General features: G+C 42.3%; 1 protein-coding gene across 1 annotated transcript; it reads right to left on the reverse strand.

Annotated features, from left to right (window-relative positions):
- Nucleotides 1–4850: 4850 nt before the first annotated feature.
- Nucleotides 4851–103605, reverse strand: RFX4 (regulatory factor X4). Its single transcript, XM_075705850.1, has 18 exons — nt 103593–103605; nt 84204–84290; nt 75826–75886; nt 70230–70353; nt 58038–58099; nt 51477–51690; nt 50559–50636; nt 48610–48773; nt 46127–46227; nt 44276–44334; nt 42547–42691; nt 39255–39349; nt 37630–37747; nt 30818–30937; nt 29354–29515; nt 22041–22203; nt 15907–16045; nt 4851–5123 (listed from the first exon to the last, which is right to left on the reverse strand). The coding sequence occupies exons 1-18, from the start codon at nt 103603–103605 to the stop codon at nt 4851–4853; spliced, it is 2178 nt and encodes a 725-aa protein (XP_075561965.1).
- Nucleotides 103606–113702: the final 10097 nt, after the last annotated feature.

A 113702-nucleotide genomic window follows, 5' to 3' on the forward strand; every position in this document is an offset into this window, starting at 1 on the left:
AAGGCCTTACCTTTAAATGGCAGCTGAGAAAATCCCTAGTAGTTCCATATTCAGGGTGTCCTATAATCCAAATTCTCTCTCCAGGTAGCAGAAGACGATGAAGTCAACAACAAACCCACAGTAATAAAACGTCAGAGGGAGCTGCGGTCGGTCCCTCCTTGAAGGATTTACTCATTCAGCAGCAATTTGGGAGGCACTCCGCGGTCATGGAGAGAAACCTTTCGTCTCACAAACGATCAGCTCCGTGGTGGAAAATACCACCGGGGCAGGGAGGTTTCGCCTGCAGATGGACGGTGGCTCCAAGGAGCGCTGAAGGTGCTATGGGCGCGTGGGCGTCGTACGCCTGTCTCCGTTTGACCCAGACTAGGATCTGAATTTGCTGGTGAGGGGTTTCTTGCCACAGTGGGTCGAACCGAGATACAAAACCAGAACACCACAGTCATTGGCCTGCAAGGAATAACAAAATCCAGCCCAAAGTACATAACCGTTTCTTCCGAGTCAGGTCTGTGTGTGTACTAATGCAGCTTTTGGGAGAAATCCAGTAAAAATAATCCTTTGCTTGTTTGGTTCACAAGTCTATAATAAAGCCTAAGCCTGCTTAGCTTTACTTCACAGCACAGCGAAACAGTCATTTTACTGGTACATTGCCAATTAAATTTTTGGTTTAAATTTTCAAAAAAACCCTAAAAATAAAGTCTAGAAAACTGTTCCTGCCCTTTAAAGGCACATTGTTATTCATCATCAGTGCGTTTTAGTTTCCACTTTAGGTAGCATATGAAGGATTAGGATTTCAATGAAAGAGGGGGACAGAATAAATTGCATCCTCTACCAAAGAACTGCCAGACCTTTTCAGATGGGTGCATACCATGAGCCCTTCCCATGTTAGTCAGCTTTATCTAAACCTTCCAAAGCAATGTCTGCCCCTGAATTTCATGGGTTTCAGGGTCAGTCACAACAGAATTGTGGGGCTGGGGAGGTCAGAGGCCATTTTTGTCAAAGGGTAGTGACCTTAGCAGCAAGAGGTAGCCTGACAAAAACAGGATTCATGCTAGTGAATGGAGTTCTCACTGCTCTTCCCCCGCTGAGTCTTTTTTCTACCTGGTAATGAAAAATCTTGAAGAATTGTAATGGATTTTTATATGCATACTTACATACATGTTTGTGTGTGTGTATGCAACTATTTTAAAATATGATGTATGTTAGTTATGCTATAATATATAATATTACAATATATTATATATATTACATCTATCTTTTGTTATATCCTTTAGCCCATGAAAAAGATCACACTTAATAAAATGTTTATTTGTTGTGAGAAGAAAGAGAGGAGAAAGACAGGAAGCGAGCAAGAAGAAAGAAGGAAGGAAAGAAAACAAGTGAAAGTGAAAATGAGGTTGAATATTTTGGCATGTGGTGTGAAAGCTTCTTCAGAAAGATTTGTGTAGTCATATTTACTTTATATACACATAAATACGTGGCTAGGCAAGAAACAGAAGTTTCAGTTACCACAGTCAAGGGAAGGGCTTAATTAACAGGCTGCAGGCACTGAGTCAGGAGGTTTGGCAATTTGTACTAGGATGATTTAAGAGATTCCTGCCCCTAGCTAGCCATTCTACCCAGAGGTTATCATCCTCTTATGAGCCGCTGCACTTCACAGGCTGGTATATATCCCTGTGACCTGAAAGCTGTGGCAGTTTATATTAATATGGTGGATTCTGACATGTGGTAGTCAGGGAGGGGGCCTGCTTTCCCTTGCAGCTCTTCTGATGCAGATGGTGATGGTGATCTCTGTAGAGCTGTGTTTGGTAATCTGTATGTTGCCCCCCATGAATGCCCAGTTTAAATTTCAAAGCCCTCATCAGGAAGCAGTTCAAAGGTAGTTAGAAGTGCATGTTCAGACTCCTGTGGCATCAGCACAAGTTTCTAAACAAATTAAAAAAAAACTTTCAAAAGTCAAAAAGACTTTTGCAAAAGCGTTTCAAAGCCCCATCTGACTGACGATGTTCTGTGGCTCTTTGTTATGAGCAGCTTTGTGGTGCTGCTGTTGGTCACAATTCCCTCTCCCAGCACTTCGCACATGGTGTTGCAATTCTCCACTCGGAAAGTCTTCATTATTTCTGTGGCTGACACCATCCTCCTTCCTGAACAGTCTCCCTGGGCTCTTCAAGTCAGGGTAACTGAGTTGTCCCCAAATGTGTTGAAAGATATGGCATGTTTGTATACTAAAATTGTCTCATTTTCTCCTCTCTTTCAGTCAACGGGGATTAGACCTTATTTGGTTTAACGAGGTATTGTAAAAAATGTAGGAAGTGCTTCTGGCTTCCCTTGAGTGGTGCTGGGGCTCACCTCCTTCCCGATCCTTCCAAAGACCCAGCTTTGAGTTACTGGTCAGTTCTGCCCACAAATGTTTCACCGATGCATCTGGTCCTTGGAGGGACCATGGCAGGTCACGGCCAATAGTCCATCAGGTAACTGGAGATTAATCGATGTTCTTGTAAATGAGTGAACAGGGTCACAGCGGGTCTTGGCAGATGTGATGCAATGCAGAGATCTGGAATTCGCTGGGGAAGAGAAAGTGGATTTTTCTATTCTAGTGACACTACGCTTCCCATACTAATTTCTCACAGTCTTGACAAGGCAGCTATTGCTATGCTCGTTAATAATTAATAGGTCAGAATCAAAGCTTTGATTTAAACATCTTCAATAACAATATGCAGAGTAGGACCTTGGTCTCAAACACATCAAAACTCCAGCTGCTAAAGACTGGCCACTAAAAAAACTTCCTCACATGACTTACCTTCCTCATGTGTAGACAATTTTGCCTGAAGGTAACTCGAATAAGAATAAAATAGATGAGTTAGCCTAAGCCCGACAGCCCCTGTCCTTAATAAAAGTGATGAGTAAATATATATTGGGTAACACCACCAGCTGACAAGGGTATAATTTCAGAAGGTCTCTGACACTAGCCCAGGAAACAAGATTTTCATCAGGTACCTAAAGGTAGAGATAAGCTCCTGCTGTGTTTCTGAAAATCCCACCAGGGCCTTGGCTGAATACTTAAGAGCCTGGACCTTGCAAAACCTGTCCTGGAACCCCTTCCTCCCTCAATCCTTGCAGATTTCCAGCTCATTCCTGTAGTTACTTCAGGCCCCAAACTCTCGCACTTTACCCACTAGTTAAATAAACAAGGTCTGAGAACTTTGCCACTTTATTTACTCACCTAAGGAAGAATGACTTTTCCATTTCCAGCATTCCAGGGGCAACACATCTGTTACAAGGTACTGTAAAGAAGGTAGCACATCTTACCTGCCTCAGTGAGTGCACTGGCTTGGGTAAGCAACAGCAGCAGGACTTAAACCAAACAACATGAAGTCATCAATCTATTCATAGCCTTGAGCACTTTCAGCTGAAAGCACAGGTGTAGGACTGCTCATTTGCTGTGAGTTGTTTATGTTCTCAAGTCTTCCGTTGGATAAAAACATTGTCATATTTAGGGTTTTTTGAAGGTTTGCTTCTGTATTTGAGTAAATTTAAATGGTATCTGTTTAATTTCAACAACTTTATTTGAGTGTGAAAATCCCTCATGTATCTTGCACAACTGTACAAATAACACTTTTGTCCATTTTAGGCATAAACATGGTTATCATCACACTGCGTGCTATCAAAGATTTTATTTACAAAACAATTACTAAAATGCCTGATGTCTTATTTCCATTTATTTATTTCTTACCCATAGGGTAATAGGTCCACCATAATTGCCTGGTGCATTTTATAATAGAGAAGAAAAAGCTATGTTAATAAAATCTAACAAAAACTCACAAATAGCTACAAATCTGACAGAAAATGTCTAAGAAAAATTCTCCCCAAAATACAATACATTTTTCCACACATACACAGTACAGAATAAGTTCAAAGGCACAGCTTTGACTTTTGCTTTTGTAGAAGTATATAGAATTATCACCATGTGAAGGAATTGAGAGAACAGTTTCATACCTGTCAATAGGTAATGAAATGAATAATCATGGTTGCATTGTCATTTTCTTTACATAATTGCTTCTTATCATCATATTTAACATATGTGGCTCTGAATCCAAAATCTTCCCAGTCCCCAAGTCCCTTCTTAACCTTGTCACTACTGACCAGAGAAAGTAGATTTTTCCAGATTGTGCAAACTTAACACAAATACATATATAATAAGAACAATAGTCAACTTAAGGCAGTGTATAATTCAATGCTACATGTCTTTTCTTCTCTTTTGTAGAGATCAAATTTACTGGATCAACAGAAAGGTGCATCAATATACAAAGTTCGGTGTAAACTGAAACCTACAATAACACGTCTTTTAAGGAGCCAGATAGAGGAATTGATATGAACAAGTGATGACTTGGCAGAATGGTTTTTAAGGAATGCATTAAGACCTTAAAGGAAGAACAGATGACAGAGTTTTGCTAAGAGTGAATTTCCTGTCTTTAATTCAAATTATAAATAGGTCCCGTTCCAGTAATTTTTTTGTAAGACTCATTAACATTTGACAATAAAGGGGGGGGGGGGCGGGGGGGGGCAAAAATGGCTCACTCAAACTGACATCACACAGCATTGGCCCACATGCCAGAATTAAAAAAGGCACAGATTGGCCCCCAAAGTGGTCTAGAATAGCACAAAAATCTTTTTCGGCTACAGGAACATTCAGTCGTACTGGTCTGCAATCTGCCCACATTATGAACTACATTTATCTGCCCAGGATCTTTTCCATCTTCACCTCCCTTGAAGAACGTCCATGAAAAGTCCCACATAACACGAAGTTTTTAGAACTCTTTTAAGTATATGGGCTTAGCTGATACCAGTCATTTTCATTTAGCCCAACCTGTGGTGGCTTCCCCATTGATGTAGGCAAAGCCAGGAAAGTGTTGCATGTGCTCATATTCAGAATTTCTGCGCGTAGTCAAGGGGGTGTACATGTCACTAGAATTTCCATATCTTGTGGAGTGCATGGATGGGCTCGTGTAGCAGGAGTTTGCGGCTGGGACCTCCGGCCAGCGAGGAGTCACTGGTGTGGGATGCAGCCTTGGAGTACTGCTCATCAAACAGGGCTCCATTCTTGATGTTGGGCTATTGAAAGGGTACTACAATAAAAACAAAGAAAAACAAGTTAAAGAATTCTCTACCATGTACATAATTTTAAGATAAGGGCTGGTGGTATCACAATTCCATGTTTAAGGAAAACAAAACCAAAATCATATGAATTAGCAGCCCTCCAACAACTAGGTAACATACCAAAGGCGGAATATCAGATAACTAGTGCCTGCAGTCAAACCAAAGTGTCATGGAAAGTCTTCTAAAGCAGTCACTGCATTTAAATATTGAATTAATTTATCAAAGAGCTAGGTACTGGCAGGTGTATCTGGGAGCAGAAAAATAAATTGAATTCATCTAATCTTTTTCTCACAGCTTTTACTTGGAAACTTGCTATTCAGTAAAAAACACAGTGTAAAATGCCCCAACTCTTGCTCACTCCACTGAGTTTTGAGGGAGAAGAGCAAAAGGATCTTCATTACTAGAAAGGTGCCTTGCATTTTAAATGTTCACAAGCCATCCTGCCAGTTTGCACAGAAAAATAGCATGGTCTGGCCTCAGAGTGAGCAGCTAGTTGGAGAACTTACGCAAAGAGGCAGGCAGAAGAAGAATCTCTCTATTCCCCAGCTGTTCGCAGTGACAGCTGGAAACTAGAAATCAAAGAAGTTCGAGAAATGCCTCCCACTAAGGAGAAGATGTGCTGAGGACAGGACAGGCAGGAAAACAGAGAACAGCTTTTGCCCTCTATAACCACAGGCTGCCCAGCAACAGAAAGTAAACTGTGCTTATGAGTGCTTGCTTAACATATATTTGTCTTCTTGCCTGTCTTACAGGAGCAGATCATCTGTGTGCTGTGCCTAAGAAATGTCTCTCCTTGTTTTGCCCTCCTATTGTCCATCTGCATCACAGAGATGGTTAGGATCCCCATTCCCCTTGACCAGCCATGTATCTTCAGAGCTTCTACATTTTAGATGCAAATGCGTCCATACACACAGGGCTATACCTTTTCTACAAAAAGTGTCATAATTTTAAATGTCACGATCTTGGATTGTTTGACACTGTGGTATTTCCTTAACTAGAAAGCTGTCACCAGAGTAGGACTATCACTTCTTCTGATGCTTACAAACCTGACAAGCTGGATGCCAAAATTTTATATAGCTGAGGACTCTAAAACCCCTTCCCCATATTTTGGAGGCTCATGGAGAGAAGGGCTGCCATAGTTGTTCCTAGGAGGGAGATGGCAGTGATTCCCAAAGGGTCTTATTACATTACTCCACTGCCGGATGAGGCTGGGGTTAATCAGTTCCATAAGCGGGTCCCCAAGGCAATTACAGCAATGCCTCCACGAGGAGTTTCTGCTGACTCCCTCCAGACCACAGCCAGGAAGGCAGCCCTGCCTTGGCAAATGTATTCGAACAGCTCACAAGCCTGAGGCAGCTCAAAAGCCACACACTGTCCACTCCTAATTACAGAGGAGAAAGAGAAGATTATTTTTGACCAAAATACTGTAGTTAGTGATTTAGCATATTCCACCGTGTCCTGGCCAGTTAGCAGATGAGAGAGAAGAGACTAAAGCTGTACAATGCATTATTTAGCATATACTTCTCAACACCACAGAGACTGTGGATTTACCTGTGCAATCAGCTGCTGAAACAGGCAGGTAAATGGCAGCACCGTACTGGAGCATCAACACTTCACCTGGTACTGCTAATACAGCTATCCAACTAATGTTGTATTGGCAACACTGGTAACAAGTCTATACAAGATCATCTAAATTTCCATCTTTACCCCAGCAAAAGGCTTTTCAGTAGGAAAATTCAGCAGAGCTTGGACACTGACTGTAGAAAGCCTTATATTCCTTTGCAGAAGAATCAAGTTTGTAGACTTGCTGGATTCCCAGAAGCTTTTGCTGAAGATAAGAGCTGCCAGTGCCCAGCAACAATGAAACTCAAGCTTTGAAGTTTTATATGAGGTGATTTGAATTTAGGATCATGGCTCTCTCCTTTAACTCGTTGATTAAGGACAGGGCACTCTGTCAAAAGACAAGTAACTTGCAAGTCTTCTAAGTAAACAGAAAAGGTTCTGGAAAAAGTTGAACAATTTTCATATTTTTAATGTTTGGGAGACTAACTAGTAGATTTAGGATGCGGCTTTCCTGGTCTGCACCAGCAATACACTGAAGTAATTTTCATGCTAGTGCCTGCTGAGTGCCTTCACCTGAACATCTTGGTGAACAAAGCTCATGCCATAATGAATATAGAGGAAACAAGTTGTCATGTTATTCACTACAGCTTCAGAGTTGAATTCATCTCACCTAACTTTAGTTGTCAAAAAGTCAGGCATCTAATAGAAGTGAGTCATTTGTGCTCTGTCTACAGCCACTGGAAGAATTTATCAAACCTTGAGATAAATATTTAAGACAGAAGATGAGCAGTCCTCAGAAGATGGCTCTTTTCTTCCTCCTGCTACATGATGTAATCCATTAGTTAGGTTGGCTCAAGTTAAATAATAGACCCTTTTCCATAGTTGTCAAATCCACAAGTTGTTTCTTCTAGCTGATCTCAAATATCCCACTAATGACCGTGCACAAAATGCTTTGAGATGGTAGGAGTCAGGACCAGGATGGATCATTGGGAAAAAAACACATTACACAAAATAATACAGTTTTAACTTTCTGTTTTCTGTCTGTCACCTGTGGAGCTGTAAGATGTGGGCCAAGCTAGAAACATTCTTTTTTGTCTTCAGTAGTGTTTTACTTGATACCAATTATCATGGTCTTTGCCTTTATTACCCATTGATCTATACCTGAAGTCACTGTAGATTCTTGTATTAAAGAATATACTTACAGCAAGATTACACTAGACTTTTGCCATAATGCTCCGATGATTATCTCTTATCTTCTTCCCAATGTGATATTTGATCTGCTCTGTTGTTAACCATAACAGAATCCTTTGCCATCCTGACTCAGTGCAATTTTCCTTTGAGGCTGTGAAACTGAGATTGTGACTTATAACAGGGGGATTACTTGCTTTCATACCCCTTACAAATGCCAAGAGAAAGCCCTGGCTTCAGCCAGGATAATTTGCTGCTTGATAATTTGTAGACTGCAAAACTTTGATCTATAAGCAAGAACAACAAAATGAACTCTGGGAATATTGTGGTGGGTCTCCTGGTTGTACATGGCATTATGTGGGGAAGCCACATGATGTCTTTTAGGTAGTGTGGACCTAAACCTGTGCCATTGAGGGAATGAAACCTTGGCTCCAGGAATAAACTTCAGGATGCACTGAAAAGGAAGGATAATCCTCCTTGTATCTGCATTCAAGAGGCCATGCTAAGGCTTACTAGGAAGGCAGGGCTAATGGCTGTGCTTGAGGGGACAGGATACAGTGTGCTGCTTTTCCTTTTCATCAAGTGCACCCAATGCAGCTGTGTTTATGAATGTGTCATGAATGTAGAAAGAATAATTGCTTGAAAATAACATGGACCCTAAATATCTAGTATTTTACAATAAATTCTGTTATGACTGAATGCAAGATGGAAAGTTTTGTAATGGTAGGTCAGCTAATCGCAAATGAGTCAGTGACTTCTTTTTCCCTACAGTGAAGAGACTATTGAAAGACAATATTTTTAAAGTACTCATTGGCCCCTGCCTGACTATTAACTCACCCAATGAAGCATCTATTCAGCCTTGTTGGAGTGTCCAAAGCATAGCCATCTGGGCGGATGCCTGCCCATGCTGCCTGAATCACCTTTCACACTCTACATCCGGTTTAATGAAGAGTGCTTAAGCATGCTGAACTCAAAACACTGGGGCCTAGTGATCTTTGCCAGATATAAAAGCGACGTTTGTTGGAGGGCTCTTGACAGGAAATTACCATTTTCTGGGTTAACTCACACTTGCTGCTACTGCTGCCGTTAGACCTAGACAAGAAGCCCTTTAAGTCTGGGAGACTTTGAGCAGATTATTGTTAAGGCCTTGCCCAAAAATGTAAAATTAATTCAATTTCTTTTATTATTATTTTAGAAAATACAACGTTAAATATGTCCTCCCATGAAGGGAAGACTGAGTTCCTGCAGTGTGAGGATGGAGAATAATCTCTTTATTATCCTCAGTTCACTGACTGATTATGCATGGAGGTGAAAGGTGTCTCTGTCCAAACAGCAAAATATTTTCCTTATGAATGTGCCTCTGACTTTACATTGCATTAGTTCACTCTTTTGCAGAATGCTGTAAGTTAATGTTGTACGTTGGCTACTACCTTAAACTCATACCAGAAATTATAGCAATTGTGAAGAACTGGCGCTAAATTAACTTCATAAAAATATGCTTAAAATCTCAAAAAATGACATAATCAAAGCTATTGATTGATTGCCTCATTTATAACCCTTAATTTGATCCTTTTCTCCACAAATTGAAGCTTATTGAATATTAGTCTGTCCAATAGGTTGGGTGAAACTTTCAAGTCAATCTAAGGGATTTTGGTATTTTTGGGAGTGGCATTTGGAGCCTTATGAAAATGCTATTTGTAATTATTTAAAAAAAAAAAAGTTACGACATCTGTTTCCTGTTGCATTCAATACATAATTACTTCAATTACATTCTAACAATCTCAAGTCCATTATGAAGCCATACAGTTAGGAACAATGATTCTTGTTGCATGGGTGGGATTTGGACAGTATTTTTTTTGTTTCTGTCATTACTAGCTGTTTGGTGACAGAGTGGTTATTGGGAAGGGTATGTTATTCTTACTGCACTGGTACAGTCATGAACTTATACTGTGTATGTGCTGGAGGAACTTTTCCCCTTCTTTTTTTTTGTGAAGTAGATGGGCCAGAACAACGTGAATGGATGCTAAAACATGGGCTCTGTCTGGGAGAGGATTTCTTTGGCTCCTCCACTGTAACAAAAACCAGTTACTACTTTCTTCCAGTACTTTCCCCATGTAAATCCTGCCACAGAGGCATATGAAGGGAAGAAGTGGTTGGGTAGAATTGCAGCATGCAGCATTGCACAGAGAAAGCAAGTGGTGCTGCATCTCATAGGGCATTTCTGGGAAGTTATGTGAGACCACTGCAGTCCTCAGAGCAGTTTAGGAGAGTCGGAGTACAGACACGGCTTAAAGCTGCTTTAACTATGGGCCCGACACTGTGCTCTGTGCCTCTGAGAGGTGCAGACCCAATCTACCACATAACAGCAGACTGTACTACTGCAGCATTTTCCAGACTGGTTTGTTCTGTCCAGACCATGGAAGGAAACTATGCTCTTCATAAATCCAATCTGTCAACAACAAAACAGTAGCGCAAGCACTTGCTGATATAAATGTGCTCCTCCTAGTCCCAGAAGTTGATTAGTGCCTCTTTAGGGCAGAGCCCTAGTTCAGGAACAGCTGACCCTGACTATGCTCCTGAGTGCAACAGGAGATAGCTTAAAAGCAGCCAAAAAACGCCCGCAAACCTTGTCTTTAAGGTGGGAACTGCATCTCAGGGAACAAAAAGGGAAACACTGCCATACACTTCTATGGCGCTCTGTTAAGTACCTCCACCTGAGATACACCATTTGGAGGTGGTTGCTCCATTTTGGAAGTGCAAAGGAAGAAAAGGTAAGAGAAGGCTGTGTGCAGCACGGGTCTAGGAGAGCTTCCCAGATCTAAGTGGCTGATCTGGCAGCTTCTTGACTGAGTCCCTCTTACCTACTCTGACATGAGGTTTGCACAGAAAGGCTGGAGGGGAGCTGCAGCTCCAGCAGGTTCCCTGCTCAGCATAATTGAGAGAAGAGGACGTTTGCATGCTCCCCAGACTATGCCTGCCCTGCAGTGCACATGCAGTCCTTAGATAATTCCTGTGTATGGAGCATCCGTCACAAAAAAACCTAAACAGATGATAACTCTTAAGTCTGGAAATGAGATGGCAGGAAGGAGTTAAGAGGAATGATGCAGATCTATAATGTCTTGCATGGCGAGAGTAGATAAATAGGGAAAGAATATTCCCTATTCCTTATCACCCAAAAAACATAGGACACCCAATGCAAATATGAGATAACGGACATAAAATTGACAAGAGAATGTATGTTTCATGCAACCCATCCCCAAGTCTATAAGTACAAAAAAAGCTAAAAGAACTAAAAAACTCAAAGACAGGGTAATGGAGAGCAGTTTGCTACAAAGTACAACAGTCCAGCTGCTGCTTCCTACTGAGGATGTCTCTAAGTTAGCCCTTGCCAAAGACAGTGTGGCTATGCTGGTGAAAGGACTGCTCTCTACTTACCCTATTTCTAAGACTTTTCCTCCACACTTTCATTTCTGGCCACTGCTGGAGATAGGATCTGGATAAATGGACTTACAATATGATTCACTATAGCCATGTATTAGAGTACTTACAAATATATATCATATGTTTGCCATTTTTCATACTGCCTGTACAGTGATCCACATTCATGTGATGTGCACCTTTATATGTTACCAGATACGATAAAATATAAAAATATATACTGCTGCAGATTCCTCTAATTACTCTTCCTACTAAAAGTGTTATCCTGTGATTTACAAAGAAAAATTACTGCAGCATGAATTACTTTGTATTTAAGGAAGAGGTGGAATGATATGAATTGAAATATTTATGGATAGCCTGAAAGAGGATCAAGACCTGTCCAGCCAGGGTGAAACTTGCAGACAAAAGTTGTGATCAAAAGCCAGTCAAGCATACATTGTGGAGGTGGATTAGGTGGTGACATTGTGAAGGAGTTACCTTTGAAGGGGGTACCTCTCTGCTAAACTCAGCATAGGTTGATAAGAATACTCGGAGGCTTTTAGACAGAATTGTTGTCTATTTTCTACCCTGGCATCTGGTACGTAAAACTGCAGAGGCAGGGAACTGACGAAACAGTGTCAGTATAGATATGTTTATGTACACACAGTACACAGTCCCCTTCTATATGATGATGGAGTAGCATCATAGGATTGTATGCACTTCTGCACTATGGCTTAGAGAATTAGGTAGTAACAAATCAGTCTGTAGATCATTTTTCTTTATTTGTGTGCCAGGCTCCTGGCCAGTAAGCCAAGTCAAGAAATGAGCAATCAGGCCTGGAGTTACAAGGAAGCAACTGTTCTGAGAACTATTCACAGATGCTGATGAAAGAAAAAAAAAAAATCGGATTAAGACCAAGGTTTGAACAGACTGTCCCTGTCAACAAAAAGCCTCTTAGCCATCAGTGGGAATTAGTCAGCCTATACTGCCAGAACGAGCCAGTTTTAGACTTATGCTTGGTTAGTAGCTGCAGATGTTACTTCAGCAGAACATTTACTCCCCTATAAAGTTTTCTACAAGCCATCCCCTCCATTTTTTTGCCTTCTTGTGCATCTGAGGCCACTGATCTTTATGAAACTGTGAGCTACTTATCAAAATTTCTATTTAGACCAAAGTCACAAGACACTTACCACATTCCTCTGTGAGCCAAGGTAAGCTCCAAGACTGTCTCAGAGCTGGGAGATAACAGTAACCTCAAGGGCTCTCACCAGTCTGTTACAGGATGGGGTGTGAGTGAGCATGGAGCTGTGACACATGGTGCTTCGGTGGTATCAGCCTTAGCAACTACTGCTGTCTCATTTCCTCTAACACTAGGGGATTCAAATCATCCAGAAGCCTCTCACTAACGTGGACTTGCCACTGGTCAGGTGAGTGAGGCTTGGCTTGGGACACCCACCTGCACTTTTCAAGAGGTGTACATAGTACAAGATCTACAGCTGTGTGACTTCTTCCCCAGTACAGCCCCACTGTAAGGATTCCAATGACAAAATCACGGTAGACATCCTAAAATTAATACAATGCAACCATCATTGTATTGTCAGGTTGGGATCAACATGCTACCTGTTGGCAAATACAATTTAAAGGGTCACTCATTCCTTTCCCCTTTCCCAGCTGTTCAGTTCCCCACTTCCACTAAATAAAAGTTACTCCCTCCATGCCCTTTGCTCCAATTCCACTTTTCTTGTTGATGGTCTGTAAATGGCAGCTGTGAAATGATCCATCCTAATGTTCTACTAAACAAACAAACAAAATAATCAAGCACAACTCACTTTTTTTCTTCAGGACCATTTCTCTGGGATGGAAAATAGCCTCAAAATAACTGACCTGATAAAACCTGGAGTATGTTGCTCTCTTCCACAGAAGGAGGTTGGACATTGTGTTCTTCAAGACCAAAATAGTAATCTATTAGTAATAGTAATCTAATAGTAATCTGTAGCCTAAAACCCACCTCGATTACATGTCACCTGTTTTGGCTTAGACCCCTGTCTGGGACAAGGTCTCTCTGAATCCATGTTTGTAGAGGGGACCTTAGCCCACATACAGAATTTTTTTCTTAGGAGTTAATCCCTAGACACTATCCTAAAAAGCATGATAGAATATTAGCTAAGGTTGAGCCAGAGTTCTATATTCGGACTGAATGTAGATTATAACAAAGAGTTATGGTCAATACCTCCTCTTCTCAACTGATTATATTACCACAGCCATACACATTGCATCTCCTCTGGTTTCAGTATAGCAGCAGCTGTTTATATATTCATTGCAAATTTGGCTTCCTGTATTTTGATTTTGCTAGGTCATGAGTCCTGCTGCAATTCCTTGCACCATGTTCCCCTCAGAAAGTCTGCTAGAAAAAGAGTAGAATCATAGAATCATAGTATCATAGTACTTCTCTAACATCTTTGTAGGGACATCTTATGAACTTTTTTGGTTAAAAGTAGCTAAGAAAGGACTTATCATCAGGGCAGGCATTTTACAGAAGCTCACTTAGCTTTAAAAAGAGTGTCAGCAAATTCCATATTAAACCTTTCAAGACTTTTAGATTATTTTTGAAAGTAAGGTTTCAGTTTGTAGCTCCTGTCAATACAGAATGAGTACATTGGTAGGGTTTTGTTAGCTGGGTCCTGCTGTGAGATTCCATCTCAGTTTACAAGCAGCATGAGAAAGAACATGCTAAATACACATTAAAAACATTTTGCTCTCAAGTGTGATCATTAAAGAGTAGCTGTTCTTCATGTATGTTAAGGACAGTTCAAAGGCTAGCAAGAGAGGAAGAAATGATCTGACATCTGCACTTGTAGAGACAGCCTATTACAGTATGAAAAATATTTGCATGATTTTAATGTGTGTTACTATTTCCATACAACATGTTAACCAGGACATGAATAAACTAAAAATGTGTTGATCTTGATTTGCTTTATTTATTTCTTGCTTAACTTGTGCTGTCCATGTCAGTGTGACAGACAGTTAGTTGTCAGAGGGGAGAAAGAAATGCCTTGTGCAGGTGATAACATTTCTAAACAGTAAAAGCCTAATTCTCTGTTTTACACACAGATTCATGGCCTTACAGACCATTTCAGAACCAGCACTCATATAGGTTTTCTGCAGTAAAGGATAAGAGAGAGTAAAGAAAATCAGTGAGCCAATTTTAAGTCAAAAAGTGATGCATTCTGGAAAAAATCTTGAGATAACAGGGTAAAGCCTCTACTGAAAAAACAATGAATACAAACCTATCACAGGACACGGTACTTAAATCTTCACTCACTGTTCCTATTGAAGATACAGCAGCTGCAACAACCCTCAAACAAATCCTGACACCTCATGTGGTCTGATGGACCAGGTGCTACACAAATGGATGAGAAGTTGTAGACTTGTTCTTTCCATAAGATAAGGAGCCATTGTTGAGCTGTTCCAAATGAGCATACTGGGTTTGTATAGGACAATTTTCCCAGCAGATCTCAAAAAGCTTTAAGGAGATCAATGCCATTATTCTTATCTTATAGCCAGGGAAAATGAAGCATAAAAAAGAGAAATGACTACTCTGAGATCACCTGGCAGACTAATGCCAAAGACCAGAATGAGATGCAGGTTTCGTGTGTTCTAGTCCAAAACACTACCAAATTCACATCTTTGCATCTGGTATGAAACTGTTCCAGTCCAGTGACGACAGTTAAGCATGGTGGTCCCTAATATACTTGTATAAATTTCCAGTAGATAAAGCATAAGACGTGCCATGTGGGTGGAATAACCCAATACCATCTCCTGCCTGTACCTGCCTTTTGCAAATCTTCCAGCAGAGAGTCCAGAGAGCAGCTTCCTACACTGGGGAAGCACCAGTTGCACGATATACTAAAGCTCTCCTACAGTGGCACTACTTTTGAACTGTTGCCAGATACCATCTTCACACTTAATCTGTGCTGGTTCCTGCTGGCTCAGTTTTGTGAAGTGAAATAGTCCTGAAATAGTTACTGACATTATTTCTCAGCATTATATTAGGAGACTATAGCACACAGATTAAACAAAACCTCTTTGCAGTGGTGCCCTGAAGTTATTCAAACTATATGCAGGACTCACAATTTTGGCAAATTCCTAAACATATGTATTCTCAAAAGCAGAGGCCCCAGGAGAATTCACTATGGCCTCTGCATCTTCTTTCAACTATATGAAAACACTTTTATTTGTTGTTAGGAATCTCTTCCTGTTTTCAACACCTGAGAAACATACAACTAATTATATTAATTTTTGGTTTAGCTACTCCTTAGCACAGAAGCAGTTTCTATGATCCAGACTGCTGGACTTTAGAGTTAGTACTTTAAATTCACAATCTAAAGCTACTTCTGATAAAAGAGTCTTCAACAAAATGAATAGATATCTAGGTAATATTAGAAAATAAAAAAATTAAGAACCTTCAATGACTACACTGATGACAGCTTATTGATTCAGACAGCTAATATGCTGATAAATTTAAAAGCACAACTTTACTTAAATTGTTATAGCAAGCATTGTCAAGTAATAAATCCAACTTACCTGTGATGAGCTTCTGTGGTAAGCTGAGTAGTGAAGTGGTCCAGAAATAGCAGTATCATGTGGTAAGGATGGATACTGACTCTGCATTGGATGGGGATGCTGGTTGCTATAGCTACCATAGTTGTAACTTCCTGTGTATCTAAAATCCATTTAAAAACACTATTTAGTATGCATAATAATTGTATTCCCACTAGTAATTCTAGAACTTTTATGAAACATACAGTTGCACTTCTTTGAATAGGAGAATGATATTTTAAATAACCCTTTAAAAAAAGCACATGCTACTTAGTGAAATTATGTGTTCAGCACAACAACAGAGAGACTCAGCATGTTTCTGTGACTATTTTTAAATTGCATACTCATTTGTGCACTTTCGAAGGAGAAAGTGTCTTTCCCTTTTATTATTATTTTATTGCCATGTTCCTAGTAAATTGCTGCCCAGGCTGAGGAAGTTTGGTAAGATTTGACTTAAAGAACTACACTGTGGAGTTCAGCTATCTCCTTGCATTGGAGTCAGATTTTCCTTTTTTGGGAGGGAGACAGATGTATTAATTTGCATCTGAAGCATACAAAGTACAGCTTTAGCACAGCTGACTCAAGAATAGAGTGGGATTTGAGGTTGGAGAACCTGCCTAATTTCTTTTTTTATCCCAACCCCTTGTCTAGGGACAGCCAGGGATAAAGGAGGGAGCAGTTTCCTTAGCAGGAAGGAAACACTGCAGTCAGAAACACTGACTGCAGGGTCAGTGTTTGTTGGCCATCATTATCTGGGCCACTGACTAGCAAAAGATGCACAGACACATTCTGCAACCTCCCCATCTTTGTGTAGCCATGCAAACATTTGATGCTATTTCAGCACAGAAGTTTAAAAGTTCTTAAACTAATGCTATTGAAATCATAGAATTTTTGGGGTTGGAAGGGACCTTAAAGATCATAGAGTTCCACCCCACCTGCCATGGGCAGGGACACCTTCCACTAGACCAGGTTGCTCAAAGCCCCATCCAACCTGGCCTTGAACACTTCTAGGATGGGGGCATCCACAACTTCTCTGGGCAGCCTGTTCCAGTGTCTCGGCACCCTCACAGTAAACAATTTCTTCCTAATATCTAATCTAAATCTACCCTTTTAAATTTTAAAACTGTTACCCCTCGTGCTATCACTACCCTCCCTGACAAAAGACTCCCTCTCCATCTTTCCTGTAGACCCCCTTTAAGTACTGGAAGGCTGCTATAAGGTCTCTCCAGATCCTTCTCTAGGCTAAACAACCCCAACTCTCTCAGCCTCTCCTCACAGGGGAGGTGCTCCAGCCCCCTGATCATCTTCGTGGCCCTCCTCTGCACCTGCTTGATGAAACACAATGAAACACAAACCATGATAAACAAACAAACAAGGTAACCAATTCATTGTGTGAGAGAGAAGACAGTTATTTGTACAGACTTACTGTTTTTCTAGAAAGTTCAATGTCATTTTTACACTCGGTACTGTTGAAAGTTCTGTTATTCTTTTGATCTTACAATGGTATTCTAGAGATACCATGTCATGTCTTATACCAGACAATCCAGCAGATTCAAAATGAAAGCTGAGCACCCCTTCTAAAAACCTGTTCAGGACATAAGGCCCTGTGCCCATCTTCACTGTTCAACACTGAGCTCTCATTTGTGATATTCACTTGGGCTTAGCTGTAAATATGAGTGACTTCCATAATCTACCTCAGACAAGCTGGGGTCCACATAATATGACTTTCATAGTCTCTCTGTGGAGAGTGGGGGAGAGAGGAACGGCTATGTTATGGAGCTGTTGCTCACTGTTTGTGGTAGGCAGACATCTTGTGGTTTAATTCCTTCAATGCAATAGACTGGTAAGTAAGATCTGCAACAGATGTTTTTGGCAGTCTGCATAAGCCTGACATTCACGGAGCAGCCTTCTCTGCTTGAAGAAGATGCTTGCCTATCTAGTTCCTCCTGTAGTCCGGGGTGCCCTTGGTCTCCCAAACAAAGCCAAGTCCTGTAAGGCAGTCTTTGCACTTCATGCTTTCTCTAGTCATTAAGGATGCTATGTCCTAGTCTGGAAGCTATTGATCTTGTCTCTTTTCAAACACTCATCACTTTTTGCTAGAGTTTAGCACTTTAATTCAGTTGAGCATGGAGTTATAAAGTTTCTTATCCCAATCTCTATCGTGTACTTTTGGTCCAGGAAGCTTCCTCTTTCTCTCTTCAACTTCAGGAGAGAGAGCACTGAGGACCTGAGAAGGAGATGACCATGCTCCTCCCAGGTTGGTATTCTGCCTATCTGAAAGTGCTTGGCTGAGGAACCCTACATCTCTCTAAGAAGAGAGTGTACCTGAAAAATCCAACAAAAATGTTTTCTGCCAAGTACCATGTCTTAAAGTGCCTTCTGAACCACATCTATAGCTATTGAGTAGTGAGGATAATACACAGATGGCATGTCTTTGGGGAAGTCCAGCTGGGAACTAATGGTTAGTCTAGAATCTAGCAGCTACGATTCAGAAAGAATGGTCAATTGATTGTACAGAGAATAATGCAAAGTCCTGCATCTGGGATGGCACAACTCCTGCAGTGGTACAGGTTGGGGCCATTTGGAGGGAAACCAGCTTTGCTGAAAACTGCCTGGACGTTCTGGTGGACAAAAAGTGGAACATGAGTCACCAGCATGCCCTTGCAACAAAGACGACCAGATACATACTGGGCTGTATTAGCGGGAGTGTAGCAGCAGGCCTAAAGATCTGATTATTCCTCTCTATTTGCATTTGGAAGACTACATCTGGAGTATTGTGTCCCATTTTCAGCTTTCCACTATAAAAAGGACATTGGAATGAGTCTAGTGGAGGGCCATCAAGACAGATAGGGGACTGAAGCACGTGACTTACAGGAAGAGAACTGGGTTTGTCCAGCCTTAAGAAGAGAGGCAAAGGGGTGATCTACAACTATCTAACAGGAGGATATGGAGCAGCTAGAGCCAAACTCTTCTCAAAGGTACAGTGGTAGGGTGAGGCAACAGACACAAGTTGGAACAAGTGAAATTCCAATTAGATATGAGGATGTTTTCCTCTATTAATACCACAGATCTTCCATTTACAGTCCTGAGACTCCACATGTGTGGAGAGTATCACTGTGGATTTAGAAGATTTACTGGAGTGAGCTAGAGTAGATTACGAACCTTGTGCTCTTCTCCAGTTTCACAAATCTATGCTAGTAGAGTATAGCTGCTTGCTATAAGGCTTGTTCTAATAATGGGGAACAGATCATGTAGCCCTTTCTTTATTTCTGGTAACATGCATTTGGCCTTAATCAATTTTTATTTTACAGGGAGCAGTTTTTGTCATTGAACTTACATTTTATTTTCTATAAGTGGCCAGAAGCACAAATAAAATATTTGTACAAATCAGTCCAACAGTGTATATTTCAGTCCATAACAGTCTATATCCAAGTCTCTCTTGGGAGCTACTAGGGCTTTATGTTGTTCCAAGGCTTCAGTTCTTAAATGTCTTTACATTGTGGAATATTGTGGTATAAAGCGCTCTGATATTTTAGGTATTCTCTTTCTATCTCAAGGTGCTTTGGAGGCTTTATATTTCACAGAGGATCGTCTTTAGTGTGCAAGAGTGGTAGGAACCCCAGCAGAACTGCTATTAGGAAACTTTCAGGTATGCTGGGTGGCAAAGAGTCTGCATTTGGTGGGAAATGCACCTACAGCAGGGGAATGGCTTGTGGCCTCCACGCTACTTATGCTCTCTCTACTGGGGCCTTTTGCATGGGAGTGAGGCTCAGTCTTTGCAGCTACGGCAGCTGCTTGCTCCATTTCTCTCTTCCCCAGAAACCTGGAAGTCTTAGTGCAGACTTTGATCTTCTCCCTCTCCTTCTTTCCAGGGCAGCCATCTGTTTGAATCTTGCATACAAGGTCTCTTATTTTTTTCTTTTCCTCTCTGAAGATATGGTTCTTTAATGCTTTTAAACAGACTCTGTCTTGAATCTGTGACTGTACCTTCCATAAGAACTTATTATTGTAATGAGTATTGTGCTTCAGAAGACCATAGGTGAGGTCACTGGATTTCCCTGCAGATATTTCTTCAGGAACATGTCTCTGTAGCCTGTCACATTAGACTCAAATCACATAAAAAGTGAAATACCAATACGCTGATTTTTCTGTAGATACAAAGTAAGTACAAATTGTAATGCTTCAAAAAAAAATTTAATAGTCCTATATAGAGGGCAAATGAGCTCAGGAAATCATTGTGATAGAAGCCATGTAAACAGAGATTCACAGAGAGGCCCTATCCCTATGAGCTTACAAAGTCAATTCCAGAAAGAAGGCAGATGTCACTGAAATGTTTAGAAGCATCACCAAAATGTTTCTATCCATGTGTCACACATAAAAGCAAATGGCAAAAGAAGTCAGATTATAGAAGTCTTTGTTGCCTTTCAGAAAAGTCAGTTCACCCAGACAAAAAAGTTTCCTCAAATCACCTACCAAAGGCAAGACATTCCTTTAGTAACAATGAAGTCTCATGTGCCTATACATACGTGCATTTATACATATATTCACCACCTTACTGTGGTCTGTTCCAATTCTTGCATCCTGTTAGCTCCTGAACCTCCCTGCTGCCCTGTTTCTGCCTCCACCAAGTACTCACATTGCTGGATAGGAGAGAGGCTGCATATCTCCATATCCAGGTTTCTGAAGGAAGGGCTTAGCAGTGACATTCCAACACAAATCCAAACCTGTCCACATCCAAGAGGGAAGGCGATGCAGGGTTCAAATTCATCTACTGTCACCCTGCCAAGCAGTATACAATCTTCCACACTGAGAAAGCACTTCTGTAAGGGTAATGAGTGTGCAATGAGACTGAGGAACTCAGTAAAGTCTTTTGAACGTCTTGCCTCATGTCAGCATCTGGGCACTAGCTAATCTTGCTATGTGCCTGGCCCTTCTCCATTGATTATTTTGTGATTGTTTCTTTTAGTTATGGATCTATGAGTTATACACTTACTCAGATGAGGATGGCACAGAAGAAGTGTTGATGAAAAGAGCACTGAGAGAGTTAGTCTGAGTTTCTGAAGTTTTCCAAGATCAAATAATGTTATATAAATTTCTACTGTAATTATTTTAATTGGGAGCCTTGAGCGAATTTTGGTGACGGAGATGGGATTAGATTATGGTGAAAATGTGGCTATTTTTCCAAACTTCGGACTTTTTTTATTTGCAGGGTTAACAGTAGTCATAGAATCATTGAGGTTGGAAGAGACGTCTGGAGATTGTTTAATCTAACCCCCCTGCTCAAAGCAAGGTCTGCTGGAGCAGGCCCAGGACCATGTCTAGATGGGGTTTGAATATCAGTAAGGATGGAGACTCCATAGCCTCTCTGGGCAACTTGTTCCAGTGTTTGATCACACTTACAGTAAAACAAGTTGTTTGTTTGTTTGTTTGTTTATGCTTGAACAGAATTTCTTGTATTTCAGTTTGTGTCCATTGTCTCTTGTCCTATAACTGGATACCACTGAGAAGAATGTCTCCATCTTTACATCCCCCACCAGGTATTTAGACACATTGATTAGACCCTCCCTGACCCTTCTCTTCCTGAGGCTAAACAATCCCATCTCTCTCATCCTCTCTTTGTATGACAGATGCTCCAGTCCTGTAATCACCTAGGTGGCTCTTTTCTGGACTCATTCCAGTATGCCTGTGTCTGTCTCATACTAGGGGGCACAGAACTGCATCCACTGCTCCAGATGTGGTCTCAGCAGTGCTGAGCAGAGGAGAAGGATCACCTCTCCTGAGCCATGGTATAGTAGGATAGCTCTTTGGACACATCTAGCCTTGTGGATAGAACATGGCACAGGAAAACAGGAATCAGAGAAGAAATCTACTGAAGCTTTCTCTTTTATAAAATATTCTCCAGGCCTACTGTGTTTTTAAATAGAATTAAATGAGATTATAAAACTGAGACCTAATATAATCATACAACAATAACAACAGCCAAAGAATAATGATACCAGCATCTTTGCAATACAGACTTACTACATCAACAAACAGTTTTCACTGCATTTCCAAAAAAACCCTAAGCATAGGTTCATCCAAAAACCACAAAAAACCCAAGACACTACGAAGTGACTCACCCATGTTCTTCTCTGTGGGGATAAACAGGTATCCGGTGCGTGACAGATGATGATGGTACATGTGGACTTCTCATGCAGGGCAGCTGTTGGGAATTTTCAGCAGGTGACCCAGCAGCTGTTGTCACAGTGTAGGTGAGTGACCACGTATAGGATTGCATAGCTCCTGCAGACGAACAAGCATTAAAGGAATACAGCTAACATGGGCTGTCATTCACAGAGGTGTTACACTTTGAAATGGTTACAGGAAAGCAACCTAGTAGGCACTGATAACGGAAACATCATCAACCAAAGTGAACAAAGCAGTTATGCCTGAGGCATAAATAAATATACAAATAGATCAGCTGGAGCGTGCAAAGATCCAAAGGTAAGAGACATCTCTGGAATAGCTCAGACTCTGAACTTTTAGTGTGGTATTGTAATTTGAGGCTATCATTTTTCAGAAAAACTGTGATAGGACTTAGAAATTGAGGAACACCAGTGCTAATATTTCTCAGGCATGATGCACCAAATCCTGACATCTCTCTCACATGGAATGGGCTGCTGGCCTGTTTAGCTCTGAGGCTGTTCAGGCCTGGAGTGAGGTGGGAAGTATGATCAGAACAATGAAGGATTAGAAGAAGATGGGTGTTACACAAATAAATTTCTTGAATTCTTTTGCAGTTTGTATCTGTTCCACCCAACTAGGTACCAGCCTTTGTAGTGGCAACACAGTGGTAGATCTCCAAATTATAACAAATATATAGACAGAAATAGCCTAGCCATTTTCTTCCCGCAAATAATATTTCTTTCTTCTTTCGAGGTGGCAAGGACTGGACTTAATTTATTTTTTCATGTAGAGCATTTGTGGGAAGAGCAAAGCAAAGTGGGTTTTCCACTTTGCTTGGAAGGTGCTGAGTTTTTTAATCATCCTGATCCCTTCCAGGCAGGAACTCCAGATTCATGAGCCAGCTGCTGAGAAACCTTTGTCCTTTTGCACACACCCCTTTCACTCAGGAGGCTGACAGATCCATTGTTCCAGTATAACATAGCTCTTGCTGGAGGTCATGACCATACTGGCTGAGATTACCCTGCAAATGAGGACCAGAACACTGAATTTAACCCAATGCGAACACTAGTTTGGGGGTCTCTGGGCACTCTTGACTCTTTTTCAGTAGCTAAAAGGAATTGCAGGAGGTGACTCATTTTTTCAGTGTGGATTCTAGGACTTCCTGTAGTATGAAAGGGCCTAGTTCAGATGGGGAAGTGATTGTATTACCAGGTCTGTGTCCACTCCCTGGCTTTGGGAATGAAAAGCCTATCTCAGATGTGCATAATTTTCTTCAGGCGTGTGTGATTTTATTTGGCAAAATCAGACAAATAATTTTTTGAAATGGGAAATGCTTCATTCTGGGTGTGAATGAAGGCATTCTGAGCTTCATGAGGTAAGTACAGCTTGAAATACTCCAGCTGGGTGTGATTTGGTGCTCTTACAGTAGAGACATCCTTGGATGTGTTACGATCAAGGATATTTGTGCTAGGCCTGTTTTCACATGCCTGCATTTTCCATCACTGACTCTTGAATTTTCAGTCTTTCATGTCCTCCCATTGAAGAGGACCACTGAGATCCCTGAGACCAAAGAGGAGGCATACACATTTGAGCTAGCACATCAGTGCTGCTGTGGCTGTGAGCAGTCATGGTTCCTTGAGTTGAGGAAAAGTGTTTAAGGAAGCCTACCTTCAGTAGAAAATACAGCTTATGTGGAAGGGGCCAAAACTACTTATGCGGTCACCAAATAACTTCACTTGAAAACAAGAGAAAAACTGTTTTGAAAATATCAACAACTTGTCTGCAGAATATTTTGGTGAAACATTTCAATTCCAAAAGGTCAATGTATTTTCCTAGTGTTATTTTCCAAGAGAAAAACTGAAACTTTGTTTCAGAACAGGCCTAAGTTCAAAAGGCAAAAACAAAGAGAAAAGAAAGAAAAGGACAACAAAGATGGTGAAAAAACCCAAATACTTATTTTTAGGTAACATTACTGGGTTTTTTTCACTTTTTCACTTTTTAAATTCACTGTAAAACAAAAGTTTCACTTTGACCTGATTTTATTTTTTCCAAGAAAAATTTCACCATTAAGCCAAAAATCTCATGATCTTCCTAGCTCTAACAAGAAGCGGTAATAACAGGGCCAAAAGATCCTTTGCATTTTACCAAATATGGTTAATTTGACTGGCCCCAGCCATTGTGACAGCCTCCTTTTCTTTTTTTGAAAAATAGTAGGGATCTTATCTCAGTCTGAGGAAAATGAGTCAGTCCAGGACAGCAAGTTGTTTCATGTGCTCCCTGTGGGAAGTCAGACTCTTTGGATGAGAGGACTTGACCACTCCTGGCATTCAAGTCTAACTGGCAGCTACCTCCATTCAATTTTAAAATAAATGTTTAGGGTGTAACATACTTTGTGCCTGTCCAGACAACACAGAAACAAATAATAGGTCTTGCACTGGAAGAGCTGTGAATATCTTTGTTTGATTTTCCTAATTTTGTCCCCAGTACTACAGGATAGTACTTCACACAGCTGCTCTAGGAAATACTCACTTTCTTTTGGAAGTTATGGTTTAGAAACAAATGTATGTTGGGTTTTACTCTGGATTTACAGAGTGACAGAAAGCTGTTCAAATATTTTTTTTTTTTCAGGATGTTCTTGGGAATCTACAGTTGCCTCATGTCTCTTTGCCTTTGTGGAAGGGATGCCATTATTTTCAGTGACCTAGTCACAAAGACAGAGAGGAAGAATAGAAGAAGACAACAGATTTGCAGATGTGTGTATGCATATATTGAGTCAGCCAGGATACTGCCAACATTGTGGTGGGTGGAAAAGGAGGAATGAGATAAGTCTGAAAGTTTCTCATAGTTAGCCTTTTAGTACCTGCCTATGTCCCAGCCCTATATGATTAATTTCCTCAGCTGGCTGCAGAATTCAACTCCAGGAGACGAAATCTCTTTTAGATATGACTGAACCCAACTGAACTATTTTCTGAAATAAGCAAAAACAATAGTGATTGAGCAACATTTTGCTCTGCTTTGTGTTCTGAACATGCAGGGTTTGATTAAAATTGGGAACTTCATTTATTATCACTCCTTTTTCTTTTCTCTTTTAACAAAAATTTTGATTTTGAGGATACTAACCAAGAGGCCATCTGACCTATAGGAGAACCAAATATAAATTGAACAGCTGTCAGTCCAACAATGGCCCTGTTGTCATTGGTGCCATCATGTACACCAGTGCAGAAGGAAACAAAAGTTGCTTCGTGATGCTGCATTTTATATTTCCTTTATGCTGGAGTAAATGACCACCCAGGTACAAGCAAGACACTCGCAGTACTGTGTATTATGTCTGATAGTAAGCAGTACTGTCAACCTCCAGCAATCAGAAATCTGGAGTCAGACCCCCATTCTGCCCCCACACAACAAAGAGATTTTCTTAACTATCAGCTTTAGAAAAAACACAAACCCTTCCATTTGGAAGGGGAGAATTGCCTTTGACTTTTAAACTCTGATTGTTGAACAAGAGCTGATGTTCTCATATATTCATATGAGTCCAGGAGCTGAAGCTTTAGGAAAAAGCCAGAAATTTATTGTACGCATGCACACAAATATGAGAGGTGGTAGCTCTGTGCAAGTATCTCCTTTGCCAGATTCCCAGAACTTTAATACCTAGCCTAGACTTGGAAGAACAGTGACCTTAAATGATCATTGCTTGCCTGAAGAATTATTTCACACATACATTTCTTGAAACTAAACAGTAAACTGCACAGGTTAGTTTACTAACATACTAGGAATTACTTACAACTCAGAGTTCATTTCAGGTTGTCTAAAAACCATTGCATTGGCAAATGAGTAATCACAGCTTTAAGAGGGGCTTTTAAAGAGAATAGCAGAGTCAGCCATATAGCTATCACTTTTATTACAATATTGTTGCAGTTTGAACAATCATTAATCTGGCCTTTGTGATTTAGAAAGGATGGAGACTAATTATCCTTTTAAATGTCTAGTAACTTAACAAAAAGTTTTAAAAAAAATGTTAGCTGAGCCATGCCAGATGTTCTACCACAGAATGCTATCTATAGGATTTACCTTTCTTTTGCTCAGTATCATGTAATTGCAACAGTTTAATTTGCTGGTTTTGTGCTGACCACTGACTGAAGGCAAAAACGTTAAAATGCAAGTTTAATAGTTAACTTTTATTGCTAATGCCACAAGGAAGAAAGAGTTAATGATGCCTTAAATTGGGGAACTGAGAGCTAGTGGTAACCAATGGAACTAGTTCTCAAGATCCGCAAGGCATTTGCAGAGTTTTCTATTTACATCATAAAAGACACATAAGAAAATCAATAGAGTGTACTTTAAATATATCTCTCCAGAACAGAGGTTCCTGTTTGAAAATATTCTATATATTAATGCCACAAATCTGTATATGGAATAGTTTGATTATATGTAATACATCTTCAGCACTCCTATTTTAAAGTATAGCAATCTCCTATAGCTGAAACATGGTTGTTATTTTGTATTACTTTATGTGAATGAATGTTGCATTCCACAGTGTAATGGTTAGCAAACTAAAAAGGTGATCAGTTCATCTACATGATGAACACGGGAAATGGAGGTATTACTAATTGCCCAAATTAAGACCAGGAAATAGCCACATGTTTATATTTAATCTTAACCAGACCACTACTTGCATTGACAAATTTGGCTTGTGCTAGGCAAAAATTATTTTCACACTTGCAAAAGTGAGACTGCACCAGACTGTAAGAATAAAATCCAATTCAACCAAACAAAGTTTTTAAAACAACCTAAAAATGAAAAGCTGGAAAAAACAGAGAGGTAAAATAATCAGAAATAGCTTTCTTGTCTAAGAAGTTCTGCTATGGGAAGAACTACGTCAAGTTCTCCTGCCTGTACAGTGGGAGTAGGTCCTTCCACCATTGTTCCCAAATGACCCTGGTTTTGGCTTGAGACTTCAAACTAGCAGACCTTGGCCTTACCAGGACATAAAAAATTAGGGAGAATGAGAGAATAAAACAGACTATAATAAAATGATAAACAACATGAAAACAAAAAGGAATTGCATTTGTAATGTTTGTGTGAGTCCATTCCCTTGCATTACTGGTGGGAATCAGAAGGGATATGTAAGACCCATGCAGTTTCCAGGCCTGCCCAGATCTGCACCTAAGTCAAGTACTTAAGTCAAGTAACCTGAAGGTGGAAGCCTAGATAGCTGACAAATAGACAATTATATAAATATGGAATAAGCTTTGGGTTAATAGTTATGATAGTCACATAGAGTTACAGCCTCTGCAGCCTAAGCACAAGTCCCTCAAATCCCCATTCCTGTCAATGCCACTGGAGTTCCCTACTTTGCAATCTTTTACTTCTGGGTACAGTTCTGCATCATACTAAGTTCTGGTTATGACATCACAACCATCCCTTTGGGCTACAATGTCTACCCACAAAATCAATGTTTCCAGACTCAAACCTATACACCACCTCCAGCGTTGCCTGATACAAAGCAGCGTGTTCACCTGCCATGCCTAGGAATCATGTGTCTCTTGTCTAACTCTTCTGGAGGTAATACCATACCATGTGCCTCTTAAATATGGTATAGTCTCCAACAGCGAGAAAACCTTACGTTTTGGTGTAGGGACAAATGTTCTTAAACCTCTTTCCATCACAACTATGCACTGTGCTTCCCTGTGGCACCTTTGAAAACATGAAAAACATTTGTCAGAAAGACTTATTAGTCCTTTAGCCACTGCCAAATTCTCCAGTGTGGTAAATAATCACTTTCTGACATTCTTTCAAGAAAGTTTTGTAACTTTTCTAGTACATCACAAAAGTGATAGTTTCCACATTCTGATTTTACACCCATTTTACTGAGGAGCAACAAAGCTGGAATTCCACTGCCTGGAACGCCTTCTGAAAGTCATTCACATTTCTGCTTTTTTTTTTTCCATGAGTTAAGAAAACACTGTCTTTGGATCATACATACAGACTGTCCTGCCCACATCCAAAAGGTAATGAGTGAGCTTTACATTACAGCACAGAGGTTGGTTGCCCATTTATAGAGAACAAACAAGCAGCCAGTTTTGTGCTTATTGTTTTCTGACAATCCCGCCCACAAACTGAATAGCTTTAAGCACAGATTTTTCAGTCTGTGGGCCCACCAGAATACAACTACCTCATGAGTTGCCATAATAGGGTATGCAACTGAAAATAGGTTTCAGATATGTAATTCCTAGTCTCTAACATTGAAAGATGAGAGTTATCAACATCGTGTAAAACATTCCCAAGAGAAACTTGCACAGCTATTTAAACATATTTGGGTCTCAAATATGTTGAAAGATATCCAATTCCCATTTTACCCACTAGGAATTCCTGAACCACTAGTGGTTCAGGATTTTGAAAACCTCACTAAACCTTAAAATATCTGGCATATTTCCTTGAAGCATATAAAATTTTTCAGAGAGACTGATTGCCCTTAGAGTCATTGAAGATGCCCAAAAGTGCTATATTCATAAATAATTCTTTTGGGGCATGGCTAGAAATACGAAAAATTGGACTGATTTTTAAACCATTTAGAAATAAATTGACAGGTCTGCTCTTCTGAAGGCCTCAGCTACTAAACAGATTCTGATATGCTGAGGTCTGAGATCTCCTGTTAGGCCTTTGGACTCCAAACATCAGATCTTTTTCCGGTTAGACTGCACATCGTGTTTGCATACAGTGATAAGGCATAACTAATGCTTTAAACAGATTTCTATTTGGGAAGGCTTCTTATCTCTTGAAAGCCAGCACAGCATATTCTCAGGCTCAATTTCAGGTGACAAAGTGCAAAAGCCATCTTAGAATCATAGAATCATTTAGGTTGGGAAAGACCTTTAAGATCATCCAGTCCAACCATTAACCTAACACTACCAAGTCCACCACTAAACCAATTAAGGATAGAGTAGTAATTTTGTATTTCCTGGCTTGGTGGCTGGATTATTTTTTAATGAAAGTAAAAACTAGGATTCTTTAAGGTTGGAAAGGATCTCTAAGATAATCAGTCCAACCATCAACCCAACACCACCATGCCAACTAAACCATGTCCCAAAGTGCCATATCCACCCATTTTTTGAACACCTCCAGGGATGGTGACTCCACCACCTCTCTGGGCAACCTGTTCCAATGCTTGACTACCCTTTCCATGAAGAAATTTTTCCTAATATCCAATCTAAACCTCCCCTGACGCAGCTTGAGGCCAAGCAGATCCAGCTGCCATAAGCCTACCTACCTGTTGTAGCTGCTATGACACCATACTCTGGGGACTGATTGCTGACAGGCGAGGGGGCAGAGGGCACTTCCACTGAGGTGGCAGATTTAGCTGGGGAGAACGGCACTGGGGAGGGAGTTGGAGGAGCTGGTTCACTCAGAATAATTTCTTCTCGTAGTTCTGCTGCAGGATGAGAGAAAAATCATCAAACATAGTTAAAGGTAGAGTCAAGGAACACTGAGAAACTAAAAAAACCTAATGCAATCGGTTAAGTTCCGTAAACTGTATTTCAAGAAATGCATAGCAGGAATCACAAATCTTTGAATGAGTACTTCTACAACATTCAACATTACAACCTTCAGTGTACTTTCATAAGACCTCTTAAAGGAAAGTGCCATTTTTCCTGTTGTATACATAGGAAACTCATGCACGGACAGCTTAAGGTTTATACTCCTGTCATATACTATTACATGACTAAAATTAGGAGTCCAGTCTGAGTCAGGCACTCCTACTCCTTCTAGAGACATTGGAAAGAAACAGGAATCTCCAGGGGATTCCAGTGGCTTTTGGCCACGACCTTCTCTCTTCATTGACTAAAGAGGATGACACTCTGGATAGTTCTAGCTGCTAAAGCTATGTGGAAAGTACACAGAGATAAGCAACTTGTTTGTCAAAGAACAAGAGGCTATGACAGGGCAATGAATTAAATCCAGGTCTTTCAACACATATGTCTTCAAGATATTACCCTAATAACTGAAATGTTCTTCTTCCCAAAAATCTACAGGGTGACAAATTAAGCCACAGCTAAAATGAAGAGCGGAACTTTCCAAAGGTGACAGAGGGGTTTAACTTGCCAAAATTAATGGGAGACGCAAGGAAGGTAGATCACTGAGGATCCCTCATTACAAGGGGCTACCCTGAGCAGAGAGACTAAAGGCAATCTCTGTTCACTTCTGGTGAGTCAGTGCAGAGTGGAGCAGGACTCAGAATCTGCTTCTGTATGGGCACTTAGAACATAAGTGTACCAGAAACAATAGCTTTGGGTTTTGTCTTTGCTCGCTTCTCCCATCTCTCCCTCTTATTCAGACTGGTAAAATTCATTAATATCAGTGAATTTGTTCAGTGTTAAACCAGGGTGAGAGAGACAATCAAGACTGGGTTCACTGAAATACAACGGTGGCTTAGACAGACTAACTGAGGTAAGAGGCTCAGCACAAAAATCTCTTACTGAAACACCAAGTGTGTGCTTAGGAATGGGGTTCAGACACCAGAGTTACATCATGAACCAGGCAGGCCTCCTTCAGAATGTATTAACCAGGGATGCCCACCTCACAAATTACTTATTTCAAATCATGGTGGAACTGAAAAACACTTTGCTCCTAGATAAGCCTCACTGGGTTAGATGAGGATAAAGAAATGTCCTAACAGAAAATAGTAAATCCAGTGGAACCAAACAACAAAAGCTGACTAAAAGAACAAACTCACCTGTGCTTCCTTCTCCTTTCATGGCCCTCATTAGCTCATTAGCTCTCTCCTGACAGTGGAGTGATTCTAGCAGGTACAATACGTAGTCATCAAACATCAAGTGAATAAGGTGAAAAGACCCTGGTAATAAAGTGAACAAACAAAAAAGCCATTGACTGTCTCAATACACTCATTAAACCAATGATTGCGGTATTCAACACAAGCAGTACTGAGTAGAACTGCCTCCATATACTACTATCACTGAGGTATCTCCCTTACTCAAGGTAAGAGAGGTCGAAGCAAAACTGGGGACTAGCAAACACTGTTCACTCCTGGATTTATACAGGCTTATACAACCAACCATTGTGGCTTAGGGTGCAAGGAGGCTGCCTAGCTGAGAGCTGGGACTTGATGGAGTTTTCTTCTCCTACATTAGCACTGAACCATTTAGACAATTACACTACAGTGGAATTGTTTCCTTTTATCTAAAGGACCAGATATAAGTTTCTGTCAGAAGTAGAATCCTGAATTGGCTGCCTTAGTGACACATCCTGGTATGAATTTTCTGAACTACCTTTGTCATTGGACAAAGAAATGAGAGACTAATCAATAGGAAGGTAGAAACCATCTTCCAAATCTCCTGATTTTGCATTGCCTGGACTGGCTGAGACATCCATTAACTGCCAAACATACAGGCATGAGCAGCAATTTTGGATGTCTTAAATGGAAAGACTTGTGCCAAAGCTTTGCTCTGTCATACTTCTCCTACTACATTATCTTTTCCTAATTATCAGTTTGAATCATATCAACAGCATAACATTCAGCCTGTTTCTGTGCTTACCTCTGAAGATGCCATGGATACTATCTCTTAACTGCCATGACAGGAATGTGAAAAACTTAAGGGTTAAAGGACTAAAGGACTTAAGAGAAGAGTATGGACAAAACAAAATGCAGGGGATGGAGTCAAAAACCACTTTGAAAATTAATAGTAAAAGGAGATTATATGGACAGCTATCAAATCAAGTAAGATTTGAGTACAGATGGAGCACTTGCTAATGTTGTTAGGAGAAAGGACTGGGTGATGCTATGGACTAGAGCAATGGAAATTAATGTAACAGCATGCTGTAAGAAGTTCTGCCCTTAGAGATTTATATCATCCTCTGATTTATATACTTCCTCGGTAAAAACAGAAGTATTAATACTATTGCACAAGGCACTGGTGAAACCTCACTTAGAATATTCCATGTAACTCTCGTTACCCATATTCAAGAAATATTAGTACAAGCTGAAACTGGTATGGAGAAGATTACCAGGAGGATGCGGGGAATGGATAATAGATTTTATATAACTAAAAATGCCTGTCTGGCTTCATTTTGCAGAAAGGAAGTGAGTTGCTTCCCATAATTTATACAGAAGGATACATGTCAGGGATGGTGAAGAAATGTTTGCCCTAGAGCCACAAAAATAGAGGTGTAAGAAGAGACCATAGATGCATTTCAGGGGAAAATTAGAGAAGCAAAGCATCAGAGCTGAGACATTGTGTAGTGTCTCCCTGAAAGGAGTAACATTCTTCTGCAGGGGAAGACTGACAAGTATCAAGATGGAGTTTGATCAGTTTATGCAATAAATTCCATGACAGAGAGTACCTGTAAAAGCTCCAGACAGGATTTGATCTTACTTTTTTTTTTTTTTTTAAAGCTCCTATGTTTATTTAGACTTGCATGGAATATTTAAAACATGTTCATATAAGTCATTAAATAACTCTGGCAACTGCAAATGAAGTCAGGTTAAAATAATAGCCAGTCCAGCAGCTGGCTTAAACCAGAGAAAGATCACCAGCTGAGAGGGAAACAGAGATCAACTGCCAGACAAAAAAAAAAAAAAAAAAAAAAAAAAAAAAAAGAGCCTCATCTAGATGTGTTCCTTTCAAAATTCCATTACTACATTTTGAGGAAAAACACTTCCATGGGGAAAAGATGCAACAAGTTTCAAATTCAGTCAAATTTCGTAATGATTGGTTTCTTCACAGGAAAGTTAGGTTTATCTTGGGATACTAGCTTTTACCACAACAAAGCATAACTATGCCTACTCCAACTTCTCTACTCAAACATACTGGCAGAAGAAGTGGTTTGAAAGACCCTATATCCTTATACAATTCTAGCTGGCAATCCAGCTTTTAAAGCGACTCTGAGCACATTCTTTCTCTCTGTGACCCGGATGGTCTTTGTGTTTCATTCTCTCACTCCACGCCTGCATGGCTTCTGTCGTCACTGATACGAGCTGAGCACATACACTGGGAGGTGAACGTGCGCCTTTGTGCTCTTGGGCAAGGTGGGACAGAAAAAGCACATACATGATTGCAACACCTTTGCTACGAGGAGGAAGTCTTTGCCTGTTGGTGAACCTGAAACATTCAGTTTTTCATTTGTTTAACTTATCTGTGCAAATCAAAATGGTAACAAGCTTCCCCAGCCTTGCAAGGGTAGATAGTGGAGATCGTCACTTAACTACTGCAGAGAATTTGGGTTTAGAAATCTTTTGGGCTCGAAGTCTTGTTAAATAAAGTCCTATTCAATTTAGCAATACAATAAAGACAGAAGGCCTGGCTGATCACCTTATTACTGACCTAGCATTTCCCCAGTGGAAACCTAGGTTATCAAGAATCTCCACAAAATGCTCGCTCTTCTTCTGACTAGTTTTTCAGTGGAGAGTTTCTATTGACTTTAGTGCAGTTACTACTGATAAGTATTTCTAAGGTAATAAAAACAGGCCTAAATGCTGGCAAACTTCATGTGGTAGTATAAAGCTCAGGGTATTTAGTGTTTCCCACCAAACTCCTTGCTCAGCTTTAATTAAAAAAAAAAAAAATTTAAGGCAAGTTGCTTGTAGTTTCATAAAAGTGTTTGGAAGTGCGAACCCTAAACACTAAAATGGTAGGAAGAAAATGACAAAACCCCAAGATGTGCTATTTTTAAAAAATATCTTTGTTTTGGGGGGGTCTAATGCTCTATTTTGAAAACTTGGAGTTGGCATTAGTGAATGCAGCATTTAAAAACACTCCAGTGCCTTTGTCACTCTTTTGAATTTCTCTCTTCCTCTCCTATTATTTCTCCCACTGTGTATTTTTAAACTCTGTATAGAGTTTTTGAGCCCAGAATTTGCGTGAAAAACACTAGACAAACAAGTTGTTGGTACTGAATGAATGCAATATTTTTACATTTTCAAATGAGTCAAATGAAATGTAAGCTATAGAGTGAAACAAATATCAGGGCACACATTTCAGCTACACAGTGAATAGCTATTCAGCACGATGTACAATAATTTATTCTGTGTTTGCAAGCTACTGTTTTTCACATGAACCTCTTTGGTTCTTTCAAGTATATCTTTAAGTACTGAAACGGATCCAACGGTGGCTGGCAAACCATACACTTCTTTAGGAAGAGGTAAGAAGTCATATTGCTGTAGTTACAACAATAAATAGCATTTGGCTCTAATTTTCAGGAGTTAACAGAAATCATGGCAATGATTACCCACCTAATGTACAGTAAGTATCAGCAGCTATTAACAGATACAGCAACTATGTGTAAGTAGCAAAACAACAGTGAAATTTCCAGATCTGGAGAAAATCATGGAGCTTCTATTACTAATTTGTTACTTTATACACTGGATGCATTACCCAAACACTGCCACCAACTGTGCCTTTGATATGCATAGACCGGAAGGAGGGAGGGAGGGAGGCAGGCAGAGAGAAAAAGGGAGAGGGAGCACGACAGAGAGAGAGAGAGGAGCTTTTTTTCTGCCAGGGATTGTTTCAAACTGCCCATGCCACCATGCTTAAAAGCTTTGCAGAATCAAATCTCTGTGCTAGCACGTCCAGTGCCAGGTATTCCAACTTCCTCCAATCAGATTTCTGTATCATATATTTCAAGGATAAAAACATACTCTCCTGTATATAGTAAAGATCCCATCATTTAACCCATTATTTTACTTTAAAAAAAATTACACTGTGAGCATCTGAGGCTATATGTTGCTTGAAGTGGAAAAAATCATTAAAAATCAGTCCACTGAAACAGTTTCCAATGCAGTAAAAATGCAAAACTTTTTCTCTAAGATAAGAACAGAGGTGTATAGATGTAAATATTTAGAATAGTAAATCAGGCATTGTTTCTCTCCCCAGAACTCACTTAAATGAGTGAGAATACATTATTGTGAAAAGCTGGAAGGAACTGTGTTAAATTAAGTGCAGAAGAGTTTCTGCCACGTAGCTCTGAGCTGTTTACATTCAAGGGTTATTCTTTTGGAACTTGCTCAACTCTAACCCATGAACAATGTGTCAAATGGCCTTGCAGTGAGAGGGTAGCATCATTAATACAAATTATTACAAATTTGTGTGTGTGGCTAAATAACATTTGGGACATTTGGGGGGAAACAAGGTAGGGATAGCCCAGGCTTCTGCCTGATAGGATGAGGATATGGCTTTGGTATCATTCTCCTCTTTGAAAACCTGAAGGCTCAGCTCTCCTGCTGCCTCCACTGGAGCTGCACCTGAGCAGGGAAAACTCCGCTCTGTATAAACAAGAGTTAGAACAGGGACTGAAACAGCGCTTGTCACATCACCTCCCAGGAGAGAATGCACCTAGCAGGCTGCCGACTTCTGCAGCTCAACAGATGGTTATGTGGTTTGTACAAAGTGAACCAGTTTCAACAGAAAGGATGAAAAAACCCTCCCCCAGGACAAATCCTCTAGCCTTTTGGTTAGAAATCTTGCTGTGGTAGTGATTAACACTGATTCAAGACTGCTGAGGCAGGCAACTGTGGCCTAAGCACCAAAATATGGCAGATGCAAAAGAATTCTCTTTGAGTTTACTTTTTTTAAAAATAAAGATTTCTGAATTGATTAAAATCCCAAGGTATCTATCTCAGCTTCACACTGAGCACAGTAATTTTTTTTAAAAAACTCTTGCTTTGCTTCACAAATTGAAAAGCGGTTATTGATCCAGTTGTAATTATAACACCACACACCCATGAAATACACATCAGCTATAACCAGTACATTCTTTCCCTGACTATGGTTACATATAAACATATCAAATTCATATTCAAAGGTGTGTGTCCATGTAAGAAGGAGAATCACGCATTTTGTATGCACAGATATTCTCAGTGAATTAAAAAGACAAAAAGAGACAAAAACCTAAAAATTTAGCCAAGCAGTTAAAGTTCTCAAAAATGAGACATTCAAGACCCAAATCTATAACCGAGACAACAGGTAAGTTATTTTGGTAGATCTGATATATTATTATCTTATATTAGGTCCCAAACTCAAACCAATGAATAATTCTCAATCTTCACATTTTCTCGCTACATGGCACATTCATAAATGTTTCTGTTAATAAGTAAAAAAAAATCACAGCTGAACGGGAATAAAAATAATGTTGTAATGTGCAACTCAGTAGCAATAATGTATCCTTAGGGGCACTTTAATGTCAGCATTTCATGACTTGTAACAGTGTAACTTCAACACTGCACTAATGCAGGATGTTTCTTCATTTGTTGGGTACCGGTGTGTTTCATAAATTGGGATTATGTTTGCAGAGAAAAGTGTAGCAACCCAAAGTGCTAGAAAACAAAATTCAGCATTTATTCAACACTCATGCAAAGGGATTTTTGAACACTGGGGGAAAGTATACTATCAAGCAGTATCAGCTACTTTTATGCCCACAACAAAAGAAAAGCTGCAGTGACTCAAGGAGAAAATGAGTCCTAGAGGAGGTGGAAAATGTATGTGACCAGGATACTGGTGCTGAAAAAACAAGCTAGCAGATGGAAAATGTGATCATCTTGGGGATGCTCACTATCCTGATGGTGACTCAGTAATACCTGTTTGGAAAAGTCTTTACAATGGGAAGCCAATGAAAGTAGTTTCAGATTAAAATATAAATACAGATTACATTGTGCCTATCTCTGATGGTATCTGAATTTATGCTATTCGATGGTTCTAAAAGCGTAAAGGACATCAAAGCTCAGCTGGCAGAAAACCTTGCAGTTATTCAATGCAGTGCTTTCACAAATTCATTCTTAAACGTCTACTGACATATTCTGACAAATGTGCATTTATGAAAACCACCCCTCATGCAAAATCTGGTCCCAAGTGACTGTGAATATTCACACTCATGACACAGCGGTCCATTTTCAATCATTCCTGCTTTTAACTGATTTTAATCTGAACTGTTTGTATCCCAGGATTCAAGACAAAGCCCTTTTTGAAACTGTAGAAAAACAACATGCTTTTTTTTCATTCAAAAAGTAAAGTCTATTTTTCCACCCTGACTGAATTCTCATAGAATGGAAGAGAATCTGTCCAGGGTATAAAAATATATTCATCTTGCAAGACTAGTTTAAAATGCTATGTCCTTTGAAAGCAGAGCTGGCAAAGTGGTTCACTGGAGACCTTTTCATCCACTTCAGTGCAAAGTCATCTCTCTCAGAATGACATGTGGTCAGAGTGGTTTGGGTAACCAGGCTCACTTTGCACTGAAGGGCGTTAGGGAATGCTCCTGTAATCAGCTCCTCTAGCTGACCTGTGACTGATAACTGCAGCTACTGGCTAACAACAACTGGAAGGAATTAGTAATGTTTTCAGCTCCCCTGGCTAGATCCTGAAGTGAGACATCTGTCTGAGCATTATTTCCAAATGTCAGTAGCCCCAACTCATTTTTTAATAGAGCCCTGGACATGTGAAAACTGGTTATGGCTTCACTTAAACTGTACATTACAAGCCAGGATACAGATTTTTTTGACAGTGGCATGCAATTATTACAACAAAATGAAAGTACCAAAGCTGGGTGCACTGTGCAAAGTCATGTCCCGAATCACTCGAGTGCCAAAACACGACCACATCAAGAGGAACTGCTGAGCTACTTTCTTCAAAGAGCCTTGTCTCTTGACAGCTACCTGCAAGAAAGCAGATATATCTGACATGGAGAAACTTTTATTTCTACCACCTGATACAGCTGAATGATGCACATATCTGTCTTCTCTTTTTATACTGAAAAACTACTTACCATTATCTTCACAATAAAATATACACTACAAATTAAAAAACCCCAACAAAACAAACAAACAAAAAACCCCAAAAAGCAAAAAACCAAACCTTATACAGAATGCCACCTTGTAACTATATACAACCTTCAGAAAGAGGAAATCATGAAGTATTATTTAACACCAAGGCTGAATTTTCTTTATAAATTATGAAAGGACTGCCAAAAAATTGGTCTGATCTTCATCTTAGCCTAATTACTTACATATTCATTCTTGCTTCCTAGTCAAGGAAACAATTTATAATCAGGAATGCTTGATCTACACTGAAAATTTGTATTAATATTTCAATTAAAGTTTACTACTGAATAGAAAATTTTTTGTTCCTTCATGTTTTTATTTCTGTGAATTCACATTTTACTAGCAAAAATATGTTCCAGAAAGCACACTTTAGGCATCAACTCTTCAAAAAGGTACTTACTATAGCCATATGTGAGTTAAAGAATTAGGTTCATCCAATTAGCTAATAAAATTCATGTCAAGTTCTTTATAAAAATTAACAGTTATGGTCTGAATTTCAAATTGCATTCCACTGACTAAAAGAAAAGTTCCCCAAAACTATGAAAATATTTCCAGTAACCTGGGGAAGTATCTGTTGTTTTCTGTATGGATCTTTTGCAGCAGAGAGAGAGGCAGCATTTTTATTTTTTTCCTACTTCTTAGCTCTAACAACTGGAATGAAGAGTTGAAATTCTAATAGAACATTCTAATACAAAGTATAGTTAGTGACAGAAGTTAAAATAGTCAGCTATATAGTTTCATACTCTATGTAAAATTATGGTGATGCCTGATCACTTTTGAAAATATTTTTTAAAGATTTGTTAGCAGGTTTCTGCATGCGCTTAAATTAAAATAAAATACAAGTCCTTGGTATCGCAAGTCAGCTCAAAAGGCAAGATGTGTCCTTGACTGAATGGTAATGTAGACTTTCATCCTTACATTTGAATGTATATAAATGAATTAGCTAGCTTAAATATCCCTCTCATTAAAATATTAAAAGGCCAGACTAGATTATGCTTTTTATTTGCACTATGTGGTTAGGATGACTCTGAACTCATCTCTCCATACCCCTGAAATATTGATTTGTTTGGAAAACTCAACCCTGTTCCATTCTTGAATATCATCTTTTGGGACAGACTAAAAAAGAGCAGAAAAAAGCAGAATCCTGAATGTGAGCAGTTCTCATACTGAGCATGAAAACTGGTGAGATTTTGCTCACTGCTGCTTTAATCCTGCTTATTACCAATGCCTGGCTTTTTTTTTTTTTTTTTTTTTCTCCTTTCTATTTTTGCTAAAAATCTATGACCTAACTAGAGCTCATAATGCACATCAGTGACTCAGGTCCTTACTCCTGCTTACCAACCTTTACAACACATCTGTCCACCATGGAATCCAGCCACTCGATGTATGACTCAATGGGGGACTGCTCCTCCAGAAGGTGATCAAACTCCTGATATACTGGCAGACAAAGAAAAAATAGCCCACCTCAGTACTTGGATTCCATTTCAAACAAAAGAGAAACAAATCACAAAAATCTGCCAATAACATCACAAGTTTGCTGTGGTTTTTATAATAGATTGCTTAGCTATAACAATTATATCTCTCTTGGTGCTGACCCAACAAGTTTGCTTGGTCTCTTATCTTGTTTCTACTGCAAGTTTGTGGTGTTCTCTACGAAGAGTGCGAAGCTAGGCCTTGACCCTGGTGATGAAAAAAGGTCATGCATGAAATTGATTTAGAAATGCATAAAGAATCTTCTAAGCACCAAGTGGATGAGTATTGTTGATAGGGTTCTCATCTGTATAATGCCTTAGTTGCAAAAACATGATTTAACTGCTGCAAATCATCTATTTGCAATGCCAGACACACACACAAAGAATTTCCATAAACTTCTGCTTCTTCAAAACAAATCGCTACCAATGCACAAATGCTATAGTGAATTTATCAAGAAGAGTTTCCAAAAGCAACCTGAATACTTTTTAACCTCTCCCAAGTACACATATTTGTATTTTAATACAGAAAGTAAAAACAATCAAGTCATTCAACTGCAGCTCTTAAAACTGCAAGTCTGTAGTTTGTTTATGAGAATCCATGACTGGAAGAGAGAGTCATGCGCTTTGACACCTTAGGAAACTGTTCTTCAACTCAGCTAAAATAAAAGGCCCAGTAAGTCAAGAAGAAAGATATTTTCTACCTGCTGTGTTACAGGATGATCTCAATGTGCTAGGCATTTCCATTTGTGCTTAATTTTAAATAACAGGAGGAAGGAATTTCCCACCATAGGAAAGATAGTGAGGGAGGTGGACGGGGCAAAGCTTAGAGATGATAGCTAGAGATGTGAGCCAGAGAGGGTCTCTGAGAATAATGCAAAGAACAAGCTCCCTGGTCTCTAAGTTGGATCAGCAAGACAAGCAGGAATGCATTTGCTTCACACCTGACTTTACCTTTGTTTAACTTAGACTTGCAAAGGCTGGATGGTCAGAAACATTAGTTGGGGAAGAAGGGAAGTAAAGATGTTTGGGCCACCCTTATCTTGTTTCATTGAATAGGCAACCTCTCTTTATTCAGAATAGGATCACAGAGAAATCTAAATGTTGACTCCTTACCTGAGTATTTGGCTGGACAAAAACTGCCTGATACAACAGATGAAGTAATTCATATGCTGTGCAAAGAGGGGAGCAAGAGTGGAAAAACAAATCAGTTGCCTGCTTTGCTGCTGGAGCAATGCAACTGTGTATAATGACCTATTTGAGAAAAGTAACTGTTAAGCCTTTAGTGACTGTTAAAAATACCTCAACAGGATCTGAGAGAGAGGGAATAAAGAAGAAACCATGTCAGAGACAGCTACCATAGCAAAGCAGGAAAGGGCTTCTCTTATACCAAGTGATTTTTCTCTGTTTTTCTCTAAGCTTGCTTATAGGCTTATAAACATTTTTTTTTCCAGTTACAGCAGCTGGAAATTGTACTTTCTTGGTTATTAATACCAAGAATGTGAAAACAGGCCTTAATTCCATGTCATATGAGTCACACAGTGTGATCTTTGAAAAGATCTTTGGCCAAGTAGAATAAACATCAAAGATGGGGAAAAAAAAATCTAAGTTCTAGAATAATCTCTATACATATCTGCACAACTCAGTGGAATCCGACCTCATGATGAACATTCATATTAGGTTACCATTTCTGGGTAATTACTTATTGGACTATATGGGCCTAAAATATGGAAAAACATGTTCAAATTCATTAGCATTCAGGAAAACTCCATTTGATTTGGTTACACTTAAGTTTGTATTTAAATAGTTAGCACATAAACTAAAAGCTTTCCTCAACAGTAAGGATTTTCTGAATGAGAGCCAAAACTGTTGCTGCTATTAGGGATTATAACTTTGAGAACTCTTTCTTTTTTGGACAGTGGGAGGATGTTGGGTAGATACTGAAAACATCAGATGACAGAAGGATGCACCCAGCTTCTGGACTTCAGTCTCACTATATACTACCTCCCCGCCGGCGTGCCAAGTTTCTATCTCCTCAAAAGGGAAGAGGGCCATGTCAGAAAATGAATCAAGGGTTAAGAAGGAGAGGAAAGAGGACCAAGCACCTCTTGCTGGAAGACAGAGCTAACAGAGAATGCAAGGCCCGTCCCTAAACTGGGGAGAAGATTTCTAGTGTTAACATGGTGGGACGAGTGCCAAAGTCAACCTTGCAGGGTCCAGTGTGCATGTGAAAGTGTCACCCCTCCTCTTCCCAGCCACTCACTGAAAGAATTACCCCACTAGCAAACCTACCCTTGCAGGGCTCCCACAAGTGGCTGCCTGGGTTGCTCCCCATTCTGGATAAAAGATGACTGGTCCTCCTCAGGAGAGAGATGGCAATACAACAGGTGGGTTCACAGGGAACTGAGATTATGAACAATGCTAAAGACAAAGCTGGTCATCTCTGGTGCCTCAGAGGGACAAACTCAATGTGCTTAGGGTTACACCTAAGCTTACAATCATGCACACTTGCTGGACAAAGCAAGTTAAATTTTAAATTTGCAAAAGATCTTTGACTGTAAAACCAATTTGCCAACATCGCCAAAGTCACTTTTCAGTTCATGCCCTTCACTATACTAGGCAGAATCTAAACTAACCAATGAGCTTGCTTGATATGGGACTTCTACTTATAAAAGCTGAGGGTAAAAGCTTACCCCATCAAATTATCTTGTTTATGAAAAAGAATGTGTAAAATGGAGATTTTTATAAATAAAGTTTACAAGGGCCTCAAATACACAGTCACTTTAGTGCCAAAGCCATTTAAAAGACAACTCCCCCACAATTCTACAGCAGGAGAGACTGGACTTTTTCAGATTCAGTGGTTAACTCACAGATTTAGTTTGCTCAAGCTCATAGAAAAAAATCTGCTTGAATTTGGGTGCAAGTTTTGTGCCATTGGCTATTCTGGATACTAGAAAGAAACTCGTTAATGGAAGAGTGCCCAGATCTATGCCTCAAAACATAAGACCTTGACAGGGCTTTGCCTTACATTTTGATAAATGTCCCGGTATGTATCTTAAGCCTCCAAGCAAACCAATGGCTGCAAAAACAGTGTTACTTTCATTGAGCTTTGTTTCCAGCAGAAAACCAAGTTAACCTGCCTTTATTTGAGGGTTCTGTTCTTACATTGTATGATGAGCTTTCTGTGTTCCTCCCGTGAGTCCTCCATAGTATAGAGGGTTTGTTTGGTAATGCTATTCAGATCCACATTCCTCCAGTCCTCCAGCATTTGAAATGTGATGTCTGCACTGTGGATCACCGTTCTTGATGCCTGTAATCCAATCCAATCTATTCATTAGTTCATGGTTTATTAGGTTAAAAAATAGGCTTTATCCCCTTTTACGCTTCCTTAGCTAGGCTCACTAAGTTGATTCTTCTCATGGACCCCCACCCACCGGCTTGCTGTCTTATGGACATTACAGGGCCCTCTAACCACATAGAACTCCCAAGTCATTTTGCCTACTTTAATCAACTGCAAGCATTTTGCTTTCATCCACCATGAACCCTGATGAGCAACCCTAATCTGGTGGTGCTGTTGCTAGACTCCTTAATCTCTAACAGCTCTGTTGGTTTTCTTGACCAGCTTCAGTTCAAAACCAAAAAGCAACAAGAAAAATCAAGCCAAAACCAAACAAACCCCACTCAGGTTTGCACCCTCCCCTCTCCAAAACTATGAAGACTCTCATTCTTCGCTCAGCCGCATGAAAAGGTTAAAGCTCATTTGCCTCCGCATCAGATCTGCTGTTAAGACAGGGGTCTGCTGTTGATAATGGGGAAGATGGGCTGAGAGGAAAGGAAGTGAAACAAGGTCATGGTCATATAACATACACCAGATCCCTGTAAGTTAAGCAGAGATGATAACCCACACTAAGGTTATCAGCTTCCCCAAGGAAATGATGCATTTGAAGAGTCCTTCATGTAAGTAAACTGTTTGATCCCAGGTCTGATACAGAAGGTTGTGGTCTCTCTATCTTGATATCCTCTGAATCCCTGTGGACCTCCAAAGTTCAGTGATGATCCACAATGTTTGGGGAAAGGTAGCACTGGCATCTCTGCCTCCACCACTAAAACAAGGGAGGAAGAAATCTACAAAGAATTCTTTGCAGGAACGGGTTGTTTTCCCCAGAGCTGCTTCCTGTGGGTTTCACCACTCACAAGGTTAACCTGGGGTGTTGGATACCCCTTCCAGAAGTGGAGCTTTCAATGTAATGGGGAAAACAAACAGTCTGCTCCAATACATGGGTGAATGTATTGATTTGATTAATCAACGAATTCAATGGACCCTCCTCCTTTTTATACTACACAGAATTTGGCCTCATGAATTTTTGATAGGCAATTGTGATCTAAACTAACTGATGAAAAACAAACACTTCAGAGTAGTTTTTATATTCATTTGCTATGGTTGCAAGAATATTTCTATTTAAAACCCCAGTGGTTCAACTATTTTGCTTTTTACTAATTTACATTTGATTTATAATATACAGTTAGACTTTGAATTTTTTGTCAGGCATATAGAAGTTTTTCTTGTTTTGCAATAGGCCCGATACAAACCACCCTGAAATCAAAGGAATGCCTTTCATTTATTTCATGGAAATGAACCATCCTTTCAAATCACATAATAATTTTGTTTAATAAAAGTTCCCTGAACTTAATGATCAGGGTTGCTAGTTGTCTAGAAAAGCATTTTTTGCTGATTACTTCTTGATTTTGTAAAGATGGTCATAATAAATATTGGAGACAAATTGCTAACATGATCTCTTCCTCTTTGGGTAAAGTCCAGCCTGCCAATTCATAAAATTACTTGAAAAGTCACTAAAAATGGCATTCAGCAAACTTGGGAAACTGGAATATTTACTTGGCAGAGATGATTTAGTGATGTCTGTCGCCGGAGTATTTGTGAGAATCTTCTGGACACTGCAGGAAAGACAAGATACATATTTACATACTGTGCTAAGTAAAGAAAATTATTTCTGAAAAGACTAAATTAAAACAAGAACCAGAAAAAATATATCCAGTTTCCTATATACAATCGTGGCTACATAAAGTTCATTCAAATAGCCCAGTTTTAACTTAGTTTAAACCTTGACCTAAAACCTTAAATCTGGATGCTTGATCAGTTTTACAGAGGCATATTACAAGCAATGATTTATAGATGCTGTGAATAATGAGATGACAAGAGAAATGTAGAGGACAATGGAAGAGCTTCACTTGTTCAGCATAGCAAATTTTCTCTTGATACACAAAGGAACTGAAGACTAGAAAGAACTGTTTAATAGAAAGAAAAATGTTGGTGCAAGAACAAGTGGGCATAAAATAATGATAGCTACATTACGTGTGGAAATTAGAAAAGGTTGTTAAGTCTTAACGCAAAGAAGTTTTGGAGGAGTCTTCTGACTGGACTAGTAGGACCTAAAATCAGTTTCAGGTAGAATTTGATCAAAGTTTCTGAAAGAGATTACATGATGTACTAACATACTATGGGGTAAGATGGCTCCAGAGGTACTTGCCAGTCCTCTGCTCCTATTTTAGCTCTTTTGAAGCAATATGGACCTTGTATTAAGATATGTCCTATACTTGGATTTTAAAATGTTGTATTGTGCATCTTTTGTCTGAAATCTGTAACTCTGGAAATGCAAACCTGACCAAGGCTTGTAGTTACTCCTGTCAGTACCTCCATTGGCTGTGTACACTATCACAAATTCCGATGAGGAGGAAACAATTGCAGAAGCAACAAAGGCTCATGTAAAAGCTAGGATGCTCTCAAGTTTTTCCTTATACTAAAATCACCAAAGACTTGCAGATCTATCAAAACAGGCATTAGATGTGGCCACAGAGTAGGTTTTCCCTCTGTACTGTACATAGAGGCAGTTAAAGAGTACAGATTAAGAATGACTACAGTGTACTGTCTGTCTCTCTCTCTCCCTAAAAGATCAGAAAAGATTTTGCTGTTGTTGATTCTCAATATTTTTGAACTGACAAAGATGTGATAAAGCATATTCTCAGTTCTGACCTTGTGCAACTTTTAAAATAAATTAGTAAACACCACAAAAAACCCTAAAAGTAGTTGTTCCAATTTACATCCTCACTGTTCCCAGTAAAATATACACCTCATTTTCCATGCTGATCAAAATAGTTAATCCTTCTCCTAAATTAGTTTTTTTTTTTTCCCCTTTAACTTTGTGGTGTGGAATTTAGTGCTCATGAAAGGCAAAGAATTGAGAGCCGTGAAATAAAGCAGGCTTTATCAATAGGTGATGTGCACTGCAGGCATCTACAAAGCATGTCTGAAAAGGACTAGTGCCCTTTCCTGTGGTGACAGGGTAATTTGATCTCCTTCATTTTTAACTCTGGCACTTTTTTGAGTAAGGGCCTCAAGCTGTATTCAAATTGTGCTAGCCTAAAGGTTTGTTTAATAATTTCCTTTGCCTAATATCATCCCTAATATTTGCTTACCATCAACAAAATTAATTTCTTATCAGAATCCACAAGAAAGGAAAAGCAATTCTTCTCATTTTGAGCTGTGCCTCATTTCACTAAATGAAATTGGTTCTCCTGAACAAGTGGAGATTGTAAGTGAATGCAAGGTTTAATAATGTTGACGGGTTTTAATTCCAAAAAGAACACTAGTCTCACTTCCAATTAATTTGTAATCAATAAACACTATATACATCCCAGGTTAATAGGAGAGAGATTGGGCAATACATACATTCAAATTTGATATTTCGTAGATTTTCTGGTAAATCGTGGAGAGCTACTTTCAGCCACTCATCCAGTTGCTTTGCAAACTTTCGGATTACCTGCGTCAAACTGAAAAGAGAAATCACTACATCAGAACATGTTTACTCTGTGCTTTATACTATAAAATCTGTGAATGTGTGAAGACTATGGGTCAGTTATTTACAACTGACTATTATGCAGAATTGCTGACATTTTTTGGTTTGTAGGAGTGAAGAAAAGCTTCTGAAAATGCTTGCAGGAAAAGTAAAACATATCACCTTGTTCAAAACCTCACAAAGAGTGAAAGTCTGTGTACTGCACTGCATTCATATTTACAAACAGCATTCTTAGCTTGAACTAAAATAATTCCCACTCTGTACAAACATAAAAACATAAAATCACAACTCTTTAAAGAAGACAGTAGATCAAGCTTTGGATTTCAGGCTCAGCTGTGCCCACATTTATACAGATGTACACAGGGACGTTCGAAGTGAAGCAACAACTGACTTTGCTGCAGGCTGGAGCCAGTGAGTGGGTGATGAGGGTGGGCAGGAATTTCCAGGCCAAGCCCACACAGGTGGGGGTGGAGCAGGACCTGCCTACTTAGCTCTGCACAGGACAGGAACCTTCCCAGACAAGTGAAATTTCTCTCTTCTCCCTTACTACCCTTTCCTGATGGCTCCATCATTTCCTGCTAAACTTGGTAGGCAGCTCATTCTGCCCTTCTTCTTGGAATTGCTCAGTATAAAATGTCAGTTTCCAGGAAAAGTTGCAGGGTGTTGTGCAGGGGAACCTAACAGTTGGTTCTGCCAAACTGAGCTGCACTGCCTGTAGCAATACTTGAGATACACAAATGAGAGAGAGAGGAAAGGTGCAAGGAACTTCCCCTCTTTCAGCCAGGCCGCTATTTCTGTTTGTACTCCTAATGCTCTGAACTGAGAACAGAGCTGGTAAAATAAACATGGCCATAGGCCTGCTCTGCTCTACGCAGACACCTAACAGGACAGGGGATGGATGACAACTGCTACACCCACTAAAAAGTGGCTTTTCTGGACAGCCAACATTTGTTCCTAGGAAGTCCCTCAGAGGATTCTGGCTGAGTCAGCAAGATTTCCTCAGGAGCTTCCATTGCAATGAGACCCTTCTTCACCCCCTCCAGTGCAGGCTATGGCTTAATAGCCACAATCTGGCCCTTTATATGCATTACAAAAGTCTATATTCACACTCAAGTCTCTCCTTATTTGCTATGAAAGAACTAAGCAGCTTGAGAAAAGGACTGCTGTTCTGTTTAATCCTTCCAATGAAGTAGATTTGGGGGGGTGAGGGGCAAAGCCTGTAAAAATGTACATGTCTTATCAAGGAAAGCCTATGCTTATAACAGGTTTCTTGTGGAAAAAAATACTTTACTGGTACTTTAGCAGTCATACATTGCGCACAGGAGAGCAGAACAACATCTTGAAAACATCTGCTATAATTAGAGATGCTTTAAAATCTTGAGGGCCAAATATACAGCACCATTAATAAACTCCTAGAGCAATATTCTTAACAAATTAGTCAACCTCAGGAAAGCATCAGTCAAATAATACTGAAGGTGTACACATATATTTAGAAAAAGAGAGTCTCCTTGTGCTCATATTAGGAAAATCAAAGGGGGAAACAGGTTGACTGCACTCAGTGATTATACTTTTTGCTGCAAACTGCTGATCTCTGTTCTGCTTTACCTATATAAACAAGACTTCTTGGACTCAGTTGAGCTCCAGGTAGGAAGAGATCAGCTGAGATCTACCACATGGAATGGAAATGTAAATCTAGTTTTGAAACAAAGAAGGCAAATGCTTGTTAATATTAATAAAGTGATCCTAAAATAAGCATACATCTGTTCTTTACAGGATAGTATTTAAATTGAACCAGCTTGTCCAAGGCTTCACAAGTATGATCTTCATGTTTCATACTCCTGGCAAGCAGAATAACAATTTGGTTCCAAGAGTGTAAACAGAGACAAATGCTTAGGTTGCAGTGTCTGAATATGCATGTGAATATTTACAAACAGAGCAGCCAGGCCAGCTCTCCTTGACACTGTAATTCAGAATACTGTTATGCTGTTATCCCAGACTAGCAGAAAAGTGTCTGAATTTTTCAGAAGACAGTGTGGCACTCTGCAACCTGCAGAACTCTGACATTACCTGAAAGTTGGGACATGACTAACAGCTTCATGTTAATAAGCCAGGAAGAAGGTGGTATCCTTTATCACACAAAAAATAACAAGCTTTTCACAATACAAGTCTTATGAAAATCTGAACATTTCTTCAAGAACATGTCAGTTCTTCAACTCCTTTGAATTGACACTGTGATTTAAACTCAGGAAATGGCTGACAGCAAGCAGCTTTCTGAGAACTGGTGCCGTTCTTGAAGAAAAGACATGCAACAAAGACAGCTGAGCTAAAAGTGGTCAGTGCTGCTAGCTATACTGACCTGTCAGGTAATGCTTGTAGTACTGTTGGCATCAAAACTCCAGAAATTGCTTTGTACAGAATTGAATCACAAACTCCCACTATATTCACTACAGTTGAAGAACCCAATACAGGCAGCATATGAGGAGGCATCCCTTGCCAAAAGTGCAGAAGAAAACTTTGAACCTGCAATCACAAGAAGAAGCAGGAATGTTTAAGTGAAAATAACCAAAAGCCACAAATACCATTTTCCTTAAATGACCCTGCTTATATAGCATTTGTTCCAGCCGCAGAGCTGGACTGATGGTGTGCAACACCAGGCAAGGCATATTCCTTAACTAGATAGGCTTATACTGTAATGCAGCACACAATGGGATAATCAACCAAAGGGTGAGGAGACCCTCTGAGTTGGTGACAGGGTGTGTTTGTGTTACTACAGCAGAGAGACCCATGGGAATCACCATATTTTTACCTTCCATCAATGGCTGGTGAGTGTAACTCTGGCTTCCACATGTCAAGCCTTTTCCTCTCTCTCTGCTCTCTGTCTCTGTATGCAAAGGAATGCAATCTAGGGCTTGGTGTAGGGAGGGAAAGGAGCATAGCTTACAGGGGTCAATATATCATTTTCTGTCTTCATTTTGGAAAGAAACACTATACTTTGGGATTTCTTCTTTCCTCCACTATGAAGGAAAGAGGAGAAAGAATGGAGAAAGACAAAAAAGAAAATGGGGAGGAGATTTCAGACACAGCAAAATATACCTCTGAAAAATTTCATTTAGGAAAAAAAGGTGTTATTCAGTGAATGATATGAGCAGTTCTACAGGGGTCAGAACACCAGCATTCGTAAGTGATAACCTTTTGCATACAATCTGTACTGAAATAAGTAACCACACTAGGTGCAGTAAAGAATATTTGCCATTTATATATTGTTGCTGCTCAGCCCCTTCCCCACCATTGATTCTGACAAACAGATTCCCTATTAAAATATAACATCCTGCTTTTCAGAAAGTATTCTGAGACTTACTCAGCAAAACTTCCTGAATATGTGTCACATATTTCTCTCACATGGAAACATCTAGACTGGGTACAGTGACTTAAAAGAGCCTCAGCTTTAAATCAGAAGAGTGTAAGAATTAAACAATGAGAGGAAGAAAATCCGGGAATTTCTTGCCATTGTTCAGAAGGCAGAGTCAGAAAGCCCATTGCCTTTGATTTTTTCCAGGACCTGGATGTCATATTTAAATCAGGCCCTCAGCATCTCTATACTCAGAATTGTTTTCCTGGGCTAGAGGCTTTCTCCACAAGTAATATAAAACTGCTTGCATTCCAATAATGTTTTATTTTTCAGCTCTAATTTAGAGAGCTGTCTGCATGCACTGCCAGAAAACCCTCAGATTCTGTCAGATATGCAGCAGGTACAAACCTTATCCATCTCTAATGGATTGTATCAACTGATGAGCAGTGTGTGTATTCCTAGCTGCACTGCAGTACAACTGAGCAACTGGGGACTTCAGCTACAGCTTTTTGGGATGTCTGGGAGGCTGTAGGCCCCCCACTGCCCTGCACCATTGTTAACAGACCAGCAGAGCCCACCATTTTGGCTGTGGCACCTGCCCTGGGTTTGTGCTTAACACTCAGAGGAATTCCTTCAAACAGAGCTCAGTCCCAATGCAAAGCTTATGAAAGTGGTGGTGGACACACTTCTTGAGTTGTAAGAACTGGATTGTCCAACACCATGTAAGGGGATATTGCTATCTTAATCTTGCTGGAGAACGGCGAGACAAAAACATTCCCATATTTTCATTTCTCTAACTAAGGATTGTTTCTCTAATAAGTAAGATTTAATGCTATAGGCCTCATATCATGTACTGAAGTATAGCTATTGTTCATTATTCATAAAAAGGATTGGCCACCACAAAACCGTAAGTCTGTAATGTATCATTAAACTAGAACTGCAGTTTCCAACCATACCTCATCAAAGTTTGCTCTTATTACAGTGTCTAGTATCCTCTGACAGTGAGTTCTATACATCATAATAAAGGTAGAAACCTGAAAAAGAATGAGGGAGACACACAAAAGATCATTCTACTTTAAGAAACCCGCTTTTAAAACTATCAGAATACAGAGCACAAAAAAGTAAGTTTTTTCTTATCTTACCTATGCACAATTGCAAAAATAATGAAATCGGTTAGAGTCTGGTTAGATTAGTTAGATTAGCTTTAAGATGAGTTTTCTTCTTAAAAGTAAATTCTCCCTTTGAATTCATGGATTTTTCTATGTCAATGGGGATTCTTCAAATGTAAGAGGAGCAAAAAGCCTCAGTGAGATCAAAGACGAGAATGTGGCCCTAATTAGGACATAAAGAACTATAAAACCCTATTCTTTTGTCCACTTTACATTGATACTACACATGTGAATAGCATCAGAAAACTAGCTAGCTCAGCCAAGAGCAGCCAGAGCACTTTTGTCATATGTGCAGACAGGATTCTCTTGATTTCTAGTCTAGAAGGGTAAGAAATGCACTAAGTCCCTCTCTGCTCAGGAAAGCATCAGAACTCTTTCCCAGTTTGCTATCGAATGTGTTCACAGATTAAAGAGCTATAACGTACTTAAAACCAGTTACCCTCAAACCTCACCTACTGTATGTAATGCAACTTTAAAAAAACATGTGCATGGGCTTTAGAAATACCGTACAGCTGATAGTGTCAGCTGCCTATTTTAAGGGAAGATATTTCTTCCTATTATATGAAGTAATTAAGTCCCCCATAAATAAAGTCAAAGCATTATTAAACTTACTCTAATTTAAAGTCTTCATAGTTTAGATAAAGCTTTCATCCACAGCAGGGAAAAAACCCAAGACAAGCTTAGAAAAGATTTCCAAAGTGTTACCTTCTCCTCTGGCAGACTGGCTGGCAGATTTAGATCTTTGACATTTGGAAACTCTGGCAGTAATGTTCCCAGTTTGGATCGTGGTGAATACGCCACTGTCTGTTTGGTTACTTCTTTTTTTCCCGTTTCATTGACCCAGGCTGCTCCTTTTTTAGAATACATCACATCATAATACTGGGAGTTTTCTTTCACTGCAATTCCATAATAATGGTACCTGATACATAGAGATGTATATTTTATAAAGCAGATTGTTTTAAAATTAAAAAAGAAAAAAAGATATGCGGGTAAGAGAAACTGATAATTCTAATGACTTCTACAGCAAAACAGACTGTGCAATAGTTTATATATTATTAACAAGCATTGATTCAGTAGCAGAACATTGTGGTAATATATTGGGCTTCCAATTTTCATTCCTTCTGGTAAAAGTAGCTGTCTTCAGATTTAATAAAGCTGACTCTGTTGCAGGGCAGGAAAATAATGGACTTCCATTTTTTTTCTTATTAAAAAAAAAAAAGCATCCTAGAGCTACTTGTTGGCAGAGCTCTGCTGTGCAGCTGCTCCTTTAGTTTAGCAATAAGCAGAGGTACAGACCCTGTGGACTGGCCCTTCTGTTGTTATTTCAGCTCCCTGATTCTCAGACTGTTGAGGGGTGGTTTGATCCCTGAAAAGCATGAGTCTTTATTGCAAATGAGTTGATCAGAAATGTTTCAAAAGTTGAAAACACTTCAATGAAAAGAGAGAGGAAGAAAAGGTGCTGGAAACCAATGAACGGTAGGAAATGTACAGTTCAAAATTATTTGCTTCATAACTTAGCATCAGCACTGGGCTTAGATCAGTGAGGGATACTACACAACACTGTAACTCCATCTGTGCAGATCACAGTGGGAGTTACACAGTGTGGCAGTGGTATAAGAATGGATTGGTGGCCTTATGGCACAAGTTTGTGCTACAACTTAGCTTTATTATAGGTGTTAATGGAAACACTGATTTATCCAGTCTAACTCTTGCATCAAAGCAGCAAAGGTAATCTTATTTCTTCCACAATTTGCTAACTTTTATTTCAGTTTCTCAGCTGTAGGCATCACCAACCCATCAGCTACATTTTTAATGATTACAAAAGGCATCACAAGACTGTATCACTTGCATACTTTTGATTCACCCTACTTTCCTAGAGGGAATTTTCAATGATCTTCCAGTTCTCTCCTTACAGCCTATGAAAAGCCTATCAGACCGTGATGAGGCACTGTCTTCTGGATCCCACTATGGTGGCAGGAGAAGTTACCATCTCCAGATGTTTGTTGTACTCCCCAGACAGTTACTGATTTCAGAGTGCTGACAGCAGATCTGTTCATTTGAATGGACCCAAGTTTGCTTTAGGCAAAATCAGCTGGTTTTACAAAAGTCATTAATTAAGTTAGTGAAAGAGTAGCATCTAAGTGATGGTAGTTTAAGCTAACTCAGGTGATTTTTTTTCTTTTTTCACTCACAGTCATTCACCCACAGATCAGTGTGTGTCACAATCTCCAGCAGAAAGTGATGGCAAAGAGCTGGAAGCCCTGATCTTCTCTACCAGCACAGATGGGCTGAGACGAGGCCTGGAGAGTTGTAGCAAACTTCTAGTATGTGGCTCCCTAGCCATGCACACTGAGGATGTTCCATGTTGTCCATTAAAAATAAAAGCTTTCTTGAACTCAATATTGAATAATCCAAGTGAGATTTATTAAACCATTAAGCTGACATGGTATGAATGGGATTTCCTAGCTTCAATACCTTAGAAAGCCACACTATCTGCTCCAAACCTGCTCATCAGAGCTCAGGAAAAAATGCATATTCCACACCAGAAACCAGGCTCCAGATCAGTCCTAACCTCTTACAGATAGCTAATGGCAAGTTTGTGCTAACACTGGGGTTATAACACCAGCTGTAGATGTTTGGCTTTTTAGCTTGAATGGTAACAACTCCAGCTTGCAGTTCAAGTCCCCAGTTTGGTCTCTAGCAGCTGTCGTGCATGCGCTGCACATAAGAGCCATAAAGCTCACATATGTCCTGTGTGGTATGTCTGGGGCTGGGGAAACCAAAAGGAAATGCTGCAGGGAGCTAGCACCACCAATTGCTGAGGGAAAGCGGGGGGAAAGGGAAAAGGTCACAGCAAGCAGGAGTGCAAAAGTTCTAGATGGACTGAGAGGTTTGTATAACTGAAACAGGGGTCAGTCTCTTATATTAAGCTTCCTCTTAAATCAATTCAAGAAAAAAATTAATGAAAGCCTGGAAAATGTAGTAGAATTTCACTGTGCATTATTTAATTTCTGGTATATTTCACTTGGCAGTAAACTACATAAGAGAGTTTTCCAGGTAGTTTCAAAATTCAGCAATAGCCAAATTAACTCTGAAAATTTTCCAGATAGCTTCCTCCTTCAGTAATTTTACCATCCCAAATGACAAAAAAATCACTGGTGCAGTTTACAAAGATTCTTTTCCAAGCACTTTTCTGTATTTCTGTCAGAAGAAAACCCAACTTAATTCAATAAACAGGGCTTGAAAGTTTGATCTTTAAAGAATAACATGCAGGCTACACAATTATTTTTGTGGTAAATAGTGGAATGCTTTTTCCTCTCATGGATCCGGTATCTGCAGCACTCCTTTAAAGAAAGAAGTAAAATTCCCTTCACACCATGTAGTTTCCATCAGTTAAACTAACCTCTTGTGTACATAATTGAAGAGTTTCAAGCTACAGTACAGAAAGAAACCATCTTTTATGTTTAGCTGCCTTCTCATGGCTCACCTGTGGAGGAACTGTTTTTAAGCTCAATGCAATAGTGAACTGCTGCATGCTTACAGCAATAAACCCAGCTGCAAAAAAGAAAGCCTCACAACTGATGACCAAGAGTATAGCAGCATTGTAGCTCTGAACTTTGTAATGTTACAAGGCAGCTGTGCTATAAAAAGACTGAAGGCAGAACAGTGTGAAGTCAGATAATCTTAACCACTTCTACAGCTGAATTTCTTTTGGCAGTAGCAGGGAAGTAGAATGAAAATCATACGGGCAGCAATCGGTCAGCACAGCTGGTGATAAAGGGACTGAAGTGTTAATGCCTAAAGTAATTTCTTTACATAACACTTAATTGGAATGCAGTCACATGTTTCTGAAAACAAAACCAGAGCTCAGTTACAGCTGTGCTGGGTCTAGCAAGGAGTGTATTTATTGTAAAGAAGTACAGTGTGCATATAGAGTGTGTGTTTATACGTCTCCTCTTCACTGGATCAAATGAGAAGGACTCCTCTGTATGCTATGATCCCTGGGGTGTTAACCACTGACAAAGATGTAGGCATCCTCTTCTGGACCAGAAGAACTCAATTTCATACCTACTGAGGCTGTGAAATTTGAGTGACTATGATCTCCCTCACAGGGGTGACCAGAAGCTCTCAGGAGCCAAGGATTTTGCAGAGCACAGACAGCACGATTTACAGAAACCCCTTCTTATTTGCTAGATAGGGAGCAGAACCATTGCAAAGGTGGCATGGGAGCAGTATGTGACCTGAAAGCCCCTCTGATAGGCATGCAGGTTAGGGGGAAAATATGCAAGAAATATTAAGTCTCCTTGACTTTTAGCCTCATTGAGAGTAAAGAGACATAGCTTTTGGAGATGCAAGACAACCTCAGTCAGCAGATCAAGAGCATCTTGCCCCTCTGAGAGACTCCTGGAGCTGCAGGAGGAGCTCCAGTTTGGAAATACAGCAGTGCTCGTTCCTTTCATTGAACAAGATGACAAATAACAAAGTTGTAGCCAACGTCAGAGTGATTTTATGACTTACAGCAGGTACTCTCATATGAATGCTTCCATAAAGCAACTGGTACATGCTTTCACTCTGTCTTTATGAACTTCCAAAGAACTTACAGTCAGTGCTAAATCCTGATTCTCTGAGTCCAGACCTATCATGCTTTCCTAATATGCTGTTGGACTAGCCCAGAATTTGCACCTGCGAGATTTCTGGTAGCTCTGTTATGACTGATGTTATGGTATAATGTTTGGGAAGAGATTTCAAATCTTCAGTTAGCTGCTTAAATATGACTGATCTAGAAACAGAAAGCTTAGTTATAAAAATTAGGAGAATCTCAAGGTGGGGGAAAGGACGAGGGGATCAGGCCCAGCCAGCATGGGTTCACAAAAGGCAGGTCCTGCTTGACCAACCTGATCTCCTTCTATGACCTGGTGACCCGCCTGGTAGATGATGGAAAGGCTGTGGATGTCATCTACCTCGACTTTAGCAAAGCTTTTGACACCGTCTCGCATAATATCCTCCTCGGGAAGCTGGCAGCTCACGGCTTAGACAGGCATACTCTTCGCTGGGTAAAGAACTGGTTGGGTGGCCGAGCCCAGAGAGTAGTGATAAATGGTGTTAAGTCCAGTTGGCGGCCGGTCACGAGCGGTGTTCCCCAGGGCTCTGTTTTAGGGCCAGTCTTGTTCAATATCTTTATCAATGATCTGGATGAGGGGATCGAGTGCACCCTCAGTAAGTTTGCAGACGACACCAAATTGGGTGGGAGTGTCGATCTGCTCGAGGGTAGGATGGCCCTGCAGAGGGACCTGGACAGACTGGATCGATGGGCCGTGGCCAACTGTATGAGGTTCAACAAGGCCAAGTGCCGGGTCCTGCACTTCGGTCACAACAACCCCATGCAACGCTACAGGCTTGGGGAGGAGTGGCTGGAAAGCTGCCTGGCCGAAAAGGATCTGGGGGTGTTAGTAGATAGCCGGCTGAACTTGAGCCAGCAGTGTGCCCAGGTGGCCAAGAAGGCCAACAGCATCCTGGCTTGTATCAGGAATGCTGTGGCCAGCAGGAGCAGGGAGGTGATTGTCCCCCTGTACTCGGCGCTGGTGAGGCCGCACCTGGAATACTGTGTCCAGTTTTGGGCCCCTCACTACAAGAAAGACATTGAGGTGCTGGAGCGTGTTCAGAGGCGGGCAACGAAGCTGGTGAAGGGTCTGGAGAACAAGTCTTATGAGGAGCGGCTGAGGGAACTGGGGTTGTTTAGCCTGGAAAAGAGGAGGCTGAGGGGAGACCTTATCGCTCTCTACAACTACCTGAAAGGAGGTTGTAGTGAGGTGGGTGTTGGTCTCTTCTCCCAAGTAGCTAGCGATAGGACAAGAGGAAATGGGCTTAAGCTGCGCCAGGGGAGGTTTAGACTGGAGATTAGGAAGAATTTCTTTACGGAAAGGGTGGTCAGGCATTGGAACAGGCTGCCCAGAGAGGTGGTGGAGTCACCATCCCTGGAGGCGTTTAAAAAACGGGTAGATGTGGCACTTCGGGATATGGTTTAGTCTGGTCTACCCTTGATTAGTCTAGAGTGGGCTTGGTAGTGTAGGTTAATGGTTGGACTGGATGATCTTAAAGGTCTTTTCCAACCTAGATGATTCTATGATTCTATGATTCTATGATTCTATGACATTTGGTCCCATCAAAGACATACTGCTTGTCATGGACCATTTATTAGAAGAACACAGTAAAGTTAATTTTAATGGCATTTCTTTTAGCATCTTAATTTCTTTTTTCCTTTAAAGAGTGGGTTATCCTAGCTTTAGTATGTAAGTTAAATTCTCATAGCATATTTGTTTCTCAGCATTTAGCAATATTGTGTTTCTAGGTGTTGTTTGGAAAGAGAAGCTTTACCAGCAAAATTTTGCAAACACTTTGTTCCAGGTTTTCATTTCCCCCTCCATAGTTTTCCACTTGTGATCTACAGAGACTACCCTTAGACTACCCTGTAGGATTCTGTGAAAGCTAATCAAGAAAAGCAGATACATATTTTTTGTTTAGGGGCCTTATGTTTGCCATAAAAAGATCCAAAGCTCCACTGGGAAAATTTCATGGAGTCCACAAGCAGAAAAAAGTATAAAACCATCACTGTATCCTCTTTATAAATTGGTAGAATCACATCCTGTCGACAATTGGAAAAAGTCAAATACTCCAGGAAGTGTATTGTTCTTTCTGAATCAATTTCTCATTCTGGAATTAGGATGAATTGTTTCCAAGAAGTACCATCTTTTGGGTAAAGCAATAAACTAATTCCTTGATCACTTAAATATATGTTGGATTTCATTACACAGGAAAAATGGTGGTTAAATCCAGGTTTGTGGACAATTTCAGTTTAGGCCAATGTATGTTCCTCCCTAAATTCCAGATAGATTTCTGCCACTTGTCCTCTAAACTGAAACATGATGTTAACCAGCTGTCATTTCCCAGCCTCCCACAGTAGCTCCATTACTCCTGGGTGTGAATGTCCTTTACATTGTGTAGAGTGAGTTGAGATGAAAAACATTACAGGAACAATATGGAAAATACTGCTGATGAAATCAGTAAAAGGCCTCCATTAGACTACCTTTGCAGGATCACTGCTGAATGAATAAGACAACGTAAAAACTACAGTGGAACTTCATTCAGAGTTGGTGTTTGAGTCCCCAACTGGACAAATTATTCCCTGATCTTACACTATTCTATTCAGTAAAGCCAGAGCTAAACGGCGCCCTGTGTGAGATGATAATAATATCATACACTGCTTACTTTGATTGGCCTCTGGTTCCAAGTCTTCTTGTTGTTAACTGTGGAAACTGTTGCCTTATTATCTGCAAATAAATGGAACTGATATTAGAAAAAATTGAAAAGCACATTTACTAATACTTAATTTAATATAGACTGTTAAGACAGAAAAGCAGAAATACTCTACCGTGATGTCAGCAAAATACATGGCAAGAGAAATCAGAAATAAAGCTTTTGTTTTTTTCCATTACTGAAAGAGGGGAAAGAGACTTTAAAATTCAGTATAATCCCATTAACTACTATTAATTCAAACAAAGACTTTCTGAAGTTACTGGAGTAGAATACATTTCCTTAAAAATCTAAGATCAGTTCTGCCTCTAAACTAAGGAGGACTGTACTTACAATTGGCCTACTATTCATTTGTGTCAGTTTGTAGGAGCAACAAACTTGGGTTTGCTGCAAATAGAGGAAACTCCCCTTTTGAGAGTTTTGGAGGCCACAATCCTTTAAAGACTTTCACAATCCTCCCATTAAGCATTCCTTTTTTTAAAAGATGATTCCCTGAAAAGATTTTGGTATTTGACAGGGGCACCACTTCTACCAGGAAAGACTCACTGTTGCATTCATAAAGATAGCTCGTAATCAATTTATCCTCTACGGAAAACAAGTGCATCTCAGAAACAGCAGGGTATCATCAAGAATCTGGACTCTAGTCTGTCAGCAGAGATTAAAAGAACATTGCTACTGTAAAACAAAACTTCTTTAGTGCCAGATGCATTTAAGGAAATGGATTAATGGATGTAGATTGTGCCTTCAGTAATCAGAGCCTCTGTCAGCCAGGCTAGTCCTGATGAAAAAGCTCTGCTGTAATTGCTGGAAAGGCAGCGCTCAGCACCCCACAGGATTGAACCTGATCTCAGTGTGGTCTGCAGTAGGAGGAAAATTCTTCTGGCAGAACAGCCATGCAAGAAAGACTGCAGTAAGCCCTGAAGATTCACTTGCAAAAGGAATTTCTTCCTTTTTAAATTTAATTTTAATTGTGTTTCCATTATATAAATTGCTAAATATTTCCTCTTTAGGGGGGACACCGACTAATATTAAAGAAGAACAGGCATATAAGATGGAATATAACTGCTCAACCAGAAGAAAACGTCAATTAAAATTGATTAAATAATATAGATTTTTTTTTTCTCCATGAGCCATTTTGCCACTGTGATAAATATTTAATCCTGATTGATGACTGAAAGCTCTGGAACACGTATTTGGATCAAAAGGTGCTATGTAAATAAAGACATTACAATGTCACATATTTGACCATTTCTTCAGTACTTTTTTTTTTTTTTTAGGAAACGTACCCTCAGCTTCCCTTTGTATCACACAAAAATTGGGTGTATCACGCAAAAACCCTGCACTGGTTTCCAAGAGCTTTGCACAACGTAGCTGATGTCAAAAACGCAGCATAGACTCAGAGTCGCTAGGTTGTTCAGCTTTAATTTCTGGAGCAAAACTTCAGCAAACAGTAAAACACTTTTGTGGAGCTGTGAAAGTTCAGCCTAGCTGTTTGATAAATGAGCAGACAGGCAAGCAGCCCTTCTTTCTTTTTTTGTATGGATTCAATGAAGCCTGCCTAAAGAACACCACATGCTGTTCCAGCTACTGATCTAACATTCCGCAACATCTCAGCCTTCCAAATTCCCTTTAATTACACATTAATCCCACCCCTCTCTCTTTCATTTTCTGCAGACAGGGTTGGGGGCTCCACAAGGCTGTGGGAAAAAAGGCAGAGTTGAAGAACTACTTTCTGAGGATGGGTTTTTTGGGTTAGGGGATTTTTAAGTTTTTTTTTTTTTCTTTTTGGTGGCAGTTGTCATTCAGAAAATACCATTCCTCTCCAAAAAATTGATGTTACAGCAGTAGACCTAAAAGTAAATCTTAATATTAGAGATTCTTTTACCCTATTTTTTCTTTTGGAACAACATGAACCCATATTACTTTCAAAGTCTTTCTAGTAGTGATGAAGTGTTAAAACGCAGACTGTAAATGCTACTTTATGAACCATATGCCATGGGAGTTCCTGGGATTTAAATAAATCAGCCAATTTCTACATACCAGGGCAGAGGTGATCAGGAAAAGAGAAGAAAAATGGAGCAGTTGATCAGATGATCCCCTTTTCTTTTCTTTGTTTGTTTCTTTTTTAAATCCAGCACATTTTAAACAATGAGATACACCTTTCAGAATACAGCTGAAAAGTATGCATCACTTAAAATATTTATAATCAATAATTTAAAAAAAAAATCTAACAAACCTTTGGAAAAAAACATGAGGAATTTTTGATCTAATGCTACCTATGTAAAGTATGTATAACATAGCATACTCAGGCTTGGGTGCTGGTACACATGAGCATAGTTATTTATGTTTGTGTTTGGAATAAAACAAGTCAAGTACCAAATGAACTAGCTGTTCATATAAATGTTTATATTCAGCTATATTTACATGAATCCCTATGTAATGATATTGCCAAAGGCAGGGAGATTTCCCTGAAAGGAGAGAGGAAGTCAGATCAGGCAGGACAAAGTAGAGTTCACTGTGTGCTGAAATCAATGGAAAAAGCAGAGGGTCCAAAATATTGATTTTTAAATCATACTTTCAGCCTGAAAAGTCACCCTATAAAATACATCATCATTGTGTTTCATGTTTATTAACTTTTAAAGACCTACAGAGAAAATGAGGTAATTTTAGAGCTGAGTGGGAAGGGAAGGAGGTTCCTTATTGTCGGACATGAAAATTCAGGTTTGGATCTGAAAACCAAGTTGGATAATTTTCCTTTCATCACTGCAGTGGGGTTGCACAAGCAAACGAATCAAGACCAGACCATGCAGTTTGAGCTGCTTTCTGAATGGAGCCCAGCCCTCGTTCTCACAGCAGCACTGGCTTCTCAACAGAAATAGTGGTAAAAAGATCTCATGGGTGGTATCCAAGGGAATTTTGGAGTGAATAGGCCTTTTACCATTGTCCTTCTATGGAACTGAAATTTCATCTCATACTTCTCCAAAGTGACCACAAATCCAGCTGCCCTATGAGATCTGCTGAGTAAAAGGGTACAGGTTTTACATTTTCCAAGTGAAATACCACCTAAACTATGTGGCAGGTTTGACTGTTAGTCACTATTTGACACTACTTGGTTTTTTGGTTTTGAGACAGACGTAGACCAGGAGTTTCACATACAATAACTTCTATCCCTACTATATTAGCCTCAGAAACCAATGCTCCTTCAATTTCTTTCTCAGTTACTAAACTTCAGTTGTGTTCTCCAACTCTTTCCTCTATGCCGTGCTCAAGACCTGATCTTGCCTTCTGCCTATAGAAGATCTTGTATGCTTCTCTTGATTAAAAAAAAAAAAAAAAGAACTGCCCTATCTTTTTGCAACTCCATAGTTCTTTTGGTGATTGCCTACTGTATACATAAGAGCCAGATAGAAGTAATTACATTATAAACCAACATCTGTATAGTTTACACCTTTTCAGGGGATGAGTATATCCAGGTCAGCATTTGTTTAACTGTTTTGCAGACAATCCTGATACATAGTTTTAGGAACGCCTGTTCAGGCAGACCGTAAGGGGACCTTTTTCTTTCTGATGGGCAGTAACCTTTCCATTCTGAATGTATGGGGCAGCCAAAGTGAATGCAGGAAAGAAAAGTCTTCTCATATCATTCTCTTGCACAGAGATTACAACACTGGTAGTACAACATTCAACATATATTGCACAGATCTTGGAGCTTAACAGGATTTTTATCCCGTTTTGGCTTTTTAAACCTAGTAGAGGTGTCTGAATAAACTCGAATTAAATATCTAGTTACTTGTAATTTTGGTCATCCTTAAAATAATGGAATAAAAATGAAATCAGTTGCTTAAGCATCCATGCAAAACAGAGAAAGTTTTATGAGCAACAACTAGAAAAATGCACTTCCTCTGTAAAGGTCTGTACTGCAGTCTGCACAACCTATTAACCTTAGACATGCCTAACTGCAGGAGTTGTTCTGTTACCCACAAATGGCTGCAAAGGTGCATTCCTTCATCCTGATTACTGCCAGCTGTAATTTCTGCCACTGCATCTCTCCTCACGTCTCCAGCACTGTGACATTCCCACACAAGCAGAGCCAGGCCCAGCTTTGAAATGAGGAATGTATTATCTATTCTGCTTTCATCCCTACACTGTGACCCATCATGCCTCACTGCATTCACTACCAAACTGTGAACTTTATGTTTCCCAATTATTCCATCTAAATTCTTCTATGATATGAGATGCCAAAACAAATCAGGGCAAAAAAAACCCCAACCCACACCATCTTATAAAGCATCTTATGCATCTGTCTTCATGCTAACAAATAAGGATGGAAGAAATCAGAGATGTCTGGAAACTTCTGAAGTAATTTTTTTCCTCCCTCCCTGTGTCAAAATACTAAATTTTGCTCTGGGGACAATAGGCAGAGGATGACTTTTAGAAGTCTTTTCCCTGGAATAACTTAAATTGTTACTTTTCAAAAGGCATGTTCATTTTGTTAGTGCATCTGATCTAGAGGGGTGTTATTGTTCATGACTCTTGTTCCTTTCTGTTTGAAATAATTCTGCTTCTGGAACTTCCCAGAGTAATGAAACAAAATCAAATGGAGCTGCAGCCCAGCATTTGTACTCTGCCAGAATGAGAAACGGATTTCAGCCTCCAGGCTCTGGAGCTCTGGGAGGTTCTAGAGAGATTCTAAATACAGTGGAATAAATTCTCTTTCCTCTGATAACAATTATTCATAACAGGGCCTGGCTCTGTTTATCTCAACCCAAGTTTCAAGTCCCTTATCTAGGGGGTATTCTTTGCTTTTATGAAGTCAGGTGCAGAAGCTCTGTGTTTATTTACCAAACTCTATTGTAGTGTTTCCGTCTTAAACTTCTTTGCCATGGCAGCAGGAAGGAAAACTGTGATGCCAAATATAACTACACTCCCACACAGCTATGCTTTCCTTATTCTCACCACTGTGAAACACAAACAACACTGATATCCTCAATCTTATCTGATATGTGTAGGACTTTTAGGCTCATTCATCTTTGGCCTGGTACTGCTCCAGCTGGATCATTTTGGGGTTTCCCCATCTGCTTCAGTGCTTTTGAAAATACTGCTCTGAGACAATCTGTTATTATTAACACCTGTGTTAACAGGTACCTTTTGGCTCAAAGGTGGCTTGCGGCTGGTTTAACAACACATTACCTTGAGCAAAAGGTCAGGAAAGCTTTGCCCCAAGAAACATCCACTGATAGAAAAGAGCATAATCAAATTAGTCCATTACAAAATATCATTCCTGTCCCCCAAATCCACCAAACTGTGCAAAGAAAAGAAGGGGTGTGACTGTGTCTATACCCTCTCTACTCCTTGCTCGCTTACTTCCATGGCCCAGGAGAGAAGACTGTAGTATATGGGTCCAGTATTCTTGACCCCAGATCTGTTGACTGTTTAGATTCAATAACATTCCCATTTCTCTCCATTCACTTTCATCATTTTGTGGAACAGAGCATGGTCTAGCTGTAGGATGAGATCTTGTTTCTAGCACTGATGCATCTCAACTGATACTGCAAGGCAAGTCAGAGAAGCCTGCTGGCACTTTCTTTAATGCCTGTGCCCAATTCTGCCTGCTGTGGAGATTAGACACCATGAGGAACTCCAGCTGAACTGGACCCATTAGTGAAGCTTGTGAGACCTCTCCTCAAATTCATCTATGTACAATAATATCCTCCTTCAGCAGCTCCACTGGCCAGATGGAATTCAGCCTAAGGCATGATCAAACAGATTACTGCATCCTAACAAAGCTGCAAACGTCGAACGCTCTGACTCAGATGCTTAGCTGAGCTGCAGCCACTTTTGGTGCTGACTTGCTGAAGCCAAGCAGATCTAAAACCCTGCACAACTCCCCCTGCTCTGTACTGATGCCAGCAAGCTTACTGCCATCACCCAGCATATCTGTGGGAAAAGGCTGAGCGCCAGCATCCCTGCACTCTGGCAGACCCTGTGCTGTAAGAACAGCCTCTGGGACCTGTTGACAAGGCATGAGGTAAAGCAGCCCAGAGGCTGCTCTTCTTCATGCTGAAGACCTAACTAGAAGCCAGACACTCGAAGTGGCAAAGCCAGTAAAAATCCCTTTGCTAGAGGGGGAATCTTTGGGAAAGGGAAAGTCACTCCAAAGAAACGGAGGTGTCCTTGCTGGTTTTCTTACTCCCTCAGCTCAAGGAGAAAAAGGCAATAGTCAGTAACCTGCAATAATACAAGGTATCTGTGAAGCAGAGCCAAGGGGGCGAAGAGCTTTTCAACTACACTGTAGGATCCAGGTTCCCCACACCTATATGACCGTTTGCTTCTGTGGTACTTGGTTATTATGGCCTCAGAGGAGTTTGGCCTAGAAGATTCTGCATCAGGAAGAGAAGTCATACTGTCCTTTGATCAGGAACCTTAGCTGTTAAAAAAGGGTGAAGGAAAAGCAGGGACTGCTCAGATAGCGCTGACAGTCTGATACGGTCCTTCAATGCAATAACAGAAACCACATCATCAGCTTTAGATTGATTTTTCCCCAGTTCTATTTTTCTTTTCTATATTGACTAGAAAAAAGTCTAACAAAAAACCATTCCATTTGTAGTAATTGTTCATAATAAAGCAAGAGCGGTTTTAGTCTATCAGAAGAGAGCACTATGAGTAAATTTGGCATTGCTATACCAGTTACTATTGAGGCTACATAGGAGCAAATTGAGACTACGGGAAAAAAAATACATCTGCAGGAAAAGTATCTCCTTATGCACAGCAGACAATTCCAGATGTGTGCATTTCAATAAAAAGACAAAATGGAATGCAATCACATTGCAATGTCATTATCAAAGTGGTTTCAATAAGGCTACTTGTCTGTCCTTTTTAAACGTCACATACATATAGTATGGTAGCACAAAACTTTAAATCCTATTTATGCTAATCACGCTTGCAGGAGCAGTCCTGCTGGCAAAACTTCTGGGCATAGAGACAGTGCATAGTGATAAAGGAGGACTCTGGCTGGTACAGCTTGTACCTCCCTGGAGCAAAGCAAACTACTGGAGAAAAAGCACTTTTCTGCTGGTATAACTGTGCCTCAGCCCATTTTTTGGAAATGGGCTGGAAATACTGGTCGAAAATGTAAAAGATCTCTTTCATAACTAGTATTACAAATATATTGTGGACTTTACCCTTGTTTATTTAGTGAAATAAATTTATTGGAATCTAATTTTCACTTACAGCAAAGCCACTCAGGGAGCAAGAAAGAGGCTCTAAAATTTGTGTGAGCATGCATCCATGTTAAACCTCTTTATGCTGCCAGAGTGATGTAAAGGGACCTCAGGCTGGGGAAGAGCCACCCTGCAGTGTCAGCATCCTTCATTTTCCTTTTCAAATATTAATTTACTATTGCTTGTGAAAAGCCATGGCAGGAAATCACCAAAAAGAAAAAAAAAAGAAACACAAAAGAGGAAAGTATTTAACCTCCAGGGGGCATATGGGAGTTGTGGGAAGAACACTTCACGAGGATGCAAAAGAGGTTGCACCACGAGAAACCAAGTGTTCTGTATGAGAGATATGGCAGGGTCCGGGAGGTGACTTAGCACTGCACAGTAAATTTAAAGCAGTGAACTGATGACACAAAGGATAGGAGAAACTGGTGTGGAGGAGGAAGATAACATCTTCAGGAGGCTTGATTAAGAAAACAAGGTTCATACAGGGTCTCAAAAGAAACAAAGAACAAAACTGAATGTTGGCTGAGGAAATAAAAGTGAAAGAGAAGCTCAAAGACCTGCCGACCCAGCTGAACAGCTGGGTGACATGCTACAGCTAGGAGGGAACCAACAAGCCTTATGGAACCCATCCATACGCAATAGCTACTGAGGGGCTTGGAAATGCTCAAAACATTCCTGCTTTTTAAGTAACTTATTTGACACAGTGAAGGCCCCAATTCAGAATGATTTAGTGTTTGCAACTAAACTCGGTGAGAATAATGAGTCAGAGCCTTCAACCGCCATAATTCCTAGCTCAGTGTATTAATTATCACTGGCATTTTCTGTTAACATGTTACTCAGAAAAAACCCTACACCTGCTCAGCCCTCCCTGCTGCAGGTAGCGGCAGAACTTCCAGTTGGAAACACCTTAAACTGCTCTCCAAGTCCACAGGGTCCCGGGGCAGAGCCCGAGGCATTTGCAGCCCAGGGCACAGGGGCACAAGGTTGCGGTCTTTTTTAAGTGACCTCAGCAACAGGGCTTTCATTCCTTCTGCCCGAAGACTAATTCATAGTCTAAATGTGTTCACTGTGAGAAAGCTTTTTCTCATGTGCAACACATTATCATTAATAACTCAGTGACATGCATGCCCTTCCTCACTCTACTTCCCTGTCTTCTCACTGGTTGCATGGAAGAGGTTTACTTATTCTGCTTCACTTTTGGGTGAAATCATGATCCCGTTAAATATAATACGTTTTGCTGCCTACAGTAAGAGCTGAAGTTTAACACTGAAGTCTCCGCTTGCTGAAGCTGAGCTGTAACCAGTAAATACAGAGCACTCCCTAGTCACTGTTTACCTAAACTAAACTAAATGGCTAAGAGAGTGCTTGCTCCTGTCTTTTGCAGGCAAGAAAAAGCTCTGTAATAGGAGAATAGGTAGCATAGCTATTAGCAGATTGGCAAATGCTAGTATAGGCAGAGCTGCCTGTAATTTTCACATATTAATTAGGTGAGTAAAGCACTAAAATCTTGGCTAACATATTAAAGCTACAGCTCCCTTTGCATATAAGAATATATCACATTAACAACCATATTAGGATCTTCCTTATTTTATATGTACTTTAAGTGGTTTAGGGGTATAGGTTGCTTTTTTAAAGGTCTTTATTTAGACAGTAATTCTGTTCTTTCCTCTTCTTGTTACTTTTCTTGCTATTAGCCTGGTTTCCTCAGGAAACGGTCTATGAAATATTACTGTTTCTCTGTTAATCTCTCCACCCCTCAGACCAATTTTTGTTTCTCTCATCCAATATTACCAAATGCCTGAGGTCCAGTCCATGTCCTAGAATTTTAATAGAAAACATTGGATGAATAGTGGGGAGAGCATATTGATGTTAATGCTGAGGACAAGACAGGGAGGAAAGCTCAGCCTTCAGCTGAGCCATTTAGCACTGCCTGACTGGACAACCATGAGTATGAGGCAACCAGTCAACACTTCTATTGCTCTGAACCAGCCACCCCATGTGCTGCTTCTTGCCCAGCTGTTGGCATGGGGGGAGGAGAGAAAAAGAGACAGGCAAACAGACAGACATGAGGGAATCTAAAAATAACATAGAAAGAAGGTGCAGCAAATGTGTGAGAAAACTGAAAGAAGCAAGACCAAGACCTTGATGTAGTGACCGGGACCTGGAAATAATTGAAAGTACTACTGGGAAATGTGGAGATATTATGTAAGATTTAGGTAAGGCTATGGATTTAGGAAACATAGGAGATGGTAGGAAACAAGGTCCATTAGTTCAGCTGTTCATGAACAACTTGTCTGTTCTCCCTTCCATGCTCTGTTTTGGATATATTTGACTTACATCAGGCTTAAGAAGTACACATGGGCTGAAGTGTTGTCTACAAAACCTTAATCTGCAGAGATCACTGTCAGGCAAGTTTCACATACCTCCAGCGGTATCTTTAAAAGTGAAATCAACACTCTTCTGTTAATTGAGATGTAACTGAGTATGTAACAATACATTAGGATGTTACTTATTACAGATTGTTTTAATGTGCTGAACTCCATGTCTCTTTCTAAAAACTACCAGTCTGTTAAAGAAAAAGCCTAAATGTTTAACATTGCCCACAGAGCTAAAGTTCAAAGATGAATCATAAATTCAATGTGGTCTATTGAAAGGCGAACTGTCTACAATTTCACAGAACAACTAACTCCTTTCTCTGGAGGAGATGACAGCTGCAGGGCTCTTGATGATTCCCAAGGAGGACAAACATGTCTGGGGTCTCTGTTTCAGCAGCTAAGTGCGGAAGCCTTCAAATAGCACCTATTTCACTGCACTGCCTCCAAGGCATTTATGCAACACGTGTTGCCAATATGGTATTTAAGTCACATGATAACAACTCTGTTGGCTAAAACTTCACCCTGCTCCTAAGGAGAAGCTGACTGCAAACTATTCATGCAATGAAGGGGGTGTCTGCCTTGCAGATCTTCATGACTGTGCAGTACACTTTCTTAGCAATAATAGGTTGGAAAGAATCACTGGGGTCTGCTCCAGGTTCTGCAGATGTAGAAGCCTGTTTCACTTCCATATTTGTGCCAGTGTTGTCTGAGGTGCCTGGACACACCTGTGCAGAAGCATCAGTTCCCAGATCCAAAAGTAATGGCCACATGAAGCACTAGTTTGAGACAGTAGTAAGATAATTCTGTATGGTTTCCTCTCCACAAAAAGGGAAAACAAATTTCATGTATCACTGCTTCAGAACTTTATTGCAACCAAGCGGAAAACACTTGGAACACAGTACATGAAAACCACATTGGAATGCCACGATTTTTGGGTGGAAGACACTGTACCTGTCCTGCTAGGTCAAGGTACTCTTACTGATGAACAGCCGTATGTGTATGAGGGACAGGGAAGGAGGAGGATGGAGTAATATGCAGTGTAACAAGATTGCCGCATACTGAAAATTGATGAAGTCCCTGGTAAATTTATGTTCTGATGAAATAATTTCAGAATATTTACACCTTACAATTTACAGAAGTTTTTAGCAGCAGCAAAAGTAGCATCATGTAAATTTTACCCACATTCCAAATGTGTTAGCCTGCATGAAATCTGTTTCTTGTTCTCACTATTCCTAAATTACATGTTGCCACTATACTTACCACTTGGTAACAATAATATGTACAACGAACAATTTCATTCACACTTATGCAGTGTATTTAAACAGAAACCTAACACAGAATCAACTGAGCCATGCAGGTCTTTAAGACACAACAAACATAGTAATGTTACAACATGGTACATTTTACTTGCCTTGCTAAACTGCCTACATAAAGATGCACTATAGAAAATGACACCTCATTAAATACATTCTTCTCCTTCACCTACTCTTTACACAGGCACTTACCCTAGGAACATTTTTCCTTCTTTGAATACCCAGCACTTCTATAGAACAAATGTTGCAAACACTAGAAGAGAATAGCTTGCAGGACAATCAGCTTCAGATTCATGCTTGCAAGCATTTCAAAAACAGTGGCAAACTCTACACTTTGTTTTTTTCACAGACTACAACCTTTAAAGGCCTGTGACACATTCTATAGTAAAATTTCAGTTTTAAATAAAAAATTAAAAATAGAAAAATATCATCCTATTTTTCACTGAGAGGAAAACATCACGTGACAAGCAAATCCAAAATAAGAACTTTATGTAGCATCCTAGCCAGCCATTAACGTCTGCTAGTGATGTATAGCATAAGAGCTTTGCTGCTCACATCTGGAGAATGCACAGCTGCATCTGTGCTAAGAGTGTGTCTCCACTGTGAGTTTGGAGACAACCACAGTGGCTCTTACTAGAACTGGAGTGGAAAGCAGAAACACAAGGAATCACAGTGCAAAGATAACTTGGCAGCCTGCATCTGCAATGCCACACAAATGCCATCAGACACTTTCTGGACTTTCATATCTGAAGGCATTGTACTCTACTATGTGTATTTGCCAGTGTGGGCTGATATCGTTAATTCAGGGATCTCCATACCATGCTTACAAGAATGGCATAGACAGGACCCAGAATTAAATGATTGATATTTTACCCTTCTATTTTTTAAAAAATATGTATTTGTTAAAGCAGTGCAGGTCACAATGCAGATGTGTTTACACTGGCTTGTATTCACTTCCCAGCTGCCAATATTGTATACCACGTCACTGTCAGCTAGTCTGGGGGCCGAAGTCATAAAAAAAATTTAGCCTATTCTGGAGCCGAGTCATGATTAGAAACTATTCCAACCTTCTAAATACTTAATAACTTAGCATTTGTCCAATAACTTGAATGCATAAGAGATTCCATTCATATACCTCTATCTCTTAATGGTAAATAATGATTTAATTCTTTTCAATAATCCAAACTCACCTGAAACAGGTGAGAGCTCAAGGCATCTTACTGCTGTTAGACTCACCTTCCCAAAGCTGGCAGCATTAACAGGTTGCGTGTCGTTTTTCTCACAGAAGTCCAAGTAATGCATGTAGAGAGCGCTTCGAGGAATGCAAACACCTTCTGCAATCTCATAGTTCTCCTCCAGCCTTAAAAAGCAAATATCAAACAGAGAGAACTGCAAGTATGTTGGATGTCCTGTATCGTAAACAGTATGCAAAGCTGCATCTTTAAGACCAAACATTCTGGTTTCTGCTTGTCTACTGAATTTTCTCTGCTTTGTTCCTAAGTGAGTGCTCCTTCCAATTCACTTCCATAATGCTTACTTGTTTCATTTGGTTCATGCTTGCTATCAAAAACATAGGCTGTGAGTTCCCAGGCAGGCAGAGATTAGCACAAAAGGATGTTGGGTTTTGACCATGCTCCAAAAGTGCTATTTTTAGGAAAAAATATACTAGCAATCTGTTATACCCTAAACGCATCCTGCAGTAAACAAATACATGTACAACTACGAAACAACAAACATTCACTGAGGGCAAGCATTCTCTCATTCTTTACAGAACTCTGTCCAGCCACAAAATTCCATACCGGAGGAAGCAGATGTACAAGTTGTTTGCAAATACTCAAGAGTGTGCACAAAATCATATCTATATAATGTTTTATTGCTATTTTTTATGGACAAAGTGAAAAAAAGAGTCCATGATCTGAATACAGTGCTGAATAAAAATAGTGAAATAACCTCCTCCTCTGCCTTGTAGAAACTATTATTATTTATTTACACATGCGAACACACAACTATAAATATTAAATTATGCATCAAATATATGAATAGGCATATGATTCTTCTTTAAAATCTGAAATTGGGGTCACTATAAATCTATAACTTAGAAGAAACACTCCTTTGAAATGACATTTTTATGATTGCTGACCCAGCAAAGTTCAAAAGGTATTTACATACACACTTAACTTTAAACCAGAATGAATCTTGTCATCCATGGTGTCGCTCATATGCATATAGTTACGTGTGTGCTTGTCTGCCTTGCTGACTAGGAGAAGAAGGTAGGTGCAACTTCCTCTTAAAAATATTAGAAAATTATTACATTCTTGAAAACCTCCAGTTTTACAGTAAATAACCCGCTGTCATTTGATAGCTGTAGAACACCTTCCAAATATCTAGTTTCTCTCCTTCATTGCCTTTTTCAGGACCTACCTACCTTCCATTTAAGTTATCATGATCATTTGTGACTGCAAACTATTTTAATAAGATATCCGGCTAGATGAATGGAATCAGTTTGTATGGGCAACATCTATTCTTCCTTGGTTTCTACAGAAATATCATCATGGCATCTTTCCTCAAATTCATAGCGCTTTAACAAAACCTCCTTTCAAAACCTGGAGAGTTCGTTTGTATACTATAGCTGCTAATTGGAATGTCAGCTTCCGTGACCAAGACAGGACAGAAAGAAAAGCAGTTAATTATTTCTGTTCATATCTGATGAATTTTTCTCTTTTTCTCCTCTCTTTCACAGAGAGTCATTAGTCTGACACTGAACAATGCTCCATTATACCTGAACTTTTTTTTTAATGATCAAAAAACCCATCTTGCTCCACTTCTTTTATTTTCCTGTCTTTTATTTAACAACTTTATCATATTTTGAATTCAGCTTCATTCTACAGTATTATAGAAATATAATGAACTCAATCTTCTACCTAACAAATCATTATCAGAAATAATATATATATAACATTTTAAATGTCCTAATAAAGCCATGTGAAATCCAAAGAGTTCACAATGAGACCTTTTGTACCACTACAGTATAGCAATAAAACCCCTAATCCTTCCACAGGAATGACAATTCTATCTGTCCCTATTACTGTTTTTCTCTTTATACGTATATACTTCTAGATCAAATGAAATTATTCTATAGCAGAGTCAGGTACATAGTGCTGTTACAGACTTGTTTTTAGATATGAAAGCAACAGAACAACTGTGATGTTACCATTGCTAATCACCTGAAGGATCCTAGAACATATTAATTTTGATGCACTAGAACAATTTCTCTGGAACTACTAATCTGGGGAGAATCCATTACCTAGCAGTGCTTTACCTTCCTCTTTTTTACTTCTTTTTATGAAGGTTGCAAAAAATAGAATAGTTTTGTTGACTTTAGCTTCACAATACTGTTATTATTCAGAGCACCTACACTGTAAGCTGCCAAACTGCACAGAATTGGACTGCCTGTGCTTTGAATAATTCCGTGTTTGGAGAAGTAGACACACACATGCACACACACACCAAACTGAGGTAAAATAAAGTTTCACACTTACAATTTGGTCAACCAGTTCACCAATGAAATAATCATGAATGTTTTAGAGCTAAGTGTTTAGTAAGCTATAGGTTTACAGATAATAATGAACACAGGAACACGGGGTAAGCACAGGATACTAGGTATTGGTATATTCATGCCTTAACAGTTAAATTCAAGCTGGTGCAGTTTCCCCAATTATGATGTATTTGGCAGTAATGCCACATTTGCCAGGCCTTTCACTTCATTTTGTGTCATCAATGAAACAAAACAAAAACATCATTCCTGTTTCCAGGAAAAGGATATTTCGCCAGGCTGACAGTCATCCAGACATGCTTCTGGCATCTTCAGCTACTTCCTCCTCCTCATTTGTAGCGTTCAATGTGCTCTGCCTTTGGAGAGGCATAAGCATTAAGGACAGATCCTAATGGGATTGATGTTGTTCAGTCTTTTCAGCAAGATGCCAGACAAGAAATAACTAATAAAGGTGATGGCAATATGAACCATGTGGCAAAATGTACGTATTTCCCTCATGTCTTGCTTTCCTCCTTTTCCCTTGCTACTGACATTTCCTCTGTTTCTGTTCTCCAACACACTCTTGCCCTCATTAGCTGTAAATGACAGTAGCATCTAACAGTAGAAACATGACCAGCTTTAACTTGGGAGACACCAGACACTGCAGACAATCGTGGTGCTTCCATTTGCCAGAACAAGGCAAGTTTGGTACTTTATGGTGAAATCTGGTCAATAATTTTACCCCACCACTTCCATCACTTGAATCTGGTCCAGAGATTGCAGTAGGAGGATAGGACACATGCTTACCCAGTGTGTATTCAGGTAAATTTAGTCTTTTGCCTTTTTTCACTGTGCAAAAACTTGGTCTAAGGCCTAAGCAGGCAAAACTGTCAAACACGTAAAGCTAAACCTACAGGAAGCGCTCAGAGCAGCATTTGTACAGTGCTGACCACAATAGTTTACCAACCCACGGGTTGCTAGTACAAATAACCTGATGCTAATGTGTCTGTTTTTCCAGAACAGTGGAAACTCGACATCTTCACACAAAGCAAGCTTACTACTTTAGCACTTTAACCACAACTTTTGAGCTTGTAATTTTATTTAGTGTATCAAACCCAGTAGCACAGTTTCTCCAGGCAATACCAATTCAAAGCTGCAGTACATAGGCTGAAAGGCATATGGAAACCACCAGAAAACTATGGTATGGCTACTAAGCTGGGAAACTTTTACCTACAGGTCTATTACTAAACGAGCCAATCGTATGGTTCAGTTTGACACCAGCTAAAGAAATTAAACTTGAAAACTTCGCTTTCTGTTCCCTCATGTATTTTTCAGTGGAAAATTGAATGGAGAAAATTGCAGATGCTCCAAAAGACTCAAAGGGGAGAATATCTGACCTACATAAATGTGTAAGAAACATAACACAACAGACAGGTAGGTAGTAAGCCAGTATGCTAGCAAGGGGGAAGGGAAGATGAGGTAAGCAGCCTTTTCAGAATCAAAATTCTAGGATTCTACTGCAAACACTGCTGAATGAGCATTAGTGTGCACACTGCATTCCGGCAGGGCTCACTGTCCCAGGAGTTTAGGGATTTACTAACCTTTATGACTGAGGAAGCTTGAAAGTATTTGGCAAAAGATTGTTTACAGTATTTGCATGTTTTCTGTTGGGAACAGTATTGTCGGCATGTTCTAATTAACTCTGCCTTCTTGGCTACTACGTTATTTGCTCCTGTGGATCAGACTCTTAACTGACTCTACTGCAAAATAAACATTATTCTGAATTTGAGACTGGTAAGCCCTGCCTGCTCTTTTATTTTAGCTAGATAGTTCTTTGTTATCCTGTTTGAACTGTGTTGAAGTTGTTTGGGTGAATAATAGAAAATAATAAAATACATCTACGACATTTCACTATTATTTTAAAATTTTCTCTCTGTCTGTAGTCGCTCCCCTTCTTTATTCACTTTTCTTGAACTTCTGAAAAACAGCACTTCGGTGAAACAAATAGGTACGAAGAGGCAATAACTCAGAACGAAATGCCTTTATTTGTATCTGCACATCTCAGTATTTGCACTGGAAGTGTCTGCAAGTTTCTTCAAGGCAGAACACTGAATACTTGCAGCAACTTATTCTAAATTAACCGACAGGTTTGGGGTTTTTTAAAAATCTACAGTTTAACTGATCAACTTTAAAGAGCAAATACAGATGAAATAATCTATAAACCTCTTTATGCATATTTCAAAGAATCACAGAATTTCACAGGCAGAGAAAAAGAGTAAAATTCACTGGATGAGTTATTCTTTGCTGTTTGTTCAGTTAGATCTCCCAAGAGACTGACAGAATCAGAAAAATAATTTTGCTAACATTTTGCTAAAACCCCACATTTTTGCCAATAATCTATCTTTTCATCCAGAAAACTATGAGAAGTACTTACAGGTGAAGTAAAGACCTTTCTTTAAAAGACTTGAAACAAGCTAAGGAGTGTGGGTTTTCAGATAAGCATGCTCCAAGGCTTCTCTGTAACAGAGCTCTGTTCTGCCGGATACAAAGAACTTCCTGAAAGATGCTTGATTGCTTACAATATTAAGAAAGCTAAACCAGAATTAAAAACCTAAATTAAGGGAAAAGTCAACAAAAGTCTAGGAGATAACCTATAGAAAGAGATGTCAGAAGTATATGTAATGTTACAGAACATGCAGCCAAAAATACCACGGTAAATCACAGTGAACAGCACTTGTTCATCGTTCGTAGCACAGTAGACTGACTCACAAACTTTCTTCTCCTCTCTTTCTCTCTTCCTCCTAATTACCCTTCCTTTTTTCCCCTCGCTAAATTTGCAAGGGGATTTTGGCAAATGAATCAAACCTCAAACTGTCTCTTTTCTTTTGTTGTCTTCTATGTTAAATTACAGAGATCTCATTTCAGTAAAACAGTCAGTAAAGGCAGGCTTCACCGTACACTGAAACAAACGTGAGTCTTGTAAAAAAAATCTCATTACTAGTTTTCTTTTTGTAATAAATATAACAAAGATGACAAATCACCAGCTGGCAAAGTGGCAAAAAAATATGCCAAGTAGATCTAAACTGTATCAGAGGTTTCCTATGTTCAAACAAATCCCGTAAGAGTAAGACATTTGTTGAGAAATGCTGTACAGGATGCTAATAAGCAGATTAAACACATACAGTGAAAGTATCTTTAGAACTGTATAAGATGTCCAACACCTCTATTCACTTCAGCTGGAAAAAGGATAAGAAAAAACACTAACAGGTTTTCTTGATTTTTTTTAAAACGGCATCTTACCATTGCAGTGTAGCTGGAGTTGAGTGTGGTTTCGATGCTCTATTATTTTCTTTTTCCTCATCTGTTAAGAAACAAAAAAATACTATGTAATCTCAGTATGAATTGCTCAGGCATTTGTAAACTGGTAAGGAATTATCCGATCAAAAATGTTCTCAGGTGTCAAACTGTTCCCAAAATATTTGCTAAATTGTGGAAATGTAAATAATGACACTCCTTAAGCTAGCATCTGTAGATGCTGCTTAAGGCAATAAAGCGTGCAAACATCACTGACAGCAGGAGCAGAGTGGGGCATAGGAATAATGACATTCGAAAGGATAAGTTTATATGAAAAAGGAAAAGCTACTCTTAGACATCTAGCAGGATGTCAGAACATAAAACCATTTTCACCTCCTTTAAGGGAACAGTTGCCTTACCCAAGTTTTATATTCGATGAGGCATTTAACCTAATGGAGGTCATCCACTGTTGTGATCCTAACATATGACATATACTAGGTGTTTACAAATTTACAAAGATTAATTCTGAACAAGAAAAATTGAAAGTAAAAACATTCTATAATATACTTTAATTCTTTTCAGATAATTTTTCTGATAGTATTCCTCATTAACTGTTTCCAAGGTAACTCTCTGGTTTGCTGACTTTCCAAAAATGTGGATAAAAGATGGATAAAGAAAAAGAGAACGAAAACAAGACTGGTTTAAAATACTGGATTTTTCCCAGTTCACATTAGCTCTTTAAAAAAATTTAAAAGTATGTCTAGAATAATTCCTATTAAATTGTGATTTGTGAAGCATATAAAACGTTCCTAAGTGAAAGCTAAGGGTGAAGCACAACCAGTGTCTCCAGAAGGGTATTCTTTGGGAAACACCATTGTATCAAACACAGTTTGATATTTTAACAACTTTGTGCCTGATGAAAGCATTAAGTGTAGCAGGCTTTGATACCTAAACAATGAGGTAAACCACTGTGCCTGTACACCATGCAAGTTTCATTTGTTCATACAATTAACTTTTAGAAGTTATTTAAGTGAGCCTTTAGGATGCTGAATCTTAAGGGAGCCGGGCTATCTCCTCTGAACATCGGACCCCATTGGGAGGCCTCTTGCGCAGTCCCAAGAACCGGCGCACACAAATAAAACCCCACTTCGGAAAACGCTGTCTTCAGCCCTCGCACCACAATATTTCTTCCGTTGCATATAGGGCAAGTTGTGTTAACCAAACCTCCTTTAGCCTGCGAGGCCGGTCCCCTGAACATCAGGAAAACCCAGATTTACAGTTACCGGCAGACACTGCGAGCAGCCCCTCTTCTGCATCTGCATGACAATAGGCCTCTAATTATTGGACCGCACACTCCTTCCCTGCCTTTCAGGGGCCTGCTTTTATTCAGCGCATAGGACCAACATACACATTTCAAATCACTTTTAAATTGTGTTTTTCATTTGTTTTTCCTAAACAAACGGTCGGCATGCAACAAACCTTCGGCACACAGGCCTTGAATGCTGAGCGGCCGTGGCTGCCGCCGGCCGCTGACGCTCAACAACAGCCCCCGGCCTCACTGGCGGCGGGACAAACGCCGCCTTCTCCGTAGTGGGAGGCAGAGCTCTGCAGCACGGATTTAAACCACTGGGTGGATAAAATAGTCAGGGCCGTCGCCTCTCACAGCACCCACTGGTTTGCCCTTCCTACCCTTAACTGGCAGCACAGACACCCTAAGAGCGCGCCTGACTCCGGCCTTCCCCGGGGAGAAGAGGGCGGCCATGTCTGCCCTGCTCTGAGGCGGGAAGAGACTCCTGGGTTGGGATTCATGGGTTTTAAGGTGATGGGACAAGGGAGCCCACCTCGGAGGTGGGAGAGCGCCTGCTGGGAGGGCGAGTGAGCCCCTGCAGGGACAGCCTTGTGGTTGCCCTGGAGGGGCAAGAGGCAGGCGGCCTGACCAGAGCCCGGTCCAGTCCTGTGTCCTGCTGTGGCTTCCCCATTGTCCCAGCCAAAGCAAAAAGAGGCAGCAGGGCTGAGAGGGAGTTATGGCAGCTCCCCGGGCGTGGGGCACAGAGGCTGCTGCAGCTTCCTTCACCCACGAGCGTGCTGGCCTAGCCTGCCAAGGCCCCGTGGGTGCCCAGCGGCCAGTGGCCTCCCAACCATTCCTGAGGTAAAAGTGAGAGGGGACTAGTTATAAACAGCACGTCTCAGCAAAGTGTTGCAGGGGGTAAAGTGCCAGCTGGGGCGGGGAGTTTTCCCCTGCTTTAGTAATGAAAATTACAGCTGGCAGGCACGGGGGTGCGCAGGCCTTGCCAACAGGGACCCGCCACACAGGGCACTGCGGCGCCGTTCTGCCGACCGCGGGGATTCGGGCCTTTGCCGTTGCGGGGAGGGAGACGCCACAGCGAGGTACAACCACCAAAGCTGCTGCCTTCAGGTATCAGCAGCATGTGGGGGCCCAGTCCTCCTCCTGCACCCCACTGTCGTCTTCTTCAAATTAAGGTTACTGCTCCCCAGGTGAAAGTCATCCATTTTCTTAATCAGTATTTTCTACGTCAGTGTCAAAGCCTACCATCCAGTGGTTTATGTTCAGTATACAGTTCGTTTCTGCCTTGCTGGAAATTGCGAATTGGAAAGGCTGAAAGCCACTGTTCTAAATAACCCCTCATCTAATTAAGGTGCACAAATCCTAAACCTTTGCCTGTGAAACCAAGAGGTACTATTCCCCCCTCCTCAGAATAAAACTTTTTATTATCTTTCTTGATTTAAAGGGGCTAGTATTCAAAGGTCTGTTATTCAGTGACTTCCACTTGTGCTATCTAGTCTTAATTTTCCCCTGGATATGTGGCACTCTATCAGACATCAAGCCAATATCTAAATTACACAACATTAGAGTCTTTACATCCCCTCCATCCCTCCCCCAGCTGTTTTTCATTCACATTAATATGAGCACCTGTGAGCAGGTGCTTTACCTAACCTGCCCTCAGACATGCTACAAGCCAGCCATACTCAGCTCCTCCCATGTAAGGATTTGTTTTAACAACACAAACTAACAATAAGATCACAGACTACAATTTAAATCTCCCTCCTCAGGTATGTCTGCTTCCTGGGGATCCTTCTTCAAGACTCTTCAGCATCATCCACTAACTGTCCCTTAAAACCAAGAAGGAGAAAGATGGACTTTGAACTTATTAAAAAAAATTCTTTAAGCACCATTTTCCATCAAAATATTACCCATTGAACAATGGGATTTTCAACAAAGCTACATTTTTCACAGAGTTAGTGCTTGTCTCCCCCAAAATCAAGTCTCTGTACAAGAAAACAGAACTTCTTTTTGTTGTGTGGGGTTTTTTTTTGCCAATGGACCAAATGTCAGCCAAAATGTTTCTCATTTTCACCAGGTGCTGCCTAAATATTTATTTTCAGAAAACTTTCACTTTTTAATGAAATAGATGGAAAGAATTGCAGATGGTGTAGGAATGGAGGGGACCTAGAAATACAAACTTTCAGTATTACATATACCAGCACTTCATTCTATCTTGTATAGTTTAACAATATAATCTGATCAGATAATTGACTAGCAGAAAATAATAAATATCCCTATTCCTTATATTTTAGTTGGTAGCAGGGTACTTAATGGCTTCCCTATTGAGCAGGGAATGTTTTGTGTAACTCTTGACTCAGCTCTGATCCCAGATCTGTTTGTACAGCACGAAAGAGGTAAAGAATGCTGTTTTCCCTTACTTTTTGTCCTGTCATTTTATCAGTGCCCATCAGAACAACACTGTAGATTAAAAATGAACCCATACCTTCTAAAATTCAATACTTTTAAAACCCAATCTAGTCTGTAAAGAAAGGAAATAAAGACACTGAAAAGAAATCTTGCTTCAAGGCACTGCCAAAGAAGAGAACTGGCAATTCTTCTGTGACAAATGCAAAAGGACTTGAAGTCATGAGGTAAAATGCTGCTCCTGATGCACAGCTGCAGGGGTTCATACATATGGCAGTTGTACAGCACCTCAGGGAGAAATGTTTGCTAGGAGCAGATCTAACGTGTTCACTCCACCACCAGTAGGAAGACTACCAGCATTCCAAGGAAAGGTATCTTCAAGGCACCTGGTTAGGTGGGAAACCTGGTACTCATCCCAAGCTGAAAGCAGGTAATAGCTTAGACAGTTGTAAGTAAAACTCAGCACAGAAGAGGCCTGCAAAGATATTCAAACTAGAAAAATAATACTTCTTGGCTCCCAGAGATATCAGAGAATCTTTTTCTTCCCAAACTCTATGGAAGTTTCTTTGCTAACAGCTCCATCTTTCTCCTTTCAAAATTCTGTTTCAAAGCCACCAGAGTAGAGTTCTGTTTGTACCTTGTGCATATGTTTGTGGCTTTCCCTGAACTCTCAGTAGTACCCTCTAACTCTGCTGTTTCATTTTAGGTACAGCTCGAGGGATTTCTTGCTTCTTGGAGCAAGATATGGAGACAATAGGAGCTATGCTCCGCACCTCTTTAAGCATGCTGCCTGAAACACAGTAAGCGGAACATTCACATAGTGAAGACCCTGCATTAGCACACCTTTTTCTAAAATGTTGATGTTAGCCTGTTTGTCGTAACTAAAGTGGAGTTAAAGCTCTGCTTTCCACTGCGGACATAATAGAAGAGTCCTGTACTTTCCAGTGCTGCCTCTGTGTGTCTCAGAGAACCTCTGAGGAGCTAATGTGTTATTAGTAGCTTTATATAGATAACATCCTTCCCTTTGTTCAGGTAGCTCCACACCTTTCAGAGAAATGGCCTCTTCCTCTGTAGCCCCTGCAATCCAGGTTTTGACTGTTCTCAAAAGTGATTTGCCCTTAGCTAAAATTAAGTGATAGTAAGAAGCTACCTTGTCTCTTACTTACATGTAGCCATAAATAAGATTCAGGCTCATTAGCATGTATTCCATGCTTTTAAAATAGCGGGATTTTTTAAAAACCTCTGAGAAACATGGGAGCATAGTTCTAATTGAGTAGGTATGATTGAAACAGGGAGGAATTTTCCACAAGGAAAATGCCAATGAAATCATGTAGCTTTTTTTAAAACTTTTTTTTTCATTGGAAGAATAAGAGGTTTAGTTCAAACAAAATAAGAAACTATTGGATAAATCTTCCATTTCAGCCAGTTTGAACACAGATTTAGAACACTGCTTTTGAATTGAAAAAGTAGTCTGAATCTTTTCTTTTATCTCAGATGAACTGTCTACACATTCACATTTCTAAATATGTAAAAAAATTTGGACAAGTGACCCTTCCACTTCATCATGTAATGTCATGACTCCTTCCCCAGGGAACTGAAGTTGAAACTTTCATAATCCTTGAATTGTATTCTTCTAGACCCCTATTTCAATTTGGAGAATCTGGCTCAGTGCGAAGTACACAGAAAATGTTGTGGGTTTTTTTTTTTCAGTTATTAGAGATGAGGTTGTACCATTCCCTTTTCCTGTGGATCTTTTGACTAACATGTAGAGCGTGGAAGTGGTGGAAGGAAAAATGTTTAAAAAACTGGAAACGGAAATAAAATTTACCTAGAATTTTTATATTAGAGTGTAAAAGCTGTGTTTTAGAAGAGGTCATAAAAGGTTCCAAGAGGGTAAGAAGCGCCCCAAGAAGCAGCGAGACCATGGGAATCCACAGCTGTGAGTCATTGCTTCCCTTCACAATGTAATGCAGGTTCAAGAGGCCTGGAGGTGTCTGGATGAGAAGAGAAGATTGCAAAGGACCCCTGGGGCCTGGGGCCTGAAATATGGTTCTGTAGCATACTTGAACTATAGAAAAAGAGACCAGTAAAACTATTACTCTTGTGTCCTGAAACCCTATGAACTCTAAAAACATCCAGGAAAAAATAGTTACAAGAGCAAGCATGATACTGAGCAAGAACATTACCAGTTTACAGTGCAAATTCTCATAGTCTTCACTGGATGCAAGGCCCCCAAAAAAACCCCAACACCAAAGCCACATTTTCTCTGGTAGAGTCCAGCCAACAGCTACCTAATGTATTTAGAGACAAAAAAAATAAGTAGTCAAGAGAAAGGTGGATGATGCCTTCTTTTGGCTGCAGATGAAAACTGGAGACAACAGCAATTTGACCACTGTTCTGAAGATTTCAAATAGGGTTACATAGGTTTTCTCAAAACATTTTGCCTCCTGCTGGTTGTAATTGTATGACAGAGGCTGGACAAAGAGTGACACGATGGTTTGGAAATTTCTTGGTTGGTGTGCGGGCACTACTAGAGAAATGTTAGAAAGAACTCAAGGGCTGGAAAGGAGCACATAGTACAATGATTTCTAAGGTGAAACTTCAGTTTGTTCTGGATTTCACAGATTATTGGTCTTCTTGCTGCTGGGCAAGTGGCTTATTTTTCTTTCCTACTCCTTCCTCTTCACCTTCTCCCCTCCCCCTCACCCCCCAAAACAAGGATGACTTTTTAAGTGGATTAGTTCTCTTATCTGCACTGCAGAAATGCTGGTATCTGTGCAAAGGAAGCATCTGGAAGAACTGGCTATTAAGAAGGAAGCTAGATGAAACCAACTTTCACTCTCATTTGGGTTTCATTTTATACTGTGACAATGTCTTCTTGCACACAAATTGTGGAATAAATTCATTTATATATTTGTTTTATCAGTTCTAAATTTGCCGCCTTTCGTTATCATCTCCTGCCCCTTAATTCCAGTACCAGAAAACAGAACGAGCAACCATCCTATCTTCTCAATGCCATCGTCTGAAATACCTGCTCTTGTGAACCCACACAGGTCTACTTCTTACTGTCCCTAGGTATGTGGAAGTTTTCTCATGCTCATATTTAAACTGAAAGCACACGTAACAAAATACCACTGGTTTTGCTACAACCTGTTTAGGGTAACAGATCTAGAACGGAACATAGAAGGACACTTATAATTATGACATAATTTTTTTTAATATAGTTAGTGGTGCTCAGTAATTCCCCTGACAATACTGTCTTGAACTGCGAGTCTGAGGAAAACTCACTAAAGTCAATAGGGTTCAATCCTGAATTCTGAACCTATTAAGAGTCTGAAGTCATATCTCATTCGTTACAAATTCTTTCCATCACTTTCTCAGTAGCATCAGAGTGAAATGAATTTCGTAAGTCTCACAGGTTCTTGTAAAATGTAAATTAACAAGCAGATGTTTTTTGTTTTTCACTACAATTCACTGCAATTTTATTTTTAAAGAGAAACTAATTTCTAATTCCTTAATTTTTAAAAACCAAAAACCCCAAACCTGTCCAAGTTTTATTGTCTGTCTTTAAGGATTCTTATCCACTGTCCCTAGCTTGGAAGTCATGAATAAATACCATGTTTGTAACACCTTCTTTGTCCTTCAGAAGAGATATTGCCTCAAAAGAGAACCCTGGACAAACAGGAGTAGGGTCCCATATAGCAAATTCTGTGATCCACTAAAACACTGTGCTGCAAGGCATGTAATTTTACTGACATCAAAATAAAGTAGTTCCCTTAAAATGCAAAAAATGTAAAAGGGACATTCAGCAATTAAGAAGTGATTAAAAATACATTTTCTAAACTTATGTGCTTGAATATTATAAAAATGTGAGTCTTTCTGAATTAAAGAGTTCAGTCTGCATTAATATCCTGTAACATGATCTAACATATGAAATACAGAGAGGAAAACTAACGTGAAGAGTATTTTGCTTTAGGCGAATTAAGTAGAACAGAAATTGCATAAACAGGGAAAACTAAATGATAAACTAAAAATTGTCTTACAATTTTAAAAAGAAACAATTAGGTTATTTTAAGGTATTCTGAGGTCTTTTAGTTACCTGCTGTTGTTAAAAATCAAGATCTAAAATTACCATAACTAGAAGAGATAAGAAAAAATAGCTATTTTAGAATCAGCTAATTTATAATTGTCCCACGTCTATGACTAAATATGAAGCAACATCATGATTTAATATGTGATTTTTTTAAATCTGATGATTGTTTAATTCTTAAAATAAAGATTTTGTATGCATGATTTGATATAGTAGTATTGAAAAACAGCACAATTTTTTCCTGTATTTCAACTGCATGGTGTTCACGAGTGAAAAGCAAAACAGATGGTTTTACTCATGAGCTAACACTAACAGCACATTTTAGAGGTCATCCAACCTTTACTCAGTGACACACAAATTCTTCTGGGTGTTTTAACTATTAGATAGTATTACTTCCTTTTAAATAATGCAAAAGAGCAAATATTCCAGAAAAAAAAAAATTAATAAAACTATTGGATGTATCAAGTGGGTTGACTCTTCAAACTACGGAGTACTAAAAATATCACCAAGATGTAGCAACATATAGCAGGAAATTAACACTTGGACATGTTCACTCTCATTTTAAATAAATGACAAGTTACTTACTTTCATCGTTAGAAACATTCCCCAGAGAGGTGTGACTGGAATAACGTTTGTTTTCACTTTCATTGAGACATCGTTCAATCCAACTCTCTGCAAAAGAACAAAGATACTCTTTTTTCGTGTTTGTCTTTGCATAAAAAATAAACTTCCGACATATAAAACTAAATAAAGCACCGGTTTTCAACAGATCGTGTTCTGTAGCATTTCTGTTAAAACATGGTTAGACTGAGGTTATTTAGCAAGAAAATCCTTTCTTGCTTTCAAACTCAGCTGTTGCTTTTTAGTTTCAATTTTTGTTTGTTTGTTTTCAAATGACAGAGGCTGAAACACTTCCATGCACATAACAAAACTCCTCAGGATATTCTCTCCCCTCCCCATCACATGAGACATTAAAAAACCTCATTATCTCGTGGGCAACTGAAACACATAAATTGCATTAATTTCTAAGTTTTTGTCTGGCAAAGACTTAGGTACTCAAGCATTTCCACTGGTTTTCCACTGGAAAGAACTCTTCATGTGTGTAAAATCAATCATTCATGTGAATTTTTGTTACAGAGGGGCTCAAACTGTGCTCTCTGAAGTCCAGCCCTATGACCCCATTCACCCTGGTGGAGTCCCAGGCCCTACCGAGATCTTTTCCAGGCTGGTACGGGTCCAACGTAGCGAGTCAGCAGCCTCTCAGCTACTCGAACCTTGTCACTCCACGATGGGTACTCAACCACTCCTGTCCTCCCTCTTTCTCACTTCCAATTTATTCCCGCCAGTCAGGTGAGGTACAGCACTACACTGATTTGACTCCGCTGTTCCTCTTTCTGGAAGCTATAACATACATCCCCTGATGACTTTAGAGGATGCACCAGGCTCAGCGGAATTTACTGTTACAGGTCTTCAGGGCAAAAGTTGCACCTTCCTATGTGTTTCCTTGGACAAAGTATGAAATATGAGTCTTTGAGTTTGCCTGAAGTCCCAGGATATTGCTACAATAAACTGACCTCCCTCATAAGATTATTTTTCAAGGGCACGCGGGCAGAAATGAACCTATGCTCACAGAGCTCCCTGTGGTCAAAGCAAGAAAAAGAAGGGATAGGTGGGAAGGCTGCAAGGTAACCCCACAAGTTACGACAGGAAACAGCCCCACTGAGCGAAGAGATGCACAAGAAATAAGGGGAAACAGGCCTCGCTGTCAGCAAACCGCCAGAGCCAGAAACACCTTCAAAGACACGGAAATGGCTGCAGATTCCTTTCCATAAGCCACCCCCAGACACGTCGGGCTACCAGCACAGCGCAGGCAGCAGCCTGCCGGCCAGAGAAAGCCCATCACAGCAGCAGGCTTGACGGGAGAGCAGAAGCCCAGTGTCCTGGGAAAGCTGCCCATCTGGTTTAGAGAAGGTAAAAAGTTGGTATGACTTCATTTCAGCACTAGAGGCCAATAAATAAATATATGAATAGTCATGGCCAAACACATCCTGCAGGAAAAGTGCTTTTTAAACCCAGACAGTTGCACAAACTCGTGTATGCTCCTCTGTACGCGCACTCTGCGCTGCCACACAAACAAAAGGGCGACGGCACCTGTGTAGGACTTGAGAAAGATCTGCTGAGAGCCCTTCGGAGTTGATTTCCAGGCCCTGCCATGAGACTCCAGGTACCGTTGCTTCGTGCGCTTCTGGTTTTCAGGCAGCGTAAGAGAGCTTGTGGCAGCTCCAGGCCATCTCCTTCCCTCTGCCTATTTGCCCACGGTAAACAACACGCTGCGGTGCTGCCTTCGTCGGTACGAGCACGTCCCCATGTGCATCTTCCTCATTCACCATCAAACTGCCCTGTGCCTATCGAGCCTCACGACCACGCTGCCTCTTCCCTATTGAGGTACTTCTCTGAAAGTACCTCCTTTGAGGTACTTCTCTGAAAATCAGCAAAAGTAACTCTTGCTGTCAATAGATTTTTCAGGATATTTCTTCTCCCACCAAATCCAACCCAGCCTTGTATAAAAATCACTTTAAGGTTGCTGACACCGCAACTTAAAACTTGCCAGCGAGGCCCGTGCTGTCTAATCAGCTCCTGCTCAGTTGCTAACCCGCGAGCCTGCGGCAGCTCTAACTTCGAGGCTTTCCCTTCTCACGCTGCTCAGCTGCATCGGGTGGGGGTGTATCACCTCCTTGTCTAAAGGCCAAGACAACAAGATGGCTGCTTCGTGCCAGATTTCTTCTACTGCCCTAAAACTGAGCTAATAGTGTCTCTCCTCTCCTGTTTTAGTACTGCGCGCTGGGGGACAGGAGCTTGGATCCCCACAGATCACTACGAGGTGAAGAGAAACTTGCTGCTGGGGACAACATCAGAGAGAGGTGCAAGAAGCCTTGAGAAAGATTACCCTACCTCCTCCTCCTCCTTTCAGCGCACAGCCATGGCTGTATATAATTCCCTTGGCTCTGAGCCCAGCCGCAGGGAGTAAAAGCAAAGGCGGCTGCCATTAGCGCCAAGGAGAGACCGATGCCCAGCTCTGCCCTTTCTTTTCCTCCCGGCACCGAGAGCTGGGAAGCTGGGATGCATCCTCTCCCCTCGGCAGCAGGGAACTGGCAGCAGCCATCTTTAGTCACATTCCCTGCCTAAGTAGTAGGAAAAAAACCTTTTTAAGTGTCACTCGATAACTATTTTCACCATCCTTGTTCACGTACTGTCTCTGACAACTGCGTGTATACCCCTTTTTCACTGGTAAAGCAAGCAGTGAACACTGCAAGATATAAAGTCGCTGGAGTAGGGCGCAGTTACTGTTTAATTATGTGCTGCAACTCCTTTGGTCCTGAAGCGCCCCAGTTCAGCTCGCTGCAGCCGGAGTCTGGTTTTGTCTTTGTGGCCTTGCATTTAAATAGCTGATAGAAATTCTTCAAGCCTGAAAAGATACATGACCTGTCTGGCAGCAAAGAATGAAGAAAACTAACTCTTTTGAGCAAAAATGTCAGGGAGTTTATGGCAAATTTGTCAAATTTATTGTCAGATGACAAAATGTGACAAAACCAACTAGCTATTTAAAGGCTGTATTATCTCATAAACTGAGTGATGCAAGTATAAATAAATAAGTATTAATAAGTAGATATTTTTTACTGTTTGTATAAAGAAAAAAAGTTTTTACAAAGATTTTAACTCCCAATATTAACAAGAATGCATTCAGGCATTAAAAGAAAATACAACCACAGTTTTGCTGAAATTGAAAATATTCCCTTCAGGAGCCCACAGATCCCAGATATGATAGCAACTGCCTAAAATAAAACAAAAACGAAAAAATGAGAAAGAGGCAGAGCAAACGAAATAAAAAGGCAAAACTAATTCTGATTTTTATAAGTTCTTTCTGAGTTAATCCTGGGTAGAGTCCTGGACACACCAAATGCTCTTGTCCTCATGACACGCGGGTGTACAACCCGGCTGCACTGGCGGTCCGGCTGCAGAGCCAGAGGACCGAGACCCGTGGATAATCCTCGGTGTCCCGAGTCTGAGGTTTCATCACTTGCTCCCAAAGCTGATGCTGATCACACTGCACTGCTGTTCTAGACAGACATTGAGTCACACACTATGGAAGGTTTTATATGATCAAAGGCTAAATTATTGCGCTTGGACCTTACAAACTTCTCATAGACAGGATTTCACATTGGGAACAGTCACAGAGTAATGGAGAGTTCAGGTGGTGATTAAGCAGAAGCGTGTATCAGACATGACAACAATGATGAATCATTAACATGTAGGAAATACAAATTTTAAGTGTGAAGTGCTTGTGAGAGCAAAAGAAAATATGTCCTGTCTCATACAGGGTGTATTTTTACTCACTGCGTTTTCAGTGTATCAAGCCTTAAGGCATCTCCCCTCCCTGCTCCCGAGGACTCCTTCCCACCCTGAACCCCAGCATACTGTACCCTCCGTTGTACCAGCACTGTGGTTTGAGCAAGGATCAGCACTAGCCAAGAAACAGCCAGACAAAATAAATAAATTAATGAATATCTAGTAGTAAAACGTAGCGTAGTCATATGCTGATAACTCTGTACCATGACAGGATATGGAAGCCTTTACAATCTTATTAGCAAAGAATGCAACTAAGGTGTATTTAATGGTGTTTTGAAGATGCACCTTTAAATACTCTATTGAGCGTTTAATTTTGCAAGGATCAAAAGTGAATTATAATGACGTGCACAACTATGTCCCTCGGCATATTATTTGTACGGTGCCTCAAACACTGAGCTGGGAAGGCAGGCCTGGGACTCCCCCAAATAGAGGCAAATGCATAAGAGCTGCTCAGGGGCAGGAGCTTTCAGGAACTATCAGGAAAGGGAGGAATTAACTGTTTTTTAAATATACCTTTGACAAATCATTTTGACACATTATCTCCTTCAGAAGGAAGGGTTTGCTCCTGGAAGAGACCTTTGAAAGGCTTTTCCCTACAGAGCCTCATTCGAGGTGAGAGAATACAGCAGAGGTGCCTGCATACTGCCAGTACATTTAATGAGATAATTACTCTGTCTTGTTTGTATAATGATTATTGGCTTAGCATATTTGCAGCCCAGAAAAGAAAGCATTCGTTGCTCCCACATGTGCATAGCTATAGCGAGAGCAGTGTGAGAGCCACCTGGGCTCCGCTCTGCGGCGGGGAAGAGGAGGTGGGCCTGATCACAGCCGGCACCGGCTTCTGCAGCTGCCGTCCTGCCAGGAGGGCTGCGAGTTGCTGCAGTATTAGCACAACCTGTAATCACAGCCTCTTCTGACCTTTGAGAGCCACCGTGTCCTGCTCAGCACCCAAGCAGGATGGCAAAAGCAGCTGGAGGGGCTGTGCTGCACAGCTGGGAGGTGAGCGTACCCAGAGCAGCTGGCTGCAGCCCTGTGGGTATGCATGTGTGTCCTGAAGGGAGATTAAGAGATTTTACGGGCAGAATGAAACTCTGTGGTCACCTAATCTGAGCTGCATTTTACCTCATTACCCTAAAGTGGTACTAACTGCACTGGTTTTCCCCAGTTACGCCATATCCTCTGATCTGGGCGTGGCCGTATCACTGGCATAATTGTGAATTGCCATTTCTTACTGAAATTGTATGGGATGAGAATCCTCATGTTCTAGAAACATAGCCAAGGTTTGTAGTAATCACAATATCAGAGTCTGCACAATCACCATATGCTTACTTCACCACAGCCCTAGTAGTCGCTCAGAAATCCCTCTCATATACCTTCAGCTCTAGATTGGTTCCCATACTCCAAATTTTAAAGCAGTTTGCCCACAAGCATGGCAATTTACCGAGTGCTCTGCACAGGGACCAGCATTCCTTCCACAGAAGTTTGCTTGTCACTGAAATAGAGCTACCTCTGGAATAAAAATCAGAGATTTGCCAGGACCCAAACTACTACCTGAGCCATGTACCAACTTGGATGGCGCTGCTGCAACAGTCCAACTCCTTATTTTTATTCATGGCTGTTCTTGTCATTTTTCCCCCAGTTTCTCAAGGCAAATGTAGGAAAAAAAAAAAAGTAACTGTGAGCAAAGGCATATAAAATGTAGATAATGCAAATGTAAAGGGACCACCAAATTTTAGTGGATTTATAAGAGGACCTATTGGAAAAATGAATACTCAGAAGTGATGACAGACTTAATTTTACAGTTCCTGTGACAGAGAAGGAACTCCTGTCATGCATATGGAGTCTCAGCACCCCTCTGAGTTATTTGTTCGTCGTTCTCAGAGGGAAGAGTTACTCATCTCTTCCTGCAGCATCTCTGCCAAGTGTCTCAGTACCGAGCTGGCCAGCAATACTGCCTCGCTGCTCATCTGATCTGTGAGGCCAAGAGAAAGTGGTTGCAAACAGCAGATTTAGCAGGTAAAAGCAGTACCTCGGAAGCTCAGGAGGCTGACCAAAGGTCATGGAACCTCCCCTTTCTAGTTTGCTAGCCCATGGTACTAACCAGATATCTATCACAAAACTTTTCAGTGCCATTGATGGGATGATATTCTGTATCTTTTCTTTTTTTAGGAAAACCATCAGTGCTCTGACAGCTTCTTCTGTTGTCTGTCTCAGAATAAATGCTGAGGTCTGCATGATCCATTGAGGCTTTTCTCTGCAGAGCCTGTCTTGCTGAACATGGTCTGAGACCTGCCACCACCCAACAAACCCTCTGTTCATGCTGTCTGTGTGGCACCATTGCTGTGGACAGAGAACTTCTAACTTCTACAGCCGTTAAATTCATAGTGTCTGAACAGTCTGTCTGCTTCAACTATCCATTAGTGTGCTGCAAACCTAATTTCTACCTGCCATGTGAATGAAAGTAAAGCAAAAAATGAGCCAGTACATCTAATATTTTCTCTGGTGCAAGTGAAAACTATGCCTTCTAACACACTTCAACGTCTTGGTTCAATTAGTCGTATCAACTTAGAAGACAAATCACTAGTTTAAAACAGTCCCTTAAAGGCAAAAGAGACTATGCCTTTCTGTCAAGGGTAATGATTAGGAGATAAAGCTGAAGTCTGACCCTCAAACTATTAAAAGCCTGCTCTAGTACCTGCTGCACATCACACCTGCTCTGACTAGAAGCAGAGGATTCATGTTCTGGATCTCCCACACACCTTGCAGCACAGGACTGCTGGTTACAGGTCCATCCACCACTTGAGAAGCGCAACGCTGCTGGAGTGCTCTGAGGGCTGGTTACAGCAGCACATTCAAAGCTTTTCAAGAGCCGCCCTGTTTGAAAGAAAGCAAACAAAAATCACCTGTTCTCCGAAACCTCAATCTACTGTAAAACCAAGACCTGAAGAAGATCCTAGCCTGGCCTCTGCACAACTGTGTGCCTGTAACGTGACAGGGCTTGGCAGCCACTGGCTCCCATGGAGGGCGTTAAACTTACCGAAATCAACTAAAACCAAGCAGAACAAGCTATTAGGGACAGCTAATCACACACACACACGGATTTTCTAAGATTTAGGCTTTCATAGGTGATGTAATCTCCCTCCTCTCCATTGTCAAATGAAAGGTTTGTGAGACCATATCAGGGCCATCGTCCAACTGCTGTGCTGTTCCTCCGATTAGTCCATCGCAGACACTCCTCGTTCACAAAACAGCTCCTCTTTGACCATCGAGGTGGACCTGCCCCACAGAGCCTGGTTTTGCTCCCTGCTGCCTCACTCAGTGCCATCGGCTGGCAAGGCACATATCCTTCAGTCAGTGCATGCGAGCTGTCAGGAACATCTTCAAGCTCCACAGGAAATCATGCCAGTGTCCTCCTTGGTCCTGCATAGCCATCTTCTGTTCTTCCAAGAGACCTGCTCCTCAGGGATGACAGTGACACATGGCCTTGGTGCAGATGGTAGAGCCGCTACCCCGATAAGCTGCCAGGTACCTTGGTGCTTTGTTTGCTAATCTAACTTTTTATTTCATTTCCAACAGGACAAAATGTCGGCCACTCTTGTTGCAGTCCTTTCTTTTGTTCTCGTTTCTTGGCATACAGTTCTCTTGGAACTATTTCAGGGTTAATGGACATTGGTCCAGGGCACTTACTAGATGTTGGCAGGAATGTTTTTGTCCTTTTTCTTTGACTCGTGATTCTGGTGGAGCATTGTGAAATTCACCATGATATTGTAAGAATGCAAAGAATGATTCTCTTGAATCTGTGACAGCTCTTTTGTTTTGTTTAGCCAGGTCTTTGCTCCTAGTACTGATTTTCTGTTAACCCCTTTGACAAGGTATATTTAAAAATTTGATTCTGTGTTTAAACTGATGTAACAAAAAGCACCATAGTTGATCGTCTTTTGACTCGCCTAGAATACTTGGGTAGGAAAACTGGAATTTATCAGATGTTGCTTCCTTGTTACTCTGCGTACTATGCAGAAGTTCATCTAAATGTGACACTTTTGTTGAAGTAGTATGTCAACAATATTCCTCATTAAGAAGCTGCATCCCAAATGTAGATCAAGCACACTCGGGAACCCTCGAATACAAGATTCCTCTGCATATTGATACTGGCATTTAGGGCAGCCTCCAACCTGGATCTGATAGGACTTCAAAGTCCTATCCATTCCCTTCTCTGGAATCACATCATATTGCTATCGCATTTCCAACAGTATGCATGTTAATTGGGAGTAGCCATTTCTCTCTCCCAGTCACACACAGATGCTATCTATCATTTTATTTTGAAAAGTAAGTTTCACCAGACCAGTAAACAGCCACTTGGTTTTTTGCCACATCAAGGCCATTCCTCATTTAACAGGGAAGAGAACTTCACCTGGTCCAATTTCAGTGCAGTGAAATTTCCTGACTTTCACCTAGGATCATTTAAGCTAGTGACACCAGTGTCTAACCAATTCAGCTCTCCCAGGGCACTTAACTTACCTGGGTGTGCAACACACAGCCAATCTTTTCGTTAGTAGGATAATCACACATATCATGTGCTTTCCAAGCACCAACTCTGCATTCAGCAAAGCGTACCCTCATGCTTCTACAACATGATGCGTTATAGACCTTCAGTCCTTCAGGGTCTGCTGCGTGAACCAATGTAAATGTTATCATTGCCTCCGATTTATCCACAGTGTTTCCTTCCAAGAAAATGCAAACATGCCCCTTGATTATTGCCAGTCTTATTCTGTCCCAGAATAAAAGACAGTCTCTTGATGCCCTTTTTGCCCCAGATTTCATTAACTTCTTATGCTATAGAGTTAATGTGAGGCACACTGGAGAGCCCATAAGAGGAGGGCCTTCACTTCTGGGTACCAATCACAACATCTGTTATACCCCCTATCCTACAGCAGTTTCCGCTCACTAGCTCTTGGGTTAAGCATTCCTGGCTGCTGCCATGGTCCCTCCTCTCACCAGTGTGCATGAGAAGACATGGAGTCCTCAAATCCTTAATTCAGCTCTGCTTCACCAGTGCACAAGGCTGGAGTCATTTGGCTGAACAAGAAGTCTGTGACTCAACAAGAAACAGGATTTGCATCAAGTACCCATGAAATGCGTCCCTCTGCCTCAGGAGCCGATGAATCCAGCAGACAAGCCAATTTGGCACAGAAATGGTAGTACATCAGCAAGACGGGCCCACAAAGATGACAAAACAAAAAGATGTGAGATGGGTGGGAGATGCAAGAAACGCTGGCTGTGGGGCTCAGGGAGGCGAGAGAAGAGGGAGAAGGCTGGTTGTTGGAAAGGAGGCGAAAAAGGAAAGGAAAGGAAACAAAAGAATGAATGACAAAGAAAAGGGCACGGTCAAAAATAAAGTATAGGAGGAAAGAGTAACTATAGAGAGGATCTTTTTTTAAATCAGAAGAAAAGAAGTCAGCTCCTGACGGAATAGGACTGCAGTAAATATTTCTCATCAGAAACAGCATCCAGTCAGGCAGACTGAAAGAACAAGAGAAAAAGACAGACAGACACATATGTGCAAAGAAAACTCAAGTGTCAGGATGTAATCATAGCAGTAAGAAAGAGACAATCTGACTGAAGAAGGATGTGAATCAAAGGAAAAAGATACTGTATTTGTTCAAATGGTGGCCACTTTTCCTCACTTTATGCACATCTACTCCAAACCTAGCAGTTGCTCACTACTGTCAAAGGATGCAGCCATTACACTACTCTCAACCATTTTTGTGAGCAAATATGGCACTAACTAGACAGAAACAAATTTCTTTCAGCTCTCAACATGCGCCCAGAGAATATCTGCATACCAAAACTAGCAGAGAGGACACTAATAAATCATCATAACATACTCCCGTGAAGATTGGTAGCTCTCAGAACTAATCTGTGTATACGGAGCAAGCATTTCACGCTATTAAGTTTACAGCCTAAATGTGCTTGTCGGAACGTCTTCACTCAGTCCTGATGTGCCTAGACTTACAGATTCATAAGACCTGTATGAATTTAGTCCCTTCCACACTGTCTCTTCCCTCCCCTTAGAAAGTACTGTGAAACTGGACCAGTACTTTTAAAACTAGAAGCCTGGCGTTTCTGAGGAGCCTCCAGTCTCCTCTGAACAATATGCAAAGCAAACTCAGGGAGGGAACATGAGAAAAAAGAGAAGTCTTCTTTCCTCCTTCTTTTTTTGCCTAAGACCCACCAAAACAAGAGTCTAGTATTGAATATTCAGCACTGAATACTAACTGCTCAATAGACGGTCTGTTTGCAGAGCTCAAAGTGGAAATGACCCAGCAAGGAGGAGAGGTGAACACACTGCTCCATCCATGTGATTAAACTGCTCTGTAAATGCAGTCCTCCCCAGTTCTCCCACCTCGTTACAATGGAGGCCATTTGCTGCCCCTACCACAACTCATTTAAAAAAAAATGTTTGCATTAGAGGGGCCCCCGCACCAGTATTGTCCCCGTGACTCTACGTTTAAGAGAGGAATGTGAGCTCCAGCATTGGGAAACCTGCGCTAGCTAGTCAATCCTACCAGCGGGATCTGTTATTGCCACTGCTTGGGAGGAAGGAAGAACAGGGTGCAGTTTAGAGAGGTGGGTGTCCCAGCTCTCAGCCTGCACAAGGCACGGAGTAAATCTCACCCAGCAGCTGCCTTGCTCTGCTGTGGACGTCGGAGGTCTCTTAAGCGCTCCGCCTCTGAGTTAGTGCGTTACAGCGTCACGCAGTGAGCACCCAAGAGGCCCAGCTGGGCCACAGGCTGGTGTGTGAACACAACACGCCATTTAGCAAATGTGCCATTTGCACACAGCCTCTCGTAAGGCCAAATTTTCCTTGATAACTAAAATATAGCTCATTCTACCCTTGACCCCGAGAGGCCCAGAAGAAGCAGCCTTTTATGGACACGAGGTTCATGTTGCAGACGACTTGTGCTCAGCGTGAGAATTCCTGGTCTGGCTCTTGTGCCACGCCTGTCCCCGACGGGATCTCCGTCTCACACAGAGCATGGGGCACGGCTCCTCTCCTGCCAACCCTGGGGTGCCAGGCATGTTAGCCAGCAAATCTCTGGCCTGTTGCTTGGCCAGGCCTGACATACAGAGACCTGGAGCTGAAGGGCTGTGCTGAGGGGTGGGTGACGCTCTGCAAAGCAGCCCGTTCCCTCTGTCCAACACATGAGCCGACGTACCTGGGGAACCCCCATCTCAGAGGCAGGCACACCTCATCACAGAACAGCATGCTACTGCTGTGCCCCAACATGTAGCACTTGTGGAGCAGGAATCCATTTCCATATTTGCTTGCACCACATTTTTTACAGTGTCCATCAGGTCACTGTCACCTTGAGGACCAGGCAGGATTTTTTGTTTCCCTGTGTGGCTTAGGTTTTGTAGCGAGTAGAAAGACAGGAAGGATTTCACTTTCTCTAAGCATTGAAGATGGCAACAGCTAAGAGCAGAGTACCTACAAGCTATGTTGCAAAAGCTAACAGCATTAAATACTCATTTGCTTAATTAGGACATCCTGCCACATGTTCAGGGTTAAACTGAATGTCAGATGCAGTGGGAACCACACAAGTCAGGTTGTTGAGGATTTCCACCCCCCGGCCCGTGAAAGATAGGATTGGGTATACTTCCTATGACCATCCATGAATTTTATTCAACAAATGACCTGTTTCTGTAAGATCCTAGAATCTTAGCAAAACACACAGCCTTTCCTGCTTGTCCTCTGACACACAGTAACTTTTAGTCTCTTGCAGCAGGTTGCACTTTTGTTACAGGGTTCTGGAAAGTGCCACGGGCTGTGGAAAGGATGTTCTGTGGGGCCTGTTGAATTAGGTATGTGCTGCTGTCACCATGGGGGACCGGGCTGCGGGATACAGGTGGTTCCTCCCAGCTTTGGATGACCGCTCGTGAGATCCCACTGATGAGTTGGGCTCCCCCTCCATATTGTCCATCCTCAGCTGCAGCTGAGGTAGTTTTAGCACTTCTGAAACAGTTTAGCAGTTAATAGGATTCTAGGAGGGAAAAAAAAAAAGTATGTTAACCTATCATTGCAAAGCCTTCTATCATTGCATTTAGTGGAATCTGTATTTACCCTTACATGTGGCTTTTTTCACTACTTTTAAATTCCCCTTGCCACTACATTTCTGGTATTTTATTGCTTTACAAATTTAGCACAAGCTAGATTTGAATTTACAGATCTATACAAGAACAGAAAGCTCATGCCTGTTTTGTTGACTCAAGGATCTCATTTGCAAACTTACATTTGCATGCAAGACATTTTTCATATAATGAGTTCTACCCAACTCAATTTGAGTGTCTGTAAGTCTTGCCCCAAGTAGCTAAACCAGTAAAAATGGCTGCACTGAAGAAAACAGGCTAGTTTGACAGTATTATTCTAAGGAGTGAAAGTTTAAAAAGAGAAGAAAGAGAAGCTGAGCAACAAGAAGTAGTTCTATTTCTAGTGGCAGCATTCTTAAAAAAAAAAAAAAAAGGCAATAATTTCTAACACTCAAAACTTGTAGTCCTTACTTCCAGGCAAATCTGCTTTTTTCTAGATACAATCTCAACAAGCAAATCAAAGCCCCTAGAGAAGAGGATTTTGCATTTCTAAGTGTTTGAGTCTATGCCATGGGGTTCCTGAGCACCCAGGGCTCCAGCAGGGAGTTTGTCAGAGCGATGACCACAGCATCAGACTACGGCAAGCCTAGAAAACCGATGAAATCCCAGCATATGTCCCCAGCCTGCTGCTCTGAAATTAATGCTTCTAATTCCCAGGGCTGTAAAAGTTTCAGGGAATCACTCATTCAGAGAACATTCCAGCTATCTAAAATGTATTGTTTCCCATTACCATAATATTTGGGATCCTGCGCAAAAACGCTCAGGATAAGCTGCTAATTAATTGTGAACCCATCATTCACAGCTGTGAAGCAACTCCTTGGTTCCTGTAACAAATTCCATCTTAGAGAAATTAAGTTCACTTACCAATAAAAGAAAACAAAGTGCTTAACTGTAGCTGAAGTGAAGGAAATGAGACTGCACTGAGCCCTGCATTTCAGTCTTGAGGCAATTTAAGCTGCAAATGAGCTTTTTCTTCCTTACTGGGTGCAGCGAGAGACAAGGCTCTATTTAACCCTCTCCACTTTTCCTCATTTCAAGTTTATCACAAAGGGAAAAACGGCCAAAAATGTTTAACCCAACACTTATTTATATACAGAGAATGAAACCACAGCTCTTGCAGCAAGCCAGAAAGACTCTGCCACTGACTTTAAGCACCGTTTCTACCACTGGCTAGTATTTTATAGCTAATAAACTGCTCTTGCTGCAAGTCTCGTGGGAGAAAATAAATGGGAATGAAGACAGGCCAGGACTGCTAGTTATGCATGTAAAATAGCTGCAATTAAGTTATTACACATTCCCAACGTCAGAAGGGGTCATTATGAGCTAACCCTGGGCACCTGCCCTCTCCGAGGCACACACATGGACTTCAACAGGTGTTTCCTTGTGGAGCCATCGCAGGATCAGGACCCATCTCTAACAGCAAACTGTATTACAGTTTTAAATATTCACAGAAACTCTCCAACACATATATACAATTCTATAGGACCTAGAAGATGTGTGTAAACACGTTTTTAGTACAGGCATATTTAAAAAAATCTACACAGGCCTCCACTGGTTTAATCGTCACCACGTACTCTTGTTTCCTACACTTGTTATCTATAGGATCGCTCAGCCATCAAATATCCTTTATGCTATCCATCTTCCTAACTAGAATGTTAGCAATCAAATCCCCTCAGCCGCCGGGGCGCTGGGCTCCAGCAGGGTCGGATCGTACGGGGTATTCATTTTCAGACACAATGAAACAAATAGAAAATCCAGCACAGATGCGGGGAAACAGACAAGTGGGTGAACTCAGAAAATTCACAAACCTCAGCGCTCACGGAATTGTGAGCTAATTATTTGGACTCGAATGTCACATCAAGTATCCCCAAAGGACTGACCTTATATTTGTATTAGTTACATGACAGCCCACTGCTGCTCTAAAGGCATTGTCATGAACCATCAACCCCGGGCTGTATTTAAGGCCACCTCTTCAAAAGTCTTCATCTCAAGAAGTACTAATGTTGCATCAGTACGCGGATTTCGGTGATCCCACAATTTCATCTTTATTTTGCTATGGTGAAATCCTACATATAGAAATAGTATCCCAGGGGAGGCTCCTCCTTATGGCTGTCCTAACTTGCAAACCACTTGCAAATTATGCTAGGAAAATGCAAAGGTGTTTACATTGGGAGATGCTGCAGATTTTAACAGCTACGCTAACCTTCTTCCTTGCCCGCACACTCACCGCACCAGTGGCTGAAAACCAGCTTTGTTTTCTAAAAGCAACCAAGCCAACGACCCTGATGGAAGCAGGGTACTGTACCGCTGACTTTCTGTGGGACAGCTCTAACTCCCCTCACATGTATCTTAGCTCAAAATGGTCTCTTCTAATTTCGAGAAGATCTTTTGCTCGATAGATGTTTACTACAGTAAAGGCGCAGCTGTGATGGACCAACAGAGGCTACAGGTTTCTTTACAGTCTCACAGACAAAAGTTGAACCTGTCTGAATCCAGAGTCCCTTCTTTAATGAGGGCTTTGCCCAAATAAAATCTTGAGGACTGTAAAGCCTAAACTGTAACTTAAGTAAATGAAATAGTTTCCTATAGATGTCTGGCTATTCTTATGCAAAAGCTGGGTTTAGTTTAGTTCTTTTTTTCTTTCCATCCTTTTAAAGACTTTTTCTTTATTGCAGGTAAATAACAGATTGCAGAGCAGTGAAAAGTACTGCAATTCCCCCTCCCTAAGTATTTTAGAATTAATTCATTAGCAGACAAATAAATCATAAAATCATTCTTTTTCTCTGAGTCAGACTTAGAAGATGAACTTCTTAACTCAGGGTAATTTTGACCAACTTACAAGTCTCTAAAAAAAATCCCCATGGATTTTACAAACTTCTAAAAAAACCCCTCAGGAATGAAGACCTGATCCAGTGCTGTGATTTGCATTTAGATCCCAGTTCTGCTGTTGCTGAAGGCAGATGGAGCTGCCAAGGATCAGGCCCTACTGCGCAAACATTGTCCGCAGGAACTCGGCAGCCAGCAGGAAAGAAAACCTTTTGCTACATTTTTTTTATTTGTTCCATTTCTTTCACATGTGAAATCGTGTAAGATATGAAATGACATAAGACAACTAGTCAAGTTCAATTATATAAAGGAACGGTGGTATTTCTTTTGCATGTCCATATCATATCAAATTTAGGATTCACAAGAATCATTGGATCATCTTAACTGCTCAGCAGGTAAGAGCCTTTATAAACACAAATTGTGGAACAGTAAAGAACTTTTTTTACTTATTGGAACAAAAATTAATCACGCTTTTGCTTGGGTATGAAAAGTACTCAAACAAAGTAAAGAAAAAAACCCCACCAATAGCAAGTTCCTTCTTTTTGCAATAAACAGTTTTCAGCTGCAAAATCAACCACTCGTTTGGATCAAAAAAACCGAGAGCCAGGGTCACACGCTTCAGCGTTATACATATGTGCTGAAATGTCACGAGTGCTTTGCCAACTAGCATTCAAGTATTTATCAATATTGGCGACTGCATTAATTGAACCAGGATATGAAAGCCATTAATTCTCTTCAATCAGTGTCCTATATGCTAGGTCCTTTTTAAATGGCAAGCTCATAGAAAAGGTCACCCAGTACTGCTGCAACACCCATATATTGGTAAGAATATAGACCAAAATCTGGCCACCACAGCGTGTTCCTCTCAGGCGCTGGAACCCGCTTTTCGGGGTTTGCACCAGCTGCTTTAAGGGCCTAATCCCAACGTCCTTGAGAGCACCGAGAGGCTTTCTGCTGATTTTAATGGGGTTTGGATCAGCCCCTAAGTCCCAGCTTCACGTCCCAAGGATCTCATCCATCTAGCACTTTGAAACCAGCAGAGTTTTCGCCTGGCTCCAACACTGAAATAACGAGGAACATTTATGGAGCCGCGCAGAAAAGCTGCACTCCAAGAAAGTGCCTCCTTTTCCTTCGGCTCCTGCTCCCCGAAGCGGTGCGGCGGGGAGCTTTCCCAGGGGTGCCGCGGGGACGGGGAGGGTGGCGGCCCCCCGCGAAATCCATGCCCCCCCCCCCCCCCCCCCGCGTCCCCGCACGCAGCTCCCGGGCCGGGCGGCAGCCCCGAGAGCCCGATGGGGGGTCCTGCGGGGGGGGGGGGGGGGGCGGGCAGAGGGGCGAGGGCTCTCCCCTTGCGCCGGGTGCCGGCCCGCCGTGTCGCCGCGGCCGCGGGGCACCCGTCCCACCCCCGGGCACCCCATCCCGCCCCCAGGCACCCCATCCCGCCCCCGGCGGGCACCCCCGCCGGCAGCGCCTCGCACTCGCCGTGCCGGTGTCACTAGGGGGGGCTGCGGCTGTGGAAACCTGTTCTTAATACTCGGCATCTCCCGCAAAATCTCCCTCCCCCCGCCCCGGCCGCCCTCCGGGGCTCGCCGGGTGCTGACCACCCCGCCGCCGACCTCCCCCGGGCCCCGGTGGGCTCTGCCGGGGGAGGAGAGGGGGTCCCGGTGCGGCGGTCCCCGGGGTGAGAGCCGGGTGGGGTGAGAGCCGGGCCGAGCGCAGGGCAGGCGGCGGCGGGCGCGCTCCTGCAAGCCCCAAAAGCCAGGCACGGCCCCCCGGGGCGACCCCTCCGTGCCCGGCCCGGGGGGGGGGGGGTGGGGGGGTGGGTTACGGCCTTTAGAAACTACGCCCGGGGGCAGGCGGGCGCTTTACGGAGTTAACGGCGGCGGCGAAACGATGCGGGGAAAGATGCCGCAAACCTCCCGAGAAGGGCTGTGCCCCCGCCCCGGGTGGGTGCCCCGCTGCCCGCAGCGCCGGGGGCCGCTCCCCGCCAGCGCTGCCGGTGCCGCCGGGGCGGCCGCGCCGTGCCCGGGCCGGGCCGTCGGGGCCGGGCTCTGCCGCTGCCGCTGCCGCTGCCGCTGCCGCTGCCCCGCCGGCCGCCTGCCCGCCCGCCCCGCCTCAGGCGGCGGGGAGCGGCTGGGAGGGGGGTTCCCGGGCCCCCAGACGGCCAGAAATCGGTTTAGGTTTGGGGTGACAGCCCCCGCGGGTCACTGCCCGGGTTAGGGGACCAGGAGCTAAACGCGATGGAAGCACACGGGGCTGCGGGGGGCAGGGGAAAGAACCGAACCGGTGCCCTGCCTTAAAATTAGAGCCGTGGGTGATTTTTTTTTTTTTTTTTTAATCCCGCTGTTTTAGAGAAAAACTGTTAAGGAGAAATTAAAACATGACTGATTTTTTTCAATGAAGCCATATTTCTCCACAATGCAAAAGGATCTTTACATAACAACTGAAACTCGGGAGAAAAGCTAATTGGATTAAGTCCTCTGAAAGGGAGGTTAAGGTGTCTGAATGAGACAACTGCAAAGCTCCACTTTTCTTGCCATCTGTTTAGCAAGACTACAGTGTTTTCTGATTAATATTATCTTAATCAATCATACTGCCATTTATTATAACCGTATGAATTTAAGGAACGAATGGTACGGAGGTTCAGCCGGAGGATGGACAGTTTTGACTGCAGGGATAGAAAACGCGGGGCTTGGTTGGTTTGATTTGATTTTTTTTTTTCTTTCCCTAAAGACCCGTTCCTGTCGACAACGAGAAGTTGCCGGCAGCGCCTTTAACTCCGCCTCGGCGGTGCCGCTGGGTAGAAGGGCAACTTTCTTTTACACCCTAATAACTCCTGCACACCCTCTCACCTGAACGCAACGATTTCTTCCCCGCCGAGCACTTGCGCCCCGGAACAACCAGCCGGCTTTTGCCCCGGGGCCCCGGCAGGACAAGTGGCCCAAACCCGGCCGGTGTCGCCGGTGGCCGGCGAGGGGCCGAGCCCGCCCGGTGCGCCGAGCCCCAGCACCGGCACCGCGGCCGGCGCAGCCGAGCAGGGCCGGGCAGCCTCCCCCCCTTCTCTTGGGTTTGGTGGGTTTTTACTTTTGCTTTTAATCAATATTTAAATTTTACAAAATGCCCTTCGGGCCGCGTTGGGGGCGAGGGGTGGGAAAGCCCTTGGCGGCTTCGGGGCGGCGGGGAGCGAAGCGGCTCCGAGGCCGGGGCTGCCCTGCCCCGCCGCCCCTTGCCCCGTCCCCACCCGCACCGGCCACGCCGGGCGACGCCGGAGGAGCCGGGACGGAGCTGCGGGAGCCCCGGGGGAGCGCCGGGACGCGGCCCGCCGCGGCCGTCGGGGAGGTGCCGGGGGGGACACGAGCCCGCCGCGGGCTCCGGCGGGGCTGGGGCAGCCCGGCTCGCCGCTCCCCGGCCACCTCGCCGCCGTGCCGGCCATCACGGCTGCAGAGCGGCTGCAGGAGGGGACGGGGCAGGTCAGGAGCGGGCAGCGGGGTAGCCGTCCCCGGGCTGTGCCCTGCCTAACCTGCGAGCTGTCCGCCTGGGAAGCGCCTGGGCAGGGAGGGAGGGGGAGAGGGAGGGGAGGAGGGGGTCTTTTCCGGTCGCTAATAAAATAAATTAAAATCGGCAAGGTTGTTGCGGCGGCTGCCTGCCCTCCGCTGCACGCAGCGCAGCGCTCACGGCTGCTGGAGAGCGGGCCGCGCAGCGCGGGGGGGGGCGCGGGCACGGCCGGCGGGAGGCAGCGAGGAGAAGGGGCCGCGGTTTCGGGAGGCTGACAGCCGCCCTGGGAGACCTAGGCCTGGGCCCTGCCTCCGGGCAGAGCCGGCGCCCTGCCGCCCCCCGCCGCCGCCCCCGGGCCGGGCCGAGCCGGGCGGCAGGGGCGGCCGTCGGGCAGCAGGGCGCTGGCTGCGGCCCTCGGGGGGAGCGGCCCCTCCGCCGCGCCCGTCCCCGTCGCCTCCCGCCGGGGCTTCTCCCCGCTTGCGGCGCTCGCCGGTGGGACCGCAGCCGCCCTTCTCCCGTCCGGCTGCCGGACCGGCCGAGTCATCCTTTGGGGGTGCGGGGGGAGAGACCCACTCTGCCCTTCCCCAAACTCTCTCCCCTCCAGAGCAGCCCCGGCTCTGCCTGCGGGACAAGACGGCCTCGGCGCTGGGCTCGCCCCAACCCCACCAACCATCTTCCCTAATAAACCCCCTTTTCTCGCCCCTCTGGAAGGCTCCGCTCAAACCTCAGCGAACGCCTAAAACCAGAAGCAGAGAGGAAATAAGTTTGCCGGCCGGCAGCCTATGGAGGAGAAAAGAGGGGGGGGGGGGGGGGAAAAGGGGGAAGAAAACCACCCTCTGCTCCATCGTATCCGCAAGTGCAACCGCAGGGCTCCAGCCCAGGGGCGAGAGCTTCCCCCCACCCCCCGCGGCCCCCGCACCCCGCTCCCCCGCACACGCCCGGGCTCATTTGCCTGCGAGGCCGGTACGGCGGGCGGCCCCCCCCCGCTGCCCCCGCCGCCACGGTCAAGTTGAAAAGTCCTCCCTTGGCGTGCGAGGGGACCCGCTGCCTGCGGGGGGGGGGGGGGGGGGGACGGGACGGGGACACGGGACACACACTTACCTGTGGAGTCCATATCGGGTTCCTCCAGCAACCCGCAATGCATGCTCTTCCCATGGACGGGACGGGAGCCCCAAGGTCCCGGGGTGTGGAGAGCCCCTATCTCAGAGACGCGCGGGGGAGAGGGAGCGGGGTGGCGGCGAGGGGGTGGGGAGGGAGGGCAGAGGCAGATAGTTGGGGGGGGTGGGTAGCGCGGGAGAGAGGGACACTCCGTAATCCAGCAGGGCAAAGCCAGACCCGTCAAAATGTTTGCGGATGTTTCATGGGAAAAAGCATCATTTTATAGAAGCCCTGATGGGAGAAATGTCATTGATAGGCCAGCCAGCCTGATGAATGGCTGCTACTCAGATGGGGATGTGGCAAGGCTCAATGTGAAGCCCATTGTGATGCTGTTTTGAATAAGAAAAGCTTTCCTCCAAAAAGGGGGGCCTTAGATCTACGCAATCCCAACACTTCGACTTCCCTCTTCTATTAGAGCATTAGAAACGTTTTTCTTATTTAAAGTTCCAGCGGCCTTTCCACTCCTCCCTTCCCTCCCCCAGCCCCCACCCGAGGTCCTTGGCTCATTACAGCCCGAGATCAAAATTGGCTCAGATCTTCAAACGGGCACTGGGTTTGGGGCTGTGCTCTTTGGGGCTGCCGGGTGTGCGCGCAGCGCCGCCGAGCTCCCCTCCTCCTCCTCCTCCTCCTCCTCCTCCTCCTCCTCCTCCTCCTCCCGGTGGGCTCTGGGTTGGGATCCTTCGCGGGCACATGGCGTTGGAAGCTGCACAGCTTCCCAAATATCTTGTAAGCTTAGTTTATTGGGGGGGGGGAAAGGGCGATGTGTGTGGGTAGGGAGGGGAGGGAGAGGCTGCCAGCGTCTGGGGGAGCGGGGCTGGCGTTGCAGCTCCGCGGCGGGGAGCGCCCCGCGTCTCCCCACGGCCCCGGGGGGCGAGGGCGAGCGGCCGGCCCGGGGAGCTTTCCGTGGGACCGGGGAGGGGAGAGCAGGGAGAGGGGGGTGGGTCCCGATTGCCAAGAGAAATGAAGAACCAAACGGGGGGGTTTGGAACTCGTGCTCCCTTCCAGCTTTAGCCCGAGGAGGCGAGGATCCCTTTTCGGGTTAGCACGTTGCGGGGGGAGAGGGGAGCAGGACGGAGGCTGGAAAAAGTTGCTTATTCTGCATGCGGTTGTATGTGCTGGAAGTGGAAGTAAAAGTGCAAAGCTAGGGCTCTGATAAAAGTGGCTGGTTTAGGGAAGGAAAAGCTGTGATTAGAATATGAATAGAGCTCCAGGAGAGGAAGAGAAAGGGGGATTATAGCTGAATTACTTTGACCATGGACAGAGCCAACGTTTTCCACTCTTCTCCCCCCCTCCCCTCCCTACACCCAGACTACCCCCCTTCCCTCTCCCCTTCGGCAAAAAAAAAAAAAAAGAAAAAAAACCCCAAAAAACAAAACAAAAAAAACCCCACCACCAACCCCACATAGCAAAACAAGCGGCGAGGTGGCTGCAGAGGAAACCCAGCTCTTCGCAGCGCCTTCGCATCCCCCGGCGGGCCGGCAGCGGGGGAGCCGCCGGTGCCCGCCGCCCCGCGCACCTCGGGCCCTGCGGGACGGGGCCGGGGGCGGCCGGTGCAGCCCCCCTCCCCAGGCCGAGTTTTGGCGCGGGGAGCCCCAGTGTGCCTGAAGAGGAAGCCGGTAAAAATAGTGCCGGGGTGAGACAGTGCAAAAAGCCAGTCCGCGGCCGGCGGCGACTGAAAAGCGCTTGAGGTCGACCTGCCCGGCCTGCCCGCTCGGCCCGCCGCCGGGATGCGCCCGGCGAGGTGGGAGCAAGGCCCGGGGAGGCTGATGCTTCTCCTCCCTCTACCCCCTACACCGCCGAGAAACAACTCCAACCCAAAGCAAGGGCAGTGCTTTTTCCCCGACAGCCATGGCTTGCCCACCGGGGAAGTCCCATCCCTCCCTTCCCTCCAGCGCCCGTCTGCTGCCGCCGGGCTGGCTCTGCTCCAGGCGGCACCGCACCGGGGCCCCGACGGGGCGGCCACGGCCAGGCCCGGCGGCCGCCGCCCCGCGTCCCCTCGACGGCGCTGCCCGCCGCTCCTGCTGCCGGCGGCCCCCGCCCGAGCGCCGCTCGCCCCCGCCCCGGCCTTCTCCGCCCGCGCCTCCTCGGGCCTCCCCCGGCCACCTGCCCCGCGGCGGGACGGCCTGCAGCCACCCCCCGGGGCGCTGACCCGCCCGGCCCCCGCCAGCCCTTAGCGGGGGCCCTTAGCGGGGACCGTTGGCGGGGACCGTTAGGGGGGACCGTTAGCGGCCCACTCGGGGGCATCCCCGCTCTGCCAGCGAGGGGGCCAGGCTCTGCCCCGCCACCAAACGCCCCAGGGGTGTGTGTGAGGATATTTTTGGTTGCCACCGCCAAACCGGGGTCATTTCCCCTCCCCCTTGCTAAGGTGTTTTTTTTTTCCTTTCCTTTTCCCCTAAGGTTTTGCCTTGGAGTGCTGAGAGCCCTGAGGGGAGCCCGTGGGCCAAGTGGCCCTTGGGGCCTGCCTGCCCTTCTCGGGGTAGGCACAGGCCCTGCGGGGAAGCAGAAGCCCTGCGGAAACATGAGGGACGTTTTTGGCCTTGAGCAGGGCTTGTCTCTGAGGGATTTTGAAATCAGCGTTAACTTTAAAAAAATAGGAATCGCTGGCCGTGCTGCAAGGGAGCTGTCTGTAAGCAGGGAGGCTACCTGGTGTCCGAACTGTTTCCAGCCGCTGCCCTGGCCCTGTGGGTGGTTACTGCCCTTGGCAGCCCCGCGGGGAGGCTGAGGCGCTCAGCCCCGGGCAGACACGAGCCCGCAGGCACCTGCCAACGCTCCCTTGCGAGGGGAACTGCGTGCTCACACTACGCGGCAGGCAGGGGCCTGACCTCTGGAAGTGTTGAAGACCTTCAGTGGCAGCTGCTGGCTCTCCGTCGGAGGCACTCTGCGCTTGTGGAAATTCGGTCTTCACCAGTTTAAAGCTTCAGGGAGCTGCTTCCGTGTTGTTGATGTCCCAGAGATAAGCAAAATAAATATACAGGATGTGTGCATGTAGGGGTGTGTTCTTTCTAGGGGGTGAGAAGGATGGGATTGAGCACAGCCTGGATGTCTAGAGGCTTGGGCTCTTTGACATGATGCAAAGATGTACATTCTCTATAGGTGATGATGCATGGGCAGGATCATCAGCAGCGCTGCTGTCAGACCAGAGGTACTTGTTGCAATCTGCTTACTCCCTGCCTCTCCAGATTAGTTCCTTTCCCCACTTTCTCATGGACTATGTCAATGCTGTTGTCTTCCTGCTTACCTAATGCCTCCTCAGTGTCAGATCGCCCTGGTGTACTTCCATAGCTCAGCCATTGTTACTTGTTTGGGTTTTGCTTACCTTTTTAAAAAGCATCTCGTGCTTCTGGATATCCCACATGACACTTAATAAAGTACTTTATTCTTCTGAAAGCGTGGAGCATCTCCTGTGCTGCAGGTTGGCAGCTTACAGATGGAAGCACTGCAAGTCACCAGCCTTTTTTTCACATGTAGGCTGCAGGATTTGATTTCATACAGAGTAGAGGGCAGGTCTCATCAAGGATGCAAAAAAGTATACGACTGGGAATTTTCACTCCAGGTTCTCGCCTATGCAGAACATCTACAAGCCATAAACAGTATGACCCTACACTGCATCAGATGATGTATTTTTAGTGGAGAGGGACTCTGTTGCTATTGTGAAGGAACACCACCTTTATTCAAGAAAGAATACAAACTTGCGCTGGTGCAGGGAGAGAAGAGCAGGGTCATGAAGGGAACAGAAGACACATTCCAGACTGCACCCAAGCTGCCGAACAACTGGATGTGAAGCTGTCATATCCTTTTAGGTGACTGACCGATAATGAGTTTTCTTTTGATGGTTTAGCAAAGCAGAGGCGGGGTGGAAGTATGACAGTTCATATCAACTTATCACCCAGATAATTTGAACTCTTTCAAAACCATGTTTCTATGACTGTCTTCCACTCTGCAGTCGGTTGTGCCAGTAGGCTGCAATCACACAAACTTTTCTTGCCATAAAAAGCTCCTTATGCTGGTACTAGACTCTAAACATCAGTTCTAGACTCTGAAATAAATATTTCGGGGGTAAACACCAAGAAGAGCTTTTTCAACAAATGAAAACTGTTGGCACAGGAACAAAAAAGGATAAACTGTTGTCTATTAATTTAGCTAGAATATCTGAGGGAACTTTAGGCTGACATTCTAGAGAAGTTTTCCCACAGACTATCAGGGACAAAGAACCTGCATTAGTTTTAGGAATGAGTGTGAATGGCTTGTGGAAGGAATCATGTAAAACGGTTGTCTGCAATACCAGGGATCTGAGTTCAGTGACTCAGGGGAACCTTTTGGATCCGATGTATCTCTGCGCAGACTGTAAGATTGCTGGCAGCAGCCAAGCACACAGTGACACTTCATTATTTTAGCAGCGGCTGCAGCCTGTGAGTGGTTCCATATTTTCTTACTTGCCTGAGCCAGCAGCCTCCTCCTCTCAGAATGAACCTGCACTTCTGTCCACCATCCTTCCCAGCTATATTCCTCTGTTTCAGCTATCTTCATCTACTGGGCAAATCCCATGGGAGAGAGAAGGATCTTGTTTCTGTATTGGCTTCCCTTTCCCACTTACTCATCTTTATTATCAGAACTGGAAATGTTAACTTTATTTTACGTATATTAACACCCCTGAGGAAGCTATACGTATAGGTGAAGGACAGGATACGGAGTAAGCTGGCAAATGACTTCTGGCATCAACTCTGTGTATGTGCTTGGGGAGTGTGATGCTGACAGATGCAGGAACTAGAAGAACATCAAAAGCCTGCCTAAGTAAACACGTGCACCGATTCCTTCAGAAGGCTTTAACTGACACAAGCACCGAGAGAAAGTGGCTAGGGCAGGCAGATATGCAGGTATCTGGGAAAACACGAGCAGAACAGCTGAGGCATGCAAATGATGGATTGCACATGCACCGGGCAGCAGGTACCTTCTTTCTAGTTTGAAAAAAAAAGTAACATGAATCACAGCTGGCTCGCTGCAACTGTAGACAAGTCTGAAGCCAAGTTTTGTTAAAGATGAGCGTAGATCAGCCTTAAATGATCTTATTAATGGTTGTGAAAGGAATTTTGCTCAGCTCCAGTTCTCAGGTTCATGGAGAAGTGCAGTGCCAGTGTTGCCAAAAGGGACCAATGAAAACACCTTGTTCACACCGGTCAGCTTGGGTCTGCACGGAGGAAGGGAATTCACTCTTCTGGGTAGTATCTGTGTCCATAGGAGTCCAGAATAACCCCTGCCCCCAGGGCTGCTGTCCAGAGCACTTGGCCTGGGAGACTCTTGCTACGTGAGTATGAGAAAAGGACAAGCAGACATCGATTTCTGAGCTTACACCAGATTTAGCTGGCTTTTGTTGTGTGTGGCTGGTACTAGTTACCAGAGGATTTGTACTGTGTGTTGGAAGAAGAGCCAGCCCTAAAAGCTATTATAGACAACAGACACAGAAAAGATCCATTCCAGACCGCATCCAAGCTGCCGAACAACTGGATGTGAAGCTGTCATATCCTTTTAGATGACCGACTGACAATGAGTTTCTTTTGATCTGCCTGGAGCACGGAGAATTACCTTCAGCGCCTGCCTCTGACTGGCAGGGTGAGGTCTGAATGCAGTTACGTTTCCAATTCACTAGGAGTTCAAGGAAAAACCATTTCCATTATTAGAACATAATTTTAGCAAGAAATTAGAACTTTGCTGTTTAGCACACTGATTTCTTAGATTTTGAGTTATTCTTCTGTTTACAGTGTGGTGGTGTTTGCCAAGTCTGAGTGGACAATAACTACCGTGCACCGTCTGGAATGGTAAAGCACATGCATAGGTCAAGTAGCTCCCCAAAATTCATGCTAATGAAAGACAAAGGCTCTGCTGCAGTTAGCAGCAGGGAATTGCTTTTGATTTGGAACTAACATGCTGTTTATATACTGACTGGGAGGAGGGGACAAAGACACGAACAATGAAGCTCTTGGAAAAAATACGTGGTCATTGGAACCACCTCAGGGATACCTGTCTCAAGAAATACACAAATAAAGAAGTAACTGTAATCAGGAGAAATACATAGTTCGTTTTTCTTTTCCCCCAGCAGCAAGATACAAAGAGCAATGGCCTGCTCACAAACTTGGAAGGGTTTTTCTGAAGACGGAACAAAGGCCCAAGTCCATTCGCAGGGTAGCCAACAGAAATCCTTGCTGCTGATTTTGAGACAGGAATGAAACCATCTAAACCAGTTCTTAAAAATTCCTACTGCAGAAAATCTCTGTGTTGGCTCTGACCTGGGTTTGGAGAGTTTAACTGAGAGTTCTGGTATTCTGGGACATATGTTCATACGTATGGAAGGCAGAGAGGGTGCATTTGCCTCCTGGGTCTATACAGTAAGTTCTTAAATGTTTGCCGAGAGGCAAAAGTGATCCACTGGCCGATTCATGCAGTCTTTGCTGCCTCGAAGAAGAGAATCTGACCGGGGCCATGTACACAGGGCAGAATAAGGTTGATGAAGTAGCCAGTTCTTACCCCTGCGCTTCTCTACCCCCTCCCAAAGAAAGAACTTCCCCACTGAAACTGGTGGGTTCAGGCTGAGATGGAAACATGTCACGAGAAGGATGGACCAATGTCAGAACTTGGGTTCAAACATATTCAAGTTTCTAGCAACATTTAGGTCTAAACCGTGGATCCATTTTCTGGGCTTCTGAGCCTTAGACACAGAAACTGGAATCCAGATCTTCCCCGTGCCTTGCACACGTTAAGCCTCCCAGCACTGGTCCAGATAATAGCAAAGAGTCACCATCTGGCTGGATTTTACGGTTTGATGAAGTGCTCAGTTTTAAGGCAAGCACGTGTCTGGCACCTGGGGACTGCAGAGTCCTGATCCCAGTTCTGGCACGGTCTTTCTGTGGCCCTGGGCAAGTCACGTCCTCTTCGGAGGCGGGAATCCATCAAGTGCCCCATGGCCCCGCTGAATCGGCAGCGGGCTGTAAAACAATCCGCAGCTCCAACAGGAGGAGAGGCCGGCTGGAGGGCCCCCTCGGCAGTGCCGAGCCAGCTCTGTGCCACGGCCCAGAGACGCCTGCGCTGGGACACGGCGGAGGAGGGCTGGCGCTCCCCGCGCTGCCCCTCTGGGTCGCCGTGGGAGGGCTGGGAGCCAGGGGGGTCGTTTCAGGGCTCGTGCTCCCTGGCGCTCGGGCCATCCTGGCCCTCAAGAACCTTGAGACAGAGAAAGTACAGACACGTTTTCAGCCCCTCTGGTTTGGTTTGGCAGCTGCGTGATGCCAGTTACACGTACCGTCAGGCTTTACAGGTGTGTTCCGAGCAGGGCTTACAAACCTGTTTTCAGATGCACAGCACTAGTCATAAGTTTGCCGTGTGTTATCACTAACAGATTAAATATTCTTCCATCTTTCTAGGCTTTTAATTATGATGTGCTCCCTTTTTGCTATAATCCATGGATATTTTTCTATTTACTATCAGAAAATCCAAGAAATGACATGCAATAATTTCTTATCATCGCGGGTCTATGTTTTTAATTGGTTTTCCTCCCTGTTTAAGCAACAAGTAGGGAGTCCAAAGAATTAAAAGCTCTTTGCTGCACATTGAAGGTTCTTTGTAAGTAAAACTCCTAACGAGATATGGTCATGACAAACAAACACAGTTGTGCTTAGTGGGAGCCCTTTACTTTCCACATCTTAAAATTATTAAATCTCAGTATGCCTATATTTCATGTTATATCCTCCTTAAATGCCAAAATTGGCCAGTCTGGTTTCATTTTTCTTTACAGTTTGTTTGTTTTAGTTGCTATGTTTGGAAACATTTACCTTAAAAAAAAAAAAAAGTCAAAAACTTGTAAGGATTATGTAAATGACTCAAAATGAGGCTGTTTTTCTTAACTCTGAACAAGTGACCTACCTTGCCAACAGTTCCAAAATTGGCTGACAGACCTGTGCTTTGCTCTGCCCCATCGCATCCTGCAGCCCATCCCTGGCTCGATTCTGTTTCTCACAGCAGAACAGTAGAGCTGGACATGTATGGTGTTGGAAGGGGTAGTTCTTACTTAATGTCTTTGTTTTGCAGTGAAATAATAGACTTGATTACTGAATTCTAGGCCTGTAAATGCTTCTACTTTTTAATAGCATTTAATCCTTTATCTGCAAAGTAAATGGCAACTTAAACATACTATATGGAGTTAGGTATCTCTTCCAACAGCAGCACACACCTCTAGCTTATCTCAGAAAGTGGACCATATTCGGCATTTCAGCTGGGACTAACGCTAGTGACCTTCACGCTGAACAAAGCCTGTGCTGGACACTAAATACAAGAGGTAAAGAAGTGGCAACGGAATGAAAACTTTATAGCAGTTTTCTAGCCACAGCTCCTTGTGCTAAAGCCTTAAGATTTTGTCAAGTGTTGTTCAGAATATTGTATCTCTTTCAGCAATTAGACAAAGAGTCATGGCAGGGTTGATTTGGGCAAGCCTAGTTCCAGCAGTATGGCCCTTAGCTGACATGAGACTTCTTTGTGAAGGCATTCACTGTATAAAAAGTGGGGGAGGGGAAGTTGGCTAGGAAGATAATTCAAAGGGCTGAAGAGATGAGGCTCACCAGAGGAAAGCAGCATGACAGTTCTGGGGTTCTGAGAATGTATTTTACCTCCTCAGTCCACGCGTCATAATTTTTCCTGGCTGCAGCAGGATTCCTTCCTTGAATTGTCACTTTGACCAACTGTATTCCAGGAATCCATAGCTGTTTGTTCCAGGTCTGCTGTCGGTTTTGTAATGCTTATTCCATTGCCAAGAGATGACTTGCAGGTGGTCTCTTACGATGGAACATAGGTAGCCTCTTAAAGAGAGGCAAAAAGTGAAAATCAGAGTTTCAACTCAAATCTGCACTCAAATAAGCCTCTGGTGTATGCACAGGCTTAGGTTAGACAGCAGTGATGTGTAAATGGACCGGGTGTAGGCATCACCAGAGTAGCTGATAGTGGGTGACCCCCGCTTACTGCCAGACATGCCTAGTTTCTATGTTCTACTGGATCCATCATTGCTAAGGCTGCCCCTTCCTTCCTAAACTTCAGCTATCGCAGAGGATTTCCTTCACCCTCACAAAACCTTTCATCCCCACGCTTTCATCAGCTTGAGGTAAACTAGCTGCAAGGCTGCCCCTCAGGGTTGCACACAGAGCTGTTCTCTCAATAGGGTAACTCATGAGCACACTCCTTTGCTCCTCCTCCATCTCTGTTATGTCTGCTTAACTTTTCACAGCTGTAATTGTACACACTGCTTAGTCTTTAGCGTCCTGTAGCTCAGACCATCTCACCTAGGAGATCACTTAAGAGGGGGCTGGCTAGCAAGAACACCTCATCCTCAGCGTAGTTTCCTAGGTCCAGGTCAAAACTTTCCCCACCAGTAGGCCGTAGCCTTTGAGGCTCACTCCCTCTGCTGGCGCACCCGAGCCTCGGTTTGGCAATCTCGGGGAGCAAAGCAAAGGTTGTTAATTTGGTTGGGGCTTTTGGTTAACCTCCTCCTCCAGTCTGAAGCAGTACGTCACTCTCTTATAACTCTTTGTAAATAACCCTGAGCTGTCCAGATCCTGGTAGAGGTGCTTCAAGAGCTTTTCCAATCCAAATGTGCTATGTTAACATCTGTGTTGTCATTAGTCCAATTGCAAAAAGAAGAAAAGTAAAATCTATCCCTTCGGACTTGATTTGTAAGCCCAGACGCAAAACTACTAGTTTAAGCATTTTGGCAGAAGCTTAGAAAGCAAGTCTACTCAGGCTGATACTCATCTGTGCTTCTTAAGCAGCTAATAGAACAGCAGCAATGTGACCGCAAGAAGAGCGTCAGGATCGGCATGCACAGTTCAGCCATACGATGAGACAAAAAGCATCTCAGGACTCCTAGATCATAGGCCGTGTTCTGTATCCTCACGGATCTGGAGTGCTGCCTTTCTCTGAAGCACCTGAACATGCTCATACTTCATCTCAACTTCAGTGGCACTACTCCTTTGCTTAAAAAGTTAACCATATGCTTTGCTGAGTAAGGGCTGAAGTGAGTTT

Source organism: Pelecanus crispus, chromosome 1 (assembly GCF_030463565.1).
Source record: "Pelecanus crispus isolate bPelCri1 chromosome 1, bPelCri1.pri, whole genome shotgun sequence".
In the NCBI taxonomy this organism is placed as follows: domain Eukaryota; kingdom Metazoa; phylum Chordata; class Aves; order Pelecaniformes; family Pelecanidae; genus Pelecanus; species Pelecanus crispus.

What these genes read in the sequence shown, in the direction of transcription:
- RFX4 (XM_075705850.1), bottom strand. An exon ending in CAGAAAGCTCATCATACAAT is followed by an intron (nt 39,350 to 42,546) that starts GTAAGAACAGAA and finishes TTTGTCTGCCAG; the next exon opens with TATATCAGGAGTTTGATCAC. An exon ending in CCCCACAGAGAAGAACATGG is followed by an intron (nt 16,046 to 22,040) that starts GTGAGTCACTTC and finishes AATGGATTTTAG; the next exon opens with ATACACAGGAAGTTACAACT.